The sequence below is a fragment of the Ursus arctos genome, unplaced genomic scaffold, assembly GCF_023065955.2.
Source record: "Ursus arctos isolate Adak ecotype North America unplaced genomic scaffold, UrsArc2.0 scaffold_24, whole genome shotgun sequence".
Classification (NCBI taxonomy): Eukaryota; Metazoa; Chordata; class Mammalia; order Carnivora; family Ursidae; genus Ursus; species Ursus arctos.
This window is the reverse complement of record NW_026622919.1, coordinates 10,126,607-10,270,785: the sequence shown is the minus strand read 5'-3', so window position 1 is coordinate 10,270,785 and position 144,179 is coordinate 10,126,607. Positions and strand designations below refer to the sequence as shown.

General features: G+C 40.9%; 2 protein-coding genes across 8 annotated transcripts; both read left to right on the top strand.

Moving 5' to 3' along the window:
• Positions 1-47,912: 47,912 nt before the first annotated feature.
• Positions 47,913-101,370, top strand: KCNJ16 (potassium inwardly rectifying channel subfamily J member 16). Of its 6 annotated transcripts, XM_057318048.1 has the most exons (4): positions 47,913-48,098; positions 48,640-48,735; positions 56,660-56,766; positions 97,757-100,475. In XM_057318048.1, the coding sequence occupies exon 4, from the start codon at positions 97,845-97,847 to the stop codon at positions 99,099-99,101; it is 1,257 nt and encodes a 418-aa protein (XP_057174031.1). In that variant the 5' UTR covers positions 47,913-48,098; positions 48,640-48,735; positions 56,660-56,766; positions 97,757-97,844; the 3' UTR covers positions 99,102-100,475. The 6 variants fall into 6 exon arrangements, with proteins under 6 accessions (XP_057174031.1, XP_057174033.1, XP_057174032.1 ...); XM_057318050.1 differs by lacking the exon at positions 48,640-48,735; XM_057318049.1 differs by lacking the exon at positions 56,660-56,766.
• Positions 101,371-128,034: 26,664 nt separating this feature from the next.
• KCNJ2 (potassium inwardly rectifying channel subfamily J member 2) lies at positions 128,035-138,352 on the top strand. Of its 2 annotated transcripts, XM_057318047.1 has the most exons (3): positions 128,035-128,178; positions 128,314-128,412; positions 134,285-138,352. In XM_057318047.1, the coding sequence occupies exon 3, from the start codon at positions 134,502-134,504 to the stop codon at positions 135,783-135,785; it is 1,284 nt and encodes a 427-aa protein (XP_057174030.1). In that variant the 5' UTR covers positions 128,035-128,178; positions 128,314-128,412; positions 134,285-134,501; the 3' UTR covers positions 135,786-138,352. The 2 variants fall into 2 exon arrangements, with proteins under 2 accessions (XP_057174030.1, XP_026368128.1); XM_026512343.4 differs by lacking the exons at positions 128,035-128,178; positions 128,314-128,412 and adding an exon at positions 129,072-129,252.
• The last annotated feature ends 5,827 nt before the right edge of the window (positions 138,353-144,179 follow it).

Genomic DNA, 144,179 nt, shown 5'->3' with positions numbered 1-144,179 from the left:
CGAGCCCCGCATCAGACTCCCTGCCCAACAGAGAGTCTTCTCCTCCCTCTCCTCCTTCCTCGTTCTCTCTCTTGCTATCTCTGTCTCTCTCTCAAATAAATCAAGTCTTAAAAAAAAAGGCTTGTGGAATAAGATAAACATTAATTTGGGACTGGTTTCACTTAATGTGCTAGCCAATTCCGATGTTCAGTCTTGTGCAGTTGCCCTGATCAAGAGGAGGTGACATTATTCACTTCGGATGTGTTTTTGTTTCCAGTTGTATTTTCTATAATGTATGCATTGTCTTCCTGGAGCTAGGGAAAATAAGAACAATCGCACAGAAAGGAGAAATAGGGATATAGTTCCTTGTCTCAAAAAAACAAAACAAAAACTCTACAAATTCTAAAACTCAACCAAGTCAAACCAAACAACCTCTCCCTTTGCAAGACAGACACACATGATTAGAAGCAGAATGAGAATTATTCTCACACTGTGTGCCACCATTGATACAAAAATAGAGTTTTCATCATTTATATCCTGTGATTCTTTCAAATCAGGTTTTTATAACAATAGCTCTGTTTATAATTCTAGTAACATTGCATCGCTTTAAATGGTTCTTACTTTCCATGGATTGCCCTTTATCAAGTCAGGGCTTCATGATGTGCCATTTTCCATAAGAAAACAGCTGCAAGTATGGCTAAAACCTGTACGTTTATAAATGAGATTGCAGGACTTGTGTGTGGACACATGAACATAAACATTTTTTAAATCAGCAGATGACTGCCCACCCAACTGAGTAATGAAATCATGGTAGGAAGAGAATGGTTAAGGGTTCTCTGATCCATCCCCTTATTCTGAGCAAGATTATATGCATCTAAACTCTCTTAAAGAGATTAAAACCTTCTTTATATTAAAGATTCTATGGAAGAAAAAACACTGAGTGCTATGTTCTAGGAGAAAGAACATAGCACTTACCTATTGGCCTTACCTATTTTTGAATTCTAACTTCTCCACTAATAGGCTGTATAACCTTGGACAATTATATGACTTTTTTTTAATTTTTTTAAAGATTTTATTTATTTACTTAACACAGATAGAGACAGCCAGCAAGAGAGGGAACACAAGCAGGGGGAGTGGGAGAGGAAGAAGCAGGCTCCTAGCGGAGGAACCTGATGTGGGGCTCAATCCCATAACGCCGGGATCACGCCCCAAGCCGAAGGCAGACGCTTAACCGCTGTGCCACCCAGGCGCCCCCAATTATATGACTTTTTAAAGCTGAAGTATCTGCCCCCATACTCTCATCCCAGAATCCTCATTAATTGAAGACAACAAAAATTTCTACATTTTTGTGAAGATAAAAAAGGTGAGCATGTATGGTGATGTACCCGGTGAAGATTGGAACTTCGATCTCAGGTAACCATCACGTGTGGAATTTATACAGGCTCTGCCTTAATGGGTGATACCTGTTGAGCTGAGAGATTCCCTAGAAAGGTGCCTAAGATTCATACAGGTATCAGTCTGCTGTTCTTGATGAGGAGAAACAATCGAATTTTTATTAAACTGGGACCTGAGCTATCTGGGGACATGATCTTTTCATAACCACAGGGGTAATGAAATCCTGTGGGTTGGGTAGGGCTATATGGAAAATTTGTGTGAGAAAAATATAGGGGTATCCTGGTAACTAAAGGGAGGACTGAGGATTTAGCTCCTCTCTGAGATTCCCAGATAGTGAAACCAGCTGGTTGGACCAAGATGGATGGCCTTGATTAATGCATCATGTCAAGGAAGGGTGAAGTGGTTCTGGATCTGTGCCACTGAAAGCTGAGGCATGTTCAAGAGAAGGGTGTTCATGACTGAGTATTTCTCCAATGTTGTCTCCCAGGTACTGAGAACCAACTGATCCCAGTTCACGGTCTAAGAGAGCCAGTCTTTATGGATTCTCCACAAACTATGTAAAATTCCATTTCGAATTTCCCCAAACCCATTCCCTCTTCATAAAGCAGACTATTACTTATAAATATTACTGTCTGTCAGCTCCTGACCATTTGCAGTCAGCTTCTAGCTTGTTTAGAGTGGGCTGAGAAATTGAGAGGTTTCTCAATTCTGGTGTGGGAAATGGAAAGAATTCAATTCTTGGTGGTCAAAAAAAAAAAGAAAAGAAAAGAAAAGAAAAAAGAAAAAGAAAAACACCAAAAACTGGGGAACCATTCTTTTCATATCACTGAGAAAAACACTGGCCTGGTCCTTTGGCCTTTGGTTTCATAAGTAAGCTTGTTAAGGATCCAAACAGCACCAGACCCTATTCCCTTGGCATCATGTTTTATTTTACTTTATTTTACTATATTCTCACCATTTTAAAATGGAAGGAGTGGGTGTTTAGGGAACAGTATAGCTGGATACTCCCAGGTATCCTCTGGCCCAGTCCACCCTCTCGTGCTCTCCTAGTTGCACACATTCCAGTTTTCATTTGTTTCTCAAACAGGAAGACCCCACCGGGCAGAAGCCCTCCCTTGATTCTTCACTGCTGTGCTCCATCTTTCTCCAGCATGCTGACATCTTAGTGACATGTTGGCCTGCTACCAGATAAAGACGATGTGTCGGGGCGCCTGGGTGGCACAGCGGTTAAGCGTCTGCCTTCGGCTCAGGGCGTGATCCCGGCGTTATGGGATCGAGCCCCACATCAGGCTCCTCTGCTATGAGCCTGCTTCTTCCTCTCCCACTCCCCCTGCTTGTGTTCTCTCTCTTGCTGGCTGTCTCTCTCTCTGTCAAATAAATAAATAAAATCTTAAAAAAAAAATTAAGGCGATGTGTTGATGTAGAAGGATGAGAGTCTCTTACCTTGCGTGGTTAGCTTGGGGATGGTATTCGGTGGTCTCCATATAATTCTTATCTTACCAGACATGGATAGCACTTTACACTTCTCACTACACTTCCATCTACATTATCTAAGTTGCTTCTTGGAGAGCCGTTTATACACTTGGTGGTATTATGCCCTTAGTATAGATTCATTATTCGTTCTCCAAATAGAGTTGAGCTATGCTATGCTAGGTATTGAGGATACAGTTTTAAAGAAGCCAGATACTTTGCCTTAAAGGAGATGAGCTAGTGAAGAGTGAAGGTAAGTAAATGGGTAATTGTATTCTGGGGAAATAACTGCATAGAAGAGAGATAATGTTTTCAGACTGTGGTAGAGACCCTGTTGATATAAACCACTTGGCCTTTACTATATCAGTGCATGCTGGTCTATCCTCCACCTGCCAGCGAAGGGGGCTTCTGTGGTCACTCAAGCTATTCATCCCTTGACCAATGACTGGTAGGCATTAATATACAAATATTCCAGGTCCGTTGCTCTAGGGTAACTCTAGGTACATGCTTCCTACTGTTTTCTATACTTTCCCAGTTGAATCAAGCTCCATAACCCACCGTGATAACTGTCCTGATAACACTCTATTAGTTCCCCCTTATATCTCACTTTGGCACCTTCTGTATTCCTGGGATCACATTCCAAATAAACTACTTGAAGTCTAACCCCTGTCTCAGAGTCAGCTTCTGGAAGAACCCAAATAAGAGAAAATGATCAATAAAGCATCTTTTAAAGATAAAACATCCATATATTTCTCTTTAAAATATATTTTTCATCCTTTTCTTTTTTAAGATTTTATTTATTTATGTGACAGAGAGACAGCCAGTGAGAGAGGGAACACAGCAGGGGAGTGGGAGAGGAAGAAGCAGGCTCCCAGCGGAGGAGCCCGATGTGGGACTCGATCCCAGCACACCAGGATCACGCCCTGAGCCAAAGGCAGACACTTAACAACTGCGCTACCCAGGAGCCCCTATTTTTTCATTCTTTAATCCATTCACTTATTTAACAAAATTTGAGTACCTCTTGCGTACTTGGCAAGAGTTCCTGAATATCTGGGAGGAGGAAAATAGACATAATTCCTGACTTCAAGGGGGTCAGAGTATAGTGGCAATATACCAATAAAAATAAACATATAGGAAGAATCTTTGATAACTTCAATAAGTAAAACAAAGGAAAACACAGCTTTAGGAGTCATTTTGAGAAGAATAAACTCTTCATTTTACAAATGTGGATACTAATGTAAAGAGAACAGAAGAGGCCAGTATGGGGTAGAGCAAGGACAGGAATGCAGATCTCTCTAGTCTAACCCAGTACTCTTCTTACTCTACCACATTGTCTCTTACTGGAAAGACAGGAAGTTCTTAAACTACTTAAATTTTGTGACTATTAATTATGTCCAGGAAGGTATGTGATCACGTAGTAACCACCAACTTGTTGTTTCAAATGGAGTTTAAATTTACTACAGGAATAAATAGGTGAGGAAATTATTCTTCCAATTTTTCTTAACCCCCTTCATGGGCCAAACTCAGCATTCTTAACACCAGTCTCTTAAAATTAAAAAAAAAAAAGTGCTGTTTATGTAGTTGTAATGGATTGGGAAGGAACAAGTGGTTCCAAATGCTCTTTACATCCTTGTCTTCCACCCTTGATCTCAGAACAGTCTCATCTTATAGTTCAGGCTTTCTCCCTTAGGCTGGATATGATATGCGATGGAAGGAATGTTCAGCAATTTGTCTGGGACTATGGCTTGGCAGGTCTTGGTCCCCCATCTCCAGTAGCTATTCACAAGGCAGAAGCCAAAAGGTTGATGTGGGTCCTCAGTTGTCATCTGTATAAACAGGATGTACCCTAAGGTGGTCCAAAGCCAAGTCCAGGGCTTTGTAGTGTTACTGTCCTCAAAAACAGAGCCTGCTCATATACTGTTCCAGCTTCCTTCATGCTTGTTGCCGCAGTGTTGGGTGATTTCCGATGATTTATTTACCCATACATCAAATATATGGAAGTAAGTTCTGATTCTTACTAGTCCAATTGAGGCATTCTGGTGATTGCTTCTTGGTATAATGCCGTGACTTTTGCTTTGTTACTAAGGTACCTGTAGTCTGTAGAAAGGGACCATGTGCTCTCCTTTCATGTTCACCTAAATTAGAAAAAAATTAATGAGTGCTTTGTACACCTCCATCCCAACAAATATGTATGTTCCTTGGATTTCTAGCATCCTTTACATTTATTCCCTCCCCTAGGCCTCTAGCAATTATGAACTCCATTAACTATAATTACAAAGCTCCATTATAACTTGATATATAGAGCAATTAATATTCACAATCTGTAATCTCCCAAATGAATATTTATTTCAGTACTTCAGCTGCAACATCTAAAAATGAAGGTAAATAATTTGACAAGGACCTCAAAAGGCTGGAATATTTTCTTTCATTTGGGAAGTATGTGACTTCTTAAAATATTTCAGGCTCTTTTTTCATAGAACTTATATGAATACCCCTATTGATTTTTCATGAGATTGGAAAGGGAAAAGATTTGGATTACAAAATTCTTGGCTATTTTTAGAACATATTTAACAATCAAAAGATATAGATAGAGATTTTATTTTTTGAGGGGAATGCTGTTATGTTGTCAGTGTGATCCCTAGTTACTAATGTACTCACACTAAAATGGCGGTGGTGATGATGATGGTGATGATGATGGCCATCTAAGGAAAATAATGTTGTACGAGTTCTAGTCAGAGTTCTTGGTTACAACAGAAATGAACAAACCAATTCTGGCTAACTGAAGGAGAAAAACGATAGTTCATTGGATATGTAATATCTTTTGGATTTAAGCTAGAGAACCAGGCTCAGACAGAAGTCAAGGTCCCTCCAAGATGTCCCCAGTGGGCTTCAGGACATCATTGTTCACCAGCGGCCCCGGGTGCTTCATCCCCGGACACTGGCTGCTGCTCTGCTGCATGGCTCTGCACCTGGGCATGGGCTGCTATGCCTTTGGAACCCCCACATTACATGGCAAAGTTTCCAACTTTCTACTTGGGCTTCCTTTTGTTTCCTACTTAAGGGCCAAATGCAGGTCGTGGCATCAGATTGGCTGAGCTAAGTAATATTCCCAGAGTTTAGCTTCCAAGAGACAAAGACAGGGTATATGTGATGCTCCTTTTGCTTCACTGTAGAAAGTGGAATTCCCCCCCTACCTATCATTTCGAGGTGACCATCGTCCTGGTTGCTGGAATAGCCATGATTTAAGCCTGTTGTTCAGATGTAATGATGATAGTGCTCCCCCCATTCTAAAGTGTATCCAGATTTGGATGATGTTATGGATCGAATGTGCTCCCCCGCCCCATGTGTTGAAGTCCTAACCAGCAATGTGATGGAATTGGTAGGAAGGGCCTTTGGGAGGTGATTAGGTCATAAGGGTGGAACTCTCATGAATGACATTAGTGCTGTTATTATTATTATGATTTTTTAAAGACCTCAGAGGGTTCTTTTGTTCTCTTCCCCTAGTGAGAAGACAGCCCTTTATAAACCAGGAAGTGGGGTTCTCACCAGACACTAAATGTGCCGGCGCCTCGATCTTGGACTTCCCAGCCTCCAGAACTGTGAGAAATCAGTTGTTTAAGCCACCCAGTCTATGGTATGTAGGGGACAGAAGCCCAAGTGGACTAAGTCAGATGATAAATGACACGCTTACTCTACTTGTTCTAGGATATCCCCCCGGATTAGAAGGGTGATTAGACACTAGGAATTCAGATTTTTATATTCTTTGTCTTTCACTAAGACACAAAGTGCAACCAATGCTCCCATCCCCTTTTCTCATGAAGAAGTGAGGATGGAGACGTACTTTTCAGTATCCCTACCTTTTGAGATACTTTCAAGTTCAATCCGTTTGTGGAGAACAAAACATCAGTGTAATAAGTGGAAAGATTGGCTATCTCCACAGTCCAGCGATGTGCCTCATTCATAGGCACTTTTGTCACCGATGGGCCACAAAGTAGAGAACATATGGACCCCTAGCCTTCCATGCAAAACTTTACAAAATGAACTTCTCACACATGTGTCTACTGGTAAGTAGCATTATTGATTTATGTGCTCAAAGCAAGATGTAGTCAGGTATAAAAAACTTCTAGAAATAGTAGCTAGAGTGATTTATGGTTTATACTGATGTGAGCCTAGTAGGATCAAAGGATAAAAGAAGTTTCTTTCCCTCCAGTCAATACTTGGGATGATGACCAAGGTAAACCACTCATGAGTATAGCTTTAAGTGCCATCTCCTTCCCTTTCCCCTAGTTTTTAGCCTTTTTCTCTGGGGCATTCACTGACTTTTATTCCTCACTTGTCCCCCCCCATCTAGAAGACAAATTCTTTAATGGTCCAGGCAACTGACGTTGGGTATTTTTTGTGGTAGGAGACCATGACTCGATCATGTTTGTTTCTCTAGTTGCACTTGACACAGTAGTTTGTTTGCAGTAGGCTCTGAAAAATCACTAATCGCACTAGAAATTAAAATTTCACAACATGCAGTGCCATGCACATAAAAAGACTCCAAATGTGTGTTGAATAATTGAACTTAATTCTGAGAAAATAGAGCCATTTGGAATTTATAGACATTTCTGGATGTAGGGTCCTCAGCAGCTTATTAAGCTAAGTCCCACCAAGAAATAGATTGAGGAACCTTGAAGGATTTATTTGTATTTCATGCTGCTCATATAATGCAGTAAGTAGGGGGGAGAATGATCTTCTTCCCAAAGAACCTTATTAGCTCCCTGGAAGTTCCTATTCTGAGTTTATCTTGATGACATTATATCTTATGCATTTTGATTGTCCAAGACTAGAAACTATGGTCATTATGACTTATCCTGGTGTTTTAGCTCCCTGAGATGAATTTGTTCCTCATCATGGAGAAGTAATAGACTGAAAATAGATGCCTCCACAGAGATCATAATAGATGAGCTCTTTCAAAGGGGAAATTGCTTTTGCTTGAAGAAATGTTCTCACCATTTTACTGTTTTTGATTGTTCTTTCTCACCTTACTTCACATAGGAAGACATTTTCTTTAATTACCGTAATCAAGTATGCAGCTTATAGGAAGTGACTCAAAGGAAAAAGGTGTCGACTCCTTCGGGCTGATAACATAGAAGGTGGTGACCACACAGGAAGGCCTTCAACATGGAAACACAATGTTAGTTTTGTGACAGGATCCCATGGCCATGTTCCCTTATATTTATATGACTTCATGAAGTTGCTTTCAAGGTAAGGTTTCAATATGCATTACATGTATGGAATTCACTTATAGGTCATTATAGCGTGTTGTTTAATCTTGATGAAATGTATACTTTTCCTCACTTCGAGTCTGAAATGAAGAGGTGGGTATATGTTCATTCACTGAACAAATACATCCCAAGTGTCTACTATATGCAAACAAAACTGCTGTATTGAACAAAACTGTGTTCTTTTTCAGTGCTGGGATATTAGGGTAATTGGGAGAGGATGGGGCACTGACAGAAAAAAAAAAAAACAGATAAACAAAGGTAAAATATAAAAATGTTATAATGTGAAAATACAGTATCACACCATTATAAATGCATTGGAAAACCTGAAAAAGGGAGAGGAATAAGACATTGTCAGGAAGGTCAGAGATTTTAATTTTAAATGGGCGGTCAGGAAAGTCGTTCTGAAGAGGTCCTCTGTGATCAGAGAGCAGGTGTGGATTTAGTCAGAGAGAGGCCACGTGGATAAGCGAGGGTAGAATTTTCCAGGTAGAGAAGTCCTTGAACTTGCTGTCCTGAGGAATATCCTCTCCCGAAGGAAGACAAGGGGCTCAGACAGTGAGGGTGAGTGGTGGAAGATAAAGTAAGAAAGGTAGCAAAGACCGGACCACGTGGTTCTGTTGGCTTTGATAAGACCTCTGGATTTTATTCCAAGTGTTTATAGTGTGTAGATAAGCATGAGATCTCGGAGACACCGGCTTCCATGTTGTAGCAACTGTCTCTTCTATCTCCTTTCCTCGGCTCCTTTCCCTTTCCTTTTCAAATGTATCATCCTTAAAGTTTTATTTTACATCTGGTTTTTACCTACAAAGGAAAAGGACCCTTTTCCTGTTTTGATAATATGTTTATTGATGACATGACAGCGACTGCACAAAAGAATATTTCTGTTTGATTTTGATAATTAACCTTCTGGGATTCTGCTCAGGTTAATTAATCAGTCACAAAATGGGAGAACTGGGACCCCAGGTTAGGGCTGTTTGACCAAAGAAGTTCGTGCCTATCCTGCTCTGTCACACTGCCAACTAGATGGTCCGTAGCTCAAGGATCAAGTGGGTCCTTTTACCTGGAAATCGGGGGATGGACTTCACCCTAAATTCCAAGCTCTATCAAAGACTCCTGTCAGAAAGCCAAAGTCAGTATCTTCAAGCTGTTTCTAGCCCTTGCTGTGGGAGCCTTGCTTTCTGTGTTGACTGCCAGCAGGGAAAATCTAAAGTACGTGGCTAGAGTTGGACCTTCAAGGTGACGGTGAAGATAACATCCATCCAAGAAAGTTAGCTTCATCTATGGCCTCTCAGTTCGCATGGTTCTCACTCACAAGTAAGGGTGGTATGGCCAAGAACTGTGCCTCAAGTAAGGCAAAAATAAATAAACCAAACTATGGAATGTCAAGTTCTTTAGACCACGTCTGAGGTTCGAGATTAAATGATTCATCCCTGTGTCCTCTAGGTCTGCTAGTCCCCTTTTCATTTACGTATTACGAGAGGAAAACAATATGCTGATATTAATGAAGGAATTGGCACATTCAGGCTGGGATGTAAAAATATTAAGTCTCACTGTCTTTGTGTCTTGGATTTTGGTCTCAAAATATTCTGTTAACAGCTAAGGACTTTTAATGAAGAGACACATCTGCAAGAAATGTTTCTTTAGTTGCACCTCTTAGAGATGTAATTGTTTGTTTTATGTAAATGTTTTCCTGAATGTGACTAATTAGTATTGATTTGTTCATCTGAAGCGGTTTCTTAAGCACGCTCCTACTTGTGAAACCAAAGATGGACTGCAAAAGTGTGTGGCGTTCAGAATCATATAAAGCAAGATTTAAACCTTCACTCCCTTGCTCACTAGCGGTGTGTTGAGCCACGCCTCACTTTTGCAATCTGTAGGTGGGTGCAATAACTCTCGTAATTATACGGTGAGGTATATATCACTCTGTGAGATAATGTATATGAAAGTATATTGTACATTGGACAGCCCACAGATAATAATAGTAACCGTCACTGAGATGCCCTCCGCACGTGACATGTACTGCTATTCTACAGAGCCTGTGATTATCCAAGTTGGTGACTAAAAGAGAAACTAAATTATTGCTATACCCTTTTTATTATATTTTTAAAAATATTTTCCATTCTGATATCATTTATGATTATGTGCTCATTCTTAACATCAGCCAAATTAAATAATTCGGGAGCCTTGCCAGGTACAAAAGTCTTGATATGACAAGGCCAAACCTACATGTAGAAAAGTTATTTTCTTCTGGATTTAACATTAATCACCACTTCTTCCCACTCTTAATGCAACTAAATATTGATCATCTCTGAATGGACAGCACATGCGTATGAATAGCTGACTAGATAATCAGAGCTTTAGAAAATCTAATTTAGCAGAATACTGGGCATATTGTTAGCACTGAATTACTTAAAGATTAGTCTGTATCATTGTTAGCCACTATTTGACAGTGGGCCAAAGTAATCTATAAAGTTTTATAATTATATTTAATTATATATGATTATATATATTATTTATAATTTCATTGTATGTAATATACTGCATATACCAGTAATTGCTTTGTAGACAGGGATGGGTTTAGGGAGAGGGGATATGATTCTTGAAAGACACAGAAAAGTTGAAAGTTGTCTGTTGCTTGTCCTCTGTGTGTTCTCTACCCCTCATTGTATATCGGCTGCTGTGAAGCACCATATTCTAGACTGTGTGTGTAGAGGAAAGGCTGGGGATTGGAGGGGAGATGTGCAAGATGTTTGCTGTTTCATGGACAGTTGTCGGGACATCTGGGTGGCTCAGTTGGTTAAGCGTCTGCCTTCAGCTCAGGTCATGATCCCGGAGTCCTGGGATTGAGCCCTGCTCAGCGGGGAGCCTGCTTCTCCCTCTTCCTCTGCCACTCCCCTTGCTTGTGCTCTCTCACTTGCTCGTGCTCTCTCCCAAATAAATAAATAAAATCTTAGAAAAAAAAATGGACAGTTTTCAGTTAACATGAAGGGCCCTGAGTCATAGCACAGAGACAGGTAACATTGAAGGGATCTTCTATGTCTTCTAGTTAAATGTTTCAAATTTGGGATGTACTGTTCTCTTTTTTTTTTCCCTAATGATTTATTTTTAAGTACTAAAGTGTCTATCTAGTCGAACAAGAACTAACTCAAGTTTTTCAAGAATTTATCTTCAGCTAGCTCTCATTTAGTCATATAATCAGCCAACAAGTATTTACGGGTTGCTGACTGTATCGGTGGTGAACGAGACAGTAGCCTACATTGCAGACATAGTTGTGAGCAAATTTGACATGTATGCTTCCTCTGGCCTTTTCTTCTACATCATATTCATTGTGAGTCACCCACACAGGGGGAGACGTTTTGAAGTGTTGTGTACAGAAACAACACATGACCCTAAAGATGAAAAAAATAGTTGCCTTCCATCATCAAGAGAAGAGTTCACGTTTTCCTCCCTATCCTATTTGTGAAGAGGAAATGGGAGCTTGAGTAAATCTGAAGTCTTTTTATTTCCTTCCAAATATGGATATTAACTGAGAAAAACAAAGAACAAAAGCCACAATAATAGCAACAAACAAGGTAGGAGTCTTCTGCTCAATCCAACACAATAGCCTGTAGGATGGGCAAAATGGTGATTGATGGTTCCATCTGTTTTCTCTCTAGTAATAGAAGAAACACAAAGAAAAAGAAGTGGTCATCGTCGGGCTTCCTTTTAACAATTGTGAGCATACTTTGAAAGGGAATTGGAGAAGAGAATAATTATCTCCTTGTTTGACTCATGTAAACTTTTTTAATTTTCATAAAGACACAACAGAAGGCATTCCCCCATTAAATGTGAGATTGTTACTGAAGTATCTAGATAATCTCTTCTACTCTGTTTTGCTGTTGGTGAATGTTTGACTTATTGTCCCAAATAATTGTGGATGGCCATGTTCCAAAGATAAATAAAAATAACATCGGGTTTATGCATGCTTTTTAATAGCCATATTCTAAAAAGATCACTGCTTTCCAAAACAAGTTTCGCAGTTATGCTTTCTATTTTTAATTTGTACTTAACACCCGATTTCAGTTCTCACCATTCATGTGCTCTGTGTTTACTTACCTCACTCTGACAAGTCTGTTTCCCTTTCTGTTTTATGGAAACTTTCACCATCTGTTCCTGATGCTATAATAGCCTTCCATGAGGTTCAGGTTTACAGCAATACTGACAAATTGGGAGGGCTGGGGCAAAGAAAGGGAAGGAAAAGAAACAAAAGTGAACTGTGCCGGTTGAAATTTAAGTTAATTAATGGAAAACTTTTAGGGCAGCAAAGCATTTTTATTATATACTGTAAAATGAAGCTCGCATTTCCTAAAAGTGTATTTACTGCTTTATCTACTACTAATATTCTTTAGTCCTTCTCTATTTGCGGAGTGCTTGGTCTTTGAGAGTTCTACATTGTCAGGACACGCATAAGTGAGGTCAGCTTGGAGAAGGACACATTAAGACCCTTTTTACATTGAAAAGAAACAAATTCATGTGAAACATTGCACCAAGAAAATATATGAATGGGTAGTAAGCATGTGAAAAGATTCTCAATGTCATTAGTCACTGGGGAAATGCAAGTTTAAGCCACAGTGAGATACTATTTCACACCTACAGGATGGTGATAAAAAACAAAAACAAAAACAGACAATAATATATGTAGAGAATCAGGAACTCTCATACAGTGCTGTTGGAAATGTAAACTGGCTCAACGTTTTGGGAAAACAGTGTGACCATTTCTTAAGAAGTTCAACATAAATTTCTCATATAATCCAGAAATTCCACTCCTAGGTTTCGATCCAATAGAAATGAAAACTTATGGCCACACACAAAACATGTACATGTGTGTTCATAGCAACATGATTCCTGACAGGCAAAAGCTGGAAACAATTCAAATGTTCATGAACTAGTGGAAGACTGAACAGAATATGATGTTTCTGTACAGCGGAATACTGTTTGGCAATAATAAGATAAAGGATTGACACAGGCTACAATGTGGATGAACCTTGGAAGCATAATGCTGAGTGAAATAAGCCAGGCACCAAAGACCACATGAAGAATGATTCCACGTATATAAAATACCCAGAAAATACAAATTTAGAGAGACCCCCCCCAAAAAAAAAAATAGTGATTACTTGGGGCTGGGGCAGAAACAGGGATTAACTATAAAGGGGCAGGGGGATCTTACTGGGGTGATAGAAATGTTCGAAATCAGGATTACAGTGACAGATCCTCAATTGGGTACATTCACTAAAAATCATCAAATGACACACTTAAAATGGGGCTGAGGACTGCAGTGGGTTTTCTGTGCAGGTGTTCTAATATGGTTTCCATATGGAAGGGAGGTTGCCCTCACATGTAGGCAAGAGACTGGCTGGGAGTTAGTCCGTTCTGGGTCTCTGTGCCACCTGCTCCCACTATGAAACCTTTATGACCCATAAAAACAGGAAGTAGGCCATTCCTGGAGCTCAGGTTTTATACTTTCCTGCCCCAGAGGACAGCATAAAATCCACGTTAACCTTAGATTTTATATACTTCAGGTGTTCAACACAGGGTACGGTGTGATGCAGGGCACTTGAAAGGGGGGCATTTGACCTTAGCATCCTGAAATCAGGTGTAGGCAGAAGGAAACAAGACACCTGGTAATTAAGGCAAACCCAAGTCCAGATGAATAATAAATACAGCAGAGAAGTGGGGGTAGTGTCACCAGTGAAGGCCAGCAGCGGGCTTCAATGTGTAACCCGTGATACTTAATGGAAACTGCGTATGTTAACGAACATTCAGATGCAATCTGAAAAACTAAAATCGTTCTTCCTTTTCACTCTGCATTTCTTACAGCAGCAACTTTGGAATCTATGATACATCAGTCTTAAAGCAGCAACACTTCATTTTCTTTAATATATACATGCAGGTGTGAGTCCTGCAGGGCACTCTGCTATAGATGGAGGGATGCAAAAGAGTCTTAAATGTCATTGCTCTGAACGATTGGCAGTTTTGTGGAAGATCACGAGCCAAACCGATACAAAGACAAGTATCTGTAGTAAAACGGGAGAGCAGATAACTAACAGCCAGGGGAGTGGTGAGTGGATGTTCCTAATTGTCTGTCCCTTAGCGGTTCCTAGATTGGTTGCATTGAATTTGTTTGGAAAATAAAATAACAGCTTTCCTAGCACTAACTCTAGCCCCTTGCTTCTCGGTGTGGTCTCAGCCTTGGCATTATCCGGACACTTGTTAGAAATGAATGCTTCCAGCCCCATCCTAGACCCACTGCATCAGAATCTGCATTCTTTTTTTTTTTTTTTTTAAGATTTTATTTATTTATTCGACAGAGATAGAGACAGCCAGGGAGAGAGGGAACACAAGCAGGGGGAGTGAGAGAGGAAGAAGCAGGCTCATAGCAGAGGAGCCTGATGTGGGGCTCGATCCCATAACGCCGGGATCACGCCCTGAGCCAAAGGCAGACGCCTAACCGCCGTGCCACCCAGGCGCCCCCAGAATCTGCATTCTTAATAAGCTCTCGGGCTGTTCTTGTGCACATCGAAGTGGAGGAAGTGCTAGTCTGAGCTGCAGAATTAGCCACTCCAGGCGTGGGATCCCCGGAACATGTGTTTTTGAAAAGCTCCCCAGAAGGTTCTGGGATCTAATCATCCAGGGGAAGGCAGTGCTCACTGGAGACTTGGGACATCGCAGAGACCCTATACATAAGTGGGCTGGAGACGGGTCTGAGGGGTCGCTGGGGAGTGGGGGTGAAAACAGTTCTGCATAAGCAAAGGGATGGGAGCAGTACTTATTGTTCCTTAGAAATTGAACTCTCCTGTGGCCTCTCCATCCTCTCTGTGCACCTGTTTCTGCCTTCCTATAAATGTTTAGACACACACATGCATCTGTTTTCTTTTTTTGTTTTTTAAGATTTTATTTATCTATTAGAGAGCATGAGTGGGCGGGGGGCAGAGGGAGAAGAAAACTCCCCGCTGATCAGGGAGCCCAATGTGAGGCTCCATCCCAGGACCCTGGGATCATGACCTGAGCCAAAGGCAGATGCTTAGCTGACTGAGCCACTCGGTGCCCCATGCATCTTCTTTCTTAAAGGAAGAAGAATGGTTCCTGTTCTGGGTTGTAGCGATCCTTCCAATTGCCCCTTTGTTGCTAGATTCCATTCCCTCTACTTTCCTCTAAGACCTTGCCCCAGCAATGACCCCCTTCTTCCCATATCTTCAGCCTTTCCTACTCTACGGGCTCCTTCCTCTCAGTTATAAACATGAGCAAATTTCTGCCATTCCAAACGAAACCCACCTTTAACCTCACATCTCCCTCCAGCTACCTCCTGTCACTCTCCTACCCTCCACAGCTTCGAGAAAATGAAAACTAAGGTTCTTCTGTTTGTTTGTTTTACAAAAAAACAGATACATGCTCATTATGTAAAATTAGAAAATAAAATAGTCATAGAGGGAGGAAAAGAGAAGGCATAACCATACTATCAATAGCTAAAGATGGTAATAATCAACGTGGGATGTACTTCTAACATTTCTACTCATAAAAGTGCTTCAAAAGCAAAAAATGTATCCTGAGTTCACACTATTTTATAATATGAAAGTTACATTTTTAATATTGTGCACCTTGAAGATCATTCGGTGACACTGCATTTTAATTAAGTGTCATCCTTAGTGGCTGTGTTCAATGGTATAGCTGGATATTATCTTGATGTGTTTCTCCCCATGCACACACACCCTCCTTGACACCCTGTCCTACTCTTGCACCCGCTTATTACAGTCTCCTTCTCCCAGTGCCATCTGCCAAAGGTGCTATGCATACCAGGGTTAGTATTCTTCACCTGGGTTTTTTACTGCAGAAACGAAGACAGAATTTTAAAACAGACTTTCACAACTCATGGTAAAGGCACTAAAGATACGAGAAAGAAAAGGTTTGTGCTCATGAGTCTTTTGGGGATCTGGGAAGATTTGTGCCATAATTGTGGGCAGTGTGTCCAAGGTCACCATGACTAGGATTCCCAGGGGCAAGGTTAAAAGGGGAGTTGGAAAGGATCAGCCTTGTGTTCTGCACCTTTTGGGTTAAGTCCAGGGATAGGAGAGATGGAGAGATCCTCAATTCTATGATCTGGGAATAGAGGGGAACTGGGCTCTGTGTTCCCAAAGTCCCAGCACTACCATGACATGGAAGGTTGGGCAGAAATGGAAGTGGGATAGCCCACAAAGCTTTCTATGGCCCCAGACTGGTTTGGAAAGAGGGTCAGGTTTACCAGTGCTTTTATAAATGACGTGGGGATTAGGTGAGCAAAAAAGGGCTGGAGAAGAGAAAGGGCCTTGAGCTGAGAGCACATCCCATGGGGAGTTTACATGGGGACAGCACCCAGACCAGCAGGCCTGTGGACATGTCGGGAGAGGCAGGGTGGAGGGGCAAACACAGCCACAAGTCAGGCTGATGGATACATGTGGGAATTATAGCTCCGACAGATGCCAGGCGATGACTTGCTTTCACCTTTGCCCTTTCCGGCCTCTCTCAGCCCATTTGACTGAAGCCCTCTGCAACTGAGAAATTTCCAGAATGAATTATTTTCTTTTTGAAAGAAGAAAAAAACTGGGAAAATGCAGGGAATTCTTTCCAACCCTAGTAGCGTCTTGTAAGAGTTGTGCCTGCTTGCGGATGAGATTCTACCATAATTTATTTAACTTATTATACTTGTCTTGGAAAGTGCTTTTTGTTGTTGTTGTTGTTTTGTTTTGCTTTGTTTTGCTTCCAGGAAGTCATTATTATAAGCAATGCCTAGCCAAGCATCTTCATTCACTCTCTCCATTGCGGGCCTTCCTTAATTTTTCAACCTGATGCAACCTGTTTTTTGTTCTCTCTGTGCTAACAAAACTACTCTTATGAAGGTGATCAATGAAGTCCACCTTGTCAAACACAATGAATGCACCATAATCTCTCCATATTTGGCATCAATTCCCTATTTGACACTGGTTCCCCTTCTTCTGGAATTCTTACCTCTCTTGAATTTCTCAATATAATTCTTTCTTTTATTTCCTCTACTTCTCTGACTTTTCTTTCTTAGTTTGCTTCTCTAACTCCTCTTTCTCTGAAACTCATTTAAATGTTGACGCTTCTTAGGTTACCTTCCTCCTTGTTTCTTTCTTCTTATTTTCCATTTTGTTCATGTGGGTTCTTAGTCAATGTCACATATTTGACCATCTCCTAAATATGGTCACTCCTAAATCTTCATCTCCTATCTGAAATTTTCACTAGATTGCTTAACTAATGGTATCTTCTTAAAGATGTTCAACCATCCAGCCAACCATCCATCCATCTGTCTGTCCATCCATCCATCCATCCATCCATCCATCCATCCATCCATCCATCCAACCATCTATCCATTCACCCATTCATTCATTTATCCATTTAATATTTATTGAGTGCCAACTGAATGCCTGCCAGATTCTGGTCTAGAACAAAACAGACAAAAATATCTGTGCTTAGAAATTTTCACTTGAGTTTGGCATGATAGAGAGCAAACAAATAACAGGCAAAAATTGCACTTGTCAGTCAACAGGTCTGAAATCATGCCCACTGTCTTCCTTTCCGTACCTATGATTCCTTCATCAACTGCCATAGCAACGAGTGGGACGATTACCCATGAGCTTTTGCATGTTGCAATCAACGTCAATTCCTCTTGCACTTTGTTTTGGGAGGCAATATAGTTTAGTGGTTGAGTCTGGGCTATACTGTCCTACAGACCTTGGTTCAAATTTTGACACTTACCAAATCTATGTGACTTTGGCCAAGTGACTTGATCTCTCTAAGCTTATTGTTAAAAAAAAAAAAAAATCCTACTTCACAGGATTGTTTAAGTGTGGATGTTATTATCCCTACCTCTATATAATAACTCATTAAATGGTAGCTATTGTTCTTTTATTATTATTTACCCAATTGGCAAATGAGCCTTGGAGATTCTATTTTCTACACCTGCAGTCTTCAAAATGGCAGCCACAAATGCGTATGGCAGTGAAGCACTTGAAATACAGTTTACCAAAATTAAGATGTGCCATAAATTTAAAATACACACCGGGTTTCAAAAAAGTACCAAAAGAAGAAGAAGGAGAAGGAGAAGAAGAAAGAAAAGAATATAAACTGCCTCAGGAAAAATTTTATATTGATTGTATGTCAAAATGGTAATGTTTTTGGTATATTGGGTTAAATGTTACTAAAATTAATTTCATTTGTTTGTCTTATTTTTTAAATGTGGGCACTAAACCTTTAAACTTCCATATGCGGCTATCACTATGTTTCTATTGTACAGTGTTCTCAACATTTCTCACTCCTGTTCCTCTGCTCCATACACCCGTGGGCCTTACATTTCTCTTCTCTGCTATTGCAGCCAAGTCCTTACTGGCCCTGGTCTATGCTCCTTCTCCCCCTGAGGTTTCGAATGCATCCATCTACACTGTTGCCTGGCTGATACTTCTAGAATGTCAGAAAACCTTTCTTCTGCTACCTGGAGGATAAATCCAGTGTCCTCATCTTGGCATACAGAGCCCCTGGGGAGCATAGTTTCTACCTCTCTGACTTTCCTTGAACTGTTTCTCACTATCCAGCTGTTCAAAGCTATTCATGCTTCTATGCTTTGGACATAATTTCCTTTTACCTGAAAGCAACTCTCTCACCCTGTTTACCCACAGAATTCTTTCTTTGTCCTCAAGAAGCACCTTGTTACCTGTGTCAAGTTTCCCCCACCTCTTCTTTTCAGCTTGTTTACACAGCCCCTCTCGTCCTCCTTCTTGCTTACTTACTACTCTTTTTGGACTCTGGGTTTCTTAAGAACTGGGATTGCAATTTATTAACTATCTGTATCGGCCCTAGGTATCAGAATATCTGTAACACACTAAATCTACAAAATATTTAAAGACAGGAAGGACAGCTTGGGGGCTAATTAAAAAAAATGAGCAAGCAAACCATAAAAACAACAACTAAACATTCAGTACTGTCCATTTGTATGTATCCATATGTATCTGAAAAAAAAAAACCATGTCTGAGACATACTGGTTGCCTAAGTAAATAATATAACATCTTTCCCAAAGATGATGAGTGCGTTTTGTATCAGAAGTAGTATTCGAACTCACAGCCAAGTTTGATTTTCCATTCCTTAGTTCAGCTAATGGAAACAATTGTAAATACTATACACACGTCCTGAAACAGGCAATTCTTTAATAGACACTCTAGAACTTGATCAATTTATTCTTTGGCATGATCTTATCTTCTCTAAATTAAAAAAAAAAAAGTGATCGCTTATCCTTGTTGGAAGTTCTGTTATTGTACGATTTCTACTATGAAACTCACATGAGTGACTCTGTCTATAAGGCCCTGAGGTATATGCTTTTTGAAAGTTTGCAAGCCTCTTTCTTTCCGAGGTATTGTCTCCATAGATTGTCTCTTGTCTGACAGAAACCTGGCCTGGGAATTGGCCTTGCCCGTTGGGAGAGCATTGAAACCGCTATCAGGTGCTAATGATTTCTGAACCAGACAAAAACAACGGAGAGACGTGAACACGGATTTCTGTGCTGTCATCCCCTTCCTGGTGATTTATTGACTGGAAGGCACTGCTTGCTTTCAAAGGAGGAGCAGTGAGGGAAGGTCTGCACTCATCTCTGCAATTTCTTAAGGTCCTAAAAACAGATATAATAGTATACTGACCTAATTTTCCAGGCGAGGGTTACCCAATAGGTCAGTCAGCTAATTCCAGATTTTGATGTACTGTGAAAAAGTATGATCATTGGATCAAGAAGTCAGCTGCGGGGAGGAGGGGAGTTGGCCTTTAAGGGGAAGATAGATGACAGATGACATCATCGTTGGCAGTGGCCTTGCTTGCCTTTGGGGACCAAAGTTTCATAAATTATCGCAGATTAATGTTTGTGCAGCACGAGTTGTATAGAGACAAAGAGATATGATGCACTTTGTAGGAATTACTAGTACTAGGAAAGAATTCACCACAAAAAAAGATATTTCTGTTTAAGTGAGTCTAAAATCATAATACAGATGCATTCCGTTTTAAAACTGACTCTGGTGACATACCAAGGTACAGATTTTGTGCCAGAACTTTATTATGATTTAGCATTGTTATTGGTAATTAAATATTGTGCTAATAGATCAGAGTAAATATAATTTCTTTTTCATTTAAGACTGCCAATTTCACACTTAACCTTGTCATTAAAAATTCTGTATAAACATAACTTAATAGGCCGGCTACAACAGGCTTCAGCAAACTTTTCCAGTAAACAGCCACATAATAAATATTTTAGGCATTGCAGGCCATATAGTTTCTGTAACAGCTGTTCACCTCTGTCCTTGAATCGTAAAAGCAACTGTGATAATACGTAAATGAAAACATGGCTATGTTCCAATAAAACTTTATTGACAAAGGTAGGAAAAAATAAACAGGCAGTGAGCCGGACTCAGCTCTCAACAAGAGTGTGCTGATCCCTCTGCTATGGTATAATACAATATACTATCTCCTAGATATACCTGAATTTACTCAACTACTTTCTTACTGCGGGGCATTGAGATTATTCCCCAAATCTCCTTACTCCAATAAAAAAATTTTAAACAAACGTCTCTGAGATTAAAACTTTCTCTGCATTTCCAAAATTGCCCTTAGAATAGATTCCTAGAAGTGGAATTTCTAGGTCAAAGGCTATAAATACTTTTAAGACTTCCTATTCTTTTGCCACTTGTGGGAAGTGTGAATTGGTGTGTCATCTCTGGGAAACAGTTTGGCAATGCTTAATTGATGCCTCCCTGAGATCTTACTAGTTCTAAATATGATCATTTGTAAAGAAAGGCAAAGAAAGCTGTGTAGATTTTATGTTTAAAAGAAAAAGGGCAAAAAAGGGTATTTTGGTGTATTAGTTCTATGTGTGTGACTGATGACAGAAGTTCAACTTTTTTTCAAGTTTACTATCCATTCGCTTTTATTCTATTACAAAGTTTCATTTATATCTTGACCCATTTGTTTGTTTTTTCTCTTTCTCTCCATTTTATCTTTTCCTCTCCAATTTTATTTCCGTTAGATATATTTTAGGTGGTAAAAATCTAAGAGCCCAAGTTCTAGAATCAGACAGCCCAGATTCATTCTCTGACTCTACCACTTCCTGGCCGCGGGACCTTACTAAGCCTTCCTATGCCTCAGTTTCCATGGCTCTAAAATGGAGTCAAAAAGAGTATCTACCTTATGTTGTTGCTCTCAGAAAAGAAAGTAAAACACTTTATGCATTGCCTAACACACAGTAAATGTTCAGTGACGAGGACCTAGGACAATGATAATTGAAGGCACAATTCTTTCCTTAGTTAAATGTTCATTACGTATCTGGTAATCAAATGCATTTTCTTTTCACTTCATTGTGGTTTAATTTTTAAAAGTTCCCTCATGTTACTTGGCTGTAAGTTATGAAGACAGTCTCTAAATTGATTGGTTTTCCAAATAGCTGGCCAATTATTAAATAGTACATTCCTTCTTCATCAGTTTGTGCTGTGACCTTTATCAAATATTTTGCTTTCTCCCATTTTAGTATCTGCCTTTGGGAAACCTAGTGTCTTAAGTTTATCTATTGGTTTATTCTGGCTTCTTCACCATTGACTTAATTATTGTGACCTTATAACATTTTAACACCCCATAATGCAACTTACTTGCATTACTCTCATCAACCAGGTTTTTTTTTCTTAGTCCCGTAACTTTATTCTCCCAGTTGCATTTTTTAGCCATGTTGTCAATTTCTAACAAGAATTGTTATGACGTGAATTCGGATCAGAAGTACATGCTACTTGTGGAATAATTTGAGAACTGACATTGTTATCGTAACAATGATTCTTCCCATCCTGGAATATAATGTATATTCTCATTTATTCAATTTTTCTTTTATATTTTTCTCTTTTTTAAAAGATTTTATTTATTTATTTATTTATTTATTTATTTATTTATTTATTTTTGAGAGCACGCATTCGAGGGGGAGGAGTAGAGGGGGAGGGGCAGAGGGAGAAGGAGAGGGACAAGTAGACTCCTCACTGAGCAGGGAGCAGAAGTGGGGCTCAATCTCATGTCCCTGAGATCATGACCTGAGCTGACATCAAGAGTCAGATGCTTAGCCAACCGAGCCACCCAGGCGCCCCTCTACTTTTATATTTTTCAATGGAATTGTGCCACTCCCCATAACCGTGTAAAAATACATAACGTTTATTGGAAATTAATTGTGTGCAAGGCATTGCTCTAAGAACTATCCATGTATTAATATTTTTAACTCCTAAGAGTATAAGGGAGAGGTTTGTCATTATCCTCATTTAACAGTGGTGACCCTAAGGAACATGGAGGGTAAATGATTTGTCCCTGATTACCCTAGGTCCAAAGTCAGAACCAGAGTCTGTCTGCAAAAGCCCATATTCTTAGATTCTGTGGTATACTCATCATGTACATTAGATGTTAAGAAAATTGTTGGATATATCATTGTGGCTGTATGAATGAGATTATTTTTCCTCCAAAATATTCCTTTTAATTGGTTACTGCTAACATAGAGAGGAAAAATAATTGCCTATTATTGATAAACCCTTATCATTCGTAAGCAAAAAATCTACTTTGAGAGATTTTACAAAAACCCAGAAAATTGGATGCAGATTATGTTGCAAGGAAAAAAGAAAGAAAGCTAAAATTGAGATGTTTCTACTAACAAACTTAATTCTGTTGTATTTTTTTTTCCTGAAAATTGGGAAAAGAACAATTTGAGTGTTGCAGCGGAATACCCTGGTTAGCTTGAGGGGGGGAAAAAGTCTCTGTCTTTAGAACAGAGTTTGAGAAGCATGACCAGTGATAATTCTCTATGCCATGAAAAGGTCCATGGACACCCAAGAGAAGAAATCTGAGTTTTCCTGCAAGTTGTTGTGAAATACTTAAAAGCCAGAAGTACATTATTAATTTCTTCTTATGGGGAACAAAGTGAAAAACCTCAAGGAAGCTACAGAAGAGCTGTTCTCCTCCTCATCTTTGCCCTACATAAAGTAGCTACCTTTCCCTATACATCCAGCATTTTCTCCCTGTTTTTTTCATTGGATTGCTCATCTTCTACTATACTCAACTTTTCTTGTACCACTTGTCTCTCCCCACTACCATGTAATATTCACAGAGCAGGGAGTGCATCTAATTTTTGGTATATTCGCAGAGCCTGAAAGAGCGTGGGACATATAGTAGGAGCTCAATAAATATACGTTGGATGGATAATACAACATGGCTTGAAGACTAAGAACAAATTACCTCTTTGTCTTTCAAGGTTTTTCTGAGTAGAGGGATCTGTGCTTAATTAGTATTTTGATGCACTAATTAACTCCAAATATATTTTATTTGGGCCTCCTATGTCCTAGGCACTCTGAGAGTTTCTCTGAAATATTTGGAGAAAGACAAAGCCCTGGGTCTTGTCATGAAGATTCTTGCAGTCTATGAGCAAAGACAAACCTATAAAAATATGTTTACATTACAACATAGTAGGTGTTAAAAAAAATATACCTTAGGAACAGATAGTTGGCCTATTATTAGCAACCATGATATAGGGACAATCTTTCCAGAAGAGGTGGATGATTAAACCAAGCACAGAAATATGGATGGAAATTTTCTAGGACTCTGAAATGGTAGAGGACATTATGAGATTTGTTAGAGGTATGAAGATGTGAAAACACATAGTCAGCCTTCGTGAATCTGGGATTGTAGACAATCCGTATACATCAACCTGTAAGTCAACCTGAGGCTCAGAGCGAACCACAGGCTCCTGCCAGTTCCACAGCTGTCCCCAGGCTGTGTTGGCAAAAGGGGTGTGAATCTCCAGAGCGAGCCAATGATAAAGTGATCAGATGCTCTCAGGTTTTTCTCTAATGCTTCTATCCAATAGGAGTTTTTCCTCAAATCTTTGGTGACCGTGTGGTTTGGCCGAAGGGAAGAAAGTTTATGAACACAGCAGAATATTGGCATCAGAATGTCCTAGATATCTGGGTCCTAAGGGACTGCCTGGGCTGGACATCAAACCAAGATTCTGATAAAAGGAGATAACAGAGACTGGCCAAAGCAGGAAAGGTGTTTTGCTTAGCTTGAGTCAGAGGTACCAAGAGACGCTTCGGAAGCAGCTAACTCAAGAAGTCTTGAGCCCCTGAATAGGTGAGTCAAAATTTTAAACTTCAATAATTTGTAACAATAGTCAAGATTTTATTTTTTCTATTCCATTAAGTTATAGCTGTTGGCTTTGGCCTAGATGCTTCTGTCATAAGTATATAGCCTTTAATATTGTCTCTAAAATGAACGTTAATAAGACCTGTTTAATGATTATTTTTTATAATCGTTTATTTAATGTTGGGCTATATTGTAATTTAAGATTTTTTGGATCTTTTCATTCTACATGTGAGAAAACTGAGCCTCAGAGAGAGGATTTGGTTTATCCGAGTAACACAATGGGTCAAGGTTTGTGATGGGAACAAGTGTCCTGACTTCTAATTCAGTTTCCTTGCTAGAATAGCTATGATTTGGATTCATATTTTGATCTGTTCTGGTGGGGAGGATACGGATTTCAAATCATATGCAGTTAAGTTTGAATTCTAAGCCAGTACTCCTCATCGGTGGGAATTTAGATAAATTACTTTAAATTCTGAGCCTCAGTTTTCTTATCTGTGAAATGGGGGTTAGAGGCTAGGGAGATAAAAGAAATCGTATCTGTAAGGTCTCTAGCCCAGGGCCTTTGTCGGTCCAGAGAGTACGTACATGTTAACTGGTGTTATAAGTGCCTCGAATCACAGGTTGGGTTTTGCTCTGAAGAAGTAGTCTGATTGCAAAACTGCATTTTAGATTCTACAACCATAAACAGGAGCTCTCTAAGTGAATTTCAGCTGAATTTCTGTCTCGAGGTTCTGACATAAAATAAATGTTCACATTGCCTTGTCATTTGAATGGCAAAGAAGACAGTAGAGTTAATTGTTTTTCAGAATCTAGTGATGCTTCTTCCCACTGTTGTAGATCACCAATCAGAGAGTGACACAGGTATTGAACTTCGTCATCAGAAGAATAAGACACACCTTTGAAACCATTACAATGAGATATTACTTCATACCTGTTAGCACGTCAATTACCAAACACACAAGAGATAACAAGTGTGGGCAAGGATGTGGTGATGATGTGGCGGACGCAGGAACTCTTGTATCTTGTTAATGGGAATGTAAATCAGGACATGCAATATGGAAAACAGTATGGTGGTCTAGGGACGCCTGGGTGGCTCAGTCAGCTAAGTGTCTGCCTTCGGCTCAGGTCATGATCCCAGGGTCCTGGGATCGAGCCCCGCATCAGGCTCCCAGCTCAGCTTCTCCCTCTGCCTGCCACTCCCTCTGCTTGTGCTCTCTCTCTCTCTCTCTCTGACAAATAAATAAATAAAATCTTGAAAAAGAAAGAAATAAAGAAAAACAGTATGGTGGTCTCTCAAAAAATTAAAACTAGACCTACCATATGATCTACCCATCCCACATCGAGGTATATATCCAAAGAAACTGAAATTGGAATCTTAAAGAGATACTACACACGCCCCCTGGAGTTTTTATATCTCAGACTTGTCCAGTCTCCAGCAATGATCAGCAGCAGTTGAGATTTTTCTACCCTGACACTGGTTCCCATGGAGATTTCTGCTCTGGTAACTTGTGACTCTCTGTATTTCCCTGTACGTGTCTCCAATTTTGCTGGTAGCAATTTGCTGTGGCAGATCTGAGAAGAGTTGTTGATTTTTCAGCTTGATCAGTATTTTATTTGTTATTAGGATGGTGTGACAACTTCCAAGCTTCTTACATGCCAGACAAGACCCGTTCGTTTTTTTATTTAAAAAAAATTTTTTTTAAGATTTTATTTATTTATTTATCAGGGGAGGGGGCACACAAGCAGGAGGAGCAGCAGGCAAAGGGAGAAGCAGGCTCGCTGTTGAGCAAGGAACGCAATGGGAGACTCGATCCCAGGACCCTGGGATCATGATCTGAGCCGAAGGCAGACGCTTAACTGACTGAACCACCCAGGTGTCCCCCATCAGTTTTTTTAAACTACAATTTTATAATGCTTTAAAATGAGGGATACATCCTTCTAGAAATACAGGGCTATGATACAGAGTATATGTCTAATCATATTTTTAAATTACTGGACTTGAGAGCCCATTCTTTGATTCTAATCATTTTCAAAGTTACGATCTGATAATGGACTTAATTCATAATGTTACTAGAGGCAGGTTCCCATATACACCTATGTGAAGTAGATCATTTTAAATGGTTAATTCCTAAAGACAACGATGAAAGGAGGAATGATATATTTGGAAAATAAAGGATTGTTAGATAATTTAAGTCAACAGAAACAGAGGCTGAATATTCTACCAAAAACTCCAAATCATCCCTAGTATTCAACCTAAATTTATTTGAATTAAAGTTTGAATTTTGTCTCCTCCAGAGACCCTTCCTATAAGTTTTGGTACATTTCCAATTATGTATCAACGCGCAGTGCTTACCACGAAAGGGGAGTGCGTGCCCACAGTGCTACATTGCAATCCGGTCTATTGCAAATAAGCCCTGCAAAAGGATCTAAAGGGACATGCGTAGAATAGCATTTAAGGAATTGGAGCATAATACACCAACCCAAGTAGGTGAGGTCTGCGGAGCTATTGTTTGTTTTTGGTAGACTTACCAAAAACATTAGGTGATGGAATCTATGGTTTCTCCAAAGTCGCTCAGACAGTAATATCTTTTGTCTGGATATATTTGCATCCTAATATTGCAGAAGTGCTGGTAACGAGCTGGTGAGAAACAGAGCTCAAGTTGTCCCCATCTCTTTAACTTCGATAATTGGGATTCGTGGCGTGATCTCAGTCAGCGAGACTCACCTTGAGGCAAATACTTGACACTTCTTTCTTAAATGCAACACTTAAGTGGGAAGCCAGTGTATCAGTCAGGTGTGGCCTTTACCTTGCGAAAGGCAGATTTCTTCAGATTTGAGATGTGTTCTCTAAGTTTTCACTGCTGAACTTGCCAGGCCACGCATGTGCAGAAGCTAAAACCAAACCAAACCAAACTGAACCAAACAATAACAACCACAACAAAAAACAACAACCTTTTTTATATTATTCTCACAGCCTTTTGGCAGTACTGTAGCCTTGATTTATAATTTGGCAATTAAATTTTCTTTTGTACTTGGAGAAAATTTTAAAGGTGGCTTCATAGTGTCTCTCCACACCCAGTGGTGTCGAAAGACTTAAAAACCGTTATTATGTAAGCTTCAAAGACGGGAAAGCCATTTCATTTGGCGTGTTTTGTTTTTTTTTTTTCTTTTTTCCAGCTGACTCTCTGGAAGGCCTTTTTCTTCTACAGAGGCAAGTCTCTTGTTGCTGGATATCACATGCATAGGGGGAACTTTGAAACTGGATCTGCGGACTTCTCCTTCCTACCCCAAGCCCTCTGACCTCTGCTGCATTTTTCTTTTCCAGAAATTCCTGTGAAAATGGGAATGATGGACTTTGAAAATCTAGACCATCCAATTCAATTATTTTAATCCTACCACAAGTCATGGCTGCAGTGGGGAATGTTATTTAAGATATATTAGCCTATATTCTAAAGGAAATTTAGTCATTGATTTAAAGAAAATATTCTTCAAAGGTATCTAATCACTGTGAACAGCCATTGATTTATGTGTCATTCTGTTTTTCTGTCTGAGTCCCAAGATCAAGTTCACATGTCTTCAAAACACATTAGTTTTGAACAGGGTTGATAAAGAACAAAGGTCACCTTTAACAGATTAGAAAATGTGGATTCTCGTAACAGTGCCACCAGGCCAAAGTATGAAGCTGTATTTCTAGGTGAAAGAATCATTGAGGAACTGAGAGTAAGCTACAAAAATGCAATCAAAGGCAAGCAGATTTGCTCTTGGCAAACAGGAAGCCTGCTGCCTTTCCTTCGTAGTACAGGAGAAAGAGTAAATAAGATCAGACTGAGGAAGTAATCTGTATCTCACGGTGCCTACCTACTCTGATAAACAGCAGTTGCAAAATAACATAAGCTATATTTTTCTTTAGGCCAAGGCGTTCACTGACATGAAGGACAACCAAAGGTCATTTATTCTTTCACTTTTATATTTATTTAAAAAGTCAATATGAGATTCCTACTAGGAAGTTACCATGGAGAGTTGGAGGGACAGAGGAGGGTGGGTGGCAGCAGCCAAAATGTTGAGAAGGCCTCGAGAAGTTCCCAGGATGATGCGGAAGGACGCTGTGCATATAAGAAACCATAATTTGTAGTTTCAAGTGTGATCACAGAGCCTTGCACAATGGGTTATAGAAGGACACGGTTAGCCTGGGAAGAAGGGAGGACTTATTGAGACGCATGGGCCTCTAGGATGTCACTGGTAAAATATATCTAGCTGTTCTAGACTTTAAACTTTCTCAATTAGACAAATAAGCCAATCCATCTTCATACTACAGGTACAAATGGCCCTGTAAGCAAGTCAGGAGGATTGAGCAGTTGAGACTTGAAATGCAAAGCAGGAAGCAGGAGGTGGTGTGGGGTTAATAATCTTTCACGTTCAAGGGTCCCCTGAGTTTCAGTATCTGGTGGCCGAAGTTAATTAGGTGGTGTGAAGAGGAGTTAGAGGCACCAAAACCTTGCCCTTCAGACATGGGCCCAGGAAACACACACACCGTCACGTGCATCCATAACTTCGTCTTCTCGCTATGCTTCTTACAAGGTTTACGGTGTGGACGCTCCCGCACCACTGGCTGCTGCTGTGCGCATGTGCGCGCAACAATTCTATCTAGACTGTAGCCAGGAGTTTGGGAAGATGAGAAGGGAGTGTTGGGCAGGGGGCAGTGAAAAAGAAGATGGAGGAGTGGGTTTGAAAAGGAAAGGGAGAAAATGGCCAGCTCTCTCGGGTACAGCGGATTCTGTTTCCTTGGTCCTCCACGCGCACTCCTTCTTCCCCAGGTTTGTACTGCTCGCTCCTGATGACTTGTGGAACCCCCCCCCCACACTTCCTGGAATGTCATTGGTCCAAGTACTATACATCCACAAAAAACAAAATTGAAAGGCAGTTGGAGTGTAAGAAGGTTATGCCTACGATATGGTAGCTTGGGACAGCATTCTACGTTTGGTTTTCTGATATTTTGCTCTGATGATCCTGAATGATCGATAATAGATTGTATAGACAGAAATTGCCACCCCCCCCCCCCAAAAAGGAATTTCTAAGTGGCTCTTGTGTGCTTTAATGGGTGAATATAAGAGAGTCCATTGTATTTTTAAAACAACCTTGGTGTGTGGATTTCAAAATATTATAACTAATGGCTAATTATAAAAATACCATCACTTCTTGGGGCGTGTGGGTGGCTCAATTGGCTAAGGGTTCCACTCTTGATTTCAGCTCAAAGTCATGATCTCAGGGTCTTGAGATCAAGGGCCAAATTGGCTCCATGCTGGGTGTGGGGCCTGCTTAAGATTCTCTCTCCCTCTGCCCCTACCCCCATCTCTGTCTCTCTCCCCATCTCTAAAAATAAAATAAAATAAAATAATTGAAAAAATACTATCACTTCCTATTGATCTCAAGTCATTATTTTGACTTGTAAATGTTAAGCGTGTGCCTTACTTTCAAGAAGAAAAAAGTTAACTTTGCTTACTTATTTATTTAAAAGTGTTTATTTTTTATAGTTAGGATATTGACGTTGCTAAGTCTTTAAGGTTTTCCACAATGGTGGCTGTTATTTTTGTTTAATGATTAGGAAAGGTGCCCCATGACCAGGCAGATCGGGTTTTCTATGGCAGTCTGCCTTTGTGCCTTTATATGCTTTTCAAAAAAGGCCATTCATTAAAAGGATAATCAAATTTTGTTTATTTGGAAATAAACTCATAAATCAGAAACATATTCCCCTGGACCATATATCCTGATTTTTTTTCCCACAAAATTTGGTCATTTTACCCATGATTATAATAACATGAAAGGGCATAGTTTGGAAAATAGAAAGTTAAAGGAAACTTTCTAGTGAGATTTAAAACACGGACTGGATATCATTTGAATGGAAGTAAGCCTCTGAGGGAATTCACTAAAAAGGACTGTTAAACATTAAGCATAGTTAAGGACTGAATGAAGCTGGGTAACTCCTGTCGATTTTAAAGTGAGGATGATCGTACCCTGTTCAGCTTTGTAATTCTTTGTCTTTGCTGAGATCTTGTCAAATTCTTGGATTTCACCTTGCTCGTTATATTATCGAATGAAAATCCCATTAGGTTGATCCCACAGAACCGGTTCCTGACCTTCTCTTTCCACCATAGCGCGTTGTGGTCTGGGTGTTGAGAACATCCAGGAACTTGCAGATCTGTATCGGTTTCAAGGGCTTAAGTCGTTTCAGGAAATGAATCAGGTGCCCCCTCTGACCTCTAGTACGTGTGCCTGGTTCAAGAGAGCCTGGTGTTTTCTCGTGATGACCTTGAAAAGCACTTGTGTGACAATGTAAGCTCTGTTCTACCAGTCAGAGGAAGACAGATACTCGTGAATGAAGTAGTGAGAGGCCGAGGAAGAAAAATGACTAACAACATATCAGCTCACTCTTGGTGAAGATGAGGCCTGAAGAAAAGCTTGGCGTATCTTCCTTCCCTTTACTTTCAAGAGAGTTGCAACATCCAGGACAGCTAACATTCACTTCTGCCCCGAGAGTCATATGCAAAAGCCTGGGTACAGGAGGAAGGCCAGTGATGAGGAGAACCCGGGACCCTTACTCTCGATGTGACTTTGAGGTCCACTTTGTCAAGGCTCATATTTTTATTTGCAAAATAGGAGTGATAATTTTGTATTGACTCATGAGGTTATAAGGATTAAATAAGATAACACACTTGAAGTGCTTAACATAGCACCTGACCTTTAGAGCAAATGCTACACGGGGAGAACGCTGCTATAAATAGCTCAAGATGGTTGTTTCCCTGTGAGTTTTTCTCCCTGCACTGATTCTCTTTTAACTAGATGGCAGTAATGGATTTGTAGCTCTTCTGGGGAAAAATGAGGACATACGGAACCAACCTACTTTCTATTCCTTTGTTGTGAATACAAGTGTTTCCTCAGAAAATGCCTGGAACGAGTGCAATTCAAATGTATAATGAGAGGGTTCATTATTTACGCATAGTTACCTAACTAAGGTAAAGACCAGAAGAACCATGGCAAGATGTCTTACTGTTGTCCTGGGTTTACTAGGCTTAGTGCTGAGTTCTCATGTTTAGAACTCATGTCATTAGCATAGAAGGAGTGTAATTGTGAGAACTAGCTCTGACGGAGAGAACTCTGCTCCCTCGAGAGTGGGTACCCTGCCTTCCCAATAAAAGAGCAAGGGGACACTTAACTGTGGCTCTACAGTTTAGCGAGTCAATTCTGTCCATCTCTGATGTTGACTGAGGCTGGCTCGGAGTAAAGAGATACCAGTTCTTTCCACACACACAGCAGGTGCTGCTTTTTGAAACTTGGATGGACGACAATTAACATTTTAACCTCCCCCCCCCCCAACATGTAGTGGACACTTCTGTGCTCTGGGGAATTTTGACCCGTGTGGGCACTGTTACCTTGTTGCATGCCACACTTGTTCGAACAATTCGCGGCTTTCACTGAGCTTATGGTTTTCTATCTGGTTGTTTTGGAACCATTTCCTTTTGTCCACTGGCCAAAGCAGCAAAGAGTAAAGGATCTGGAACAAAAATGACTAGGATCCAGGTACCATACTGGATGGGTTTCTACGACAGGATTCTGCTTCATTTTTAGTAAGAGTAAACACTTTTTTCCAAAGCTCCGAATACCACCATCCCCGTCCCTTGGGACAAACTGAAGGAACAGCCTCCAATGTATCAATTCCGGACTCTACCTGAAGCCATTTGTACTCAAACACAAAACACTTCTAACTCATTTCATCAAGAAACCACATTCTTTGCGGTGGAGGAAAATTCTATGCCTAAATGGCAATGTATATATTTGCAGCTCCATTTCTCAAGATGAGCCTGATTATTACATTATGATAGGCCAGCAATATTACTGAATATCACGATTACATATTATACAGTAACCTTTAAGGTGAAATGCTTTGGTGTATTTCATTCTAATCCATTAAGTGAAAAACCATATGATAGTTGGGTTGTGTGTTAAAAAGAATGAGCAAAGGAGGATGTCTGTAAAGTTTTAGCTTATTCTTGTAGAATCGTAAATTTCAATTAAAATATAGGACAGAAACTTATCCGAGAGCATGGAATTTCTAGGCTGGAAAGAATCTCAGGTTTGACTCTTAGTCATCTTAACTTTGCGGATAAAAAACTGAGACTAAAGGAAGTGAAATGGCATCTCAAGGTCACAGGTGAGTAAGTGGCGAAGTTGAGACCCAAGCTAGATCTCTCAATTTTAAGACCTGTGTTCCTCACGCTATGTAGTCAAGCTGTGTCTCGTCTTCAACATTATACAATTTGATTTTATGTGATTTAATAAATACTTACGATTTCCTACACCTAGTTAGCTCCTACCATCTCACGTGGATACCCTCTGAAACAAGTATCAACGAGTTGTTGAGATTTAATGAAATAATCGAGAATTAACCTTTTATTTTATTCAGAAATCATCCCCCCAAGAGTTCTGGGTTTTTTTTTTAAAGATTTTCATTTATGAGAAAGAGAGAAAAGCATGAGCAGGGGGAGGAGCAGAGGGAGAAGCAGACCCCTGCTGAGCAGGGACCCTAATGTGGGGGCTCAATTGCAGGATCCTGGGATCATGACCTGAGCCGAAGGCGGACGCTTAACCAACTGAGCCATCCACGTGCCCCACCGAGAATTTTATTTTTATATCTTACAAATATATATGTGCATTTATATATCGTTATATATATTTATAATATACGTAGTTTATAGATATAGTTTTTGAGTTTTTTTCTAGGATAACTGTTTAAGTGATGGGAAAGGTCATGATTCATAACCACCTACCATAATCATGTATCCCAGAGATGAAATACCTGGTTTCCTTTATACACTTTTTTCTTCACAGAGGCATGCTGGGAAATGGTTATTAGTAGAAGCTATTTTGTCCATTCCCGACTAATTTGAGGGAACTGGTAGCAATCTGCTTCCCATTATTTCATGATGCACGGAGAGTGGTGCTGTCATAGCACAAGCTATGTCTGCATGTTCAGATGACTCAACAGTTTGACTTTGCCAAGTCGATTCATTAACCCGTTGTTTTATTGACACATGCAGGGTGCTGGCTAAGCATCAGGCACCCAAACTGTGTTCCCCAATCCTGCTGGCATTTTTCTTTCATTGGCCCAAATGGAAGTACAGAAAACCGGCAATAGACTTGCGTTGAGGAGTTAACCTGGCTATGGGACGAACCTATTTGAAAGAGAGGCACTGCCCCCAAATATGGTAACCAAATAAGAATAGAAAATCCACCCTCTATCTGGACAAGTGGTAAAGTACCAGGAGATCAGCCAATAGGTCAGCAGATTTCAGGGAGTGGATTCAAGCAAATCATTCAAGATCACGGCAACCAAGACAGAGCTCAGAAGTGCTTGCATATTGCTTGTATCAGTACCCAAAGCTGAGTGTGAGTGAGGAAATTAGCAATTAACAACAGCGTCTATGTCTAGCTAAACAAGCCAATAAAATAAATAATAATCTAAGATAAACAGTGAAAATCTGCCACAGTAGAAATGATGAGAAATCCTGGGTGTATTTTTTACAAAACAGTTATATGCTATTTCTTTATCGTTTTCCTTTATACTCAAATAATGTCATCTTACATTTGGGCGATTCAGTTGGCTATTCCCACCACTGGACTCTTCTATTTCTTGCCCCCCTCTCCCAGAGGAACTAACTACACAGTATGTTACCCGTCACAAGCTTAGAAGTGATCAGACAGTATTTTTGACTAGCGGTTCCCTGCTCTCCTCCAGTTACTGATGCCTGAGCTGGGCCCCATAAGCTGGATTTGAGTCGATGCTGCCGAACTCAGTCACTTGCTCAATTCAGTTTCCTGTGTTCATTCATCTGCAGCTCTTTCTCTTCTTTTTAAAACAAATCACCTTAGGCACTATTATAGGCAGGCCCTGATGCCATACTCTAATAGCTTGGTTATGTTGGTAATTACAATCATATGAGAGACGTCTCCCATGTGGACTATGACAGCAGCAGCCCGATAAGGGCAGGACATTGGTAATTTGAGTTTCCATTTTAAAAAGAATCTGATCTTTTTTTTTACGTGTTTTCCTTCTCTGCTTAAAACTTCAGAAATTTCATGAGCAATGTTGCCGAGTTGGGACAGTTACACAACATTCAAATTTCAAGCTCTGATAGTCTCTGATCTCTAGGAAAAAAAAAAAAAAGGTGACTCACCAGCCATCTACGATTTATGGAATTGTGTCGCGTTACTCTGAGAAAGCGAAACATATTGGCTCCATAAAAGAAATGGAAATATTTGTCTTCAAAGCGATGTAGGTAAGAGGGTTTAATATTGTCAGTGAAATCATGTTCCCTGTATGACACATCTGCTGATTTTCTTTTCACTCGAGAAAGCCAGTATTGTTCTCACATGGTACCCCCCTTTGGTGATTCAAGCAAAGTTGCCCTAAGAGGGCCTGGGATTGGTTGAAGGTTATTTGCTTATTTGTATTCAAGAAAATTAAGAAACACACATCCCTCAATGTGAAGAAGTTTAAAAAGTTCTGTAAGATTTCTTCGTTCTTTACAATGGCCAAGAAGTCCTGTTTAGCAAGCTTACGAGCATAGAGAGTCCAACTCTTCTGTTTTGCTTTGCTTTTTAAAAAATTGTGATCCTGAGTCTGGCTCTTTGCTCTGTTTCTCATCTATCATCCTGTCTGATCAATGCACAGCCTCTGTCACGGGATGGCACAATTTCCTGTTGCTTTCTGCTTGTGTGTAGGCTTTGGGATGAAGTAGCAAGAGATTAAGATTTTCAGTGAATCTTTCAAAACTCAGCTTTCTTTTGTTTCCAGAAGGCTGCAGTCATTTGATTCAATAGAAGTGGTAGGATTTTCCCCCAGTGTTAATCCTGGCTCTCTGTTTCTGGTTTGACATAAATGAGGTCTTCTTAAGTGGCTATAAAACTGATGCATATTATTAACACAAAGCATTCTCAGGGGCACAGGAAGTTTTGAAAGTGACCTTTGGTACTGCTTGCCTTAACCAATTCCTCAGGAATCAATGTAATCACAGAAGGGATGTTTACAAGAAGATCTGCAATGCACATACGTGGGTGCATCTTTTACAGGCTGTTTTCTTGGATTATTAACACTAAAAACATGATGGAAAGGAGGCCAAACATGGTGTGGGTGTTCCTGTTATTTTATATTTACATTGGATCCTTGTAAAATCTTTTCCGAAGAGTGAATAAGATTCCTAGACAGAGAAAGATTCTGAACTCTTGCACGTTATTGAAAAACCAGATGAGATATAGTGAAAAGCATTTGCTTTGGATATTTTAAGTAAGTGGATTAGTGTCACAGAATTGGAACAACACCAAAAAAACAAAACAGTAACAACAAAATCCAACTTTAAATGAAACAAGAAAAGAACATTTCAAGGATAAGAGGTTGCTGGATAAACTTTCGGAATGTAGCAATAATAAGTTGCTATGCTATAGAATACTGTGATTGGGATCTGGAACAAATGGAAGAATTAAAAAAAAAAAAACCCACCCAGCTAGGATAGGAGATGGAAGAGGAGTTGGAAGAGTAACATAATCAAATCAATAAGGCACTCCATCATGCAAGAAGAAAGGGAGCTCTTGATCAATGTCTTCAATTCCACCATAATTATGGTCCTCTAGTATGGGTAGCGGAACTGTATTATTGGGGCCAGCTAACGAATTTAGAGGTAGAATGATATAAAATGTCAACACAACACTGAACCGCTATCTGGAAATCTCCACAAGAATAAGAAAAATTTCAACTCTTCATTTGACCGTTTGGGTTTTAAATAAGTACAATCTGAGAATATACAGTCAGTTTTGGGTAATACTTGTTCAGAAAATGTGAGTTCCACGCTCTTGATATACAAGAGAATGATGTGAGCATAACGTGTAATTTGAGCAAAGCTTTGTGTTTGCCTACATGTGATTTTGTGCTCAGGAAACTCTAGGGTGAATGAAAACGACTGTACCTATTTCACGTGCACGAGTGACACAGGAATACGCAAAACCCATCTGCACGATCCTTGGACATCTCGCAGTCACTTCATGGCCCCACATGTGTTATGGGCTCATCCACCCATCCCTGGTATTACAACTTTCCATCAGATTTCAGATAAATCTTCTTTCCACCGCTCTGCAATAAACTCCTAAGCTATACACCCTTCTTCTGATGCATGCCCATGTCCACAAGTAAACCTCAGATCTTTCTGAAGGCAAAGTGCCATGTTTATTGTAGTATTTAATTTACGCATTTCTTAATACTGACCAAGTGTAAAACACTGCCACCCTTTCTGTTAGCAGAAAGGTTTTTTTTTTAATTTCTTTTTTTAACATATTACTGACCAAACATTTGACTATTATGCCTCCACCCTACTTTCCTTGTACGTCCTTTTTTTCCCCCCTAGATCACGCATAGCATGGTGGATTTTTAAGAACACTTATGTCCTGTTATAGCAGAACTACTACACCAAAGAGGAGAACTCAGAGGTGATGGGGATGTGCCAGGACTCTGTGCCCCAAAGATGCTGTCTTCTGTGAAAAGGGATCTGTTCACTACCCTCACTGCATTAGCAAGAAAATCTTAATATGTTACTTTGTCTTCATTGGCAGATTTGCCCTCTGGTCATTTTATACCTAATGTCCCTGTGGCTTCATTTACCTAGAATGAACCTAACCAGTTGGCAATGCCTCACACTCTGAGATGGGTTTTCCAAAGACCAAATGGACCATTTTCTTGTCTTTTCAAAGAGAGCCACACAGGAAGGAAAACAAGAAATTCAACTTTTAAGCTGGGCTATTCATGGCCTTTGCTAAATCCTGGCAAAGAGTCATGGTTTTTCATTACGATTCATCTCACTGATTTCCTAATGGAATGAACCGGCCTTTTCATTAAGGCCATAGGAGAGTGAAGTTGGGTTACCCAAGTCATTAAGTGTTGTGATCTGATGAGTGAAAAATGGATTACTTTTCAGTATGCATTTAGGGATCCCTCTGTTTTCTTTCACTGGGCTCTATTTTGTGAAAATTGGTTCAAGGGGAGCGAGGAGGTCAGTCTTGTATATTCTGTCCTGTTAGAACAATGTATGCCTTTTTGCTCTGTGGGCAGGCAAAATAAAATAGATGGGTTCGGTAATCAGAAATGTAGTGCTAACATTCTTAGTTCCCATTTTTAAGAGAGCCTAGCCATCTCACCCGCTCAAGAACATCAGCTTTTCCGTCAAAGCAGACACACATACATACACGCACATGGATGCACAGTGACATCTTTCTTCTTCCAAACCCCCCTTCGTAGAGGTATCAGTTTGCATAAGAGAGGAGAATAGATTCATATAAACCCCATCCTAAATTCACTATTAGGAATATAATGCTCTCTAACACTGAGCTCATTAAAACACTCTGTGGATAAACAATGTAATTACATCTTTGCTGTAATGTGAGTGCAATTCACTGTAAAACACCTTCTGTGATTTATAAATTATTGAAATGAATAACTTACTTATTTACTTTATACTTATTTATTTTAACCTTATTTACTACATTTACTTATTTGGGATAATATTAAATGTAATTTCACAAAGTATTATTTATCTTATGATTTATCTTATGACTTATCAAAGTATTTATCTTATGAGAGTCCAATTTTCTCTTATTATAGTCTTAGTCTATAACCTAGACTGAACTATTTGCACATCCAATTCATTACATTACTAAATTTTAAATAAGAAGAAAAAATAGTTAGGATGTGTATATGGGTATATAAGAAGTATATAAGCCATTAGATACAATGTTCAAACATCTTTATTACAGGCAAACAATCTATCATCTAGGTATTTTGTATACATAGTATTCAATATTCAGATATTTTGTAATGTGTGTTTTTGTTGTGGGGGAGAGAATGTATTAATACTTAGCCACCTGCTTTTGAAACACATAGATCAGGAAAGGAGAAATTTTGACTACACTTTCTAGAATAATTGTGTGCAGAGGTTTGTCTACACAGTTCTGCTAAGTTGTGGCTCCTTCATTCTTTGTCCCTGTGAATCAAAGCAATAGTTGCAATGCGAAATATGTTGCTTTCTAAGCTGGATTGTAATTTACAAGGTACCAAAATAACTGGACATTATAAATATGGTCAGCCAATTTATTGTAGGGAAAAAAACCATTCAAGATGTATTTTATCTTCAGACAGCACTATAGAAATCCACAACCAAATGCGAGATTTCCAAACCAGTGAAATTTCAAAGGAACTCCTTCCAATTCAGCCTCAACTAGGTCTCTATTTTATATAGCATTAGCAACCTGGAGAGAGAGCAACGGAAAAAGACATCTACAGAAATTTTCCATTTTGAAGAGTATTAATTGCTGGGAACATTTACATGTGAGTAATAACAAATCACTTGGAAGACTATGGAAATGTGACTGTAATTTTTTGGTGTCAAATCCAGCTCTAATAATGAAGCTAAAACTTCAAATGGCCCCTTTGACTTAAAAACAAAAAATAGGGGTGCTTGGGTGGTTCAGTAGGTTAAGCGTCTGCCTTCAGCTCAGGTCATGATCTTGAGATCCTGGGATTGAGCCCCACATTGGACTCCCTGCTCAGCAGTGAGTCTGCCTCTCCCTCTCCGCCTCCCTCTGTGATCTCTCTCACTCTCTCTCTCAAATAAATAAATAAAATCTTTAAAAAAAATTGAATCGGTCCTTTTGCCTTGATATAAACACACATTCTTTTGTTGATTTATTCATTCGCTCATTCATTAAGCATGTATTTATTGAGCACAGGTTACAGTTTAGGTACTAGTGTTAGGCATTGACTTTGTAGTGTAGAATAAAATAAAAGACATAATCCCTGTTCTTATTTATGAAGCTTCCTTATAATATGGAACAATAAAATTATATACTTAGAAGAAATAATGGTGGTCATCCAGCTCTTACTTGCCTACTAGAAATCTAAGATGTGAAGAAATAAAGTGTCTTGACAAGGGTCATACTTGTGGTTAGTTGTCAGTACAGAGGTAGAACCCAATTTCCCGACTTTTTCTCTAGTAATGTTGCCCCTGCATTGGCTGCTTGTGCTTAGTTGATGCCATTGAAAAATATTATTCTCATTAAGATGTAATGAATCTTCAGCGGAATTCCTCCCACGTACTCAGATAATGAAAACTGAGAATTATCTTTGGCTCTTTTCTCCCTTATTGCTTGGTTTTATCAACTGCTAAGTAACAGAAAACCATTTTTATTCTGTTTATGTTTGCCTAATTCTCCCTCGACTCACTAACTTCAGCTCTCATTAGTAAATGACTGCTGATTCGTTCCACCCCCTTTTTTTATGCCCCCTGCCCCCGCCCAATTGTCTCTTTCCACTCAAATTTGTGGGCACATCCCCATTCTGACCCTTCAGTGGCTCCACATTGCCTCCCACACTGAACACAGCATCCTCCATGCCCGATGAAGTTCTTCAGGCTCTGCACCACTTTTTCAGCCTTTGCTTCGTTACAGGTACCCCAAACCACATCAGCTTGCAACACTGTTGTTTCCCCAATAGTTTCTCTGTTGTGTCTTCGTTGATGGTTTTTTGTTTGTTTGTTTTAGGTTTAGAATACATGCGTAACCTTCTCTACCTCTTGAAAGTTCATGAAATTACCACTTGCATGAGGCTTTTGCAGATCTCCACCAGTGGATTAAATTGTCCCTACTTTGATGCCATGCCAGATGGGTTTGTACTTCTTTTAAGCATTCCTATTACCTGAAATCCAGCAGTTTTGTTGTTATTTCCATACTTATTATATTTTTCTACTAGACTAATAACTCCTTGAGGTCAGGCAGGGGACCATGTCTTATTCAAGTTCATAACTGTAGTACGATGAACACTATACACACGTTGCCTGGTGCTCAGTAAATATGTGTTAAATCAAATATATAATATATTTATATATCTATATATTTTAGACCTAAATCCTATTCTAAAGGATAAGGATGCTTTCCCATCTCCTTCCCTTCTACCCTATTCTTTTTTCTCCTCCCTCTTTCCTTGCCTTTCTATCTCTTCTAGAAAAATTTAGAAATTTTAATTCTGTATCTGTTGTATTATGTAACAGGTGCAAGATTCAGTGAAAAGATTCAAGGAGTTGTAATTGAGTGGTGTTTGTTTTTTCAATGTGAGCGATCCAAAAGTCCTAGGAATTTGAATTTATTTTAATGAGTAAATAGGTGAAATAGGCAGAGAGTGGACTTTATCAGAGGAATATGAGCTACAATATGAAACTCAAATGAAATGTAGTCAGGGTTTGAAAGCAGCTGGAAGGAGGCGGCAGTGACCGTCACATCAGATCTCTTAGGGAGTCTAGAGCTCAGGCAGCAGCACTCTGCAGCTGGGTACTGGAGACAGGGTGGAAAGTTCCTTACAGATAGGAGTCATTCTGAGTTGGGTGAATTATTTAGCACGCACTAAATAACCATACAAAATCTTATGCTAAGTAATAAATTTACCTGATACATTTGCCTTACACTGAGCTTTAAATCTGTCAAAAAAGAGACAATCTGAACTTCAGGTTTTGAGATTTTCATTATAATTTGATTGTATTTGCCTATTTTATTAGCTGACTGAATTTGGAACTAGAGATGCAAACACTGATCTCTACTTGCTATAATCTGAAATGGTTTTACTTTCATCTGAGGGCTGATGAAATTCGGTCCGGGGCTCCTTGTCGATATCAAATTAAGACAATATAATTGTTAAACCAAGGGAAGATTTGCTCGGCTGATACCTAGGTAGAAACAAGTGGTTAAGATCTCTGGTTCTATAGCCAGACTGCCTGGGTTCATACCCTGGGGCCATTATTGACTAGCTGTAGGGCCTTGAGCAGATAATGTAAGATGCCTGTGCCTTCTTCAGCTTACCCACTGGTTAAGTGAGAAAAATAAATGAGTTAATACATCAGAAGTGTCTATAACAGTCCCTGCTACTAGTATGCACTCAATAGATGTTTCTTACTGCCTTTATTTAGGTCTAATTATTACTGCTTCAGTAAAAATATGCACTTGGAAATTTCAAAATTTCAGAAAAAAAAATTTCAGAAAAACATAGAGCAGTGTTAGATGCTACTTATACAGAAGTTAACATGTTGCTGTAGACATCATCTTAATTAAAGTGTTTCATTTGAAATGATACCAATTAAATGAATATATTTCTTTCAGATTTTGTACCAAATCATCCACTTTAGGAAACTATAATTTCATCATTAAAAAAAAAATTATTCATTGAGGGGAGCCTGGGTGGCTCAGTCGGTTGTGCAACCAACTCTTGATTTTGGCTCTGGTATGATCTTGGGAGTCCTGGGATCAAGCCCCACTTTGGGCTCTGTGCTCAGCGGGGAGTCTGCTTCAGATTCTCTCTCTTCCTCACCCTCTGTCCCTCCCCCAGCTCGTGCACACATGCATCTTCTCTCTCTCTCTCTCAAATAAATAAATAAATAAATAAATAAATAAATAAATTAAATCTTTTAAAAAATCATTCATCGGAATATCGTGCATTGTCTTATGAAAATGTTGAACAGGATTATTCCTTGAAGAAACAAATTCAAGTCAACTTTCCTTGGCTCTTTCCTTTTTCTTCTGCTTCTTATCATATACATTCTGGAAGGCTCAGAACATATTAAAATGCACAGAACCCTTTAGTATTGAAACAGAAAAGAAAGGAAAGAAATGAATGGGGGAGGGAGGCAGACAGAGAGGAAGGGAAGAAGGAAGAGATGGGGGAAGGAAGGGAGGGAGAGAAGAAGGAAGGGAAGGCAGGAAAGGAGGGAGGAAGGCAGTCTGGCAGGGGAGATAGTTGAGCAGAGACTTATTTCAGGAGTCGAAGTTGTAGTTCTCATTACAAATATGAAACATTTTGATGTGTGGTTTGAGGGACTCGCTGGGTGAACTTTATCTTTACAAAAGCAAAAATCCCGTTTGCATAAGCCAAGGAATCCCATTTCAGTTCTATTCCCTTTGGAATTTCAAAAGCTCTCAAGTTCTCCCTCCTTCAATTACAAACATCAGTTTGGTGAGGTTTTTCATCGGCACAGAAGAAGTTAAAGGACATGTGACTCCGGTAGACAAAACAAGAAGATATACAGACTCACTGGAAACGTCTAGATTTTGAAAAGTACCTGATGTGGAAAAAAATTGAAAGGGACATTGGAATGGAAAATTCCTTTGCTGGCTTCCTGTTCTCCTTCCTGCTAAGGTGGGATTAGTTACCAGCTGTCAAGTGAAATATCACTTTTAATTCTTATTTTGGGGGGAAGGAAAGCATTAGAAAAAAAAATGTCTCGGAAGGGAATGAGGCAACAAGAACCTTCCTTTCTGTAATTCATTCCTGAAGTTTGACAAGAGGACAAAAGGGCACAAGGAGAGAAGGACGGGATTCTGCCTCCAGGAGGAAAAGTGAGGAAAAAGTGAAGGAACTGTGCAGGTAAATGGGTCTCCAGCAAGTATCTCCTAGTGAAGTCGTCCATGTGGGAAGGAAATTAGTTAGGGGTTTGGAGCTTGAAGTATCCAGGTATCACCTCACATCTTCCCTCAGATAGACAAAGAGAGAATCAATAAAAGCAAAATAAGAGAATCAATGAAAGCAAAATTGTCTCTAAAATGAGGGTGTCTTTGGAAATCCAGTCAGCTGCCTTTGATGCAATTCTCATTCCCTTCCCTCAGAAGGCGTGCTTCCTTGAGGAGAGGACATACAAGCGCTTCTTGCAAAGGAGTAGGATTTACGTAATGTTTGGGCACACCTTCCAATGTTGGTCTCATCTGTGGCCTGTTTGACAGTTCATAAAGCTCTCTCCAGGCGTGATTTCAGTTAATGCCCACAGCATGGTATCAGCCATACCCGTAAATGTGGGTGGGACTGGGGTACTGGGAAGCCAGCCCACAGGCTCCCCAAGGTTGGCTTGACTTGTATCTCCGGATGTTGGGAATTCCAAGGTTAGGAATGCATTCTGTTATGTTCAGAGAAAAGGTCCTTGACCAAGGTTAAAAAACAAGAATCAAAATTGCTAATACAATTGGAAACTCAATTTTATCTTAAAACAAGAGGGGAAAAGCATGCAAATCATTTTACCAAAGGACACTGAGGCTTGTGATCAATCTTTATTGCTTTCTTTGCACTCTTACTCGTATTATCTCCAATAAGCATATAGAACTTTAATATCCGGGAGAGATTTTTAAAGGTTTTTCTTCCCATTTTTTTCTGCTTCTAGGAAGGACCATGCAGTTTTTAACCTGTTTGCATGATTCAATATATCAGCCTTTTTTGATACAGTCACCTTCATCATTTTTATTTAAATCATTTGTTGAAATATGGTATCTCATCTTATAACAATGTTGGACTGGATTGCTCCTAAAGAAAGCAAATTCAGATTAACTTTTTACCCTGTTTTCCTCTGCCTCTTATCATGTATATTCTAGAGGGCTTAGAACGCAGCACATCAGACTCCTTCAAGTGAAATGAGACACAACAAACAAAAATTTGAGAGCTGGGATGATGAAGAGAAAACAAAAAACAAAACCAAAAATGTAGGCACCTTCTAGTAATTATGATGTTGGGTAGAGTATCTGGACAGCAAGAGGGTCTTCGGTGTCAGGACAAGTGGGAAATGGACAAGGAATGATAGGGGAGCTCATTAAGACCTTGGACTAAAGAAAGGAGTCCAGGGGAGTTCAAAAAAAAAAAAAAGGGTTTGACCCCTCCAAATATAGCATCTTTTTTAAGAAAAGCATTCATCACTTATCATCTTCTGTGTCACATCTATCTGCTAGATGCTTTGTTGGATTCAAAGATTGGTAAGACTTAATCAATCCTTATCCACTAGTATTTAAAATTCAGTAAATGAGGGGCTCCTGGGAGGCTCAGTTGGTTAAGCATCTGCCTTAGGCTCAGGTCATGATCCTGGGGTCCTGGGATGGAGCACCCTGTCGGGCTCCCTGCTCAGTGAGGAGCCTGCTTCTCCCTCTCCTTCTGCCCCTCCGCCCTGCTCATGCTCACATGCTCTGTCTCAAATAAATAGATAAAAATCTTAAAATTAAATAAATAAAATAGAATTCAGTAAATGAGATGAGATGTTCAATAAAGGAGTGTAATATATAAACTGAAAGGGAAGTGCCTTTAAAAAGTATGTTCTTTCTTCAAATTATTTTTTTTTAAGTTCAGATATTTATATATAACTACCTAATGGGTTTGGTTTGATGTATTTTTTTAATAACGTAAATAGTATTTTTCTTCAAATTATTTTTTAAATATAAGTTGATGTTTACAGTAGACAGAGACGGAGTTAGGAAAAGGCACCTTGAAGGAAAGACAGGATTTTTAAAAAGATGTCTAGCTCTTTATAGCAGTTGTAAGTCGAAGTAAAATTGAGGGAAGGTACAGATTTCCCATGTAGTCCCCGCCCCCACTCATGCATAGCTTCCTTCGTTACCAACATCACCTACCAGAGCAGTGCATTGTTTTTTAAGAAGGAACCTATGTTGACGCATCATAATCACCCCACAGCCGTAGCTTAACTTAGGACTCATTCTTGGTGTTGTATATCCTGTGCGTTTGGACAAATGCATAATGACATGTATCCGTTGTTATGAAACCATACAGAGTATTTTCACGGCTCTAAAAGTTCGCTGTGCTCGGCCTGTTCATCTCTCCATGCTACCCTCCCGCAAATCTTTTCACTGTCTCTACAGTTTCGTCTTTTCCAGAATGTTATATAGTTGGAATCATCCAGTCTGTAGCCTTTTCAGATTGGCTTCTTTCACTTAGTCATATGCATTTAAGATTCCTCCATGCTTTAACCACAGGTTACTTATCCATTCACCAGCTGAAGAACATCTTGGTTGGTTCCAAGTTTGGGCTGCTCTAAATGCCAATGTGTAGGTTTTTGTGTGGGCAAAGTTTTAACTCTTTTGGGTAAAGACCAAGGAGCATGATTGCTGGGTTGTATGATAGAAAGATAAGATTTTAGATTATAGAGTTGACTTGTGAGTTAACCATGTATTAATCATTAATCAGAAAAGAGGAACATTGTCATTGGAGAATAGTGACTTGTATGGGTTAGCTAGCGTGGAGATTGGCAAACATTTTTCTGTGAAGGGCCAGATACTAAATATTTTAGTCTTTGAGGGCTACATGGTCTCTCTTGAAGCTCGAAGGGCCCCTGGACTCTACTGTTAAAGAGTGAAAGCAGCCATTGACAATATGGGAATGAATGAGTGTGGCTGTATTCCAATAAAACTTTATTTATGGACCCTGAAATTTGAATATCATATGATTTCCAAATGTCACAGAATCGTTTTCTTCTTTTAATTGTGCCCCCACCATTTAAACATGGCAAAATGATTTTTAGCTCACGGACTGACAAAAACAGGAATCAGGCTGAACAAACAAAAACAGTTTTCCAGTGACAGAGCTAGAGTGATAACACCACACTTCTACATAAGAAGTAGCCTCTTTGTATAATCTAACTCCTTTTTAGGCCATAACTAAAATCATTGAAGAGCAATCAAGTACAAATTATTGAAAAAGATAATTATTTATCACTTAAAGTTTTTACACTTTATTAATGAATCCTTTCATCATCTCGTTGCCTGACAAATCTTAACACAAATTTGCCCCTTTGATTTGCCTTGGTGTCTCTCTCTGTTTCAGGGAGGATTACAGTTCACCAAAGGTGACCTTCAGTGAAGTTAATTTTCAGTTAAGGTGGATTTAGGAGGCATAGACATGCAACAGAAAAGCCAACCCAGATATCATTTTCATCTGGCTTTAGAAAGTGTTTTTCTACTTACATGTGAGTATGGGTGTGTCTGGTGTTCTGGGAATTTACTTCAAACAAAGGAATGAAGCCACGCTGTGATTCTCTGACTCAGTTGGAGTTGGGAAACCATCCAATTTCTCTATCTTGCCTTCTGTCCTGCTCTTCCCTGCAGTCTTTTTTAGGCTGTGTTTAGATGTCTCATTTTCTCAGATCAATCCACTCACCCAAACAAAGCTACCTTTCCTGAAATGGTCCTCGCAGAGCGGAGGGTGTTACGTGTATCATGGTGTTCTTGTAAAAGTTCTTTCAGATGGAATGCTAACAAAGGGAGCTCAGCTTTCAAACAAGGAAGGAATCAAGCAGAGTAAGTGATAAAATACTCACTAAACGACCAAGTCAGACTCATTGTGGATAAACCATAGTGGAAATTGCCTTGACTCGTATGCACATGTCCTGTTTCCCTGGTATTCAGATTTTTTTGCAGAAGAGGCAACTCTGTGTCCATCACTTCCCTGACATTTACTGGTAATTGAAAAGATAGCTCCTTTAGAGGGTTCAGACTGTTCTGCCTGGTCCTGTGTAGCAGGTTGAAAATCAGTGCTCCCATCAGAATGTCAAATCCTTAATGATAGCTAGCAGGTTGGGGACACTAATTATCTTCTTAAGGTAGGTCTTGTATTTATTATTATCATCCTCATTTTACAGCTGAGGCAGCTGGGATGCAGACAGCGTACATAGCTCCCCATATCACAAACCTAGTGACAGCACTAACATTAAATATCCATCCATATCTTGCTTCCTCAAGGGTTCATGCTTTTAAAAATGGAAACAAAAACTAAAAACCCCAAAATGGCAACTATGGTCTGAACCCAGAAATGACCCCCTAAATTTGGAGGGCTGACCAAACTGGATGGGGCATCCTAGATCCCCTAGCTACCAATGCTCTTCGAAGTAAAGAAATATATGAATTCCTTGCCTACACAGTCTTCGTTTTGAGCTCTTCTGGGTACAGCTCCCCAGGTTCTGAAGAGCTTGGGATTGTTATTTCTTCAGTTTCTTGTGGCTGCCTTTCACATTCTTCTGGACCTTCTCTTGACTCAACCATTTTAAAGCCACCTCTTCGCTTATTCAATTTCCTGACTTCTGGTCAACTAGCTTGATCACATGACCACTCACCATTTCATTTCATCTCTTAGGACCTATTGCTGGGGCAGAGTAACTATCAGACTGCATATCTTGGAATTGAACCACAGCCTGTGTTTTTTATTAATCATTTCTGTCCTAAGCTCTGATCCTTGGGGTTCAGGGAGGGAGGGTCCTCCAGCCTCAATCTCTGCCTTCCATTTATCAGGGCTGGTTCAAAGATGCTAGGCTAGTTCTTTGGAACTGGGCTGCACAGGGTAACATTGAATAAAGGAATGAATGGATGCTTAGCTATTTCTAGCTGTCCTGTCTCAGTTTTCATTGGCATTGGATCTCAGCCCTCGCTTGCTAAGAGGTAGACAATGAGTTCTGGTAAAAAGGATTTCTTTGCATTGGGTAGGAGTGTTCCATAGGTCACCTCTCAACAACCCTGTTTATCAATATTTGTTGAATATATTTCTGGCCCAGGAAATCTTCCTTCTTTATATCCCTGACCTGGTGAAAACTTAGTCAGGGTATGCTTGAACGCCCTTCACGCTGTACCTCCTCCAGAGGCGGTGAGGTAACCTCTGTCTCAGCTGACCGGCTGTCGCCTGCTTTATAAGATGCCGAGGGCTCCCTATGTAGATTTTCAGGTGGAACTGTAGGAACAAACCTGTGTCAATGGTTAACTCAGGTTCTTGGTGTCTGGAGTCTTTCTTCCCTTTATTATTAACTAAAGAACATTTTTACCATTGCTCAGCTGGGAGCACCCAGCTCATAGATCCTCTGCAGGGAGAGTGAATAAAGGTAAGCATTGCTCTTTTTTTTTGTTATTATACAAAGTCATTCAGCCTGTGCTTTCTTTGTTCACGCTGGCCTCTGTTTAAGGGGCAGCAGTGTTCTGTGCTCAGCAATGTCAATGTCAATGTTGAGTTAAAGGCAACTAAGATAATTTAATTTCCTATGCAAGTGCTTTCATATTCCTTGAGTTCTTTTGAAACTTTGGTCAAAAGTATTCTCCAATTGGTCTTTACAGAGTTTATTAAACAGCTTTTACATGACACTATATATGTAGATATCTAAAAGTGACTTTATTGGATTCCATATTCAATACCAGATGGGGTATTCTATACTTTCTTTGGAAAGCAAATTATTGCATCCTGCGTAAGTGTATAGGCATTTATGGATATATCGCTTCAAGCATTGAAGTATGCTTTTCCACACCCCTTCAAAAAACTTCAGGAAAAATAGGTTAATTTTTTTTCCGAGAATTGTAAATAATGATATGAGAGGAAATAAAAACATCCACGGTTATAGACTTATTTTAAAATCCTCCTCTTTTTTCCAGTTGCCTGTGTGAGGCCATTTGTTTTCAAGTAAGCTGCCTCTTGAACTCACAGCTCTAAGATCAAGAGTGGCATGCTCTACCGACTGAACCAGCCAGGTGTCCAGTTCTAGACTTATTTTAACATAAATTGCAAGTAGAGAATTTCATTCTGTTGTGTTGACTTTAATTTCTCTAAAGCTTTTTTTCCCCTCGTGCATTGAAATCTTAGAAATTTTGTTCTTGGGTGTTTACTGAGACAAATGTGGACATGTTGATCTTTGCCCTCTGGAAACTATGAATTCTCTATTGTATATAATTGGATTGTCTCTTGGCAGTAGGTACAGGTGGAAACAAGAACTTTTCTACCAACCAGGTGGATTTTGATCAGGTGCATTAAGCTCTTAGATGAGCATATGAACTGAAAGGTCCGTAGGAAACTAGACCTGGATGGAATATTTCTGCTGAGCATTAATGTTACAGCTAGGCGAGTCAGAGCCTTGGGAAGAAAGACTAGATCAAAGTATCTTTGCCACTTTACTTTGGAAACCGTAGGCCAGCTGTCCTCTGTGTCAGATCTTAACCAGTAAAGTGACATGAAGGGCCTAAACTACAGCTGTTTTGTAGAATGCCATTTAAGGAGTTCTTGAAATGAAGCTAAAAAGAAGTTTAAGTGAACAGGGTCCAGAGTTCACGTCCATTCAAATTAGCAGAGGGAGAGAGAGAGAGAGAGAGACAGAGACAGAGACAAAGACAGAGAAGGAGGAAGACACAGTGAGGAACTGGAGGTAACTGGTAGATGTAACTCCTGCTTACGATTATTTTTAGAACATGAGAGTTGTGGTAAATTCAAGACATTAGTCTCACTCAAAACAGGATCGTGACCACATTTGACATTGGAAGAAAAGACTTGAGTAGGATGCTATTTGAAATCATTTTCCTAAATAAGTATATTTTGACTTGCAAGAGAGCAAGAGTTTTCAAGGATATTGAAAACTATGTTTCTTCCATTTTATATATATTAGTGGTGAGTTCAAGTGAAGGCTTGGATATCAGTTGAAAATTAGGAATTGGTAAAAAACATAGTTTTAGGGAAGATGATAGACACATAAAGGATATTTAGAGCAAATATTTGGTACCAAAACAACTCATATATTTAGATAAACCCTTTTTTCAAATTTATAAAACCCATTATCTGAACAAACTGTCCAGCTTTTCTCCCATTTGAATTTATCCTCAAGTATCCTATGTTACCTCCTTGTTCTAGGAACAGTAGCCTCGAACCTAACTTTAGGAATAAAATGTGCGTGCTTCCCATTACTACACAATACCATCCCTTTTCTGATCTGATGAATATTGAGAGTTAACAGTCTTGATATAAAGGGCAAAGAGGAAATGCCCCCAAAAGATCTCTCATGTGTAGTCCTTGTGCATGGATATGGCAGAGAACATGTAGGTCACCAATACCCTCTTCCTATGAACCTGTGAGTGATGTCTTGTCCATGGATATTGTTTTTAACATACCTGGGAGCCTATCATCATAGCTCTGTAGCTCAACATGACTGAAGCCTTAGCCCTCAAGAATCTGCCTTGATTCTGTTTACAGAGTAATGGCTAGCACTGCTCTTCTTTTCCAGGTATACGCAATTACTTACGTCGCATTGGTAAAAGCAGTTCTTCCAGCATGGAGAAAATTCTATTTGTTTTTTCCACTAATAGATTTTTTTGGATAATGGGAAAGAAATAAGTTAATTTTCTTAGGAAGACAATGACCTACATTTTGTTTGTGGAAAAGCTAACTCCAGAATTCTTTCTCTCTCTCTCTTTTTTCTTTTCTTTTTTAAATTTGTTTTGTTTTTACCATCATAGGCTCAGCTCCTTAACCCCTATAAAACACTGACATAGAGATAATGGGTCATCCTGTCGTTTCCCTAATTTAACTGGTACTGCACTTAACAAGAGACATTTTTCTCTGATTTATTCATTGATTGATTCTCTCAGCAAATATTTATTAAGTGACAAAATGTTCTAAAGCCCATGGTTCGCTTGGGAAATTGTTTAATGGGTGAAACCACTTTCTTTGGGAATTTAAGACTAGTGAAGGAGGAAAAATAATTTGTCAATGCATAATATATCATGTACTCAACAAATATTTATTGACTGACTGCTCTGTGCCAGGCATTGGTTAGACATATATTGATGAAAAGGACATATTGATGAAAAGAAAAAGACAAAAATTCCTGCCTCTATGAATCTTACATTTTATAGTTGATGTTGGGGGAATATATCAAGAAGTAAAATTAAAAGCATGTTAGTGGTGATAAGCAGTACAGAGGAAAACATGATGGAGGAAGGAATTACTGGGGATGGGGGCTGGAAGAGTGAGAGTATTGTATTCGTTATCCATTGCTGTGTAACAAATTTCCCCAAAACTGTGTCTCAGAGCAACCATCATTTGTCATCTCCAGTTTCCTGGGTCAGGAATCCAGGCTGATCTGGGTCCACTGGATCACATGCTACAGTCAAAGTGTCCACTGGGACTAACCATCTCAAGCCTTGCATGGGGGAGGATTCTCTTCCAAGCTCAATCACATGGTACTTGGCAGGATTGGTTCCTTTGGGGCAGTTGGATGGGGGGGCCTCAGTACTCCACTAGTTGTTGGCAAGAGTCCTTCCTCAGTTCCTTGCCATGTGGGCCTCTCCATAAAATATCTCAAAACATGGCAGCTGGTTTCCATTAGAGCAAGCAGCAAGTAAACAAGACAGAGACAGAGTCTTTTTCAAACCTAATCCTGAAAGTGATGTCCCCTCAGTTTGGCCAAATTCTATTCATTAGAAGTGAGTCACTTATTCCAGCCGACACTCAAGGGGAGGGGATTTCACAAGAACATGAACACCAAGAAACAGGGATCTTAGAGAGCCATCTTCAAAGCTGCCTATCACAGCTCTACATTTTGAAATAGGATTGTCAAAGGGAGCTTCCCATAGTAGGTGATATTTGATTGAAGACCTGGAGGTGGTAATGAAGTGAGCAATATGGATACATTGGAGAAGCAGTGTTCAGGTAGATGGAACAGCTAGTGCAAGGCTCTGAGAGTGCCTGGCATGTTGAGAGATGGCAAGGGGGTCCATGTGGCTGAAACAAAGTTGCAATGGGAAGAGTAGTTGTAGATGAGGTCATGTGGATGTGCCAGATTTTTTTTCCAGAATGGAGAGAATTCTGCAAGAGAAATGTGTCAGAGATGGTTTTTTGAGAAGTTATAAAGGACCACAGGGAGGTATCAATTTGAATAGGTAGAAAGACAGTGAGAAAGAGCATTGTAGAGGGTGGGTAGGTGATGTGGATGAAGAAAATACAGAAGTGGGGATGAGGGTAAATAAAGACATGGCTCCTCTAGTTTGACCAATGGAATAATAGAAAGGCATCTTAGTATCAGTTATGCTGAGGTCAATCACCTGCTCACCAAACGAGACTTGTAAGGAGCACATGAATCTCATTACCATAGAAACCAGGCCTTCCTTGGTCCATGCCAGCTGTTGCCACCAGACAAGGGACTACAAAGCAAAACTAGTTTTCTTGGGCAATAAACAGTATTAGAAGGCTTTCTAGAAGGCTTTCTCCAAATGCCTCTCCCCTGGCGAAGATGTGCTCTTCTCTAAGCTTTTAGCAAATAATGACCAGCAGGTCATCCATCAGTCTTAGCATCTTCAAATGGTCCTTTGGTTGGAAACCATGGGAATAAGGACTCTAAACAAACAGTCCTTCTGGGATGCATTTTGTCTTAGTCCACTAAGGCTTCTGTATCTAAAATACTACAGATTGGGTGGCTTAAACAACAAACACTTATTTCTTACAGTCCTGGAGGCTGGAAGTTCAACATCAAGTATATTTAGTGTTTGGTGAGACCCATTTTCTGGTTCACAGAGGACCATCTTCTCACTGGACCCTAACATGGCAGAAAAAGCAAGAGAGCTCTCTGGGGTCTCTTGTATAAGGGCACTAATCCCATTCATGAGGGATTCTTCACCCTTATGACCTGATCACCTCCCCCAAAGTTCCGCCTCCTAATACCATCCTATTAGGGATTAGGATTCGATATATGAATTTTGGGAGGACACAAACATTTAGTCCATAGCATCTATTAGCATTGAAATAAACCCAGATAGGTTGCTTTTGGTTAAGGCTGCTAGGCCGGAGAGCTCAGCTTCAGGGGGAAAAAATGTCTTGTCTACACTCTGAAATGCATCGCATTGAAGGATTCCGATGTAGAGACAGTTGCATCCTGCTTTCTCAGCTGGCTAGCCTCAGAGGTCTTGGAGGAGAAATCTCATCATCATCCTTTAGGCCGTATGTACCCTGGACTTTGTGGTTATTAAAATGTAAGGAGTGAATGACTATTTTTTTATAGCTGCTCTTGCATGAAAAAGATGGGGTCAACTATTTTCCTCCAGGGTTTTCCACTCTGAAACCCAGAATTCAGAAGCAAAATGTACATAGCATTCTAAAGGGCTTTTCACTATTATACACAACTTATTCCAGCTACCTTGGCTCCACAGTCACTTTCTCTCAAAAGTAGACCTGAAACTGTCCACAGAAAGGAAATTTGGGAAAAGACAATCTGAATAAGAAACAGCCCCAAAGTAGATTTACTTGACAATTCCAAATAAATGTGATTTTCACGTTAAATACTAATTTTATTTTATTTACATGAATATAGTTGTAAAGACTTCAAATGGTTACATGGCTTCAGATTATATTCCATAAGATTTGTCTACAACCATACCACCCTGAACATGCCCGATCTCGTCTGTTCTTTTAACTTAAAAGCAAACATTCAGCTATCTTTTCTTTTCTTTTCTTTTCAGAAAAGAGTATGTTCGAGGAAACATGACCAAAATCATTTTTTATTATGGTGAATTTTAATTTTTCATTATATTCCATTTTAACGTAGAACCATGTTCCCATGCAATCAATAATCTTTTATTCAAACTGGATACAAAGATAGCAAAAACTTGGTCCCTGCCCTCAGTCTGGAAGAAAAAAAAGGTCTGTACATAATTAAGGGCAATTCAGTGGCCAAGGACCATGATAAAGTAAGATAGGATTAGCACACCAACCCACTGAACTTTCTTCAGGAAAGCACTAGGGGGGATAACCTTCTTTGGGGCATGTGGGTGTTGTTCAGGGTGCCCTTTTAGAAATCAGAATGTTTAAATATTGAGATACTCTGTGTGTGTGTGTGTGTGTGTGTGTGTGTGTGTGTGTATGTTTAAGATTAAATTATTTGAAAGAGAGAGAGAGCACACTCCTGTGTTCGGGGGAGGGGGGATGGAGGGTCAGAGGGAGAGAATTCTCAAGCAGAGCCCAACCTGGGGCTCAATCCCACTGAGATCACAACCTGAGCCAAAACCAAGAGTCAGACTCTCAACTGATTGAGCCACCCAGGCTCCCCTGAGATACTGTTTTTACTATGAACTCTTTTGCAAGATTTTTCGTTGCCTTACATTTCTCATCTTCTTTCCCTTCATTTGGTGACTGTATTAGTCAGGGTTCTCCAGAGAACCAGAACCAATAGGTTATATAGAGAAGGAGAGACAGAAAAAGATTTACTCTAAAGAATCAGTCATGTGATGGTCCGGGAAGGCAAGTCTGAAATCTATAGGTCAGGTGGCAGTTTAGAAATTAAGGTAAGAGTTGATATTGCAGTCCTTTTTTTTTTTTTTAATTTATTTATTTTTAGAAAGAGACAGAAAACACAAATGGGGGAGGGGCAGAAGGAGAGGGAGAGCCAGAATCCTCAAGCAGACTCCCTGTTGAGTGCAGAGCCCTACACGGGGCTGGATCCCAGGACCCTGAGATCATGACCTGAGCTGAAATCAAAAGTCAGACACTTAACCGACCACCCAGGCACCCCGAAATCATAGTCTTAAGTCCAAAATTTGCTAGTTAGACTGGCAGGCAGGAAACTTAGGCAGAGTTTTTTATGTTGCAATCTTGAGGTAGAATTGCTTCTCCTTTGGGAAACTTCAAATTTGCTCTTAATACTTTCAACTGCTTGGACACTGGCCACACACATTTTGGATGATCATCTGCTTTGCTGAAAGTGGACACATTGTAAGTGTTAATCACATCTAACAAATATCTTCCCGAAAACATCCAGAATGGTGATTGGCCAAACACCTGGACATCAGAGCCTAGCCACGCTGAAACAGAAAATTAACCATCACAGTGACATAGGGCATTTTCCCTCTGATTGTATTTGTCATACAGATATTATAAGTTTGAAGCTTCAGTTTCCATAAAAGAACCTAAGAACCATACTTTAGTAGCTATTACATTTTTAATTCCACAACATAGATACGCCTGAAAATGTGATCATTTGGGTAGAGACATAGCCATTAATTTAATACAGCATTTTCAGTGCTACAGCTTTTTACCATGCAATTTGGCCAAAGAGAAAGTAATTTCTCTTAATTAAGACAAAGAACGGGTTACTTTAAAAGACATCTGTGGTCCATCCTTCTAACGGCATCGTCTCCTCTTCCATTAAGCTCACATTCTACACCATATTTTTCAGCTATTATATATTCTCTCCTATATTTGCATGCAGTTTATTTTTCATGCGTAGGAGTCCTGCTTCCAAATGACTATGTTCATGGCAGTAACGATGTGCCAGGAACTATGAGAAGCCACAAGATAAACATGGTGTGCGTTTCAGAAGCATTAATTTAACTCCAGAATTTGGATTGAGACTAAGAGGAATTAAATAATTTAACTGATAAGCAGCTCAAAGAATTACTTTTGTAGTTTAGGTGTTTTGAGATATATATCCAGAATTCAAAATGAGCATAGATTTTAAAGAAAAATCCTAAGACCAGAATATATTGAGCTTCAGCCCAATCCTTTGTGTTATATTCTCAGACCCCTAAGATTTGGGGTAGGGATAAGGATAACATAATCATTTCTCTTGCTGGTTTTTTTTTTTTCCAGGTTTTTCTTTTAATGGAAAATTTTGAGAAGTACTATTAAAGGATAATTTTTGTGAGACCAAATTCTTGGGTTAGGTTACTACTTGATTAGTTAGTTGGCTCTGCCCCAGAAAAATATCTACTCACCCACAAACTTGGCGAGTCTTTTCAAGACTATGTACTCTTCACATCTCATGTGAGACTTTTCCAAACAATGGGTAATTCAGGACATTCTGTCTCTACTTTGGGAAAATAATCCAAAGTAACCTCACAAAACAAGGCACCTCGCATAATGGCTGGACCACAAAAATTGTTCAGTAGATCTCTGATTCAGGCCTCCCCTAGACGGAAGCCAGCACGTTGGGTCTGTTGCTCAAGAGCAAAATAGCTCTCGCCAACTAGCACGTACCTGAAAGACACACTCAGCCATCTTTGATGAGCTCTTAGGTTATTAACTGACCTTCTAGCTTTCTGGTAATGTACTACTGAGTTCTATTTATAGATGGCACAGTAAAATCCTTCCCCGGACTTGCAACTAAAATTGAGAAGGTGCCAGGACATTAAAGAGTATGAGCCATACACCAGGATCGTCACAGCAAAAAGCCTGTTCCAGTTGTGTGCTTAGCTTGCCTTTTGTTTGGGTCAAAATTGAGCCAACTTGTGGGTGGTTAGGTAACACTCAAGGAGAAAGTGGTGTGACTAATTTGAGCAAAGTTACACATATTTAAATTTAGGCTTTGTGGGAATAGAAAGTGGTTCCATTTCCTTATGACTAAAGTTTTATTTAGTTGTGTTCACTAACAATATTGTGCTGATGATAAGATTGCACCGTTTGCATCAGGAGTTGAAAAGCTAAAGAAACATTTGGAGAAATAAAACTAAGGAGAGCAAAATCGCAAACAAGCAGACCCGAACAAAACCCAACAGAAGCAAAATGTATCGTACTTTCCACTCATGGGAGTTAAGCGTGATGGAAACCAGGACAATGTTTCCATGCATTATATCGCTATAGGCAGATTATTTTGTGTGTGTTTCTTCTGCATGATTCCATCAAATCGTTCCTGTTCTTTGCTAGTGTAAACAGGGACACCATTTCTCCCTTCGGCATGGAATCTGGTTATAATCTGCTGTAGCAGCTTGTGAAACAGAAGCATCGGAGTACAGACTGAGCAGAACTAGGAGGTGAGTGGAAGTCCAGTGTTGTGTCCTGTAGACAGAGCTGTTCAGAGTCACCATGCTTCTTTTCGTGTGAAAAGTCAGGGACTATACTAATTATACACACACAAATACCATGGTAATCGCTATACCATTAGTACAGTATTGTGGACATGGTTGTTGTAGGCATCAAAATCATAGCATTTGGAAAACCCATTGCCATTCAATGGACAGAATGCTGTCATCTTTTACTCTTTGGTTTCTTGAACTGAACAAATGGCACCTCCATTCTTCTAAGTCAGTGAGTAATGGTCATCCTATTGGGCACTAGGTATATAAAGATAAATCTACCAGTTGCTTGCCATCGAGAAAATCAAAACCTAGCAAAGGAAGACACAGGCAGAAAAACCAGCTGTGCCTGGGGAATTCAGGGGAGCTGAAAGGAAGAAGAAATGTCTTCCTGATTTATAAAGAACCTGCCATGTTTGGAAGAACATGAGAAGTTCTGAGTGGTTGGCACATAGAGTTTTCAGTGTGATGGTGAAGGCAGAGTGGAAATAAATGGAATAGAAAAAGTGGGTATGACCTACATAGTAAATGGCATGGGAAGGATATTTATGGCATCCACTCTTCTCCCCCAAATCACTCAGGACTATAGTCATAAGACTGAACTAGTTCCCCATTACTTGGGAAAGGAGGTTCTGGGAAAGGAGGTTCTGGGAAAGGAGGAGGATTTAATAGGAGTTGGGAAGAATGGAGAAGAGAGAGGACAAACCAATTGGTGATGCTTTCCTACTTTAGAGAGGATGCTGGTTTTGTTGCAAGGTAGGTTTTTTCAATAAGGAGCACTATCTCTGACCCGAAGAATTTGATAATTGCTTATCAGGGCTCTACCTTCTTCTGAAGTTGTCCATTTCTTGTGCTTTATTGTCCTACACTGCAGGGATGTTAACTTGGTACCACTCTGTTCATGGAGTAGGTGGTCTTCATGGTGGATTTAGGATGGAATTAGGAATTCACCCTACATACCAACGGATGAGTAGATAGAGGCATCATGGTGCAGTGGTGCCCTGAGGCTCAATATCAGAAGGCTTCAGTCTCACCATGATTACACATTTATTATTATTTGACAGTAACTAATTCTCTATCATCACTTTCCTCATCTTTAAAGTAAATATGAATTTTCCTAGTGGTTCTGCTTCTGTAATCAAACATTTATAATTGAGCCTATTAAGTGTGTGTGTGTGTGTGTGTGTGTGTGTGTGTGTGTGTGTGTTTATCTGGTGCTGGAGCCTGAAGCCACGAGGCAGGCAGTTGGAAAGATGGATGCATGTGGAGTGAAGGAAGACAACAGATAAGAACCAGGGAAAGTGAGCTGGAAGCCACCAGGATGACATGGAGCTCATACCCATCTCTCACAATGCTTGAGCCTCCAATTAGATAATAAAGGTGGCCAGCAGGAGAAGCTGGTACCTGCCATCATGTAACCAGGATCCATAGAAGCTGAAGGAAGGGAGCTACAGAAACTGTGGGGTGATCTCCCGTCCCGTGCCAATCACAGGAGATAGCAAATCAGTGACAACTTCTGTGAATGATCACAGTGCCTCATGCCCTTGCCAACCTTCTGACATAAAAAGAATATGGCCGTTGGTTCCCGTGCATCTTACAAATCTCATGCAAAATGTCTCCCAGGGGGTCCAGGCTAACCTGGAACTATGAAGGGAATGGAATTCTGGAACATGTAGTCCCAGTTTAGCTAAACTAGTACAATCCCAATCTACCACCCCTGACACTTGCCATTCAGAATATAAAACAAGTGATTGAGACATAGTTCCTACCTCTAAATAGCTATCCCTGGGGTAGAAGAGAGTCTTAATGCACTCTGGTATATGTTGTAATAGAACTGCTTTGTCTCTTTTACAAGCAAAAAGTGAGATTAATGCCCATGAATGAGCTTTGGAAGTGTAAAGGTTTAATGGCTTTTCAGAGTCTCACTTTGGCTGCGTGAACACTGGGAATGAATTCATTCTAGATATCTTAGTAAGTTTAGATCCCCTTGTCTTTGTCGTATTTCACTTAAGTAGTGTGGTGGTGCTGAATGGATAGCAACCAAATTTCTACACTAACCCAAATCCTTTCATTCGTGAGATTATACCTGTTCATTTAAGTCACCGACCATTTCCTCACAGAGACAATGTTTGTTCTGATTCAGCATAACTTATCCCTCTTTTAAGCTGAGAATATGGGACACATTAAACCGATAGCCAAGTTCCTTGACTATTAATTTTTAAAAAGCATTGAAAATGAGAAATAACCTCAAAATGTTATGCTCAATCTGTCCTGTGAAAACTCCTTTTTAGTCTGCACCATCTTGCATAGATTCTCTCTGCTATCTCTTTAGTACATTGTGTTTGACTCACCCTTTCAACTTAGCCCTCTTTCTCATTTTCTCTTCCTTCAATACTGTCTCGTTAGGCAGACTTTGAGTCTTTCAGAGACTTCACGTTTTCTCTGTATCTCAAGGATAGTGCCATAATGATGACATGGCCTCATTGTTTCCACAACCCAAACGTTCTGTTACTGAAGTCATGAATAGAAGATATTTTTGCTCAGTCTTCTATGAATGATAGGAGACCACACGGAGAAACTCCTGAGATGTTTCCCCTACCAATAACAAAGGAACGTCTGTCACTTGACTGCAGAAATAATATTTTCAATTTACCGATTGATTTTTGTTTAAAAATGACATGCTGTGCCCCATGGTAAGTGCTTCACAGATATTAATCCTTCCATTTCCATGATGAACTTCATTTTTACAGATGAGGAAGCAGGCACAAGGAGGCCATGCAATGTTTCGAAGATCACACAGCTCATAAATGGCATAGCTGGTTTTGGACCAGGCAGTCTTCATCCCTAGTATCTGTGCCCTCTAAAGAACCTAAGTTTTCCATAAATTCATAGCTGTGTGTTGATTCAGAATGCTAAATGATATTGACACGTAATTTGGATTTTACACCCAGCATTCAAGAAACCTTTGTACACAACACCAAAGGAAAGCATGAGAAATGCTCAGGCACTGAAATGATAAAATAGAATCAAACCCTACCAATGGGACCCTGCTCTCTATTCTGTAATTATTGATTTCTTTGAAGTATTCTAGTTTGCATGCTAGGCATTAAATCGTTCTTTCTCTGTCAAGGCATTTAAAAAAATAAAAACAAGCCAACGAGAAACAGAAAAGAGGATATCTGTGCTCCAGTGAAGGTGCAGAACCCCAGCCACACCAATACAGGGCTTTGTCATCTTCATCAAAAGTGAATAAACACAAACAGAACTTTAACACCATGAATCAATAAGAATTTCACTCCATTGAGCAAGGATAACACACAGTCTAAGGAAAGCAGTATTTCATTGATGGGGGAAAATGCAATTATTCTTTATGGTCTTAATGACATATGAAAGTCTGTTGGCTTTAATACCAAATATTGAACTAAGATCAAATAAGCCATTTGTTTGAGGGAAAAGACAGAGATAAAAGTAGAGCCCAGTGGGTCTTGAGAGATTTCTCAGTTTAGAGTAAAAAGTCGCTCCTTCATTAATCTAATAGAAAATAGCCCTTTTTCTTACTGCTAGTCAATATTAATTTTGCTAGAAATTACTGCTCTTGATATGCAGATATTTACAATGAGAATTTTCATGGAGAAGGAAGAAGCAGTCTCAGTTTTTACTCTTGTATTAAAATTACTCAGTGAAGAATAACAATGATGAAGTCATTTATCGAAGAGCAAATCCTGGGTTTCATTTGTTTCGGCCATGTATTACAAATGAAGTCAAATGTATATTGTCAAGAAAGAGCAGCAGACAAAAACCAACCATCAACATAATAAAATTGTATTTTTTAAAATAGAATACTTTCAGTATTCTATAAAAGAAAGAAAACTACACTTCCTAAGAAAGCTGCTAACATAAACTTTTACTTTTCAAAAATAATTACATTAGATAATAAGACTCAAAGAACATTATATAAATATAATAATCAAATAATTAATAATTACATGATGTATTAATCATTTTTCAGTATTCATCATAAGGCCATCTCTTAAAGAAATACAATATTTACTTTTTAAGTTGAAAAAAAAGTATGAGAAAAAATTTGGCAGTTGCCCTACCCTTAAAACTGTTAGCGCATTCATCCTAAAGATCACTGAACTCCTGAAGGTTCCAATAAACTTCTTTGTTGTGTCTGGCATTTCCTATTACGTAGTCCCAGCTTTTAAACTAAAGACCAGATCATTCACTGGCATGTTTTTGTTTTTCTTGTTTGGTTCACCTTTATTCTTCTTCTTTTTTTTTTCTTTTTGATTCCTGATGAATATAACAAAACAACACTTGTGGTCGCACTTCAAAGCTTAGAAAATGCTTTGGCAGCAACGACCACATTTTGTCTTCACAGTGCCTTTGCAAGAGTAGTGGGAATACTAGAGAATTCTTCGTAGAGTGATGGAAATAGTAAGGATCAGGCAAATGAAGGGATGGACTGGTCCACGGCCAGCCGGCAGGGGAACTCACCCTCTGGGGTTTGCCTCCAGATCCATTTCTCTTTCGTGTACTCAAACTTTCTTGTCTCTTCCATGTCTGCACTGGAGAAATCTTAAGAGGATAACAGGTATCTTCTCAGGGTGGTGTCAGTTTGCATTTCAATATCAGACAGACCTGGGTTTTAATCTAAACTCTGCCACATGTGACTTGTGTTGCTTCTCAAATTGTGGTCCAGGACTAGCAGCATCAGAATCGCCTGGGGACTTGTGCAAAATGCAAATTCTCAGACTCCACCTGAGACCGACGGAATAAGCAGCTATGGGACTGGAGTCCAGCATCTCTCTTCTGCATGATCCCTCCAAGTGATTCTGATAGATACAAAGTTTTGAAAACCAGTGGTCTAGACCAAGGCCTGTCACCACTACAGAACTTCTGTTTTCTCTTCTAGTTGGGTCAATGGTAGCTCTTATAAATGTCACACAGCACCTTTTAGACAGACACTTTAGAAATGTTAACATTCCCACGGAACTGAATTTTACTGCAAGAGTTAATTCCAACTCATTCAATAAATGTGAGAGCAGAAGTGAACTGATCGCCCTTCTTGAACGCAGCATTTTCTCTAAACCCGGGAGAGACCACTCTTTCTAACTTGGTGGGTAAACTGGCTGGTATATTTTGGCTCTGTCTGAAGTAGTCAGTAGCTGACATTGAAAAGAAATTGAAGGAAGCCGTGTGATTTTTAGTTAAAAATCAGGGAGGGGCAGCACCAGTCTTTGTCGCTACCATTTTATTTGTTGTTTGTCCATGTGATTCTGATAGTAGTGTCACGATAGCTTTGTCCAATGGCCGAATTTTGTCACATGGCTTGAATTACTTAAAATTTATATATCTGGAAGCACCTGGGTGGCTCAGTGGAGTAAGTGTCCGACTCTTGATTTCGGCTCAGGTCATGATTTCAGGGTTGTGAGATCGAGCCCCGTGCTCCCCACTTGGTGGGGAGTCTACTTTGGATTCTCTCTCTCCCTCTGCCCCTCCCATAATTCTGCTCACACTCCCTTGCTATGTAAAAAAAAAAAAATTACACACACACACATATATATAGCTCAATAATTTAAAAACCCTCAGTTTAAAAAAAATCTATAAATTCAATTTTGAAACTCAAAAAAATTTTTCAGCCTGTGTTCACCCAAATACATGGAAGTTGGTCTTAGGTAGCCATATGGAGTATGTAGATATGGACAGGCAAATTAAGTCAATTTGTCTTTGATTCCCCTGTTAGTCCTCTTCCTGGACCTACGAAAGCAGAGAACACCTGTTCAATACCTCCCGTGTGCCAGGTACTATGGTGTATGCTTGGGGCTTATGGGGGAGCTAGGTAGGAGGTGTTCTTGACATTGTGGTATTCAAGCCACATCAACTGGACACCCAAGTTCTTGCTTTTAGATGGAATTGAGAGCCTCGCATAATTTGTACATGGGTCTTAACTACCAGGAAGGGGGCAGTAGTTACCTGCTTTCAGTTTAAGTTCCTGAAGCTTGAAGAGAAACAACCACCCAAAGCCATGTTTTTTGTGGCTTATTTTTCTCCATAGTTCCCAAAGGTGGGATTCCAAACTTGGGGGGCGGGGGGGGGGGTGGTTAGGCAGTGAGAAAAACAATAAAACCTAAAAAGCCCTTCTGTTCCTAAAGTGTGAAACTACAAGGTTTCTGTCACTGTGGTTAGTCTATAATCAGAAGGCACGCTAGTAAAGCAGCTTACCTCCCTGGGAAGACGGGGAAATATTTAGCTATAAACTAGACTTCCAAGTTCATGTAACATTATTTCAGAAGGTTTCCATATCTCTGTTTACCAACGCTGCGTGTCGATAAAAAGATTAAAAGCTAGTTACTCCAGTATTTACAGAGAACACAGGGCTCTGACTAACTCTGCTCAGAATCTCTAGTTACATCACACAGAGTTGCTCTGGCAGCATTTCGTATTCTCGCGATAACTGCCCCCATCGCTGGGTCCAGCCCTGATGCCTGGTGCTTGTGCCAAGGACGTCTCGAAGGGGAACCGGTGGTGGCCTCAGCTATCGCCTTGCCCTGCAAAAAAAAAAAAAAAAAAAAGGAAAAAAAAAAGGCTATTCAGTCATTTGCTCAGCATTTATATTTTTAGGCTCCGCCTTGGATTTAATCACCTACTTATCTCCCTGCCAAAGTATTTGTGCTGTTAAAACAGGGCCACGCCATCCAGGCAGAACCTGCTGTTTCTGCTCCTGTCCGAAGGGTCAGCCGTGGAAAGGCTGATCACGGTGGTTTTATAGTTGAATGGGGTCATTGTTCTGGGTTTTTTGTGTTTCCCTTGAAAGAAAATTCTGAGGCTTGAGAGCTCAAAGATAAGGGGGAAAGTCTACCTAAAAACACTGTGTGCCTTCTCACCAGCCTTTTGCTGGTTGAAAACAGATCATCTTTGTTACACTTTGGCTGGATGAAAGTGCACACATTATATGGGCAATTGAGGTTAATGAAAACACGTGGACGTCATTTTCCCAAGTCCTTTCCTTTTCTGGGCTGAATTATGGACCTAATTTAGGTACATAGTCCTACTTACAGATTGAGTTCAATTCATCGGGAAAATTTACCATATTCATAATGCTAAAGAGACTTAAAAGTCTGTGGCTGTCATTTTGAATTATCAAATTCTATAATCTCTCTCCAATACGCTGGAATTCATCTAGTCAGGAGACCAAAAATGTATATTATATAATTTTGCAAAGTTGGTCAAACGTAACACCTGAAAAATCGAAGAGTCATCCATTACTAATTGCCTTGATTGCCAGCAACGTAACCAAAACCTTGTTCAGAAATATTGTTTTTTAGAGAGAGAGAGAGAGTGCGTGCACACAAGCGGGTAGGGGGAGGGGCAGAGGGAGAGAGAACCTCAAGCAGACTCCCTGCTGAGTGCAGAGCCTGACACAGGGCTTCACCCCATGACCCTGAGATCATGACCTGAGCCGAGATCCAGAGTCAGATGCTTAACTTACTGAGCCACCCAGGTGCCCCCAGAAATATTCCTTAAGAGATATAGGGCTACTAAAAAAAGAAAACAAACAAAAAGAGGATTCAAAGTCCTTAGCCAAGCAGATAAAAGCTTTCCCATTTGGGGCCCAGTGTAATGGTTTGGTGTTCTTGGCCACCACTTCTCTTTTATGAATCCAGCTTTCTCGCTTTACAAAAATGCTGTGTTCTTTGCTCTCATCTGGAGAACGTAATTCTTCTCCCTTTTGACTCTCATATAGCCCAGCATGTCTCTCAGAGTTCTAGCCACATCCACCTTTTGCATGACACCATACAGGATGAATTTGAATTAAACCCACAAGGAGCCTGCCCTCCTTTGTTTCCTCTTCTACTCACTTGACCTTCATCCATTACCCTTTCCCACTCATCTGTTAACCAAAACAAAACTGAAATAAGAACACAATTCAAGTGGTAATGTTTTGTCTCCTGTATGTTGTCTTCTAAATAGCTTACTAACTTCTTGTGGACTGGTATTATGTCTTAGAAATCATAAATTTGCAAACAACCTGTTACCTGCCTTGAATAGAGGAGGCAGGGGAAGGCCTAACAAATAGCATTCATTTATTTGAGGCAAAGAATAAAAAAAAGAAGCTTAGGAATGATATGGAATAGAATTTGCTCCTTGATAGGATACACTGTAAATAAACAAGTCATATTAAGTTATTTTATTTGGGGCTCTCCTTCCCCATAGTACCTCACACTATCCCCCAACACACATGCACCCCTCTTTCTGATGTTTTAATGTTATCTCTTCTATTGGTCACTGGCCTAGTTCTTTGTTATTACTCTAGGTAGGTTTTCACTTTCCTGCTGTTGCCCACATAGGGCTGTCTTCATAAGACACACGGGGACCTCTTTGCTTGATTTTAGCCTATGCTCCCAAATCATCCTGATCTATTCCATGAAGAGACACTTCTCTCTTATTTTACTCTCTCATGTAATATTTACATTTAATCTGAGACTTCTGGGTACACAGACCTGTACAGGGAATAATGTTAACATGTCAAATACTACGGTGGTCTGGGTGAGAGGTTAGTCTGAGGCAGGTGGGAGGGATGACCACTTGTACTGTTTAAGCAGAGCCTCCTTCAGAGGCCAGGAAAAAAAATCTAAAATTTGGTCTGTGTCATAAATAACAGAATCTTAAAGTGTCTATTTAAATGCACACTTAGGTGAAGCCGAGCAGTCTACTCATATTTTGGATTTAGTTTTTATTGTTTTAGGAGTCTCAGTTTTCATGTAGAATCAAAATTACTTAACGTCTTCCAAAAATGTGCTTGCTCCCTTTAGCTTGTAAATTCAAAATTATGGAATGAACTGTATAAGCAGACTCACCGCCCCCGCGCCCCAGGAACTAGACGGCCAGCGATCTATAGATGTCAGATAAAGTCGAAGGGCAACTTTTTAAGATTTCCATCTCCTGTGTCACAACCAGAGAGTAAGCTCAATATCTAAACAAGCTCAGAACTGGACTTCCATGGGGCAGCTGGTTTTGTAGTTGGAAATAACTGAACTACTTACTAGTCCATCGATGCAAAGGTAGTAGAAGATCCCTCAGAGACAAAGGAACAGATGGGAGAAAATTCTAGAAGGTGTAAAAGAACCTTCCAGATTCAAGTATGGGTGTTGTATTAGTCTCCTCAGGCTGCTGTAACTGGGTGGTTTAAAACAAAAATGTATTCTCTCACAGCCGGGGAAGCCTGAAGTCTGCAATCAAGGTCACCCTCCCGCCACAGCCTCTAGGGGAGGATCCTTCTTTGCCTCTTCATCTTCTGGTAGCCTGAGGCTCCTTGCTTATGGCAACGCCACCCCAACTTTCACCTCTGTCTTCACATGTTATTCTTCTCTCTGGGTGGACATTCCTTCTCCTTCGAAGGACACCAGTCATTTGGACAAGGGCCTACACTAATGACCTCCTTATAACTTGATTAGGTCTGAGAAGACCCTATTTCCAAATAAGATCACAGTCACAGGTGCCAGAGGTGAGGACTTCAAAATGTCTTTTTGAGAGAACACAATCCAACCCATAACAGACAATGAGGGCAGAAAACTGAGAGACTCCACACTTTCCTCAGAAAAGAGCAGAGCAATACACCGAAATGACGGATGACCTTCCTTTCCTTTTCTTACCATTCTTTCTATTATTGTGCCTTTTGTTTATGTTGCCATCATAATATGGTTAGATAACATGAGATGGAAGCATTTATTTTTCTACTTATTATTTTGAATCTTTCACCCTTTAGAAGAGGCACTGCCTGACTCTTCTTTTGTAATTTGTTACAAGTATCAGAATTTAAATTTTTGTCAGTAAGCAGGCAACCTTAACACTGATAATGAACAAAATGGAAGAAGGTATTTCGTAGAGAGGAAAGGAAAGGCCAAATAAAAAGGGAAAATAAAAGGAACAGTCAACTGTGGATTGAGGAAAGGCGAAAGACATGAAGTATTCTCAGAAATAGTTGTTATCCTATAAACATGGAGAAAATAGGGATTTGGGTATTGACGCAAGAACTCATGACTCAGATTTTCTTCCATCACTTCTTTGTGCCCCAGACGGCTGCGTGTTCTGAAGCTTCCTCTATATTTTCCAGATTTCCTAGCCTAAGGAGAAATAACAATAGTGAACATTTGCATTTACTTAAGGCTTTGGGAAAATCAAAGTGAAAATAAAAGTAACCTTCAGGGGCGCCTGGGTGGCACAGCGGTTAAGCGTCTGCCTTCGGCTCAGGGCGTGATCCCAGCATCCTGGGATCGAGCCCCACATCAGGCTCCTCCGCTGGGAGCCTGCTTCTTCCTCTCCCACTCCCCCTGCTTGTGTTCCCTCTCTCGCTGGCTGTCTTTCTCTGTCAAATAAATAAATAAAGTCTTTAAAAAAAAAAAATAGTAACCTTCAACTAGTGTCTGCCTGGAATAACTGACTCAGCTCTTTTGGACAAGCCTGTCTTTTGGTCCTTATTTTCAGGGCAGCAATTGCAATATTTTCAAACAGTGGAGAGTGGAAGGGTGAGAATATCAAGTAAGTCATTCTGTGAGAGAAAACATCAACAAGCTGAAAAGACTGTTGGCTGGTGAGTGTTGGTATTTGTGACTTTGAGAGAGTTGCAGAAAGCAAAAGAACTTGCATTGCTAACAATTAGCAAAAGTGTGTATTGTATACACAGACACCATCTAGATTGAAAGAATGGGCTGGCAAAGTATTCAAACCACCTCACCCATCCAGTGCACTTTCTTAGCCAACCATGTAAGAAGCCACAGAAGTCAGAGCCAGAAGAAAAGGTGGGGAAAATGGTAAAATAAGTCTACCTCAACTTTTTGCGGCTCAAACAAATTTGATTTGGTAGATTTAACCAGGCTGAAATGTATTATACACTGTCCCCACACCACCACCAAGGTTTAAAATAATTTTGAACTGTTAAAATAGAGTCACGCTTTAAGGTAAACACAAAATGGGTAAAATGCCTCGTGTTTAAGAACATGATGCATCCCACATGCTAGAGCTTACCAGTCCTGAGATGGCAGGAGCTGTTGTTCTCAAGATCCTGTATGGCAAAGTCATGCAATTTCTCCACAGAAAACCCATCATCACTGAGTATTTGTTACAATAGTTTCCATTAATATTGGGGAGACTCGATTATAATTAAGTCAATCCAGCTTTAATCTTTAGCTAATAGATAATTAGATTTCTACGAAAGCCAAGCTGTCCTAAAAAAAGGAGTGATTAAATGCATTTTTTGAGTCCTATAATGGAGAAGTATGAATACATTATTTGGGGAGTTTTAATCACATTTAATCACAGATGATCCAATTTACAAGTATTGATATGGAGGCTATAGTTTCAAGAAGCATACTTTTGTTAGTAGCGGTCCCACATTTCCCTTACCACCATATTGTAGTCTTTGTTTGGGGAGGCTGGATGTACAAATGGACAATGGCCAAGGCCATGCATGACGATATAACTCCGACCCATAGCCTTTATAACAAATAGCCAGGTGACAAACGACAAACTTTGGAGCAGTGAGCCCCAAGTGGTCTAGACTTGGTCCTTGACTTCCAACATCCCAATCTTTCCCCCTGGTTCTAACTTAGAACTAACCAGAGAAAACAAAACATGCTTCCCAAACTAATCACAGAGAACGTCCTGCTTCTAGTTAACCTGATCCTAGCTTCCGGTATCGGTAGCCTCTGGTCGTATCTTTAGCTTTACCGTTTTCACTGTAAAGCTTCCCTGATCTTTTGCGTCTCTTTGAGTCTCTGCCAAACACAAGTAATGATGGCTGACTCCCTTGCTATAGCAGACTCTGAATGGTACCCCCTGCTTGATTCTCATTTGGGCAGTCTTGTTTATTTCTACAATATTTATTATAATTTCTATATAGAAACTTTTAAATGGCAAGATGAGCTATGTCCAAGTTTAGAAAATCATTTAGGGCCACTGGATATTAAGTGTAGTATCAGTAATCCAAAAGCCAGAAAAATTATTAGAATTGGTTCACACTTGGGTCAAGATTTCTTTGACCTAGCTTAGGTCTGTGATGATTTGGCATTTGTATTACTCAATCTTACTTCTAAGTCATTACAGCAAATGTCTCACTGCTTATGAGTCTCTTGCATACAGTCTGGTTCGTGTGGTTGTTTTCTCTGTGGAACTAGTCAGGTGTAATGGACACTTCCATGGGTTCAAATGGGCTCTCTGTCTTTGAGAAGGTTGCTTTTGCCTTGATTAGCTGAAAAGCATGTGGTCTTTGATATTACAGGATTTCAGTTCTAATCCTGCCAATAAATTTCATTCATCATGTGACTTTGAGGAGAGTCTTTTAACATACTTAAGTCTCAGTTGGCTTATTTAAACATTGCTAATGATTTTAGCACCTACCGTATGGGTTGCTTAAGAATTAAAACAGTTTCTGTGAAACAGTTACCAAAATCCCAGTATGTAATAATGTATTTAATAAGTGATAGCCATTGTTATTCTATCAAAATAGATGTTCATATTTCCAATGAACAATCTTCTTTATATCTTATGTGACAACATAGAACGTTTTTTTTTTAAGATTTATTGATTTATTGTACTCACCAAGTGAGTACAAGGTGGGGGAGGGGCAGAGGGACAGAGAGACAAACAGACTTCCCCCAGAGCAGGAAGCCTGATGAGGGGCTCGATCCCAGGATCCTGAGATCATGACCTGAGCTGAAATCAAGAGTTGGACGCTTAATTGACTGAGCCACCCAGGGGGCCTCAACACAGACTGTTTTAAGCAAAGATGTGGAAATTGCTGGCACTGCTCAGTTTTCCAATTGTATTAGGTATCAGATAAGCACTGTTACAAGACAGTGTATGCAGTACCTCATATGCAGAATGAAGGTGTTGTCTTCATAATTCAGCTGATGCGCACCTTCTGCTGTACTAACTACCAAGCCTCTCGGAGCTGGGCTGACTTGGCATGAGGCAATCAGGGATGTTTTGACCTTTGCCTTCTCGATGGCCTTTACTGGTGGAGCAGGTTACAGCTAGTGAGTTGGTTAAGATTTTTGGTTATGAACTTTGCTTCTTAGAGCATAGACAAAGCTACATTTAAAATCTGGAAGGCCAGAGGTGCCGGAAGGCACACGGCACAGCTAGGCAAAGAAGGTAGTGCGTCGTCTCTTCTCTTTTACATCCTATTAGAATCAAAGAAAGCATCTGACATGGGGAAATGTTCATTTTGTAGACATGACGTGTGCACGTTTAATTTCTGAATCAAACAAAGGAAAAATTCCTGGGCATTTTATGTGCATTTTTCTTAATATGATCACGGAATCAGAGTTAGCCATTTAATCCCAAACGAGACATGACCTCACTGGGGTTTGGTCCTTGACTAAATTTCGAAGTTCCTCACAAGGACAGTGTGGATTGCATTGCCTCTGTGCTCCTGTCTCCTCGCGGATGTCCGGGATTTGTTTGGAATGAATGTGGGGGATCTCCAGCAAATGTTTTCAGAGCAAATTTCAGTGGGAATTTCACTGTTTTTGTCACAAAAGCCATTTAGTAGTCAATCTGGAAACAAAGAATGGAATGAGTTACCTTGTTAAAATTCTTCAATCACAAGGAGTTTGTTATGTATGGCGGGTTTCCTTAGAAATTAGAGGAACAGGTCATTAGAGGGAAGTGGGATGACCTATTGGGAGGATCTGGAACACTTTTTCACAATCCACGTATGCTAGTAGATCCTTGACGAAGTGTCACTAAGGAAGGGGCCCTCGATGCAGCCCCACATCACATATTTCTCAACTTCGCTACAGAGACTATTTCAAACGTTTTCCATTCTCTTTAAATCTCTAATTCTGTCTTCTTGCCCCGTTATCCCTTTATTTAACCAGGGAATAAAATCACAACCCTGTTGCCACCCAACCTGTAGGCTTGATCCCAGCTGCATGTATTCTTTGCTTGGACTCATCCCTGACTGTTCCCCATCCCTCCACCATGCAGCTCCTCCCTTCCCTCCCTTCCCCCTTCCCTCCCTCCCCAGTGGATTTCTGATTATTGTAGATTCAGACTCCCAAGGATCTCTCCAATCTGTTCCCTTTGCTTTACTCCCCCGGGGTTATGCAATATCTTTCTTAACTGCCTTCCCTATCAGATGTCTGGCCAATCCATTTCCCACCGCCACCGCCAGAATATCTTCTCTGAAATGCTAATCAGATTGGCTTACTCCCTTGATCAAAACCCTTTCATTCTTCCTTAGAATAAGCAACGTTCTTTCACCTGACTTTCCAGGTACTGCTCACCACCCCAGCTCCATCCTTCTCCTACTTCTCCCCATCCTAGATCCCATGATTAAGCCAAATAAGCATTTTTATTTTTCCTGCTAATACTTATTCAGTGCTAACATAGTTTGTCTCAATCAGTTGCATTCAGTATGAATAGAGTAAGGGTGTAAATTACACCCTTGGGGAAATGTGACTCAGAGTAACTACTGCAGAGCAGATTCACTAAAGAACAAAAACATATCCATGGCTTTTAAGAAAGTAGGAGCCTATCCAAGAGTGAGAAAGGCTAAACAAGAAAACAAATTTATTCATCGTGGAGGTTTTTTTGTGTTGTTTTGTTTTGTTTTAGAGGTGGGGGGAGTGGCAAAGGGAAAGAGAGAATATTAAGCAGGCTCCAGGCCCAGCACAGAGCCCAACGCGGGGCTCGATCTCACAGCCCTGAGAGCATGACCTGAGCTGAAATCAAGAGTCAGACGCTTAACCGACTGAGCCAACCGGGCGCCCCTCATTGTGGAGTTTTAAGTTGAACATTTATAGTTTCCTTAATGCGCAATAAGGACTTGATACATGCTTACTGAATTATATGGAAGCATTTAAAACTTTAAATCATGTTTTGCAGTATCCCTCTTAACAAGCCAGCCGTTTCTAATCCAGTTTCTTTTCCATTCCATTAAAACACACACACACACACACACACACACACACACACAACTTAGTGGTACATAGAATTAAGCTTTGTGGTATATAATAATTGCTTAGTGGTGTATATAATTTAATGAGAATGTACCCTAATATCTCAATTTGCAGTTAATTTTATTTCCAGGACTTTATTTTAATAATTTCCAGTGGCGATACCAATTTTTCTTTTCTGAGCCAATTATTAGAAGCTAGAGGGTTTCTCTGTGACATGGTATACCCCCGCACTCATAGGTACTTTGATGTTGCATTTTGATGGAATTGGACCTTTGAAGTAGAATTTCGAGTGGAATGTGGACTGATTCCTGGCTGGTCAAACAACACCTCAGTAATTATAAATTAAAAATATATCACATGTTAAAAGAGACCTTCAGAGGAGAGCAACCAGGACATCGAGCAGATACGAAAGCCTGGCTTATCATACAATGCTCTATGTGAGCAGCTCCTACTAGTCTAGGAGAACCAGCGGTGCCCACCTCTTACCAACCTCACCTTCTGAGACATCACATTGGTAACTTGAAATCAGCCATGGTCAGAGAATTTACACTACAGAAATTGGTAAACTCTACCAGGCAGTCTTTTTTGTTCCCTCAGAGAGCCCTATTAAAATTGGCCAGCACATCATTGCTTATAAATAAGTTGACTAAATATCTCGGCAGTCCTGGTTGACACCCGTTGTCCTAGTGACTCATCACTTTAGCACTTGTCCCTACTTTTTACACTTTCAAAAGTGACAAATTAAATACACACTGTGTGGATCAGGAATCGTTGGAGGCTTTGGAGAGTTTTCACTGGAAGAAGAGAAGACAGAGTTAGAAAGAAGCAACTAGAAGATTCTTATCTGACATTGTCTGAAGAACTTGTTGTTGGAAGTAGTACAAGATTTGTTTTTCAGAGGCACAGCATGAGGACAGGAAAGCCTTGTGAAAGCTAAGGGGAGACATTTTTATCTGAGTTGAAGGAAGGACTTCCTCATTGGTAGCGTTGACTCATCATAAAACAGGAACAGAACACACAAGGGCTCGGTGAGATCCTGTCAGTGACAGTGCTCAGAGACAGAAGGCCAACTCTAGGGGATCTGCTAGAAAGACTCAAGAAATGACCTCTTGCTGTGTTCGTGCCCTCTTGAGGATTCATGTGTTGAGTTGAACCCTCCTCTGACAATACTTGACTCAGACATTTTGGCAATTCTCAGTGTGTGTGGCGGGGAGGGAGGGGTCTTTGCTTGGTAACGTGTGTTTTGTAATTGGTACAACAACCAGCTGGGAAAATAATTCCTTTGAATTCAGAAAAAATAATGATCCCAAACAGAAACCTTATTAAATCTCATGTTCAGTTTGAAAATTAAATAATTATCACTAATTTGAGAGGAAATACATGCTCACCAGCTTTACACGGATTTATTTCTGATTCCAAAACTCTACTTCAACACAGTTTGGTCAAAGAGAAGAAAATGTCAATGAGTTTCAAATAATTTTAGTATCAGAAGTAGTGGGGGGGCGCCTGGGTGGCACAGCGGTTAAGCGTCTGCCTTCGGCTCAGGGCGTGATCCCGGTGTTATGGGATCAAGCCCCACATCAGGCTCCTCCGCTATGAGCCTGTTTCTTCCTCTCCCACTCCCCCTGCTTGTGTTCCCTCTCTCGCTGGCTGTCTCTCTCTCTGTCAAATAAATAAATAAAATATTTAAAAAAAAAAGAAGTAGTGGGAAAAACTGTCATAAGTTGTGGGAGAGGAACACTTTTTCTGTACCCTACGGTAGCCAGGGTTAGAATAACAGGAAGCCCTCAGGCCAGCAAAAAGGACACCTGTGAAGGCTGTTTGGGTCTACCTGAACACGTGGTTTCAGCAGGGGCTGAGGCTGCAGGAAACAACATAAAATTGTCCACTGGGTATGGAAAACCAGGTTAAAATAAACAATTCTGTCCCTTACCTACTATATTATACCACATAAAAGTCAGACTATTTTTTCCCTATCTCAGACGATGACTTTCCTGAATTAGTCAGATTATCACAAGGATTACCACAAGAAGAGCTTGTAGGGATTTTCTCATAGACCAATGCCTTTCATTTGCACACCTTTAAGCTTACCTCAAAAGATTCTGCCCATCCCTTCAGCCATGCAGTTTCCTCCAATGCTTTCCATATCTTGTTTGACTTCTCGCCAACCAGAAACCTATACTCTCATCCATCAACCCACATGGATCCCTCTTCAGAGTCTCCCAGTCAGACTGTTATGTAACAGCACAGACATGGCAAATATCATTGCCCGATGTTTTTTTAAGTGCCTCACAAATATTAATTCATTTACACCTGCTGAGAACTACATGAAAGATTCTTTTATTATCTTTTATAGATGAGAGCACTGAGGCACAGAGTAGCTAGAGACAGCTTCTAATCAACGGTCTTACAAACCTCAGCTCTTAATCAGTATGTTGCCTCTTATTGTAAAGATGAGAAATTGAGCCAATCTTAATATGATTCTCTGAAAACCAATGTTAGCACTCATCCTTCCATGGAAATGTGTTTTATCCCTACCCATTCTCCTGAAGTCCACCTTTCTTCTTACAAACATACATATTCACAAGGTTTGAGATGTTAAAAGTTGGTGTTAAAAATGCTGCAGTCTTGGGGCGCCTGGGTAGCGCAGTTGTTAAGCATCTGCCTTCGGCTCAGGGCGTGATCCTGGTGTTCCAGGATCGAGTCCCACATCGGGCTCCTCCACTGGGAGCCTGCTTCTTCCTCTCCCACTCCCCCTGCTTGTGTTCCGTCTCTCGCTGGCTGTCTCTCTGTCACATAAATAAAATCTTAAAAAAAACAACAACACTGCAGTCTTTTATACACATTTTACATATGTACCTTCTCCTTAAGGAATTCACATTTATTATATTTTGTGAAAGAAATTGCACTCCCATGTTTTTTGAGTCCATTATTCTGCTACAGATTCCATTAACTAAGAGCAAAACTCATCTACTCAGTTCTTTGAGTCTAGGACAGTGGTTCTCAACCCAGAAGGGAATCCCCCCCCCCCCCGCCAGGGGACATCTGGCAATGTCTGGACACATTTTGGACTGTCACACTGGGGTTTGGAGTCATATTGGCATCTAGTGGACAAAGTTTAGGGTTGTTCCTAAACACCCTATCGGCATGGAACTTCCTCCCATAACAAAGAATTACTTGGCTTAAATGTCAATTGATTAGTGTTTACTGAAAGGTTATTAATGTGGGTTTTATGTTTCCTATAGTTTATTTATGTCATTTTACACAATAATAAAAGCAGTTTTATTTAAGATGAAATTAAGTGAAGTATTTTACATAATGTAGGAAAAAATAGGAGAGAAATATATCAAAAGAAATCAGTTGATTATTCACTTCTCACCTAGTTAGTTGAAACTGGTGGTTAGTAATATATCATGCACAAAGCAGACCTAGTTTTTGAGCCAATAATAGTATTCCATTCTCTCCCTACGATCTCGGTTTTTTTTTTTTTTTTAAGATTTTATTTATTTATTTGATGGAGAACTCAAGAGAGCACAAGCAGGGGGAACAGTAGAGGGAGAGGGAGAAGCAGGCTCCCCACCAAGCAGGGAACCCGATATGGGGCTCGATCCCAGGACCGTGGGATCGTAACCTGAGCCGAAGGCAGATGCTTAACCATTTGAGCCACCCAGGCACCCCTCTCCCTATGATTTTATAATGAAATCATGAGATCAAACAGGACACTTTCTTCAAGTCTCCCCAAAATGCTTATTTTAATAGAAACAATGTGCAGGACTAATTGTAGGACATCTACCTTATTAAAAAAATCAGTAAGTTGGCAACACCTTAGGCGACAAATTTTAATGTCTCCCCTATTAAACTAAAAGAAAGCAAAAACTCTCTCCCTGAAAAACAAATCCTTGCTGCTCCCTATATCCCTTCCCATCCATTAAGCATTTTTCTACTCCATTTGACAGCAAAGCTCCCTACAAATGGGATATGCATGGTCTCCCCTCCCTCTCACCCTGTTCCCACTTGTTCTGGTCTCATCAAGCATCTGCCTCTAGAACACTACCGAGACAGCTTTCATCAGTCACCAGTGACAACACATTGCCCCAACCAATTGTCAACTCTTAGTTCTCATCCTGACCCATCATTAATCTGTGACACCGATAACTCCCTTTTTCTTATCACACTTCCTTCACTTCATACCACATCTTGAGGTTTTCTTTCTACTTCAGACAGTTCACCTTCTCAGTCCCCTTTGCAGGATCTTGCTCATCTTCCCAACCTCAGATTGGGTTGTTCCAGAGCTTGATAATTGGAATCCCTTTTGTTTCCTAACTATTTTCACTGCCTGTCTGGTCCCACCTGTGTTCATGGTATTAAATACTATATATGGACTGATAACTTCTACTTTGGGACCTCTCCCCTCAATTCCAGAGTAATAGATTGTCTACCTAACATCTTCATTTTGTTGTCAGAGAGGATAGCCGGTTACCACAAGAATACCTCAACTTCAAAATCCCTTCTCTCCCAGTTCCATCATCTCCATAAATGTCACCAGGAGTCACTCAATTTCTTATAAATGTCCTCATTTTCATGACCAGTTGAGTCCTAATTAGAAGACTTCTCAATAGGTGAAAATGGGCATCGAGTAAGAAATGCATTCCCTCGCTGATCCCGGACTTAGAAGAAGCAAGCAAACAAGCCAGAAAACAAAACCGGTTTCTCAGAAAAAGATTTAAGCTTTGTCTTTGGAACCATTACTGCGGTTGTCAGTGGTCAGCTAGGGGTACACAATTTCTCGGAACCCAAATGAAATGATGTTGGGCAAGATGCTGTTTGCCTTAGGATAGGATTACACAGACAGGGTGTGTGTTGGCACAGAAAAATCTTTATGGCGACAATAGAGCACCTACCTAAGAAGGACACACTGGGAAGAAGTTTTCCGAGTCCTGGAGGTGTGAGTAAGAGAAAATCCAGCCTTCCGGACCAGTAAGAAGTTTAGGGGCCATTTGTGGCCATTTTGTGCTTTGGGGAGATCCTTGTTATTGAATAAGCTCACAAAGGTCTGTTCACAAGACAAAGAGGTAGATGGGCAGGGAGGAAGGATATTTCTTCTCGATGCTTGTTTTCTGTAAGCCACCATTGGCAAGACTGTCTACTACGTGTAGGCATGGGAACCAGTTAAAGAAAGTCTTGATTCACTAGAGTGAAGCTGAGAACTCACTGGCCTTTGTGTGGGGTGAATGTGTCCGGAAAGGCAAAGAAGGGCGAGATTCTCCTGTGAGGTTTCTCATCTCCATGGCGGTAGGTGCTGACAGCTTCAGAGGGAGCAGGAAGGAGCAAAGAGAAAGGAGCCTGAGATGTGTGGTTGCAGCGCTCCGAGGAGACGAAAAGGACACAGGGGTTTGGTCTGAACTTCATTATCTGTAACTAAGGTAAGACCTTTTAGTGGGTAACAGAGTGAGCCAAGCCTCACTAGCTGCTTGCCTGATCTTGAGCTCCTTCTTGCTTGCGTGTATGCCTGCTAATAGGCACCTTGACGGTACTTCCTTTCGCTCTTTAATGCTGTGCCGTCTATGGCTGGGAATAGTCTTTCTTTCTCTCGTGTAATCTCTGGGGAGCGCTGAAGCAAACAGATTAAGAATGTGAGTGCCATTTATAGATCAGTTAAGGGAAGTAACATTTGGAGAGAGAGACTAAAAGCATGATGACTTAGCCAGCTGAACGTTACTTATTGACGTGGGGCAACGTGGAGAAGGATGAGTGTTTAATCTCCCATGGAAACAATCATCCGTAAAACCCTCTTTTTTGTAGGTCTCTGTCACTCTTCCACTGTTCCAAAGTGACAATAAAGTGGCATCGAGAGTTTGAAAGGGTGTGTTAAAACACGCTGTCTTTGATTTGTAATTCATTGCGTCTGTACAACTAAAAATAGACACGGAAATACTGGAAAGTCTCGCTAGGAAAAAAAAAAAGCTGCTCAAAGTTAGCTCCGGTAAATAATAAGCTTCTCGAGCAGTGAAGTCTGATGAAGTATAAAAGCACGGCGCTTTCTAACTTTTAAAGGTTTTCTTCGACTTGTTGTCTTTCGATTTGCAATCTGCACCGTTGCTATGGAGTAAATAGCATTTGTTCCATTCGGTGCCTTCAGCTTCTCACTTGGCCGGTGGAAGGAGCGGAGGCTGAGATAACGCAGCTCATCTACCTGGAAATTCCGAGACTGCAGAGAGGCACAGCCATGGCTTTCATCCTGAATATGTCTTATTGATGAAACTCCTCAAGCTTTTCTTTGAAAAGCCCCTTCCCCTGCTCTTTCTTTTATTTTTATGAGCCTTGACATAATGCTGAGAATTTAGAAGGAGCAAGGCATACATCCCCAGGGGTTCCGAAAGCCCATAATCCTGCAGGTAGAGCCCAAATTGGCTGCTGCTCAGAAGTGCGACCTTCCCAGGTTACTTAGCTTCTCTCTGCCTCCTTTTCAGACGCCTTTAATAATATCTGTCTCTTATATATCACTGAATCTCGTTCGATAGGGTATCTGGCACCGAGAGAGCACAAGCTGTATGAAGACAATGGTTACTGGCTCCGTGTTAGAGAGGAGGGAAACTGATGTAGACATGATAGTGGGTTAATAGCTAAGCTCAGAGTAATATCTCAAATGACTTAACTCCAAGGAACGTACCTACCTCTGGTTCTCAGGCTTGAGAAGAAGCCAGCCAACTGCAATTTGGTCATAAGGAAGGGAAGCCACTGTTGCATTGTCATGGGAGTTCTGGCAATACACACCAGCCTCCAGCTGCTTCTGACTTGGCTTTCTGACCAGCCGTCTTGGACGTTCAGACAACCGCATTCCAGCCCTGGGCCTCACGTCCCGGATGAGCCCAGTCTCTGCAGGCCAGCGATGTGGGGGAGGTCAGGGAAGGTATGTCGAGCTGGCATGGCAGGTAATAAAAGTCAACAAGAGAGTGAGGGTCAGGGATGTTCTTTTGTGTAGACCTAGTTTCATGAAGGCACATCGGTCCTAGCACATTTTGATTTCTTAAAATCAAAACAGCTCTTTCTCTCATGGTCACCGTGGCTGCCTCAAATCAGCCGAGACAAAGTTCCTAGTTTGTTCAAGTGCTAAGCTTCAGGTGAAAACTACTGACATTTATGGGACAGTGCTATCTGATTTAATTCTCTGAATTACCCTTTTTAAAGGGATGGGGATCAAAGAGGTAAAATAACTACTCTGAATTCAGCTAGGTACAAGGTAGAAATGAGATGCAAAGAGAAATCAGGCTGACTCCAGAAATCAAATCTAAAGGATTAAGGCAAAGGTACTCTTTTGTTTCCATTATATAAATAATGTACCTGGAATGATAGGTTGTGATAGGAACCTGGTAAGGCCCTTCTGAGACCGGACCATCAGAACCTGAATTTGGTTCACCTGGAAGATGTGGTCTGCCCAACCTCACAGTGGGACTTGGGGGCGTCCTGGAACACAAGATTGAACTGATCCAGAAGCATCTCCTGCCCTTGGAAACTTCCCTGTCAACCATTACCCTGGGTTTTCTCTATTTTTTTTTTTTTTTTTTTGCTAAGAAAAATCCATAATCCAGGCTGAGGGGTTTTTTGGTGTGTGTGTGTTTGTTTTTAGTTTAGGGCATGCATAGAAATACAAAATGAGAATAAAAACAGATCAGCTAGGGGCGCCTGGGTGGCACAGCGGTTAAGCGTCTGCCTTCGGCTCAGGGCGTGATCCCGGCGTTATGGGATCGAGCCCCACGTCAGGCTCTTCTGCTGGGAGCCTGCTTCTTCCTCTCCCACTCACCCTGCTTATGTTCCCTCTCTCGCTGGCTGTCTCTCTCTCTGTCGAATAAATAAATAAAATCTTTAAAAAAAAAAAAACAGATCAGCTAAAAATTTAAAAAGTCAGTGCAATGAACAAAAAACATGGGTCAGTATGATCTTTCCTATAGCTATCACGATATGGCTTATAAGAATTAAAAAAATCAGAAGATTCAAGTGTTTTGACTTTAGTGAGACAATGAGGTCTTTCTGACAGTTTATTTTTAATCCTCTTGGGCAGTCTTTCACCACCATTCATCTCCTAGATTTGGAGTAGATACTATTTACTAGTTAATGAAACATAACACAAAATCCTTAAATCTTTGTGAACAAAAGAGACCTTCAGAGTTGAAACCTCCTATCAAACCAGGAAATGTCTATATATTCTTCATCCAAATTCCGAGAGTGCTAATCTTCACTCAATTGTTACAGATACTAACAACAAAAGTATTCTTCTTGATGCAGATATTAAATCTGCTTCCCTGGGGCGCCTGGGTGGCACAGTCGTTAAGGGTCTGCCTTCGGCTCAGGGCGTGATCCCGGCGTTCTGGGATCGAGCCCCACGTCAGGCTCCTCTGCTAAGAGCCTACTTCTTCCTCTCCCGCTCCCCCTGCTTGTGTTCCCTCTCTCGCTGGCTGTCTCTCTCTCACTGTCAAATAAATAAATAAAATCTTTTAAAAAAAAAAGGCTCAATTCAAAAATAAACAAATAAATAAATAAATCTGCTTCCCTGTACATCCCACACCCAAACCCCCACCCCACCTCTGTGGTATCACACAACAAACACCTTTCTCTCCTGATGGATAGAGATGGCCCATCTCTGCATTCAAGCCTATGAACTCCTTGGAGCAGAGTCATGTGATGCTCAGTACAACCAGTTCACGGTACAAGAGATATAGTTGGTACTCAGCAAAGGTTTTGAACACATGAGTTTATATTTTCTTCAATGTTTCCTTTTTCTTCACTTCTTCCTAATGCTCCACTTCTTACCGTGAGTGTGACTCCTTTTAAAAAGCAAGATACCCAGAGTTGAACATTACACTTCTGCTATGAATTGTCTCCAATGGAACAAAGTTTTATGACTTCCATTAGAAATTCTATGTGGATGAAAAACTATTTTTGTTGAATCTTTGCCTTGATTTTCTGGGAAAGATATGTTTTTAAGCTCATGTAAGCTTTCCTCCTGCTCATCTCTGCTGGCCTTCTGGGCTTGAGACTGATCAGCTTTGAGGGAAATCATTTTCCTACATTTCCCTGCTGTGAATTACTCCGATCCCTAGAGCTAAGGGCCTTGACCCTACAGGCGGGCCCCTCTGCTCCCGGTTTTGAGATGAGTCAATCCGTAGAGCACCTAAGGGGTTCTAAAATACACCTTACAGGACTTAGCCAGTATCTCTTGCAGTTCGCTCTGTTCTGAACCTGTGCCCAGTCATAGTGACTGAATTTTATCCCCCCCGCCCCCCACCGAGATCAGGTCCAGAGATCCACTTTCATCCTGATTCTGTTTCTAATAGCTCCTCTTCTCATTAAGGTTTCAAACTTGAGTTGTGGAACGAGAGGAATCTCTTATAGTCTTTTTTTTCCCCCCAATTTACTCTCTGTGTGATCCTGGATCGATCCACCAAACTAATTCGACTTCAATTTTGCATCTTTAATATGGGGATGATGCTGATAACTGGTTGTCAGAATTTGGGGGAAAATTAAATAGACACATGGACATACAGTGCCTAGAACTTAAGACGTGTTTCTTTTCAGGCTGAGATTTTATCCAGCCCTTACCCTTCCTCAGTCTGGAGCCCAGATCCTGAACCCCAGCTCCACACCTAGAGCCCAGTGACTCTGGGCTATCCCTCTTTAATGTGGACTACTTGCCTGCCCAAGTCCTTACGTGCTGCCTCTTCTCACTTCTCTTAAATTCCCCACCTCTGTGTTTTCCCTTCCTTCTTGTCCCTTGGCCTCTCCCTGGGTGGCTGTTAAGCTGATTAACTGTAATTCTTTTTCCCTCTGTACTCTCCTCTAGCAGCTCAGCTGAAGTTGCGTTCTGTAAAGTTGCATAGCCAGCCGGGCCTGCCCCCAAGCACAGCCAATGCCCCACTCCAGTGGCAATCCTAAACCCTTAGCTTTGACCTTAAGCATCTGGCCATTGTAGTACTTATATCCACATGTATCCGATTTGATACTTGGAAAGGTACTGCTATCTTCTCCCTAAGTAAGTGCTCACAGCCATTTGGGGTGACCCTTTCAGCTTCCATGGCCCACATACTGAAAGCAAGAGGCCATGGTGGCTGGACTCTACCACCAGCTGCTTGGTAAGCCTTGGCTAACACTCTCAAGGTGGGAAGACTTCGAACATGCTGTCATTCACCTACAGTGTTACGAGATACCTCTCTCTAGTGGAAAGTGCTACTTCTACCTAGAAACTCTGGCCTGGCATGGGCAATACATTCCTTATCCTTGTGGAGTTTCTTTTGCCATGAAGATGGAATTGTGTTTTTTCTCATCCCAACCTCAGGTGTTTTGCATTCTTTTATGAGATGGTCAATCAGGTGGGGTCCCAAGAGCAGGTGGCATTGAGGCTTAGGAAAACACAGTTGATTATACTCACAGACCCTCAAGACATAAGGCTCAGCACATAACACAGGACCACAAGGGAAAGACCCCAGGGAGGTCAGAAGACAGAAGACAGGAGTGAGGGGACGGTCAAAGCCATGACCTCTTTAGGGATTTGTGGGGAGAAGGCAAGAGAGGACATCATTTAGGATTAGCTAGTTTAAATAATTTCGGCGGGCTTTGGGCTATGGGAGTGGTCCTTAGCTGCTTGATGCTTGGCCCTGGGATGACTAAGGCAGAAGAATATTGCCTCCTTGAGTGTACAGGCCAGATGGAGGGGATAGGGCTCTGCATCAGTTAATTTTTATAATCAGAAGCGTGTTCCAGGCCAGGTCCTTTGTTATCTCTAAGAAGCTTGGGAGGGGCAGTCTCTCCCCAGCCAGAATGTTGTGTTGTTTTGGTTTAGTTTGATTTTCTTTTTAGGATGTCGAGATATCAAAATACACAGACAAGTTAAAAATATTTACGATACATAGATATTCTGATTTGACCTGACAAATAGACTCTCCTCAGTCATCGGTTATGGCATGAATGTCTCTTTATTTTATAGTTGCTGGGCTGCCACTGACAAAAAGTCCCTTTTGTTTTGGGTCCCTCTTCCCTACACCCACCTTCCCATATCTAATAATCGCCATAATGATGTGAGAAGGCAGATTTCTGAGTGTCCTTGAGGAGAGCAAGCCCGTGTTCTGTCTTCCCCAGTGGAAATGGCCTTTGCCTACTTAGAGGGATTCATAAACAATCTAGAACATGTGTGGAGGGGAGGTGGGGGTGTTGATTTTCTAACTCACAGATCAGGAACCAGACTGACACACACACACCCTCCTCTCCAGCGCCGAGTCTTTATGATTAGGACTGATCCCTCCGTAAGAGTCAAGCTACTGGCTGCACAAGGAATTCATACCAAAATAAGTCTGTGTTCTTTGGATCCAAGCAGTAGGAAGCGTTATCCTTGCTGCTTTCCTCAGGATGCTCTGTGACATCATCCACACTGGATTGTTTTTCCCTTTGTGTTCAAACACTGGCTTCATTCCAAAGGGTGTCCAAAGCCAACAAGCCCACCCACTGACGGTGTAATCTCACAATTGGAAACATTCCTCTCTATGAAAAGGCAGCGCCCAATAAGCTCTCATTGACAGCATTCTCCAGCCCCCCCTCCCCAGCTCTGAATTTCCTTTGGCCTCTTTCCTTGCTGACACTTCTTACTGGTTCGATGAGGTGGGATTATCCTGGTTGACAGCCACTGACACTCATGTATCCTGGTGTGCACATCAAGGACTGATCTTATCTGTAAAGTGGGTAGCTATATCTCAGGAAAGCTTGAAAACAACCACAGATGCTAAAATATTTCCCTGCAACCCTGGTGTTTGGACTTCCAGGAATAGCACACAATCTCCCTGATTCTAGAAGATCTGGCTTGAGCCTTATATACAAAAAAACATGCACATCCAAGAGCCTGACATTAACCTTTATGCACCACCTATAATCTAGTTATGGAGACCTGGGCTGAAGACTCCTTCTTTAGTAGAAAACTTCATTTCTCTAAGCCTTAGTTTGTTAATTTGCAAAACATAAAGGATATAATGAAACTTGCTTTTCAGGATTGCTGTTAGGATGAAGGGAGTGTGACACCGCACTGACACTCTGAAAGAAAAGATCCAGGAGGACTGGGGGAAGATGTCACTAAAAGTAGAAGTGGAAAGCACATAGAGAAACCTTGATTAGCATCATACATTGCCTATTGGCTGGACCTTCAAGGTTGCACCGCACTGAGCTCCTTCATGGTAATTTTGACTTCCTGGCCATCACAGTTTAGATAGTTGAGATTTTGTATTAGTGCTGTTCTATTGAACTGACAGTAAAATCTCCTTGGGGAAAGGGACTAGGGAAATATGCCTACAGATAGGCAAGGTCACAAATCCCTACGTGTTGTTTTCATACAAAGAGTGTTCTTTGATTCAAATGGCTAGGATAGAGGACATGAACGGCACTGCTGGGGAGAGGAAGTGGAGATCAGTTTTGTTTGAAGGCACAGGCAAAGATATTGTGTTGCCAAGGCAAGCCTGGTACCAAGAACCCAAGAACGAAGTGGAAGTTCTGCGTTGGTGGTGCTGGAGAGGAAGGGGTGGGGTCTTTGGTTTTCACGAGATTTTAGTGCCATTTAGCCAACTATGAATGACTAACAGGACAAATATTCCCTCAGCCTATTATATTTCCTTTCTTAAATGTTTGTGGATATGGAAGCTGTCGCAGGCCCGTTCACAAGTTGTTGAAAAACTGCCTTTGAGGATTGGTTCGTAATTTTTTTTTCAATGAGGGCATCCAATCTGTCTCTCTACTGGAAAGTTACATGAAATTTGGAAGTTCAGATGCCAATGATGTTTACATTTCTCGGTTAAAAAGCCAATATTTCTTCCTTTGCTCCTAAACTCTATGAATGGAAAAAGCTATTTTAGTTCATGGCATATTCTTTCCATTAAGATTTTAAACTTCTGCAGTACTGCCAAGGCTCCTCTGTTGAATGAGTTTTTCATAAATGTTATCTACCAGACATGGGTGCAAAGGGGCATTTTTATGCAGTTGAAGCAAAAGGTAATTATATTACCAGAGAAAGCATTCGTTTCCATCCCCTCCTCCAATCAGTCTTAAATAAAAGGAGGCCACGTTGGCTACAGCTAAAATTATATGAATAATTTTTAATAAAATCAGTAGCTAAAAATTGTTGAATTTTCAAAACACATTGGAAACCTTCTTACATATAGCTCTGCTGTGTACATTCTTGGCTAAGAATGAATTTTGATTTGGATGTGGGAAATCTATTTGTTCAAGCCAAGCACCACTTAAATTTCCATACGCAGATTATCTGCTGGATGAATTAGCCCAAGAAATTAAAAATAAAATTTCCTAAACTGCCTTTTGCTCAACTGCCCAGAATGTCCCCCTTGATTACATCCTGCCTGTCTGATAGCTTGAATTCAGGGAACAGAAAAATCATTTTAATAGCCTGCAAAGTACAGAAATGGGGCATTCTTTCCAAAGCATATGATTTATTCCAAGCCAAATGCAAATCGATTTCTCATAGCTTTCCTCCTGTGTCTCATCTATAGCACCATCTTCCTTCATTAGCCTAGAAAATCAAGAATTGACCACAAAAGCGAAATGCTGAGGGAGCACCTTTGCACCTTAGGTGCTGGAAAGGTCTCAGACCCAACCACCTTTCTTTTGGATCTACAGCGTAATGCCACTTTGTTATCCTACCGTAGATACTGCCATTCTTCAGTGGGTTGACAAGATGTCTGTGACATACTTGGCAAGATGGAGACTCCTCAGGGCAGTAATAGTCCTCATAATGCTCAGTTATAGCCTTCACAATGCTTCAGATATAGTTGAATGTTAATTGCTCATTACAGGCATTGGTATAGTTTAGGTAAATGAAACAGTCTCTTAAAATGAAGGTTTAAATGTCTTATCACGAGGTGTCCCCATCCGCCCCACACTGAGCTCCCTAGTGTCCGTCAAGATATATATACTGGGAATAGTAGCACTTCTCTTTTTTAAGAGAACTATCACTAATTTGGGTCACCTCTGTTTGCATAGGCATTCATAAATAACAGAATCAAACCTTCCAACTCAGGGTAGGATGGTTGATTCTGCTTCTATAACACTGTAGTGGAGACAGAACTATAACTGGTAGAGAAAATATAAAAAATGAAATTCATGGAAATTCGAGAGTCTATCAAATACTCTAACTTCCATCAGCTACTTAAATCTTCTATTATCTGTGGTAAGTGGCAACGCTTTTTTGCCAAGTGCCCTTGAAAAGGCACAGGCTAATAGAAAGCTAATCTCGTGTGATAGGAAACACGGAGCTTAAGGTACTGCCTCAATAGATTACCTATCTGGATCTTCCCAGGAAGATCTTTTGTCTTGCACTTTAAAGGCCTCTTCTCAATTTATCCGTATCCACAAGGGACAATGGAAATTGAGATAACAGCCAATAACAGTTGCTTTCTTTGCCTTCTCAATGAAGATGTCCTGAGTTTTCATTTTGACAGCTTAACGTAGAAACTCCATCATTTAAAGGGTAAAGAAGTTGTAGACACTATGCAGGGAGTTCCTGGTCTACTAGCAAATCATATGTGTAAGTTCAGTGATTCCCAGACTGAATAGGTCAATCAATAGATTCTCTGTAAATTGTCAAAAAGGACAATTCGCAGGCAGTTTTCACAAAATGGGAAAATGTCAACAGAGAGATAGGACTGGGTTTTCTGTTGGAATACCATAAATTCCAAACTTGAAGAAGGTCAAAAGTCATGGCACATATGTTTTTCCATAGATGACATTTGTTTTGGAATGCACAGAGAGGTTCAACCAAAGCAGCTCCCAAACCAAACTATATGGGAGCTACTAAAGGTCAGTCATAGGTAACCTGGCATTTAGAAAGCAAGGTGGGTGAGTAGTACATAAGGACTCCTATTCTTAATGATACTTGTGGCTTTTCTGGGCAGCTCTGCCATGTTCCCTGAAGGTCATGTCCAGACAATTAGATGCTGGAAGGGAACTTTCAAACGAGTCTGGGAAATTGCCAATCTAATAATTTATGGTTAGAGAAAATGGCAGCCTCTCTCTCTCTTGTCATTTAGATCTATACTTGAATGGACAGTAGTCATAGCTGGAAGTATTGAAATTAAATACCAGCACCGTGAAAGGAGATTTGGGAACGCAGCTTCATTTAATCTTCATGGCAACTGTATGATGTACGTTTTTCCGATGGGCAAATCATGGCTCAAAGAGGTTGAGAAACTTATGCACGAGTGCCTAGTCTCACTAATTATTAAGCAGATATCTGAACTCAATCTCAGCATCTCAATTCTTGTAACTCTCAGATAGTAGGTCTTTATCTTGAGGATATATAAGAATCAACTGGAGTTGGGGTGGGGAGGAAGGGCATCAAAATGATTGAGGTGAAGCCCAGGGATCTGCAGGTGTAACATGTTCCCCTAGGATTTTGCAAGCGGGTTGGTGGTAGACTACACTTTAAAAAACACTGCTGTGCTGTACTGCTTGCCGAGGTGTCTTAATGAGGTTTTGGGGTTCATGAAAATGAATTATTAAGAACTGGCTAGGGCTATCTATTTAGGCAAATCTACATCATAAACATCTGACCGCCCTTCTCAACTCCACCCATTTCAAAGGACCATTTCCTAGGGTCTTAAAAATCTAACAACATAGGCCTTAAAGTAGTAAAGTTGCAAAATAGCACAACTTTTAACATTTTCTTTCCAAAGTTATTGAAAATATTAAGATAAAAGAAAGATGCCTAAAACAGACTTTGGTATAGCCAGCCAAGAAATGAAGGTATTAACAGTTTAATATGTTTTGGAATGGGGAAGGGAGAAAAGGGGGCACTGAGAGGGAGGATTGCATTTGATGCCTGTTTAATTTTAACTCTGCTTTATGTATCCCTGATTTGTTACCAACTGCTTTCATGATTTCTGCAATTGGTCTCCAGTGGCCAAATCTGACCCGATTCCCTCTCCATCCCAGCCCCCCCTCGTTTTAAATGAGATCTGGTTTTACTTAGATGAATTAAATGTCACTGTATTTGTTTCTGTGAATTGTTCCAGCAAAAAATTACAGCATCAATGTCTGACTTTAAACGTCTGTAGGACTGTCTGCCTCTCTGGGCTATTTATAGTTGCCTTTTAAAAGCCCTAATGAATGCTTTTAGATTGCTATTGGTTTGCTTTCCCTTTGTGGAGCCTCAGAATTGGTACCAACAGAAAATACCTGTTTTTCTGTCTTTGCTAAAGCAATGCATGTTCACCGTAAAATATAAATAAGCAAAAAGAAGAAAAAGGAAGAGCAAAAAATAATCATACCAGAGAGGGCCACAATTAACATTTTGCTGTGTAGCATTCTTTTATTAAAAAAAAAAATCATATCATACAAGCTGTTTTACAGCACTGTTTTTTTTTAAGCCCTGTTTTATTTTTTCCACCAAACAATATGTTTCATGTTGTTTCTCCTTCTACTCCATCACTTTAAATGGCTACATTAAAAGTCACAAGCAATGTTATGATCGTACCATCACCTGTGAAACAATCCCACATTTATTAGATGGCGAGGCCAGGGCCAAAATTTGCTACTACAAATAGTTGTACATATTAGCCACGTCGCTGTGCTCACCCATGATCATTTCTTTAGGATAAACGAGCACACGTACAGTTGCTAGATCAGAGAACGTAACAAACTCCTAGACTATTGTCGCTTCACACCATCTTACCTCTAGAAATGGTTCAAATTAAATAGTATAATACATATTATAGTTGAACATAACTTTACGATGACAATATAATTACACGCATCAGTGTTGGGAGAACCACATTTCTAATCATTCAGTTGTTGCTTTAATAAACTTTAAGAAATACTTCTTTGTGCCAAACTCATTTTTTTCCCCCAGATTTCCAGAATTCTGTGGCACAGTTACGGGCATTATCTTAGTGAAATCTGCAGTCCTAGGGAAGCAGCTAACCTAAAGTAAACAGTATGATTTTTTTTTTTTTTTGAACTACATGTGAACTGGTGGCTAGGACAGGGGAGAGGAAAGGTAAATGGAAGGAACTGAGAGCTGGTGTTTGCAGAACCGTCCGCACTGATGTTTTAACACTTCTAGGAATGCTGGTCCTTTTACTAGGACCTTTTACTGAAATCTCCTTAAGGATGTATTAGTTCATTCCTTCAAGGTCTACTTAGTGGGCACCTGCACGCTAGGCGTTACTCTGGGTGCCAAGGATACAGTGGCAAATAAGGCAAGGGGGTCTTTTTTCATGGAGCTTACAGTCCATTCCATGGGGTCATCCAGCCGACAAATAAGTCATCGACCAGTCGTGGCAAGCGTTTTGAAATGAAAATCATGTTTACGATCCAGAAAATAAGGATGTGGGAAGGATTTTTGTTTACCTCTTCAACAGACAGGGCCTCTCTGAAAAGGGGACTTTGAAGAGGAGACTTCAGTGATGAGAGGAAGTCACACAGGCAGAAAAGGAAGTACAAAGGCCCTGAGGCAGGAATAGCCTTGTTAGCAGACTTTTTCTGAAAAGAGTCAGATCATAAATATTTTGGTTTTGTGAATCACATTGTTCCTGCTGCAACCGCGCCACTCGAGTCTGCAGTGATAGCCTGACAGGAAGTCGCAGCAGACAATTTTATAAATAATGGTCTGAATGTTGTGTTCCAATAAAGCTTTACAAAAGTGACCAGTGAGCTGGATTTGGCCCTTCGACTATAATTTTTGGACCTTCGTGTTGGTGAAAGAGGGAGAGAGTGACGCTGGAGAATGAACAGTGGGAAGGAGAATGGTAATTTCTAGAGGTGGGCGGAGGTCACAGTTATCTGCTCTGTATGTAATACAGATTATGCAAATTCCTCTAATTGCAATAGGAAGACTGGGAAGATGCTGGAGGGTTTTAAGCAGGAAAGTGACATCTTTGATTTTATTTTTAAAAAGGATAGATTGCAGTACCACAGGGGCAGCAAGAGAAGCCCTCTTGGGGGTCCACCGAAGACATAGGGGCTTCGATTACTAGGAGACATGATTAGATTTAAGATCTACTTTGAAGGTGAGCCCACAGGACTTGCTGCTGGTTTATGTGATGAGAGTAAGGGAGAGTGACTAGACCACACTCTTGCATCTGGGAGATATTTTTTAAATGCAAATGAAACTAAATTTTAACTGAATTTTCTCTGTTTCAAGCAATGAAAACTCTGAGTAACACAAGCAGAAGAAAATATTATTGGAAAGATAACAGGTAGCTTATAGCATCAAAAGAAGGATGAAAAGAGAAAACCTGATATGAGCAGAAGCAAGGGGCAGGACAAAATGAAAATTATCTCAGGGACTGTTTTCCCAGGAGCTGCGACTTGTACCCTTCTTTGGTGGCACTTAGATGCCCCTCCACACCAGTGGCCTCTTGACTCCATGTAGTTGCCTGGACCATGGGCTTCGGCATCCTTGCCTCACTGCCTCAAGAGTCAATGTCTTGTTTGTGAAGCTCTGATTGGTCACTCTAAGGTCATGTGACTCTGCTCCAGGTGCCAGTGAAGAAACGCGCTGGTGGTAAGTGGCTTCTTTCACTTCCACCGGCATCATCCTAATCCCAGCCACCATCCTCTCTTACCCGATCACTGAAATGCCTTCCTGGGTTACTCCCTGCGACGGCTTTTAAACTTCAACCAGTTTTCCACTGGATCGCCAGAGTGGTCTTTTTAAAAATGGAAATGTTATTATGCCGTGCTCTTAGTGAAGGTACTTCAGTTGCTTTTATTGCTCTTTTGGGAGAAAGACCCAAATCTTAAATTCTCCCTACTAGGTCACTTATGCTCTGTCTCTATCTCTCTGTCCAGCTTCGACTCCCTCCCCCCATCCTCGAATTCAGTTCTTTGGAAAGCAAGCTCTATGTGCAGCCTTGCAAATGCTGTTCCTCCGCCTGGGAAACTCTTTTTCTCCTTCTTCCTATTTGGTTAACTTGTATTCATTTTTCAGATTGTAGCTCAGACAGTCATCTGTCTCTCCCAGACTAGATAAAGACCCAGTATTATAAGCTATTGCAAGAAACAGAGGAGAAATATGTATTCAAGTTAAGGGTTAAACAGAGGCTCTGATGAGGACAGCTTCCAAGATGCTGGTCATGGTACTCTTTTATATTATGCCATTCATTCCTTACCGAAAGGTTTTGAGAGAGTCAACCATTGTCCGTATGTTTTAAATAAATAAAAGGAAGCTGAAAGATATTTGTAAGATGCAGCTGAGATGTGGTAGAACCATGCCTAGAATCCAAGTCTTTGATCCTCATACTTTTGTCCTTTAACAACACTAATGTAGGACCATAATATGGAGCTTGGACAGGACCCATGGTAGCAAGAGAAGGGTTATTTACATTTCAGGGCAGAGCTATCCCTCCGGATGAAAGTGGCAAGAGATGAGTTAGAAGGTAGACCAGGTAAAACTAGGTTTTTAACTGATCAGGAAAGCCTGATTTCAGTGCTAAAATGCAGCTGAGTTCCTGTAATGATAGGTTCTTGTGAGAACCAGGCCTTAAAATTAGCTTAGAACAAAGCACACAGCAGCCAGACTACACCTGTAAATAGCGAGGGCCTTAACGACTAGATAGTGACCGTGTCTCAAACAAACAAAGTAAGATAGAAAACAAGGCCCGAGTTGAGAACATGTTTACTGAAGGGCACAGGCAGGAATAGTGAAGACCGTGCTCTCACTTGGAGGTCAAGTCCTTCACCAAACGCTTTCTGATCACCCTGGCCAAAAGGCTACCTCCCTCCCCTCTCCAGCCATTCTCCGAGTTAATGCTTCACTTTGACAGCCCTCCAAGGCACATTCCGAGGCAGTAGGATTCTTACTAATTCCTAACAGTGGGTGGGTCTGGCACACAGTAGGGGCTCAATTATTTTTAAAAAATGAATAACAATGAAAATGAAAATAGTCAGCAACAAGTTCTCATTGGAGAATTTTAGAGATCCCTGGGGAACCCTCCACACCAAGAGGGAATTGAGCTGTGGTCTTTAAAAGGACGTAAGATCTCATGCTATCCAGCTTCTGCAACCAACCCAGGTACAGTTCAAAGTAAGTTCTGAGCAACTCAGGCTGGCATCCAGCCAAGGCAGGGACGGGCTGATGATCACGATAAGAACAGGAGAAACCTTCAGAACCGTCTTCGTAAAACGTGCCCATACCACTTAAGACAAAGAATAATCATGATAACCGCCCTGTGAATTTCTTTAACCTGTTAACTTTGCCAAGCTTGTCAGGCTTGTTTCCTTTAGCTTGGTTGCTCAGAGGAAATGGCCATACAATTTCTTTTTAAGCAACATTTTAAAAACTGAATTGAAAGCAGGTATATGCATGTATATGCAAGTGTGTGTGTGTGTGTCTGTGTGTGTGTGTCTGTGTGTGTCTGTGTTTGGGGGAGAGAGGGGTGTGCGTGCGTGTGTGTGTGCATGCGTGTTGAGGACAAGAAATAGGGGATTTCCCATTTGGTGACCGTTGTGAAAAGGAAAGCAAAATGAGCTTTGGGGAGCTTTGGGGAGCTAGTGGAAAGACGGAGAATTGAGCCACATGGCTTAGTGTTAGAAACAGTGGTGCCATCCCTCAACTTCAATAGAAATATCTACTGGGAGCCACGTTGTTGGCCCATCCGTCACGTAAGTGGAAAGCTCTCTGACAGGGTTCAAGCAGACGCTCTGATACTTTACAGAGGGGGAAACTGAGCCCTCGTAGGATTCAGATTCACACAACAATTACTGAATAATTACTATAAGCTTGGCACAGCGAAAGATGGCTTCCTGTTCCTTATCTCACTCAGAGTCACAGTCACTCAGTAACATAAGTATTCTTATCCCTGCATCATGCATGAGGACACTGAGGTTCAGAGAAAAGTTACTTTCCTAAGCCACTCAGGATGTTGGGGACAGTCCTGGAACTGGAATCTGCCTCCCAATTCATGATCTCTCTGCAAGACCAAAACACATTTTATTTCAGACTGTTGCTTATTAAGGTAATTTGTTTTTAAGGCAGGATAACATGGAATCATAATTCTTATTATTTTGGTATGATCTTGACATCCAGAAAATGGGGAAACATCATCCCAGCCTCTAAATTTTTCCTACTTCTTTATAAAACACAGCATCATTTGGGATGGAGCAGGATTTATGATTAAGATGTAGACATTACTTACTTAAGAAAAGAATGGGCTAGAAAGAGGCTCTCTAGGTAAAGTTACTAGCAATGTTGTAATGCCAGATTTCTGCTTCTCCCTCCCAACTCTAGATTCAGTTCAGTTGTTTGCTCATAGCATAGTAGCGAGCCCCTTTCCTATCATAAACTGGCACAAAACTTTTCTTTAATTAGAGAGAGGGGAGGGGGCAGGGGGAGAGGGAGAAAGAAAATCTTAAGCAGTCTCCACGCCCAGCTCGGAGCCTGACCTGGCGCTCGATCTCACAACCCAGAGATCAGGACCTGAGCTGAAATCAAGAGTCAGACACTTCACCCACTGAGCCACCCAGGCGCCCCGGCATAAAACTTTCTTAAACTGATTCAGGAGAAACTGTATAGTTTTATCAGGAAAGAGGTAAAGTTCTTTGTCACTGAGAACTTGGACCGGGATTGGAGGCTAGGGTGGGAGGGAGAAGGGAATGGAGTGGTCAAAGGCTGTATCTCCAGCAGAGACCTGCTCTGAGCAGCTGAGAAGAAACTCGAGAACGCCATAGAATGTCAACAAAGGAGACACTGTTTGACATTCCGGAGACAGGGACTATTTGGAGAAGTCCGGGCAGCATCTCATGGCTTCTGCTCCACCTAACTGTGTCTGAATGTCTTAGGAGGATTCCAGGCAACACAAGGCTCAGGCAGAATTCCAAGGTAATAAGTTGTGGGACAGGTTTTGAGCAAAATAACCCTAACTTGTTTGGGTTCTGTCCTATCCCATTAACACCCCCTTTTTCTTTCCTCCTTAGCAATCAGGGCCCACCCACAAGTGCCATCTGACCGCACCTTCTCTCACTACCTGCCTGCTACCCCCCCACCCCCCGCTCTGGCCCCTCCACGCACCACAAAGCTGCACCCAAGCCAGTCTCCAAACACAATGACCTGCACACAGAATCTAGGCCACCCTTTCTACTCTCTGCCTCCTTGGCTTTCATGTGTCCACTAAAATTTATCTCATCTAATGGTCACCAGGAGTCACTGGATTGCCGATGACTTCACATAAATCTAGAGCATGCTGAAGAGGGTACTTGTTAATATCATAGGCCACAGGCCTTAATCACTGAATTTCACCAAAGGCATTTAGAGCCTTGTCTGTGGTGTGTCTCAAATCACACAAAGACAATTCGTATCACTATTACTATATTTATAGTAAGCAGATGCTAGAGACAAGATCAAATTTTATTTTGAAGTTGACATGGGATCATAAAGTTTCAATCATTATGTTGTACCTTCAACATGCTAATGAAAAGTTGAAGTTTGAAGAACTCCCTGCCAGAGTCGTCTCCTTGTTAAAGAGCTGCATTCGAGAGGATACAGCAAAATGACAAAAATTGCTTTGGAATGGGTGAGTCTGACCAAGGCACTTCTATGCATTGAGAAACGGGGACAGATACCCAGGATGGTTCCTTGTTTTGCTGAAAATATTCCCTGTCTTGTGTGTAGCCCATTTGAAATATGCTAAATCATTAAAGTTTCTCCTTGAACCCATACAACGATCTAGAACGCTGAGGACTAAAAGCAGGTCCCACCAGCGCAAGTCAATTAAGTTTGTTTTTTTTTTTTTTTTATGCCTGAACTTAATACAACGAATAGTGTCTGAGAACAGTCACTGTCAGAATTGGCTCTGCTGACCCCTCGAACTTTCTCTCTCTGTGTGGTCTACACGGGGTGGAGTAAATTGTAATGACTTCAATGGCATTCTTGGGAAACGAACCGCCATCCTGACCCTGCCTTGCCTCTCACTCTAGCCACCTCTGTATTAGAACTCCATGTCGTGACAAAGAAATGGCGGGTTTTTTCTGCCTTTGTCACTAACCACCTGGCAAAATACTTTGAAGCTGGTACAAAGGGGGACTGGAGATTCTGCGTTTCCTCAGCACTTTATACCCCATAATTCTGTCATTGCAGTGCTCAGATTCCCATTTTTAATAAAAAAAAAAGGAATTTTACCACCAATGAAATAGCCACCATCAGTTTCTAGAGAGCAAGGAGAACAACATGCACAAAGAAATAAAGAAGTAGGAAGGTTGCAAATGCATATTCGTGATGGAATGGAAGGTGACAAGATGATTATGAAAGCATGGAGGTGCTTTGAAAGCCAGGATTTAGTCCTAAGTAACACTGTGACATGCAGACTGTCCACTCAATCGGCAAGTCTTATCCTCTACTATTTAATGGCAAACTAGGGGAAAAGTGCTCAAAGTAACGCAACGTATGCAACAAGAGATTAATAAATATTTTGTCTAGTCATTTTGACAAAAGAGGGTCCATAAAATTCTTTGCTTATTGGGTAATCTGAGAAATGGTTAAGACTCAATACAATTAGTTTCTTTATAATCTGGCATTTAGCTTAAAGACAATCATCTTTCAGAAAATGTATCCTTTACATGGTTGGAGAATCAAAGAATAGATGAAGCAAGGGTATGTACCTGAACAGAACTTGAAAGCTTTTCTCTGGATATGTTGAATGAATGATCAGTTCCACGTGGTGTGCCATGGTGGGGACACAGGGCATGGTGGGTTTAGGGCAGAATTCTCACAGCTGTGACTTGTATCCCTGAAACAATTACACTATTCAGAAATAAACTTCCCACAGTCTCAAATTTGTTCAGTTACAGCTTGTATTAGTTGAAAAATTCATCCCCCAATTAGCATACCGTTGAAGGTGTTTTTAAAACGGCTTGTTTATAACAGTTGTTGGCACCGCTGGAATTCACACCGCATGCCATTTCAAATAAAAACCTTTCTTCTTTCTTTTGGCAGCAGAAAAGGGCAGAGTCACACAGTAGCTCTTGATTTATGAACTGAGCTTTCTTAGTCTCAGACTCCCACAGTGTGTGACGTTCCCTTTAAGGAAAGAGGTTGGAAGCATTTAACAAGGAAACAATTCTATCTCCAAATCTACCTTTAATTTGAAATCATATGGGCCTTTGATTATAATAGGTCCCATTCGCATGCCTCCAACGATCAGGTGAGAGAGTGAGGACCCAGAAACCTTAAGCAGCATCTTGTGTTTGTCAAGTGTCACTTGATGACAAATGGGACAGGAACCTACAAGAATGATATATGGTGTGGGCAAAATTTGTGGAAACATTTTACATTCAACATTCCAGTAAGCATTTTGTCAACCCTGGGTCACATCCTGAAATTATACAACTGTCTCCCCCAAAACCCAGTTGAGGACGAAGGAGGGGATGTAACTACTCAAAGCAGATCTGGAGGACGAGTGAGCAGAGTGGCTGGGGGCGTGTGGATGGATGGAGAGCAACCCCTACATGCCTTACAGGATTTTTTGGCTGAAAGCAGAGTTCATCCTTGCAGTGGTCCACCAAACAAAGTGTTTATTGTGAAGTGGGCCTGATCCCTGGAGAAGAAAAGTGATTCCTATTGACTGGAAGGGAATTAACTCTTTCCTCCCTTTTTCAGGGAAGGTGTTGGATAAGTACTTTGTGATTAATTTCCTCGGTCAGTTTCAAGGGGGGTGGGTCTCAATGTCAGTAACAGTATTGACTCTAGTTTCTCTGCAGCGCTGGCTGGGATGTCTTTTCTCCCCCTTATCTTCCCTTCCCTCATCTAGCACAGCAGGTTATGTGGAAAACATATTCTAATAACTACGAAATCAATATATTGGGCTGCAGTGGCTTTTTTTTTTTTTTTAGAAGTAAGTAAAGACCATTTAACATTGAAATTTTAAAACTTACTTTCAGGCTTGAGCTGGGAAAACCAGTGGCCTATTCCAGGGATGATAAAAGCAATAGGAACTGTAGGTTCTGCCTTGATCTTTTAAAGATCGAATTTGGAGGGGAAAAAAATGATTTGCCTGCGGATGGCTGTGAAAGCATCAGGACTACACTGTAGAGCTGGAGAGAAAGGTCTAATTGTAGTATGCTCCCTTTAAGAGGGAAACAGATTAGAACTTTGGCAAATTTTCGGCTTCTATTCAGAGGGAAAGAGAAGAGATGGCAGTGTCCAAAAAAAAAAAAAAAAAAAAAAGAGGAAGAAAGAAAGAAAGAAAAAGGATGGTTGTCATGAGACAAAAGCAACAGCAATTTTATACCTTATTGAAAGCTTACCTGGGCGTGGTTTTAACTCCTCTGGGGTTAAGAACATTTTTTTTGCCCTCTTAAAACTAAAGGAGCTAGGGGAAAGGACTTGAATCTGAGAGAGTGGCGCTGTCGGTTCTGTTCTGTCCTGGGAAGTGCACGAGGAAGAGAAAACGTCCGGGGAAGAGAGAGAGGAGGCAGCAGGCGCTGAAGGGGAGGGTCTGCGGCAACCCCTATGTAAGTTACATGTCAGCATGAAGGAAGCGACGCTTCATAGCATCCTTAGAAAAACCATCTGACTTCAACAATTAGAAGGCTTATAACCCTGCTAGACAGATATCCGAATTCTATTTTGCCTTTCTACATTATAGATTGCTTTGTGTTCCAAGCGCCCTCATGCCAGAAGAGTCTATAAAATTAAGACTTTTGTTTATGTCAGGTCAGGAAAGGTAGTGAGGCTTCATTTGGGATAATCATAGTGTTTACCCAAGCCTTTTGCATATATAAAAATGTTATTTTCTCTAATTGCATATTTTGTTCCTATAATGACGGAGTTGAATTCTAAACCGAAATGAGTAATCAATACTGAATGTCTCTGTCGTTCAAATGAAGTCTTCGCCATTTCAGATGGCATAAAATTGCTTCAAATTTGGCAAATTGCTATAAAGATGGAAATTAAAAGCTAAAGCTAAGGCGTATTTAATTTTCTTTTCTTTTTTTTTTTTCAGGTTTTAACTGAAAACTGAAATCAACAAAGAGCAACAGAACTATTACTAGTAGAAAATCCACCTGGATGCCTGAAGGACAGAGGACAGAATGAGCTACTTCGGCAGCAGCTATCCGATCGTAAACGTGGACCCCAAATACCCGGGCTACCCCCCGGAGCACATCCTAGCTGAGAAGAGAAGAGCCAGAAGACGTCTTCTCCACAAAGATGGTAGCTGCAACGTGTACTTCAAGCACATTTTTGGAGAATGGGGGAGCTATGTGGTTGACATTTTCACTACTCTTGTAGATACCAAGTGGCGTCATATGTTTGTGATATTTTCTTTATCTTATATTCTCTCCTGGCTGATATTTGGCTCCATCTTTTGGCTAATTGCCTTTCATCACGGCGATCTGTTAAATGATCCGGACATCACACCTTGTGTTGACAACGTCCATTCCTTTACAGGAGCGTTTTTATTCTCCCTTGAGACCCAGACCACCATAGGTTATGGTTACCGCTGTGTCACCGAAGAATGTTCCATGGCAGTGCTCGTGGTGATCCTTCAGTCCATCCTGAGCTGCATCATAAACACCTTCATCATTGGCGCTGCCTTGGCCAAAATGGCAACTGCTCGAAAGAGAGCCCAAACCATTCGGTTTAGCTATTTTGCCCTCATCGGCATGAGAGATGGGAAGCTTTGCCTCATGTGGCGCATCGGTGATTTCCGGCCAAACCATGTGGTAGAAGGCACAGTGAGAGCCCAGCTTCTCCGCTACACAGAAGACAGCGAAGGGCGGATGACGATGGCATTCAAAGACCTAAAGTTGGTCAATGACCAGATCATCCTTGTCACACCAGTAACCATTGTTCATGAAATTGACCACGAGAGCCCTCTGTATGCCCTTGATCGAAAAGCAGTGGCTAAAGATAACTTTGAGATTTTGGTGACATTTATCTATACTGGGGATTCCACGGGCACGTCCCACCAATCCAGAAGTTCCTACGTTCCCCGAGAAATTCTCTGGGGCCATAGGTTTAATGATGTCCTGGAAGTTAAGAGAAAGTACTACAAAGTGAACTGCTTACAGTTTGAGGGGAGCGTTGAGGTCTACGCACCGTTTTGCAGTGCCAAACAACTGGACTGGAAAGACCAGCAGCTCCACATGGACAAAGCGCCTCCAGCCCAAGGATCTGGCCCGTCAGACACTCCAGTCAGAAGAAGGTCGTTTAGTGCAGTGGCCATTGTGAGCAGATGTGAAAACCCCGAGGAGACCACCACCTCCGCCATGGACGAGTGTAAGGAAGCACCTTATCAGAAAGCTGTCTTGACTTTAAACAGAATCTCTGTAGAATCCCAAATGTAGTTCAAATTGTGATGACCAGGCCATCCCTCAATCGTTTGACTCTGTAGCCAGTCCCCTTAAGGCAAGTAGTTACAAGCAGGGCTTTTAAGGAATGGTACAGTTATGTTCGATGGTGATGGGGGAGAAGAAGAGCTGGTTCAGTCTGGTGAAAGATCATCTAAAATTTTCACAGTATCCCATGGTTTAAACTTTTGTGTGTGTGTTAGCAAATTTGGTATTAAGGAGGCTATTAAGAGCCTAATGGATTAATTTAAATTTCATCTCCTCTTATATCACACACTTGCATCTTCAATTGGAGGTGTCGTATTGGGTGATCAGGAACGAAGGGAGGATATTGGCATAAATCAAAGTAGGAAGGTAGGCAGCCAGCATGAATAACAAATTTTTACATGTATCAACATTGACAGTAGTCACCTAGAAAAACGTCATGTCTTTCTAACCAAGATACGCTAGCTAGACGTCCAGTAGATTGTCACATTGAGACGTTTAACTGAACTCACCTGGCAGGTTCGATGCTTGCCCCCCTGGTGTCTTGGTATTGGCGGAAAGAGGTAGAGACTAAGAAATAGACACGCCGCTGCTTGCTCAGGTTAATGACCAATGAGTGCTAGAAGCTGGTTTTGTTGGTTTTTGGTTTTGTTTCTAACTCCTAAGGCAGAAGAGAAGTTGACCTTATTCAGAGCAGTATTTCTCTCTCAAATGCCCTGAGGGACTGCAGCAAACGGCTTTAGATGGAAGCACAACAATAAGCCAACAGTGACTTTCTAGTTTCTCGGGCAAGGGGGCTTCCTCTGCCCACCCCCCATCTTCTCCAAAGGCAACTTGAAGAAATAGGATCGCAGAGATGGGACGAGGGAATAGAGGGCGGTGGGAACCATTCTCAGACTGCTGGGGAGAAGACCCCGTGCTGTGTCCTGAAAGACTGCAGCGGTTTGCTGGCTCCGTAAGGGGTGAAACTACTTTTTTTGAGGAGCGGGGAGACCTGGAGGGCTCAGCAAGGGGAAAGGCATTGCTTTGTGCCCAGAAGCAGTTATGTATGTTTCCGGTCTTGGTCACTTTGCAAGACATGAATGACTTGAATTCTAGATTTTCAGCAACTCTCCCATTAACTTGGAACGATCATTTAAATGGAAAATTTTGTGCAATATAATGCAGGTGATTTTTAGGCACATTATTAAACAGATAAGCTAAGTGTTCTAGAATTGCTTAAATTTTAAGAAGTAAATTTGTATGCTCTATTTCTGTGTTAAAAGATGTTAATCATGATTACTTTAAGCCCAATTCCCTATGAGTAAAGTCACTTTCAGCTTTATAAATTGAACAATTATTAGCTTCACTCAGAATTATGTGTTTCTTTACTCGCTTTCTTTTTTTCTTTTTCTTTTTTCTTTTCTTTCTTTTTTTTTTTTTTACATCATTGCTGAGCTGGCAATAAGTATATGCCACAGTTTTTCCTTTGTTTATTTTATTTAAATACATGTACACACAAATCGTTTTTCCTGTTTCTGGAAAAGCTCCCCCCCCATTTAAATTAAAGCTTACAAGTAAATTGAACTGAATCATAGAGTCAGCGATTACCAATCAAAGTAAAATATGTAGGGATGCAAAGTGTTATTCTTTCGTTTTTCTTCTTTTTTCTTTTTCCATCCTCCCTTCCTTCTTTTCCCTCTTTCCTTCTTTTGACTATGAGCAATGAGGTTACTTTTTTAAATGCACGTGGGCAAATCTTTTATTCCTGTTGTTTTATGAATAAGAGATTTGTTCAAGATCCCAGGTTGTAAAACTGTCCTGAAGCTTAATATCGGAGATCTAAAGAATGCAATGTTTTTTTCTGTCTTGCTTCAGAAATGCAAAACCCACTTTTAAAATTACACATGCGTTGTAGATTGGGACTTTGTAGTGGCCATTCCTCAGCTCAATTAGAGTACCACAGTCTACTGAGTAGAAATCAACCACACTACAACAAACCCAAATGCCCTTCCCCCGACTTTCTAAGTTTGTTTCACACACATCGAGTTTCATTTCACTTTGCTTTGCTTCCTGGACTCTGCCAATCCGTGATTCTGGTTTTGTTGGTATCAGAATAGAAGCGTCAATGTCCAATAATTACATTTCCCTGAGCTATGTGCTTCCACCAGCAAATCCTCTTACCCCAAGTAGAATGTAAAATCCGCGTTCCCATGTCACATTTATCTCTAATTTTCTATTCATAGTTATAACACACTTTCACACCCCCGATGAGTTACTTAATAATAAAGATCTTAAAATAATGCAGAAATTGTGTGTATTTGCCTATATTTCAGGTTAGTGTGAACGCTTGTCGACGTGGCCAGCATGGGGTACAGGGCACCCAAAAATGAGATTGCTGCCTCACAGAATTAGAACGTAGGCAGAATTATAAAGCATTTTTATGGGTTTTTAACAGCTTGGAGAACAGCTATATCTGAATTAACAGTTGTGTTTCTGTAAGCTCTGCAAGAAGGCTCCCCGCAAAATATTTCTAGTTTCAAACGCTCAGTCCGTGATGAGAAGGAGGCCGAATATTTTTTTTTCCCCTGGTGGCAGCTATTTTTCTCCCTAAAGATGAAATTATTCAGTGGACCTAATTAGATGGGAAACACATTGTGGCATCAAGGCATTCTCCACTGTGTGCTCGCTCTGCCTGTGAACTGGGCCCTCGAAGAGGGAGGGAGCGCCAGGAGAGAGGAGGAAATGCTATTTCAGGTACCCCTGGTTCATCAAGCACCCTTGGGTGCTTTGCACACATACACTTTGTTCCCACAACAAAACAGTGGGGTGGATATTTTTAATTTCCGTATCATCAAATATCTTATTCTTTGCTTCATCCTAACTAGCCAATTCCCAAGGGGGACAACACTGTGCCAGAAAATATATATATATATGTATACATACACACACACACACACACACACACACACACAACTAAGCCTCTCAGTCTCCCTTGCAGCTAGGGGGTGGCAGGTGGGGGGGGGGGGGTCACTTAAGTGGCATGGATCTGGCCCAAGAGATGACAGCAGAGCTCTCTGGATGTGACCTTTAAGAAAGCCCCTTCCCTGGGTCTGAGTTAGCCAGCATATGCCCCTTGACTCACTACATGCATCCTTCTGCTTTATAACTCAGACTCTGTAGCTGAAGGTCCAGAGAGAGGGGCAATGGAGGACGCCCCTTACAAGGGAGGTCAGAAAAGTAGGAAAGAGGGCAGCCCCACATGGCATATCTCCGGACTTCTTCTGCATGAGTGAAAAGAAATGATTTCCCACCAAACAGCGAGTGGTAAGGAGAGAAAGGGAGGTGCCCAGTTGGGTCCAGCTTGTACTTGTACTTGACGTTGGACGGGGTTGGTCTCTGTGGAAAGCACATATTTTCTGGGGACTTGAGGAAATGCCACTATATTGTAAAACAAACACGAAAGAATTACTTTGGGCCTGGAAATCCCTCTGAGACACGGATGGCTGAGTGACCTCGATAAGAAGACTGACCAGGCCTGCTGTGGGGCTGCCCTTTATCTCCTTCCTTCCCCTCCCCCGGAATGACATCAACAGGACTTTCACTAGGGCAAGTAACCGAAACCCACGGAGACTCAGGCAAACTCAGGCAAGCAAGTACTGTGCAGCTTGGGGGGGAAAAAAAGCAAAACTCTGCTAATACTCTGCTCAGCCCCCCGGGGAGACCCAACTGCATCCACGTATTCAAGGGGACTTGAGCGACTTTGACTCGGCCAGGAGGTGTGCGAAATCGATTCTCTAGGCCTAAATAATGAGGCACCAAATTCTACTTGGTTTAGAATATTCTATGAGTTGCATTCATTACAAGCATTGATTCTTCTGTATTGAGTGTTCTGCAAGGCATGTGTGTAAGCCCTTCTTCTTCTTTTTTTTTTTTTCTTAAAGGAAGATTCCACTGTGGACTCCCAGAAAGCACACCTATCCACCCTCGGGTTCCCTATAAATCACAAACCCCTCCCTCAATTCCAAAGTTGGCGTGGCCTCTCTGGCTCTCTCACTTTCATTTTTAAATAAGCAGCCTGACCTACATTCCGGAGAGAAAGAGCTTTGGGTGCCACATACAGCAGGCGAGGAGGGCTGATGACACAGACACAGAAACAGATCGATGAGGCACGAGGGAGGCGCGTGGCAAATGTCTGCAGAAGTTTCTCCGGGATAGGAGGTCTTTGAAAATGAAAGCTCGTAGCTGAGACTCCGGTCCAATGAATCTGTGGGCAGAGAGCAGCCCAGGCCTCCGTTTTCCTGAAAAGGCAAAATCAGAGTGTTGCCGGGAAACCATCACCCATCTGCCCTGCTTTGGAACTTTTCTTCAGTAAGAAAACCCTTAGGACCAAGGGGATTCGCAAGTTCCTCTTGCACGGAGCCTACTTTTCCAAAGCGACTTAGCACAGTCCTCTTAGGACTGTGTGGCTGGGTGATGACATTTGGCCGAGGGCCAGCCCCATCAGCCCCATCAGGTCACCCTGGGCTCCTTTCCTCGGGAGTGGCCACGCCTGTGGTTTGGGATCTTCTGTACAGCGTCTGGAGATTTGAGCTGACATGGCTGGGGTTTTGAAGTTCAATAGATTCTTAGTTGCTGAATGCGGAGCAGGGAAAATTTTTAAATAAACTAAGTTAAATAAACGACTGCCTTTTGCTGTTTGGTCTCATTGATTTATGCTATTTTGTAAATACTGCAAAGTGAAAGAATATTGTATCTAGTGTCGATCCAAGAAAAAAGCAGCTGGACTGAGATGAAGGATCCTCTAAAGAAAAAAGGCAACCTGAGCTGGGTAATCACTGAGCTCAGGCCCTTGATGCGAACTTTGGAACCTCTACGGGCTGCAGAGAAACAGGTTAATCATTTCAAGTTTTCAACAAGCCCAGTGGATGAAAACCCAAACAGATTAAGTCCTGCTAAATTACATGGCCAAGGAATGCTTTTTCTCTATGCTATCATTTACCACAAGGGCCTATAAAACATCCTTAATCACTATCTAAGTAACTTGAACTTGAGACAGAGGAAGAGCCCCAAGAGGTTTAGACCCTGTGAAAACTTCTTCACAGTAAGTTATCAGAAACGGACAAATTTCCACATAACACTCATCGGTCACAGGCGCTGTGCACCGTGGGTAAAGAAGGCTCTATATTTGAATTAGAAGCACATACTGGAGATCAATTATTTATCCTGCTACTTGTTGATTGTTTCTTTTTTTTTTTTTTTTTTTAAAGATTTTATTTATTCATTCGACAGAGATAGAGACAGCCAGCGAGAGAGGGAACACAAGCAGGGGGAGTGGGAGAGGAAGAAGCAGGCTCATAGCAGAGGAGCCTGATGTGGGGCTCGATTCCATAACGCTGGGATCATGCCCTGAGCCGAAGGCAGACGCTTAACCGCTGTGCCACCCAGGCGCCCCTTGTTGATTGTTTCTGATACCCGTTTGCATGGGAAAGGGAGGCTAGATTTCGGGGAGAGGTTAAAGACTGCGCTAGCCTCTGCCAGCTGCCAATTCCAGAACCAAAGACTTTTTGGACGTCAAAGAGGTATTAGTTCATTTAATCAGATTCTATTTTACGAATGAGGAAACCTCCAACATTAGAGAGGTTATCTGCCCACAGAGACACAGCCGGAGAGGCAGCAGAGGAAGAAAACAAAACCATCAATGCCCAGGGCTATTTTGAATAGAGGATGAGCAGCTCTGATGCGGCCTGGAGTGAGCTATTTTCTTTTCTTTTTTTTTTAATAATAATTTTTTTTATGTTATGTTAGTCACCATACAGTACATCCCTAGTTTTTGATGTAGTGTTCCATGATTCATTACTTGCATATAACACCCAGTGCACCATGCAATACGTGCCCTCCTTAATACCCATCGCTGGCCTATCCCAATCCCCCACCCCCAGGGGGAGTGAGCTATTTTCATTCGGTAATCATGAAAGGGAAAAGCCATCATTTCAAGACCCTTTGTCAAATAAAAGCTCATTATTTTCAAAAGTGTTTCTTCTGAACTGAACTGTTAATTGGTCATTGATTATTTAGGGAGACTGGAGAGTGAGCAAGGAAAAAAAAATGTGGGACACAGCCCGTAAGAGCCAGGATGAGTGAGGATAATCTTCTCCAAGATGTAAACAAAAATGATTGCCTTAAAAAAGGCTCCCCGCCACCCCCTTTCCAGGGCAGTGGGAATGCACAGTGGGGCCTGCGGCCCCCGTGCACTAAGCCACTGTCACCAGGCTTTTCCCTGGGAAGCAGGAACCTTTAGTCCTCTGGCAGGGCTGGCCTTAGGAAATAAACAAACACAACGTGGAGTGGGATTTTTCATCCATTAAAGGGACACTGTGGTTTTTGAGGCGGGACCTACAAGGAAAGGGGGCCAACCTGAGAGCGTTCTATAGACCTGAGCTGCCAGCATTCGGTCATCTTATTAACTGCGTGACTTGGAACAACCTGGGTAGCATTTCTGATTCTTAGTCCCCTTACCCTAGAGTGTTTCTGGCTGTAGTAAGCTGTCATTCATGTGCAAGCTTAACAACCAGAATGCCTAGGTTTAGATTTTCATTTCTACTCTGTTCTTGCTGTGTGACTTTGGGGAATTCACTTCATCTCTCTGTGCCCCAGTTTTCTCAGCTGTGACGCGAGGGAAGTAACAGACCCCAGCTCATAGTGGTTGCAAGGATGAAATGCAGTAAGTTTTGTGAAATGCTCACAACAGTAGCTGGCCCGTAATGAGTGCTAATAAGTACAAGCTATCGTGGCCAGAGGCAAACTCTTCTTTTTTAGTGTTTTGTCGATTAATTTACATTCCTTGACTCTTGACATTGACTTAAGCCCCCGCCTCCACCCGAAAAAAAGAAGAAAAAAGGAACAAAAGATATTAAAAGCAGCATTTCGTAGAAGCAATATAAATTATTCCCATCCAAACGTAAATGGCATGCGTCCTGTCTTACCAAAACCACTTTGCATTATGTAAACCACACTTCCTCTCCATTGTGTGAGGCATCAGATGGAGTAAAATGGTGCTTTGAGAATAAAAATACTACTCTGCTCATCTACACAGAAAGCTTTGTGAATAGCACCAACCCAAGGAGCAATCAGACTGCAGACCCTACAGGATACTCTCCTGTGTTAATTGCCAACTAGGTTTTGCATGTAAGCGGCTTCAAAAACTATTTAACCACTTTATGCCAGAATATCACGCATAATATTCAAACTTATCCACATGTTCCAGCAAATTAAAGGGGTTCTGGGAGAAGCAGGCTCCTTGTCCAAAAATGACCCATCGCAGCCCAGTCAAGCTATGGCTTAACTGAACTTGCAAAACCTTGCTGACTCACGATGTGCGGGGGTGGGTCTGCGAAGCATCCAGAAGATTGAGAGCCACGCTTTCTGTGCCAGAATAGAAGCGTGTCAACCTCATCTGGGATGAAGGGAAAACAATTCTTGTTCTCTAAGGTATGACTTATGGTAGTACGATGATCGTGGACTTGAAATCAAACAGGAGTGGGTTCAAATTCCAGGTGTGCCCCTTGCCAGCTATGTGAACTTGGGCAATGTCTTAGTTGTCACTAAGCCTCTGTTTCTGCATAAGTATAAATGCAGATAATAGTATTTACCTTATGGACCAATCGTCAAGTATGTACCAGTATACTCACACACACACACACACACACACACACGCACACACACACGCACGCATACATACATATGTACGTATATGTAAGCATATATATAACTACCTGGTACATGGGATTTGCACCTTTCTTTCTTCCTTTCTTTCTTAGTTTCTTTCTTTCTTCCTTCCTTCCTTCCTTCCATCCTTCTTTTTTTGAGGGGCAGGGGCAGAGGCAGAGGGAGAGAGAGAATCTTAAGCAGGCTCCACATCCAGCATGGAGCCTGATATGGGCCTCGATCTTACAACCTCAAGATTGTGACCTGAGCTGAAATCAAGAGTTGGACGCTTAACCAACTGAGCCACCCAGGCACTCCAACAGTAGCATCTTTCGAGGGGATTTGAAAGCAAACACATTATCAGCTATAGGATAATAATGCTGTATTATCACAAACTTATTGTTTTTAATTAGCCATGCTTTCATCTTGATGTCTAAAGTCAGCTTTCTAGATGTATTCTCTTCCTGCTCCCAGGAATACTTGATTTTATTCCCTGCACTGCCACTAATTAGCTGTGGGATTTCAGGAAATTACTCAACCTCTCTGGCCCACTGTTTCTGAACACTTATGGCAAGGACATTGCTTTGTTATTCCAGAATTCCTTGCAGACTCAAAATGTGATGCTTTTTCCTCCCTCTCCTTCTCACCCTGATTCTTTTTGTATTTCTTGTTGGCTTTTTATGCTTTTCTTCATTAGTGTATGTAATTTGCTGCAATCTTCCCTATTCTCATGATTATTGTACTAACTGGATTTTATAGGAAAGTTCTATTTCATGTTATGTTCTGCTTCTTACAAAATTCTTCTTTTTGGTGGGGGATGGGGCAGAGGGAGAGGAAGAGAGGGAATCTCAAGCAGGCTCCACTCCCAGCATGGCGCCCAATGCAGAGCCCGACACAGGGCTCAATCTCACAAGCCCAAGACCATGACCTGAGCCGAAATCAAGAGTCAGACCCTTAACTGACTGAGCCACCCAGGCGCCCGTATAAAATCCTTTAATGTGTAACTGTGATGTGCCTTTTTACTTCCCATGATACTACATCGATAATGCAGCTACGATAACATTTGTTGAACTTAGTTGCAGGTCTGATATTACTGTCTTTTTCTGAAATAGGATCTATTTTAGACAGCAAAATTCAAGGAATTTAAAAATGATACAAGTCTGATTTTTTTTTAAAGATAAAATATTGCTTCTTAATTACAAGGGCAAGAAGCAAGTAGTGGCATGAAAAATGTGGTAAATGAAATAGAGCACTAGAATCCTCATGAGGGCCACCTAAATTTATGGCAAACTCACAAAGGGCATCAAATATATGCTATCAAATTTTGTGAAATGCCAGAACACTTGATCTATGGAGGTTGAGGAAAAAATTTCCGGTGAAGGATGTTACTAACCCTTTGTATTACTACTAAAAGGTGCTTCTTCAGATTGGTGATTTAAGCAGTGAACAACTGAGCAACTGTATCTGGCCAGCCCGTGTTACATTTCCAGTTGGGAAAAGGTGGCTGCTCTTTTATACCCTCCCAATAACTATAACCATTTATGATTGCAGGACCTTGCTTCCCAGACACTAGTGGTCTCTGAGTCCCTGGGCATGAGGAGAGATGGTTTAATCTCAATACCAAGCAATCATAAAAGAAGTGGACAGCACATGAGAATCTCCTAGGTGCTCTTCCCAAGATCATGTCTGGTGTTGGACCAGAGAAAGAGCAATTTGCAAATGACGAACCTGAACTTTTATTGTAACTGAAGTTTCTAGAATGGCTTTTGTATTCTTATGTTACAAATAAACATTAGACTGGTCAAAGGATGACTAAAACGAAACTGAGAACAACTTCATCTACATCAAAAAATATAAAGTTCTGTTTATCCTTCTCCAGATATGTAACTTATTATTTAAGCCATTACTCTTTGTTTTAATACTTCGGACAATTATTAAATGAAGGTGCTACACACCTACTTGTCCTTCCTGGGGTTGGGGATTGGGAAAAAGCAAAATATAAATGATTTTGCAGGCAGAAGGAGGATGATAAAAATAAATAAAAGCACTTTATCTCTTCCCTAAAGGCTAAGGTGATATGTGGGTCTTCTGAAATATCATAATGATAATAAGACACAGTATTAATAACAACAATTATGTGAAAGGCTCTGGTAATTGCAATTCTATTAGGATGTTGAATATTCTTGGTCACCATTGTGCCACCTTGTGGTCACAAGAGAACACATGTTTTTTTTCCATGAAGTAAATCGATTAAGTTTTTATTTTCTCCCCACTATTATGGGAGGATATTTGGAAGAATAAGTTGGGAAGCACATTGCCAATAAAGGCTATAAATAAAATATAATGGGCACCACTTAAATCGGAAAAAAGCATACACTGAAAAGCAACCAAATGGCATTGGTCTAGGTATGGATTCCATGTACTAGGTTTTCCCTCTGCTACCTCGATGTGAATTACGTATTTAGAAGACGAAATGCAAGTTCATTTAGGTTGCCGTTCTTGATCTACAAATATAGACATGGAAATCTGAATCATGCGCATTGAGAATCTAATTATTAATCCAGCAGTCTATTTATAGTAAGAGAAAGGAACCAGAATTTAAGTATCAATCACCAATACTAGATTAGAATAACCACATTAATGCATAAATAGAAACAGCTTAATAAACACAATTTTTATCATGAGTGAAGATTTGCTTTGTAAATATGTTATAATCTCATAAGTTTTATGCTTTTCAAAGAGTTGTGATATTTGTTTAAATGATTTTTTTTTTTTTAAATTTCTAAATTCCACTATGTCAGCATCCAGATGTGAAGAACAGAGAAAGACAGGACTGGCCACCATCCCACAGAGTACGTGTGCATCGGGACTAAAGAATATATTCGTACCAAATTCAGAAATGCAATGGCCACTGGTTTATATTATCAGTGCTGGTTTGATCAAGGCTATAGTTTTATCAAGGATGAAACTATTAGAAAAAAATGAAGTTCCCCAAATCTCTCATTTATAAGTAGTATGTGTGTGTAGAGAATGAGAGAGAGAGAGAGAGAGAGAGAGACAGAACCAGAGAGTTTAACAAATTCTCACGGAGGCATTGCCATGCTAGCATGCTAGCTTACTAGTTAGCCCTGGTTTTCTCTTCATCTGTCTCTTGGTCTCTTATTTCTCTGTCTTCTTTACACCCATCAATTTCCCTGTTTCTGTCTCTGATTCTCATTGTCTATATGGTAGTCGCTCTGCATCTCTCTTTCTCTGCTACACTCTCTCGTTTAATTTAGACTGACATCCGGGAGGCGTCCTGCTCTAGACTGGAGTCCCAGCTCTGTGATGTCTAGTGGCGTGCCCTCGCACGACGTTCTCAAACTCCGTTTCCTCATGTGTTACCTAGGGGTACAAGTACGTTCCTCCCACGACTGTTGTGACAACTGCATGACTCACGGCAGGCAAAAGCACGCAAGACAATACTTAGCACAGAGTACATGGCCAGTGCGTGGTGCCCATCTCTATTTTTATTGTCTGGGGGAAAAACGTCTCCAATCTTAATATTCGAATCCGTGTCATCATGTCCCAACACTGCCTCCTTTAGAGGTATGATGTCACCGTAAATTAGAGATGCGGCCCACAGAATTTTATAACAGAAATATCCCCCATGTACCTCTTCTCACAACCTTATCAATGAAAACGCTAAGAATCAGAAAACACCTTGCCTACAGTCGTGTAATTATAAAGTAGCAGAAACCAAACATGACCCCTATCTTCTGTTTGTACATCCTTACCCAGAGTTCGTCGCAATGACCAATAATCCTCATTCTAAACCATGGCTTCATTTTTTGACTAGTTTTACTTTTTCTCTCTCCTTGCCTCCCCTTCCCTGTTCCTTATCTATCTATCATCATTATATAACATTTATCTATCATTATTTATTATCTATCTATCATCTATCATTATTTATCTATCATTTATCTATCATTAACTATCATTATCTAGCATTATCTAGCATTATTTATCTATCATTATCTATCATCCATCTATCATCTATCTATCTATCTATCTATCTATCTATCTATCTATCTATCATCTACCTATCTATATCTATCATCCTTCTGTTTATTTGCCAGGACTAGAAATAATGCAGTCAGTGAGATAAAAATTTTCCATTGCAGTACCCCATTTTTTTGGACATTCACTAATTCAGGTATTCACTAGTGAACATCTACCTCATGTCTGTCATTCATAGACATCGTGAAGGTAATAATGAACTAAACTGAAGAAAATGATCTTTCTAGGAACTTGCAATCCAGTAGGAGAGACAGAAGGTAAAACAAACAAATGAACAAACAAACCGAACATAATTTAACGCCAAGCACAGTTCAGTTGCTATGAAAAAAGAAAATAAGGGAATATACGTGTGCAGAGAGTGATGGGTGCCATTTTAGGTAGAGTAGTCAAAGAAGGCTTCTCAGTGGAGGTGACATTTGCTCAGAAAACTAGAAGAGAGAAAGTGAACCATGTGGCTAGCTGGGGAAACAGAGTTCCAAGCCAGTGCAGAGGCCTTGGAGCAGAAACAAGTTTGAGAGCCTGGGGAAGAAGCCAAACTTAAGAGTTCTGTTGGGTCCACGATGTGTTTCAAATCCCTTGTTGTATGTACCCAAGTCAAAAAAAAAAAAACAGTAGGCGGCCGTATACGTGGATTTGGAGAAGCTGTGGGAGGTCAGACCTGTGAATGAGAACTTGGAAGCCCTCTGCATAGATAGGTCTATACTGGCACAGGCTTGCATGAGATCCCCCAGGAATTGAGTGGAGACTCGGGGAGGGGGTTGTTGGATGGTCCCAGCACCAGGGTCACTGCAACATGGGGAGGTTGAAACTAATAAAGTCATTAAAGGGAGACAAGAAGGTGCTGTCCTGTGAGGCAGGAGAAGAGACAGATGAGAGATTACTTAGCCGAGTAAAAAAAAGTGAGCAAGCGATTGTCAAATACTGCTTGGAGGCCAAGTGTAAGGAAACAGAGTTGATGGGGGGGGGGTTAAGAATGCCTGGGGGTGTGCCTGACTGGAGGAGATTCGATGGAGAATTTGGGCGGAGGAGACAGGGGCACCTTTTGAAAAGTTTTGATAAAAGGAAGAGATAAATGAAGTAGGAGCTGGAGAAAGGTACAGGGTCAAGGGACGCTTTCTTTCTTTTTTTTTTTTAATTTCCTTCTTTGTATTTTTCTTTCTTTTGTTAGTGGGAGGTAGTTTAAGCATGTTTATGAGCAGATGGGAACGATCCCATAGAGAGGAAAAAATAGACAATGTAGGAGAGAGGGGATAAATAAAGAAGAGGCCTTGAATAGATGAGAAGGGACGGCACCCGGTCTACAAGAGGAGGGAGGGGGACCTTCCAGCTACAGACACAGGAGGGAGAAGCTTGTGCCCAGGCAGGGATGAAGACACGGGTGCGTGCAGGGGCCTGGAGAGGGAAGAGCACCTTCTCTCTGCTTCCACTTCTTGACGAGAAGAAAGGGAATCAGCTAAGAGTGGAGTGTATGTTCCAGGTTTGAGGGGAGGTGGAAATGGCTCCAGGACTCCTCTCAGAGCCCAGGAGCATGAATGGACCAGGAAAATATAATGGGGTCGTCAGGCGCCCCCAGAGCCCCTCAGAGTCCTGTGACTATGTTGAAGGTCACATCAGTCAACATGGCTGTGTGTTTTCCATCATCTATAACATTTGGCATAAAACTGAATTCGCAAGAATTTACCAATTTTAAAAAAACCCAGATTTCAAAAACAAAACAAAACAAAACCCAAAAAACCCCAACTTTTGAAATGAACACAGCTCATCTCTGTGTGTGGCACAGGTGCTCACACAAGTCAATAAAAGAAAGAGCTAATTTTCTCTGCCATGGAAACACTAATTGTGAAGATCCAGAAAGAAGTGGCTAGATCACCATTTTGGCTCAGGAAAAACATCTGACCACGTACATACACCAAGGAGAAAAAAGCCTCTGACTCAACGTGCTCACTCTCCCTCCCTGTTTGGTCCTAGATTACAACCAACTGCCGAAGGCAAATGCGTAAGGTGTGCTGAGACGCCATCCTGGCCCATGAGTCTGTATACTATTTCACAAGCTTTTTAGGATCTGGTATTAAAGCGTAGTAAAAGAGGCTGTGTTGAGTACTCGAGTACAGAGTCTGTTTGGAGCTGAGGTCTTTCTAGAGCTGTGTCTACCTGGCTGCCGAAGGTTGGTGATGGAGCCAAAGAGCTAAAATCCAACATTTGTTTGTCTTCATGATAGTTTCACTTTTATTTTTTCTTTTCATCTATGGGTTTGATTTTTTTCCCCACATATTTGCGTTTAATGTCAAAACTGGTCTTTTCCGTTAAAGTCAGCCCCATCCCCCTGTACTTACCCTGGGTTGCTATTGATTACCTCTCCAATGGACCCTTTCCATGTCCATTCTTTTTTGAGGGGACAGATCTGAATGGATTTGGTCCTGCCTTGGTTTGGGATATTCCTTGATATCCTTCTATAACAAAGTTCTTTAAACTTGATTTTTTTTTTTTTTTTTTTTTTTTTTTTGAGAGAGAGAGGGAGAGAGAGAGAATCTTAAGCAGGCTGCACGCTCAACACAGAGCCCCAATGCGGGGCTTGATCTCATGACTCTGAGATCATAACCTGAGCTGAAATCAAGAGTCAAAGGCTTAACCAACTGAGCCACCCAGGTGCCCCTAAATTTGATTTTTGAATTTACTGTTCATGCTTTTAAAATTTGCTACTACAGAGCATGGAGTTAAGTAATGCTAAGATCGAATAGGGAGATTTTCAATCAATCAATAGAATATACAAACTAGAGAAGTCCACTTTTCATTGAGAGTATTGTAAAGAGAGAGGGGGATGGATTCAAGTCCGATAGTGGGTTTTTTAATGAATGCATTAACTATTTGCAAAGCTATGTTTGGGTGTAAATTAGGGCATGCATTGTCATATTGATGAATGAAAAATATTCAATGTATACTCTTAGAAAGAGGCCTTTTTGATGTAAACAAAACTCTGATGAATAATTTGTGGTTGTCATTGTAAGTTCAATTGTAATGTTTGGACGAGGGTTGTACTTATATTTAATTTATATTAAAGTTGCTGTTTATTGTGTAGCCAAGATGCATTTGTGGACTATTATAACATACAAACAAGAGAGAGGCTCACAGAGACTTGTTAGTAGGCTTATTTACAAATAATTACAAAGCATCAAATGCACTATATTCTTATTTTTTGTACGTTGGCAATGATAGCTGCCATCTAATTAGTTTTTCCAGGAGACCATATGAAGGAAAAACAGGATACTATAGTTTTTAAACTTACATACAATTACTTACAGAAAGAAAGAGGTGGTCTTTCGCTCAACAGTCTCTGAACCGGAAACTACAATGATAATGATGATAATAATAGTAATAATAGTAACGGCACCTTTATATCAACTTTCAGAGATCAACAGATTAAAGTAACTATGCAAAAACAAACAAAAAATCTATACTGATGTCATATTGAATGTCATAGGACTGAAACCACCCAGGTCACGGAGAGCTACTTCACCGTGTTTACATCGTAATCATTTAAATTCCACGACTCTCACAGGACTTACATTCATGCGGAGGTTTTGAACAGAGATCATAACAATTTTATTTCTAGTAGACAAAGTTAAGAGGGCCAATAACATAAGGTAAAATTTCTGCCAATTTAGTTTGGCCAAAGAGATCACAGAAAAATAACTTTGGACAGAACTGCAAGGAAAATCTTGTTCAACCTCCTCTTCAAATTTGTACAATGTTAAAACAGTATAAAATAAGATCATCGATTTTTTATCCATGGATTTTTGATGAATAATATTTAACCCCAAAGATCACTAGCATCCCTTTTTTAAAAATAAAAAATAACTAAGCTAAATGTAAAGGATGTGGGGGGGGGATCCTATATTGTTTGAGGGAATTAGTAGCACCATTACCATTTCATTGGAGTAGATTCCAAAACTCAAAATTCCATTGAAATCAATGAGCTGTTTTATTTCTTTTTAATGTTTGATGAATTTTCTCCCTACAGTTTCTCAGGAAATGCAATACTTTACTAGTTTTTAAATCCCATCAGTATCATATTTGGTTTTTCTCTCTGTTGTGTTTTTAATTGATTCCTAGAGGCAATTCTGAACTTTTTCTCCAGGTCACGTGTTTTGAATGGCTAAATTTTTCTCTACGGAAGCACAACTGTTATGCTACTGTCTAAATGGGTTAAGAAAAATTAATGTCCGGTGACTAACCTATCAGAAACAAGCTCACTGGAAATCAATATTTTTGGGAAGATTTTCACATATGAGAATCTGGTTTTCAGGGTCAGTCTGTGGGCGTAGCATTTCATATTATTAATAGCGCGATGACAAACCAGGGGCAGGAGAGTTAATGCTAGGATGTGTTCCCACCTCTCTCCCTTTTAAAGGAAGTATTCAAATGAGAGGAAATCCAAAGCCCTATTTAATACTGAGCTTCTGATATTAAAATAAACAGACAATGTAACTCTTGCAGAATAGGATTAAATTAGGCTATAGGCATGTCTAGTGGAGTTTGGGGAGAAAAAACCAAACTCCTATTAATTCTATATTTTGGTGACTTTGTACTTCTGTTCCTCGAAGGAATTTACCAGGATTTGCCTTCTGTGAGGCTGGGCAGTAAAAGGTGCCCATTGAATTATATTAAATATGTGCATTCTGCTTTTTATTTTTTCTTGTTAAACCCAGGGAGGAAATTTCCCCTAGCCTCACCAGTGAACTTATCTTGGTTTAGAACTACGTTTTTTTTTTTTTTTTAAGATTTTATTTATTTATTCGACAGAGATAGAGACAGCCAGCGAGAGAGGGAACACAAGCAGGGGGAGTGGGAGAGGAAAAAGCAGGCTCATAGCGGAGGAGCCTGATGTGGGGCTCGATCCCAGAACGCCGGGATCACGCCCTGAGCCGAAGGCAGACGCTTAACCGCTGTGCCACCCAGGCGCCCCTAGAACTACTTCTGCGTTCACTCATTTAACAGCTAAAGAACAAAATATTACATGAATGATTAAGTTGTGTTTCTAGACAGACATAAGATTTTTCCCCTAATGAGTATGGAAATGTGATTGCAAAGTCTGTGTGCCCTGGAACAGCATTTACCCAATATTCTTTGTAATCACCTCCACAAATGAAGGATCAAAATGCCATCTTGGTCTTAAGAAAGAAGACAAACTTTTAATAAAAAAGGAATGGCATCTTCGTTTTAGTCTTAAAATCATACAGTGGATTAGGTTTTGTTCTTTATTATGAAATAATAAATATTTAGAGAAAAATGAGAAAATGCCAATGCACAAACATAAGTAAATAAAAATAAATTATAATCACATCTCCTAGGTCATTGTTAAATTTTGCATCGGGCCCCTCAGCATACTCCCCATGGGGTGCCCATCTCCAGGTGTTTTTACATGAAAGAGAAATAGGTTTGTATTTTTTAATATATTGCTATTTTGAGTTTTTCTACTGCAGGCGACTCCAATAAATCTGAATACATATAAAAATTTTGACCTCTCTTGTTTATCATAGGTTATTTTGCTTTAGTTATTTCTAAAAAAGTATTCATTTAACTATTACTTATCTTGATTACTGGGTTGTTGGTTTTTTTTTTTTTTTTTTTTTTTTGGTGCCTCTTTAAGTTCACACTTGAGGTGTGTACTGCCTTCTTTATCACATCCTAATCCTCGCACTGAAGACAAATACAGAAAGGTTCAGATTTGGAAACTGATTTAAACATAAAGATTTTCTTTTCTCAAAGGAATGGCATCATATGTTATAATCTGCATTCAAAGTTCAGAGTCCTTAAACATTTTTCAGGACCTAATTTCTTTTGCAAAATAATCCATTTTCTCTATTTATTTTATTTTTTTAAATATTTTTCAATCACTAAATACTCTTACATGCAACACAACGATTGTTAATGAGATCAAATTCAAGGTTCCTTGAGTTGAAGCAGCTCAAAGGGAAAAACTTGTCTAATAGTTTCATAGACTCGCAGGTCCCCTGTGGATCTGCAAGCCTAAAACAGGCTAGGCTATAGATTTGCAAAAATCACTCTCCGCAGAATCAGTTTTGACGTTCACTGATTTCTTTAACGATTGATACTAACAGTAACCTATATTTTATTTTAGGAGCCTACTTGGAAGACACTTAATTTTGACATGTAAGTGAACTTGATCAGAATATGTCAACTATAATTAGTCTGAACAGAAAATATTTATTGTTCGAATACGTATTTTATACTCCGTATATGGCTAATCCTAAAAATAAATCTATGAGCATTTTCTCTCCATTTTAACAAGGAGGCACCAACAGTTAAACAAATCCTACAATTGACAGTATTCAGCCTGCTAGTACTAGAGATGAAGAATGGCTTTCGGGGCGCCTGGGTGGCACAGCGGTTAAGCGTCTGCCTTTGGCTCAGGGCGTGATCCCGGCGTTCTGGGATCGAGCCCCACATCAGGCTCCTCCGCTATGAGCCTGCTTCTTCCTCTCCCACTCCCCCTGCTTGTGTTCCCTCTCTCGCTGGCTGTCTCTCTCTCTGTCGAATAAATAAATAAAATCTTAAAAAAAAAAAAAAAAGAATGGCTTTCATACCCTTTATACTCAATTTGGCCTAATGCCCGTAGCAGTATTCTGGACCAGTGGTCAGCCAACTTTTTCCATAAGGGGCCAGAGAGTCAATATTCTAGGGTTTGTGAGCCAAATATGGGCTCTGTCTCTTGACTCAACAGAAGCAGCAGTCATAGACAATCTGTAAGCAAACAAGCGTGGCTACATTCCAATTACAACTTTACTAATGAAGATAGAAATTTGCATTTTATAAAACAGGCAAGTGTCACAAAATATTATTCTTTCAATTTTTTCTGCCTCCAGTTGAGAACTGTAAATCATTCTTAGCTCAGGAGCTGTATAGATGGTGAGCCAGATTTGGCCTGTGGGCTGCAGCTTTGCAGATCTCCTGTTCTAGAACAGGGTGACATCCTTGATTTAAAATATCAGAAAGGCCCCGATTTCAGGAAAAAGCTTTCGTTTTCTATGGGTCTTGTAATAGAGTGACATTTGCATATAAATCATATATCTTTGGTTCGTTTTTTTGATGTAGATACTCTCCCACCAAAATGTTCAATCCTGTGTTGTTTTCATGAACAAAATAAAGGGGATTGTGAAGTAAAATTCTACAGAAGCAATCAGATGTTTTGAAAAATTAATATTTAAAGGAAAAAAAATTTCCTAATGACACTATCTCATAATGTCTCATTTTTTCTTTTCCTGGGTTGTTACCTTTTTCGTTTTAGTTGAGTCCTTCATTAGTACTTCTAATACAATTAACTGTATTGAGAAGTCCCCGAGACTACCTTTTCCAGATACCTGCTGATCTAGATATTTGAGTTTCATTGCCAGGAAGCATCATAAAGGTTTTCCTTGAGACATTTGCAGAGGAACCGCAAGGAAGGAGGAGGAGAAAGGAGGAGGAGAACGGAGTGACATTGGTAGGACATGGCCCCGGAGCAGCTGCCACACGCCACTCTAGAATCAGTGGGCTCCATAGGCAAATACAAGGCCACCCAGATGCCACCGTGGCCAAGCGCAAACATGCAACTTTTCCCATCAGTGTGACAACTGATGTCCTTGTTCTCTAGCTGATGGAAAATTCCTAGAGGAGAAAGGGAGAAAAGGAAAGGGGACTATTGGGTGGGGAGGGAGGGAGTTAAGGGATTAGAGCAGTGGGGGGAAGGGGGGCGGACAGAGGGCTGCAGTCTAGCTCTGCCCACTTTCTATCACAGCCTCCCCCCAATCCCCCTCCCCAGACCGGGACACTCTATAGAGATCTCCATTTGCAACCAGTTTGTTTCCATAGGGAAGCCTCCACTGCAGGATTAGGACCTAGAGGACTGCCGCATCTGGTTCATTCACTCTTTGGAGCATTTGATCTCATCTATAAGGGAAAACAAATGCATGTCCCCTATTTTTCTCCAGGACCAGTTTTTTGTTTTGTTTTGTTTTGTTTTTGTTCGTTTGTTGGCTTTTCTCTGCTCATGATTCTTTCTGAAGTCAAGTCCTTTGGCTACTGAAGCCACCCATCCCTTCCTCGAAGTTAGGTTAAGATCAGGACAGAACAGTTGTAATTCTAGAACTTGTCAGCCAGAATCAGACCATCACAAACCAATCACAAGGCTGCTCCCTGCTCCCAATAGTTGAGATTATTTTTCTATGATGTAATGAACCTTTTAGATCCTTTTGAAAGAAAAACCACCGGCATGTACATCTCTCTGTCTAGAGCTCCTTTCGAACCACAAGGTTGTTGAGAACGTGTTTTGGACCAGAAGCATTAGTTATGGAGGTTGCCATTGTTGTTCCCTGCAAGGAAGAGAATAAAAGTGTAATCGTACTAGGTCATGTGTAAATTTATGCTGTTTTTACTGGCTCTTAACCCTTTTCCTTCCAGGAATTGTTAAGTTCCTTTGCAGTCATATATCAGTCCTTGGGTACGTTCTCACCAAGGGTGACCGTTTGACGGTAAGGTCCCTCAGTAGACCAACAGAATAGAAGTCGGGTCACATAGCGGACTCCCTGGAAATTACGTAAGAGAAATAAATACCCTGGTATTTGCCCAGAGAGGAAATTAGGAAATTCATTTCTAGCATGAACTCATAGACTCTCTCAAACTCTTCCGTGAGAAAAATTTTTCTTGGTCTGAGGGGTCTTCGGTGGCGTTAGGGGGTGAAACCTTGCAGGAGAGATCTCCGGTCCCTATGTTGCTGGAAACGGGGCTGCAGGTCGGGCTGCCTTCCTTGCTGGTGGAGACTCCGAAGAGGGTTCGGGAGACAGGAGAAAGAACAGGACACCTGTCCGTGCCTAGGGGTCTTCCTCTTTTTCCTGTTTTTTCACTCATTTTGGGGGGTTTTATGTCATGGCCCGTAAGTCCATTCACTGAGAATTGCTCTCCCTTGTGGAAAAGTAATTTCAAAAATGGTTTTTATCTTATTTTTTATTTTTATTTTGTGCCGCCTGGACTATTTTACCTGCAGGGTATGGGTTGGTTTTTATACTCAGTGTGCTTGAGGCTTGGCCGGCAAGTTGCTGTGATGGGCTGTGCTTTTGTCCGGGAGCCTGTGACGCTGGAATCAGTCAGATCATGAACCACATTTGCACAGATGCAGCAAATGCTGAATAATGCTAATAATACAATTCCAAGTGCTCCGCCTGGATCTCTGGCTATGTCTGGGTCCTCTTTTCTTGTAGGAATTGAAATACTGTGTGGAGCACAGAGAGGGAAAATGAACCAAGGCGAGCAATGCATGAGGAAAGAAGAGAGAACATAGAGAGGAGTGAATTAATATCTGTGCTTAATTCACTTAGGACGGAGCGCCGATCCATTGTGAGCCCAGGATTAAGGAGACATGCATAGATTTCCATTATACTGCCTGGATTTTGACACTATGACTATGGCACTGGTGACAGTCTTTTGTGCTAAATGATGCTTTGACCAAGTAGACGTTCAGATGAACTTCTGCCAGGACATCCAAGTAACATTTTGATCGTCAGCTGTTCCAAGGGAAGCACGGCTTCAGTTATGTGTACTTAGCTAGCGTTTTGCAGAAAGATTGGAGCTGTTTAGCCTCAGAGCTTTATAGATTATTCTATTTTTGGAAAATACTGACAGAGTCGCCACTATCTGCCTTGAAAGTTTCACATTTTCATGCATAAGAAATATGTGTGCGATGGGTGAGTAGATAATGTTTTAAATTGCAAATTGTAAAATATAACTGAACTCTTAAACACCATAAAATCAGAATCATGAAAGCAAGTTGCCGAGAAATTGGGAGTCTGCAAGCTGACTACAGCTCTTTTGTCAGAACTCAGTAACTATAGATCAAAATTGAGCCGTCTTCAACGTCTTGTGACGTTTTTAGATGTGACACCGTGAGGTCAAGAGGTAGAACTCTGTGTGTGTGTGTGCATTTTCACGTTTATGCACTTTGATTTTGCTTTGTGCCCACTAATTATTAAGTACATTCCTTCTTTCACTTAACCCGGTACTAAGGAGGCACTAGATTTTTATTTTAAAATAATAGGCATTAAGAACAATAGCTTTGGGTTTTAACCTTTGCCCAAGCAGGAAATACATTATTATCTTTCAAGGATTTTTCTTTTTGGAAAGCATTACTGCAGGTTAACACCTATAAGAGGTTTAATCTCAGTCAATGGGAAAGCTCGCTCTCTTAATGAATTTTTTTTCCCCCAAGTTGACTTCGAAGGTACAGTAGGAGTCTTAATATTTCAGTTTACACGCAGGAAGATGACCCTGAGGTGACAAGAAGTCATTATTTATGGTGTCAGTTCCTGCCTTGCTAAAATTCGGTGATTCAGTTATCCCAACCACATAAACAGACAGATTTAGCATAAATACAAGTTCTAAAATGAGATCTTCTTTGCTGATAAGAAGATTAGAAGCTGAAACACCGTGACAGAATTTAAGTCTGTGTAATAAATTCAGAGTTTCTCTGTTGCTAACCACAGAAGCAATTTTCTGAAATGCTCCTTTCCAGTGATCGTGCCTTTGGATTTCTTTAACGTTTAGAATGGACTGGATGAAGCTCAAATCCAAATGGAGGAGAAGAAATAGCTGGATGTGATCCTAATTAGTACATTGAAATATCCACGTTAAGCACTTATAAAATGGGCAGTAACATAACTTGGGTTTTCTTTAAATAATCATATGATGCTATTAATGCTGTTTTTTCTATTATCATGAGTCATTAATGTTATCATTACTATGCGGTGTAGCATTTGATTTCTGCTTAGTTGTGATACACGTAACTTGTCTGTAACTTATACACAGGGCTTTGGATATTAAAAGATAAACTGACCAAGGGCCAATGAAGGCTATCTGCCTGCAGAACACAAGTCAATGAGGGAGGAAACGATTCCTCATCTCCTTAGATACTGATCGAATTTATTTTTTATATAGAAGAAAGTCTCTCACAGGGAAGCAGAAGAATTAGCCAGATATTTGGAAATAGGTCTTGCATGAGGACTGCAAGGCCAAATTTTATATATTAGAGTCAGAGTAGGAACCATTTGGGGGGAATTAGTCATTGGCTGCGAAAATTATCAGCCCTATTCTATAATTTCTAGATTTGTCTGAGCAGAGATGCCATGAAAAGTTATTCTCTGCCGAAAGCAGAAGGAAACTTGGGCTTGAAATCCACAGGCTTAGTGGCTGTATTAACAGCTTCCACTCACACGAGGAGCTTCTTTGCAACAAGAATTTCTCTGTCTCGATCTCCTTATCAATTACAATTGGGATTTAGAAAATTGCATGAAGAGAAATCCAGAAGAAAAGATCACACGGTAGGACCACGGCCAGAGGCAACAGAGAAATGACAGTTGATCAGTGTTCTAACAGTCCTGCTCACATCTCTTGGCCTTGCGTTCACTCATCTGCAGATCCCTCCCTGTCTAAAGAATCAAGTGTCACTCCACTCCTCATGCTTGTCTTACGGGTCTAAAATCTGGCTCAAATTTAATGTTCAATCTTAATATCCCTTTATTCATGAATGTTTTCAAATGCTGACCATAACCTGGAAAATCCACTTTGCTTTTCTCCCTCTAACACCCAGCCATACTTCGATACAGCCATGAAAATGTTCCTTAACTCCTCAGATACTCACCTCTTCATTTATGACTTTCGCACTGAGGCAGGCACTGCAGCAGCTTGCTATGTTATTTTAAGGTTTATCATATATAAATATCTCTTGAAGACATCTTACTCCCCCAATTAAGTTATTCTATTTATTAACGTCATCATCATTAGTGGCAGCAGCAGCAAGAGCTAGGGTAAATAATTCTACCACCTAAGTGTTCATTTGATGTCAAGCATTTTATGTACACTATCTCTAATCCCTCGATGTAATGCATTATCATTTTATGCATTATTTCTAATCCCTCTAACAGTCTTTTACAGCTGGATGGATCAATGTCACAAACACATAGCAGGCTGACCCAAAGCCCAAACTCTCCCCACCGTGCAATGCCAATGCCGTCACCACTGTCAAGGTCACACAACTTAGAACATCCTTGGAATTCAATGCATGCATTGGGATTTGACTTGAAAGAATGCAATTTAAAAAAAAGTGTCGAGAGAGCATACCCTTTGACCTAGTAATTCCACATTTGCAAACCTAACAAATAGTAGGAGATGGAGTTAAACAATCTATAAGAGCAGTTAATGCATCTTTATACGAGTATAAAACAAAAATGAATATAAAGGTATAAGAATAGGTGATGGGGGCGCCTGGGTGGCCCAGCGGTTAGGCGTCTGCCTTTGGCTCAGGGCGTGATCCCAGCATTGTGAGATCGATCCCCACGTCAGGCTCCTCCGCTATGAGCCTGCTTCTTCCTCTCCCACTCCCCCTGCTTGTGTTCCCTCTCTCCCTGGCTGTCTCTATGTCTGTCAAATAAATAAATAAAATCTTTAACAAAAAAAAAAAAAAGAAAAGGTTATGATTCATCAAAATATGGTTCATACATATGGGCATAAAATACATATAAACATTAAAATATATGCTTTCAAATGAATTTTAACTGCATGACAAATACATATAAAAAGTATGATACTCTTGTAGACAAAAGTATGACACAATCGATCCTAAAATTATAAAAAATATATAAAAATATAAAATAGAAATAGAAAGATAGGAAAAGAGGGAAGAGACATACCAAAGTATTTATAATGGTGGGAATATGGATTTAGTGTCTATGTTTTCCTACACTTTTAATGTTTACCTTGTACATTTTCCATAATTGCTTTGACAATTAAAAAAAAAAAAAAGACCTACACATACTTAACACTTGAAAAACCACACACACGCACACACTGTTAAAGCCAATATTCCCAAACCTAGACATCGGGTATGTATTCTTTCTTTCAAAAGTAACATGACCAAAATAAATAAATAAAAAAGAACATCTCAGTATCATTGACAGTGCTCAAAATATGTCTTGTTTGTTCTTTGTATCTTGTGGCATATTCCTGAAATGTCTACAAGGGTGACTAACTTTGGTTGTCTGAAGTTGTTTTTTGTTGTTGTTAGTTCTGGAAAACGCCAAGTTGCAGGCATTTTATGGCAAGGCTCCCTGACCTAAGGGAGGTGCCATTGACTTTAACAGAGAATGAACCGAGACTTTGGGCTCATTACCTCTAAGGGAGCTGATGTGCCGCAGACCACACGGATGAAACGGTCATCATAATCATTGTGTTCAGAGCCACAGTAATGGGAGGTCTGGATGAATACAGCACTTCCAGAGTGTAGTTGTCTCACCCACATGAAATACGTAAAGTCTTCCAGAGCATGACAGAAGAGTAATTGGCTAAATAATAATTCAGCTGCTCTGCAAGTGTGAATTAAAAAAAAAAAAATGATTCCACTTATGATTGTTGGTTTTAACATATTTGATGGAAAATAAAGGTCATATTAATGGACCCAGGAAGCACTCAGATGATTTCTCAATAAATGACTATATGATTTTGTTGTACATATATGTAGAGACATATGCACATTTGCAGACACAAAGGCACCTGCCTTACCCAGAGGTCTTCCTCAACTATTCATTACACAGTAAATGCAAGGACTAAAGCATTTAAATGCTCTGAGAAGCTAAAATAGATGTCATAAATCCATATCCTGAAGCTTTTTTACCCAAAAAAAGAAACTGACCAAAACAAGGTAACTCCAAATTTGGCATCTGCTCATACTATTTCAAAAATATATATCCACTTTAAGCCCTTTAGATTATATTTGCTTTCACTTTGCATATATTTTTAAGCAACCTTGGTTATATAATTTCTCAGGCCAGTGCAGATGAGAATCAACAAATTAGATAGAGCATGGTGGCAGCCTGATAAATTTGGCAGAAGCAAAAATGAGAAGTGAAGGCTGTCATTGATGGAGAAGAGAGAAAAAACCAAACAGAAGACTTAAATAAGCTTCGTCTATGGGCATTTAACGTAGAAGGCGTTGCTCTCACTGTACCCGGATAGTTCCCCTCTGTGGCAGGTGAACATAGCTTATGCTTATAATGATACTGAGTCATTGTTCAAAAGTCGTCGTATACTCAAAAATACTGTTACTTTCATTCCATCATTCAGCTGACAGTTTTTGAGACTGATGTATTTCCTTGGCCGTGTGCAAGGCAATGAGGAGATAAAGAGAAAAAAGACACGGCAGTGGATTTTGAAAAGTGGAAGATATAGAGGGAAACATATTTGTAATAGCACAAGAGAACAAAACCTGCTGTAGTAGAGATATACAGAGCTCTCCAGGGGCAATCAGATAGAGTTCGAGGATGCACAGAGTGTATTAGAGAGGATGATTCTCACCACGAAGAAATGTCAATTAGTTAGAAAAGCTATTATATGATATGCTGCATTCCCAGGTATGCCAGAAAAATAAGGCATCATCACTGTGTGTTACAGTGGTCACAAATGGCCAATAAGGCTTATGGAATAAAGCCCACTGCTTTAGAAGAAACAGTGTCTGTGTAGGCAGAGACATTCAGCCTTCAGAGAAGCAGCTTATAATTCATAGACATGATTACATGTATATAGACAGATCTAGGAGCATAACTGGCATTTTAAGACATAAACTGAATGAAGAGGCAATCCTGTCTTCTGGTTTGCTCTTAGCATCCTTAACCCAGCTCTACATGGTACTATGTCACACAGATTAAGTCCTCCATTCTAAACTTGCCCATGAATTCTAGCTGATTTCACTCCTCAGAAACTCTCCAGATTCTTTTCTCTTTCCTTGCATGGTCGATTTTAGCACTTCAATCATAGGCTGCCTTATTTATACTCATTTGATTTCACTTGTGCTTTGCTTACCCTCTCAATGAGGGATTGTGAATTCTCAGACTGAAGGAATTGTTCCTCCCAGGGCTCGTCAGTCTCCCATATCACTCGGCATATCGTTAAAGTACAAAGTATTTACTCAACAAATACACTTACGGAATTTAAAATGAAGATGAAATCTTACCAGTACGGTAAGTGAAATTGCCAAAGCTCTTTTCCCATGGATAAGATGACATTCGGTGCTTCACACTACCGTCGTCAATGGCTTGTCCTCATTGCAGCAGATTGCAAACTCATCCTGCCTACACTTTAAGTTCATCTGACATTTATGTTTTACTTATTGATATCAATTATTACTCTGCAGATTAGTAAGGGGTTCTCAATACCCAGCAGATGCAAATGACAGGAGATTTTCATTTCTCCTCCTTGTAAAATTGGACTGCATAGACGGTTAATAGAAGTCTGGAAATATGTCTAATTGCTAGAGATATTTATATAAGTGCAAAGGAAAGATTTGTGCTGCTAGTGGAACAATCACATTCTGCGTCACGCAACCATTCATAATCTGACTGCAGATCTAGATTATGACTAATATTTGGCTCTAATATTATAGGTGGTTACTGTGGAGGGAATCAGTAAGAGCATAACTGTCATTTCCTTGGAAAAAATTAATCCACAGATGGATCCCAACACCCAGCTGCATTGGTGTCCAAAACTAATGGGGATTTTTGCTAAATAAGGACTGATTCAGCCAAAAAAGGTATACTCTGACTAGAGAAATCTGTATCATGCACCACTCCAGAAAGCACTGAATGCTTTGGAACACTAGGATTTTCCTAATAGGGACAGAGTGAAAAGTCACCCATTAATTAAAATGCACATTTAATTTTTTCCCTCTATAATATGAAGCAGCAGAGTTAATCAATGCTAACATGCATTTACAACGTTTTATTTACTTACAAAGCGTAACCCTTCATTTTCCTTATTTAGGTAAATAATTAAGGTAAAACTTCGATTCAGGCTGGCAAGCAGCTTATTGCAATAACCAATTTTTCTCTAACTTTCTACTTCAAGAAAGAAGCATTGCTGCCTATCAGCCCATGTGGGTAAGAGTGAAGTTGAAAAGAAAGATTAGGATATGTGCATTTATTTTCCCCCTCCCATAACTAAATTTACACAACCAACCATCACCTTCTAACTTTGTGTTCATTTCTTTAAAGACTCTTCTATTACATGAAAGTATCTTGGCCTAGGGTGTACTCAGTTAATTTAGAGTAGAATAATAAAACAATTTCAACCCCTGTTCCAGAGAAATGGCATCCCTTTCTGGGTGACTGATTTTCAAAAAGAGCTCATTACCTGGAAACAAAAATGCTGCGTCTCTGCATTCACATGGGTTGGAAAATTCTTAGCCATCTACAGTGGCACGGATTGAATCATCATAAAGAAGAGAACATACATAATGATTAATTTCCTCTTCCCATTTAGGCTTAATGTGTTTTAAGGGATTAATTGGACCTCTCCCACCTGTTTCTTAGAAGAAATCCATGCAGAAACACGTTTCAGAAGAAGCCCATTGTGGTGGCGTGAGATGTGACTCGTTCTCCTTCCTTTGACTACATAGAGTTTAGCTTGTCTGTCTGCACGTTTTTAGCTTGCGGCTACAGCCTGGGTTTCTATACATCCACCTATTCTGCAGAGTTAATTTAAGCTGTTTAAAAGTAATACATTACTTAATAAATATTAAAGTAGACAGTCGCCCCCCCCACCCCCCACCCCCGCCCCCGTGGTGCGAGGCATTATTCCCCGCATCCAGGGTTTTTAAAGGCAAGACGGTTTCAGGGCTTGGAGGACTGTATAATCTCAGCGAGTGGAACGGCACAGCAATACGTTTGGCTGTCAAAGCAGAGACACCGCACGCATAACTTATTCCACACTTTTCATTTCAGTTCTCTCTCTCACACTTGCTGAAGCAGGGTTAAGTACGCATCTGCAAAACCTAGCATATCTCACCAGCACCTCCTAGGGGCCATGTGAGGGTATGAGGCTAGGAAGTGGGTACCCGCGCAGACCCTTTCCTTGAATTGTCAGTTTCACCTCCCCTACACACAAAAGTCCACCCTGTCTGTACCGCCCTGAATACGAGCTAGATTGGCGAAGCAGTTTGGCGACTCTAGGGAGGCCTTTTAGAGGTTTAAATAAACTGCACGAAAGACGCATTTGCTCGCTTGAGGAAATAAACATTACACACACACACAGGAATTTCAAACTCTGTGTGAGGAAGACTCCTAAATATATTGTGTCCTTTAAGAGCAAATCTTCGTTATGACACCACAGTACTCAGAGGTTTATCTACTTACTCCACTTACACACACACACACAGACACACATACAAGACACACACACAGACACACGGACACACAGATTAATCTGTAAAGTTCCAGGATCCAGACGCGGTTAACACGGGAGTTGACAATAGGTTTTTAAAGGGTCTACATGCTCTTGCCTGGTTGCTGGGAATGAGGGCTGGGAGGCGCTGATGCGAGGGCACAGCTGAGTGTCTGTAGGAGTTGCTGTTCCAGAGAATTCATTACTCTAATTGCTCTGATTTTAGATCAGTAGAGCGTGCCGGGCGGTGGTGGAGAAAGAGATTGAAGGCGGACAATGCGAGAGGGAACGAGTCGTTCACCCTTCAGAGAAGTCTAGGCGCTTTGTAAGTAATTCACCAACAGCCCGGAGCAGAAAGAGCCCAGCGGCTCTGCAGTTGCAACAGTTGTGCGCGTCTAAATCCAGCCGGGTTCTGCGCGCCGGTCCCGGTCCCTTTCCCCATTGGATTCGCGGCTCCTCCGCGCCCCGCAGGTTCTGCGGGGAATTCGGGGGGCGTGGGGCTCTGGGTGGGAGCAAGGGGAGAGGGAGACGCGCCGGGGCTGAAATGCAATCCTCCCCGCCTGCAAACGTTTCGCCCGGCCCTGGCACCTCGCGGGCCCCTCGAGGAGCACGCACAGCACAGCCGCTACCGAGGAGAGGAAAAGGGAAGTGTGGGGCTCGGAGAGGGCTAGGAAGCTTTGCCCAAGGCCAGGCTGCAATTAGGCAGCCGCAAAAGCCCGGCCGCGGAGCTTCCCACCTGCTGCTGTCCCAGCTGGGGCGCAACCTCCTCCTCCCCTGCCAGGGCAGGACTCCCAAACCCGGCTCGGAGGGCGGAGGGGGAGGAAGCGGCGGCAGGTTCTCCTCGCTGGCAGCGTCGCGGGCCGCGGGTGTAGCATCGTCCCCTCCCCGCCGCGATTCCCGGGGCCGGCCGTGTGGCCAGGCGCGCTGCGATTGGCCGGCAGAGGCCGGGGGCGGAGCCAGGCGGGCCGGTATCTCAAAAGAGCCCAGGATATTGCAGAGCGCACTGGAGTCCTGGCCAGCGCGCAGCTTTCCCCGGCGCCGGCAAGCTGGGTCTTGGGGATTCTGGTTTGCTTTGGCTCACTCGCTTTTACAAACTACTGGATCTTACATGCCTCTGTACCCCCCACTTCCACTTCATGTCCCCATGCTCCTGCGCCAGCAACAGGTAAGGGCTGCTGTGTGTTTTCTTCCCTCCTTGTCTCCCGCTGCCTGTGTGTGCTGGGGAGTGGACTCGGGCCGCCGTCCCCAACCCTACCCTGCCCCGCTGCTCCAGAGGTGCCCAGCTGTCACGCTGCTCTAGCGCTTACCCACAATGCGGAGTCCCAGATCATGCCTATAGAGTTTGTGTGCGCACCAGAACATCCCCAGAGCTAAAAATACTGAGACATGCTTGGAACAGTTGAGCAATAGAAACAGATTTCGCTGAGCATCTGTTTGTGCTCATAACTTCCAGTGCACCAGCTGTAGCGAGATACTGAGTTTGGAGACAAGGGCGAGGGAGCCTGTGTTCGATTCTCTCTGTAAGGAAGAAAAGAAAAAAAAAAAAAAAGGCGAGGGGGTGGGGAGTGCTTCTAGAGCGCTGGTCTCAAACCTTGGCAGACTTGGGACTCAGCACTAGTCTTGATCCTCGGCGTCTTTTTTTTTTTTTTCCTTTGTCATTGCTTCAAGTGTAGCGTCGAGTTCCAAACAGAGCGAGCGTCTCAAAGTTGCTTTGCTGGGGAAAGAGAGCGCGAGCCCGAGTTGGATTTGAGCCCGAAGACCGCAAAACTTTCACATCATATGTCACTCTCTCCTAAGCAACGTATTATTCTTAGTAAATAGCATTAGTACCTAAATTGAAGACAGCGTGGTTTCAGGAAAGCACAGTGGTCAAAAAGACTGGATTCTGCAAAAAGATTGCATCATAACATAGACTCGTCATGACAATTGAAAAAAAAATCGAGATAGGAAATGGGCAGTTTAATGTCTGTGTCTGGATAAGCCTTACCAGTGGGATGGTAACTAGGATGCAGCTGTGAATCCTGGGGATTTTCATAAACTCAGAATTTACCTGTTAGGAAACAAGGCATTGAAAACGTGTTCTGGGTATGCAAAGAATGCATATTGCTTTTTACCACTTGCTTTCTTTTCACATTAATAATCAATATGCTGTTAGATTTCCTCTCACTAACCACTGCCCTAGGTCTGCTATATATTATATTACTTGTACACTTGTTAGCTTTTTCCAGCTCACTTCCACCCCCACCTCAAGTGCTTTATATATATTTGCGAATAGCTGGAAAAATCTCAAGGCTCAGGAGTAAGAGGTGTTACTACAGGGATGGTGAGAGGGGTCAAAGTTAGGGTCAAGGTCATTTAATTTTGCTTTTAACCCCTCTCTTTCCTGTTTTGGTAGCACTTTCTTTAACGTTATTGGTATCCATAGGAATATTTGTTCTAAACGCTTGTGAATTTGGCCTTTTTTTTTTTTTTTTTTTTTAAGGACACACATTATTTCTTCAGATGCCCTAGGTGTAGAATCTCTGGGTGGCTGTAGAGTCCTTGTATGACTTCTCAGTAGCATGCAAGACTGGCCACATCTTCACCTGAACAGATAGACCGTTGCAGGGTTTTTTAAATCACCAGCTGTGTATATTTCTCAGCATTTGCAAATGTTGGGTGATGCTACCTGCACCGTTGAGTATTAGATGTTAGAGGGCTCACATAGGGAAATGCCTATCCCTCTGCCCTTCCCCTATTTCCCCTCCCCCCCTTCTGTTTACTGAGCTTCTAAGAGGTTGCTTTGCTAGCAGTTGTGCTCACATAGCAACATGTGCCCAGAGCACACTCAGGCTGGTCTATATGGCGTCAGCTGGGGAGTAACTGCTCTAAGCACTCATTAGCAGACCTCTCTCTCAGCCCAGCACGTTTTCTTTTACTCTCCTTACTTGCTATCCATAGACAGAAACTTTCGTATCCACTGCACACCATGACCATATTATGAGACACGTTTATTCTCATGTATTTGTCATAATTATGGTTTTCTAGTTTTTTTATCACCCAAGTTGGAAATATTTCCTATATGGGAAAAATGAGTTAGATTTCACTCATTTATACAGTGTTATCTCCTTGACCTTGAGTTTATGTATAGCGCTCTCTCTCTTTAACATCTACCTAAGATTGAAATGGCTGAACTATTTTTTTCCATTGCTTATGCTTAATTTTGGCTCAGCCTATAAATAGTCTTAACATGAACAGCACCACATGTAGCCTTTCAATTTTCCAGAAATACTTTCTACCTCATTGGTTAGAGCCTGGGTAAAATGATTATTTGTATCTATTAAATTTACATCAGGCCCTTCAATATTTTGGCTCAGAGGGGAATTTACACATTGTTCATCAAATCAAACATGGTCTCTCCTGAATTGCACCCATCAAGGAGTCAGATCACTTAGTGTTCTCATCTCCTCTTAATCGAACGCTTCTCAAAGAATGATTTTGAAGATATGCCTAAAATAAAGTTGCACAAAAGCCCTACTCCTAATGAAAGTTCTTTTCCAGATGCTCATGAATCGGTGATTTTTAGTGAGAGAAAAGCAGGCAAGGAAGTTTTCTGCTCACCTAAAGCCACTGGGGCATGTGGGCAGGTCAGTGAGGAGGGCATTCTCATAATGAAATGTTAAGACAATCACGCCAGCAACTGTGGCAGGCTCCAGATTTTTGCTATGTAGTCAGCTCCCCAAAACACTGAATACACATAATGTGTGTGCACACATATACACACATAAATCTGTTTAGAAGCATATCTATTTGAAGTGACAAAAATGTCCATTGTGCCAAAAAAAAAAAAAAAATTTCCCCCTTTCCAGGCAGAATGGTAAAATTTCTAAATGGTGCTCCACACGTGGGACAAATTCTGTCATTAACAGTGGAAATAAGACAATAGTCGTTCGATACAGGCTCTGTTCAAACTGGGAAAGGCAGAGAGCTCTTGGTAGGAAGCTGGAATTTTGTGTGTTTTGTGGAATTCAAACTAGTGTCCTGGGGTCAAGATTTTTGGAAGGTCGTAATTCAGTCTTTAGATTTCATATGGTTGTTATGCTTTAATCTGGAAAGAGTGCAGAAATAAGTCAGAAGAAATTTGAAACTGTCTACTCATGGTCCCTAATGGTAACTCAGATGGAAGGATTGTTTTGAATCATGAAAAGGGAATTTCTTGGTGTCAACTTAGAAGATTCTGAAGTCATTCAGACCTCAAGGATATAAGCACTATTTAAATGAGGCCTCCCCCCCCCCCCCCCGCCGCCCCCGTCCCCTTTTTTGGAGAGTTCACCTGCATCTGATGTTCTATTATTATCTCTCTCTGGTTTTGCGTAGAAATGCTTGGCAGTTTCTTATGAGCCCAATAATCTGAAATCACCGGTTAAAAAAATTCTTTCCATGTCCAGGATCTAGAACCCTGAGGAATAGGAGTCTTATTTCTTTTGTCCAAGTACAAACTTCATAGGGAAGCAGACAAAACACTGAAGCAGGTGGAAGACTGGGAAGGCACAGTAACTTCTTTTTATAAAGTAATTCAAAGGCACTTTCAAATCGGGCATCATTTACGTGTCAAAAGCTGCCAAAATGTAACACACATTGCAATTTTCACAGATGACTAATCTCAGGAAAAATGTGTTGGGGCACATTCTTGCATAATAACTTGGATAAGGAGGGAGAAGTGAAAAGACTGTAACAAGGCATTTTCAAAGACAATGCACCTTGCCTGTCTTTAAGGGGGTGCGCAAAAACAAGATAAATGACTTGTTTGATTTGTTTGCAGGTGGCTAGGCTGAAATTGGTTCTGTTAACTACTTAATCTCAGTGTGGTTTTGGGGGAGAAAGAAAAAGTGGAATCCTCATTATCAGGGCTTCAGTGAATTTCTGCTCTTTTCCATCTGTTTTCCATCGTCCCCCTTTACTACAGGAGATTGATTGGGTTGTTGGACGAGTGGAGAATCACTTCTGGGTTTTCATTCTATGCTGTATTCATTTTGTTAATTTCTGTTTGATACAGGGAAACACTTTGGACTTTATCTTAGACTTTTGTGAGTCAAGGAAAAGATAGTTTCTTTGGAGTGAAGATGGGAAGTTAAATAGATAGTTTTTATCGAGGTTAGGATGAGGCTGGAGGAGAAAACTGAAAACTATTTGTTCACATTAGGTAAAGGTGAGTGCCTTCTCCATGGGAACCTATAACAAACAGCAGCACTCGAAGTGAAAGTAAGCTGACTGACAATTATGATCTACTCCTACAAAGTTGTCTGTTTGGGAAAACACAGAATTGGACCCACATGAAATGAGTTCCTGCCTTATCTCAATCCGCTAAAGACCTGGTCCTTTGGCACATAGGTGCTTACTTCCTAGCCTGTCATTACACATGGCAGTCCCATCTCTGGAGAATTTCAGGACTCATTGCTAGGCAACAGACTCGCTCTTTATCCCCCAGAGCAAACCTACGCCTTCAAGTCAGAATCACTTGCACTAACAGAGATGTTATCGGGCATTTCTGCAAAGTGGCTGCTTGCAGTGTGAGAAGTGACGAAGCAAGCCCAAACAGTCTCCAGAAATTGGGACCGATGTCAGATCATCATAAGGGCTGTCTGCTCAGTTTTGTTGTTGTTGTTGTTGTTGTTCTTTAATCATTTAAACAAATAGTCTGTGCCTTCTGATTTCCACCATGTCATTGAGGGCTCCAGTATTCTCCCATAATGCACCTGCAACTCCATTAATATTAATATTCTGCCTTGATACGAACTGTTCTCTAGACGTGTCTGAGTTCTCAAAGCCTCGTGACAAACCTTGGACTTAGCAAGTCTCTCTTCTGCTTAATCACTTGGGACCCTAGCAAGTAGAGAAGGCCAGAGAGAATAAGAGAGGTTTATCTGCAAAAATGGAATCGCCTAGATTGCTGGAATAAATACGGGAAAAAGAACCTGAAATTTTGATTAAAAGACTGTCCCAAACAATGAACTCTACTATGTTTAATGACTTTATGTTTTCAGATACAATAAAAATATTTTCAGGCTATAAAGAAATTAAATACCTTATAATTTACTGTCGAGTGTATTTATGTGTATCTGGCTGTGTCTTGCTAGGAAATGTTACCTTAGAGAGTAGAACCCCTTAGTAATGACTTCTTTTCTAATGAATAATGGCATTTTTGTTGTTGTTTTCAGGACATGTACTCTGGATGTCAGCTGAGTCACTGAGGCAGCTCTGCATGTCAGTAGACAGACCTTGGTAGACCCTCAAGGCTCCTGGAAACCCCCATCTCTCCGTATTCTTTTTTGTGTGCGTGTCCTCACTGAACATTCAAAACTGTTTCTCCAAAGGGTTTTGCAAAAACTCAGACTGTTTTCCAAAGCAGAAGCACTGGCGTCCACGGCAGAAGCGATGGGCAGTGTGCGAACCAACCGCTATAGCATTGTCTCTTCGGAAGAAGACGGAATGAAGTTGGCCACCATGGCGGTTGCAAATGGCTTTGGGAATGGGAAGAGTAAAGTCCACACTCGACAACAGTGCAGGAGCCGCTTTGTGAAGAAAGATGGCCACTGTAACGTTCAGTTCATCAACGTGGGGGAGAAGGGACAACGGTACCTCGCCGACATCTTCACCACGTGCGTGGACATTCGCTGGCGGTGGATGCTGGTTATCTTCTGCCTGGCTTTCGTTCTCTCGTGGCTGTTCTTCGGCTGTGTGTTTTGGTTGATAGCTCTGCTCCATGGGGATCTGGATGCATCCAAAGAGAGCAAAGCTTGCGTGTCTGAGGTCAACAGCTTCACAGCTGCCTTCCTGTTCTCCATCGAGACCCAGACAACCATAGGCTACGGCTTCAGGTGTGTCACGGACGAGTGCCCCATCGCCGTCTTCATGGTGGTGTTCCAGTCAATCGTGGGCTGCATCATCGACGCCTTCATCATTGGCGCCGTCATGGCGAAGATGGCGAAGCCCAAGAAGAGAAACGAGACTCTGGTCTTCAGTCACAATGCTGTGATCGCCATGCGAGACGGCAAGCTGTGTTTGATGTGGCGGGTGGGCAATCTCCGGAAGAGCCATTTGGTGGAAGCTCACGTGAGAGCCCAGCTGCTCAAATCCAGAATTACTTCTGAAGGGGAGTACATCCCCCTGGATCAAATAGATATCAATGTCGGGTTTGACAGTGGAATTGACCGCATATTTCTGGTGTCCCCCATCACGATAGTCCACGAGATAGATGAAGACAGTCCTTTATATGATTTGAGTAAACAGGACATTGACAATGCAGACTTTGAAATTGTGGTGATTCTGGAAGGCATGGTGGAAGCCACCGCCATGACCACCCAATGCCGTAGCTCCTATCTGGCCAATGAAATCCTCTGGGGCCATCGCTACGAGCCTGTACTCTTTGAGGAGAAGCACTATTACAAAGTGGACTATTCCAGGTTCCACAAGACTTATGAAGTGCCCAACACTCCCCTTTGTAGTGCCAGAGACTTAGCAGAAAAGAAATATATCCTCTCAAATGCTAATTCATTTTGCTACGAAAACGAAGTTGCCCTCACAAGCAAAGAGGAAGATGACAGTGACAATGGGGTTCCAGAAAGCACCAGTACAGACACACCCCCTGACATAGACCTTCACAACCAGGCAAGTGTCCCTCTAGAGCCCAGGCCCTTACGGCGGGAGTCGGAGATATGACTGCTTCCTTCTCTGGAATATTTTACTTTAAAATAACAGTCTGTTGGTCAAAGGCCCAAAACAGTTATTCAGACGACGGTACTGGTGAAGAGGTGGGTCAAGGCGAGTGGCCACGAGGGACCGAGGCTAGCACAATGGTTTCAAAGAAAGACTGTAAGCTCGGAGATGAACGTAAAGCATTCAACATGCCTCCTCCCCTCCCCCCGTGACCCAATGGCACATACATGTTGTAGAATAAGTTATGGGGTTTTTATGTTTTGTTTTGTGTTTTTACAAAACTTGAACTTGCAGGCAAGCCTTGGTTGGGTATTTGACTAATCCAGAATGCTTCTCTTTAGGGAACAAGAATGTTTTTAATGGCATAACAAAGGCAAGACTCTGCCTTAATTTTTGAAAAGCTGCTAACTACATGAACACAAATTGTATTTTTGTTGCCGTGTAGTTTTTCTCTCGTGTAATTTAAAAGTCAGTGTTGAACTTTGTTGAAAGCTCATGATATGTGCTTCAAAGTGGCAAGTATTTGGCTATTAAGCTGCCAAAATGAGAGCCTGATTTTTTTGAGGCCAGTAATTTGTTTGCTAGAATTGATTTTTTTTTCTCTCTCTCTTTCTCTCTCTCTCTCTCTTTGGTTACATAAGGGCATTATGTAACACTAGCCAAATGGTAGCCTCTGGGTTTTGTTGTTTTTTTTTCTTCTTCCATGATGTTAATGGGTTATCTCAAATTTTAAGTTACACTACCTAAAATAAATACCAAAGATAATGCACATTTTTGCACAGTGAAGCTTATACTAAAAAGTGATAGAAAGCCCCGCGGCTGCCTTGAAATCAAGAAACAATAACTTTGAACCTCAGCAAGACCTTGAACTGCCCTCTCCTTTTTTCACCTCACTCAGAAAATAGAACATCATACACTCAGAGTCTAGTAAATGTCGTGCTGTTTCAATTTGGCTCTTTCATGCCACTTGTGTATGATAGGGGAAGAAGAAGGGTGAAGTAAGACTCACACCTACACAATCAAAATATCTTTTCTCTCCTGCTTGGTAGGGCTGGCCAAGCCAACGCATAAGGTGAGAGATGGTGATGTGCTCTTCGATTTTTCTGGATTTCCCCTTTTTGCACATTCCAGACTTTATTCCGTAAGATAAGACCTAAGTTGGAGTTAGTCGGCATCCTCAAAAGCTGAGCCACCTAACATGAAAGATGGATAGGTTTAAACCCTTGCGGCTGAATGCATTGCCCCAACTGTCAGGACATTTCCAGCTTGACTCTCGCCTTCGAGAAGATGCCACGCCTGGCCTCTAGGCTGGTTCTCCCGATCAGTCTGTCTGGAGCGAGTCCTACAGTGTCAGGGAGGCTGCAGATGCCAAGGGGGGGAGCCGGCGAGGTGTGGACCGGCCACTTTGATGTAGCACCTCAGCTCAAGTATTCGGGAGGGAGAGGAAAGTGATTTTTTTTTTTTTTTAATGGTAGAGGGTAGGGATGAAAATGTTGCAGTATTTTGGGGTTAACAAGAGCCATACAAAATATAACACAGCCACAAGTAGAGGGGATAATGATCTGAAAGGGTTATTTCTCCTTTATGTATGCACATTTGAGATTGGATCTGAGCTGATTCTTCTGCCTCTGGAGCCCTAGAGCAGGTGACTAAGGATACATTGTTTTCCCGAAGTCTCTCCTGCCTGGCTGCCTGCCTTGATCGAAACGTTTTTTTTTTTTTTTTTTTTCCCCTGCTCTAACTCAATCATGGAACTCTTTTTTTGGTTTAAAGTTCTTTATGTGTGAATTCTGGGGGTTGCTGACTTTTCTTTTTAATTGGAGTCTCAAAATCAACTCTCTTATGGTATTATATCCCTGTATGCCATTAAAAAACACCTTGTTCTGGAATCCTGTATTTTATAAACTGATGTGTGTGATGGTCTCTGGTTCTTGAACACCCATCTCTGAATGCCGTGCCTGCAATAATATGACAGTTTCTGCTGTTCTCAGCCTTCAAAGCCGATGGGTTTGAAAACTGTGGCGTTCTTTTCGTGGAAACCAAGACAGAGATGTCAAGCAAGCTATTTTAAATCCAAATTTAAAGGCAGGTCTGGGAAGTTGTTTAGAGAGTCGGAAGAATTGGGACTGATAGGACGAAAGAATGGACAGAAGAGGGAACAATTCGGCTGTTGAGGGCGAGAGGTTACTGAGGGCTTCAGCTGCTGCTATTTCGATATTTTGCAAAGGAAAATAATCAAACCAAAGAGTATTCAGTGATAATGTAAATTAAATGAAGATGCAGTGGAGCACAGGGTGACCACTAAGAGGGCTCCTCCCAAAACACAACAGTGCTGCCACTTAAAAAGACTTGAGATAGTTGAAAGGGGGTGGGTCTGGGGGCAGGAACGAGGGAGGGAAATCTTTCAACTTCTTTCTGAAAAACAGAAAAAAAAAATCTAAAATTTCTGGTGCACAGGTTTTTGTTTTTGTTTTGTTTTGTTTTTTTTTCCAAGAAAATTTTGCAGAAGCTATGTTTTTAAAGTGTACATTTTATAAAGTTTATCAGATATTTTCATATTTAAAGCCAAATGTAAATAGAAGTCTGTAAAAGAAAAAAAAATTGCCATAGAAAGTATAATTTCAGTGCAGCAATTTCGGAGAGCTAGTACCTCTATGCTACCGGTTAGCATGGTTTTAGCAAATATTTACCAGCCTTATAAGGTTCGTATTGCTATGTTCTGTTATTTATTTCAGCATGGACTGTTCATTTGAAAGCTTTTTCTAGTTATTAGTATTTTAACAATTACAAGCTTTAAATGGCAATTTTTTTTTTTTTTTTTTTTGTCAAGAGCCAAGACACAGGTAATGCACAACATTTTTTTGTTCCATTTTACCTTCAAAACATTTGTCCTTATTGACTGGGTCTCCTTAATTAGTGCATATGCATCATTAGAATGAAGTCAGAGGAGACTCGCCGTGAATATCTGGGGTCTATTCCCAGCTACGTGTTGCTTCTCTATTGCAAGCAAACCCCCGTTGAATTTACTTAGGAATTACTCCCTTTTAAAGAATTTTTGCTCGTATCTGGATGGGCATTATATTTTTGGGAGGAGGCATAGATTCCTGGTTATCCTATTTTTAAATAAAAGATAGACAAAGTGAATTCTATTTTGACTATTGAGAATGGAATAGTTTTCTATCCCTCTAAGAGTATACTTGAATCAGACATTGTAAGGATGTCAATATAGCACTGTAGCCATTTCCAAATTCCTGGAGAAAGTCTGTTTTACCTTTTTTTAAAAAAACAAGCAAACAAACAAAAAAAACTATTCATGCATTATTTCTTCTCTTCACTTCCTTTCTTCCCTGTGAGCCCCCACCCCAAACCTTGACTGTCTATTCGATGACCTCGATCCCCCGAATCATGTCCCCATGCAAGTGACAAATGTCAGCTCATGTTTTATAATAAGCCACTCAGCAAAGGCAAAAAGCTTGTTCTGAGAAGCAGGGTGAGTTCTTTTTCACTCTGTGTCTAATAATGTTAGGGCGAAAACGAAAAGTGTTGCATAGTCCCCCCCCGGCCCCCCAACTAGAATCCCCTTTCTAGTTCTGTTGGGTTTCAGCTCTGGGCTCTGGCGAGTTGAAAACAGCCCCGGCCTTTGACAATCGTGGATAGTTATTATTTTCCCGTTTGCCGTCTTTTTGTATCTAAAAGTCTTCCTGTTGTACTGCACAAACCATGGATTGTACATATTTTTATATATTATGTCTTATTTTATTATTTCTAAATAAAAAATTAAAAAATTGAAGACAAATGGGCGCAAGAATTTGCGGGCTTGCTGTCTGGTTACTGTAACATTGCTGAGATGCGGAGCCAATGTTCCCCAAGCCCAGGACGGAGACGCCGATAGTGGGGATGAATAGAGCCATAGACGTGGCTGGACGGGGAGGTGTGGTGCGGTGGCCGATTAGCTTAATCCAAGTTAGAGGAAGTCAAGCTCATATTTTGTTTTTGGACGGAGTGGCAGAGGTAGAGAGAGGGTAGAAAACAAGCCAGCAAACACCACCGACAGGTATTCTAAGCTTTAGATTTAGAGTCACTGTTTAACGATAATAGTTATCCTTTATGGAGCCCTAAACTCTGTATAGGGTTCTGCCTTACATGTTATCTCAATCCCGACCCTCCCCCCGCCCTGCCAAGTTAGGATAGTGTTCTTCTTGTATTGTAAGTCAGAAGTTGATAGAGGTGTTCTGTAAAGGGCCAGACGGTAAATATTTTTGGCTCTGCCCAACAGAGGGTCTGTCTCCATTCTGCTCTCCGAGTGCAAAAGCAATCACTGATAATAGGAAAACAAATGACGCGGCTGTGTTTCAATAAAACTTTACTTATAACTACAGGTGATGGGCCAGATTGGGCCCACGGCCTGTAATTCATCCACCCCTGGTATAGAGGAAACCGAGGCTGGGTTTAAAGCTAATAAGCCATGGAGGTGGTACCCAAATTCAGGTTTTACGGGCCTCCATACTTAGTTTCATCCACTAACCTGAATATTGTTTCAGGACACAAAGTTGCCAGGGCTATGTGGTCTCAGAGCAAATGCCACTTCTTCCAGCAGATTTGGACTAACTTCACTGTTGTTTCATGATTGGAAATCTTGAGAAAATCTACGATCTTGAAATATGGGTTGCTCCTTAATATTTTTCCTTTAACAAATACTCATGTGGCATTAACTGTGTTTCAAGCACGGTTCTAGATTCTTTCTAAGTATTAAGTAATTTAACCTTGACAGCAACTCTATGGAGTAGGCAGTGTTACCTATCCTCATTTAAGAAATGAGGAACCAGGACCAGAGACGTTGAGCGCCTTGTGCAAGTACGCACAGCAAGTAGGTATGAGAGCTGAGTTTTCAGCTGAGGCCATTTAGCTGTGCTTTTGCCAGTATTCTATGCTTTCCATTTGGAGGCATTCTTGGTAAAACTTTCACCATTTACCCCAAGGCCTTTCTGCTTCTTAGTTTTATAAAATTTTCCTAGGTGATGAAATTGCATTGTTTCTCCACACAAGACACATGAGCCCAGGACTCCCCCCTCCTTCAAAACCTGCTCCCCCATTTCTCATCCCTTTCTTGGAGAGAAGGAACAACTCACAAAGGGTAGACTAATGACAAATTTAAGCACTGGTTCCGGGACTTGGGTAAATTTCAAACTTCAGATTAATTTCAATTAACCAAGAATTGCTTAGTCCTGACTCCAGGCAAAACCACAAAGCCCTGTTACTAAGCAGGTTGCAGGCACCCTACCACATCATACACTTCTGCTTTCTTCCCACTGCAGGGAGCCAAAATTGTAACATGAGCTTCTTGGTGATTGATCCCACGGAGCAAGATATATAATGGTACCTCCTGGCAGTGAGTTGAATGCAATATGGGCCTCACCTCTACTTTTTAAAAGTTGTTATTACATATATATGCAAAAAGAAAAGGCAGGGGTGGTCTTTCAGAGTCCTTCTGCTCAGGCTTCTTTTCAGTGGCAGTCAAACAAAACCTCCAACTACCGTCCTTTGGAAGCAGCAGCAGCCCAGATCACACTTGCAAAGAAGAAAACAAATTTCCCTCTAGAAATTTCCATCTTAGAGCTGGCAGAACGGATTAAGTCAATCAGATTTCCTTCCCCAATTTAAATAAATTTATGCATAAATAAATGACGGCTAGCTCTACCCACTTTAACTGAAGAACCAAGTCCATGATCAGCATATTTTAAGAACCCAGTCTTTTTTTTTTTTTTCCCAAAATAGTTCAGGTCAAGGACTCTGGTGACCTGATGATTTGATCCACTCCGTGAGGATTGTTATCATGCCTTGAAAAATGGCATAATTACAAGGTAATACCTGCAAGGCCCCTCACAATAATACTACCACAGTGACCGCTTCCGGGACAGGGTGACCACCTGTCCTGGTTTGCCTGGGACAGAGGGGTTTCCCTGGATGCAAGGCTCACAGTGCTAAAACTGGGAACGTTCTGGGCAAACCGGGATGAGTCAGTCCCCTAGTTTGGAAGCTCAGAGGAGTGGAGTGTTGGGGAATGAAGGGAGAGAGACGGTTAAGAAGAACGTGGAAGGGGAGGAGTTTAAAATCCAACACAAGAGTGTTATTAACTCATAAGAATAATAATGATGAATAATTACCTCTAAGTGGCTTTCTCCAAATAACTGAAAGTTGTTGCCTCAAGGGCATCAATTGTTTTGGAGGAATGGTTTTCTAAAATATTACACAATTCTCTGCTTATTTAAAAAAAATGATATGTATTACTTAATGTTTCCTTGTGCAACGCAAGCTAATAGGTGCTGCTCTGCTTGGTGGGATGTGCTTGTAAATTTTGTCCATGAAATCATCAGCTGCTGTTCCGCCCGTTGCCAGTCTCCTAGCGTCATTTAGGTCTTTTCTTCCCATCAGCGGTGCCCAGAAAATAAGATAATCCATTCTAAGGACTATATGATGAACATCAGAATGCCAGGCAAATCAGGAAAGGCACAGATGAGACAAGAATGTCTGGCTTGCACGGAGGGATTTCATGGTGACGGTACTCATTTCAGAGTTTTTTTGTTTTGTTTTGTTTTGTTTAATTTCAGGCTTCAGATTATATGCTGAGAGGTTGAGGCTGTTAAGGGGTTTGGCTTCTTGACCAAATATTTATTGAGGAATTCCGATACGGTGCGGATTATTCAGGTTTCTATATGGACTTGGTCTTCCTTAGATCCGAGTTTAAAAAATGATTGGTTAAGATGGATCGTCATTTTTGTCTGGCAACCGAGAAAAGCAGTGGAGTTTTAGATGTGAGAAATTTCCGTGGGACAACAGTAGCTACCGGTCACTGAGTACTGCCGCCGCACTACACAAACATAGAATTCTTGCCCTCCATATGCAGGAATCCTCACTTCATTCAATATTTTTTTCAGGGATGTTGCCATGGAGTCAAATACTTTCGCAACACCTTATTGGGAATTGCTTAAGTTGGTTTTGTGAAAACTCTGCTCCCAACGATGCTGTTCTTTCACTTCCTACTGAATGACCGCTCTGACCCCAGTCTCCGTGGAGATTAGGTCTGTGGACTCATTTGCCTTCGCACCTCCCCAATCCTGACACATGGGCAGAAAAACATCCCTTGGGCAAGTGTCTGGGTTCACTCCTGCTTAACAAACAGATGAACCAAATCTCACATTGTAGACTTTTATTTGGCTTTTGTTTTTCGAATTTTTGCAAATATATACTTCCACCTCTAAAGCCCTAGTTGAACAATTTTTCTTTGATCCTGCAGAGTGTTCCCCTAACAGGTTACGAGAGTTTCTTTTAAAATATATAAATAGCTGCATTAGGGGTTTAGACGCAGACCCGTAACGACGGATTATTTACCAATAGCGACATGTCAAAGGCAAGTGTGCACCCATCCCTAACAAGATACTCTTGGCAAACGCGCTCTCAGGTGGCAGCCATTCATACAAAAACCAGGAAAAGTTGAATCCACCCCTCAGAGATGTTCTTCATTTCTGTCAGAAGCTCTTTTGGTGGCCATAAGATCAACAGCACTCCTCCCTGCCTCTTCCAGAAGCAGCCCAAAGTTGCAGCCTGCGTGGCTCGCTCGGGCTCATTCAGTCAATGAGGCAGCTCAATAGATGCCCCAGGGTTGCCATAGAAACTGCAAGGAGCATCAAAGCACCTTCTCCTGCATCCTCTTTAATTTCATCTGAGTGACTTTATTCAAGAACCAAAAATAAAACGTGCACAAGGATGTAATTATTTAAAAAGCCGTGTTCAATTATAAATACAGTATGTACTTTGGCCCCAGTCTACAGCTGGCTCCTCCCTTCTATTTTGAGACATTTGAACTATTCAAATAGGAGTCTTCATTTAAGGTTTAATTGAAGGGAGCCCACAGTTGCCAAGATAAGGAGGATGAGGCTGTCTTTTGAATTTCTACCTTTTCCCAGCTCATACTGGATATCGGAATGTGAAGTCTTTTGAAAGAGGGTCCGTTTCTAGGGTCTGTTCATTCGTATGAGGCCACCTGGACTCACCAGGACCTACTGAAATTGCTCTACCTTCAGCATTCCCTGGTCTAAAACATCCTATAGGTCTATGATCATTGTATAGGTTTAATAAAAGGAAGTGGACAGACAGGAGAATCCCAAAAAAGCAATTAGTGGAGAAGCTAGCTAACAAAATTCTTCTTCTTTTTCTTCTTCTTCCACCTTCCCCCCCCCAATCCTGTTGCTACTTGCAATACACAGCTCCTTTCACAATGAGGAGGTGGAGGAGGGAGACACACAGACCTCAACGGCAGTCCTATTGCAATATTCACCTAGGAGCAAGGGTCAGAACTACAGAGGCAGCCCCTGCTCTTTACCCATTCTGATGGGCTGA

Excerpts from the sequence above, each read along its gene's own strand:
- KCNJ16 (XM_057318051.1), top strand. The coding sequence starts at position 97,845 with ATGAGCTACTTCGGCAGCAGCTATCCGATCGTAAACGTGGACCCCAAA.
- KCNJ2 (XM_057318047.1), top strand. The coding sequence starts at position 134,502 with ATGGGCAGTGTGCGAACCAACCGCTATAGCATTGTCTCTTCGGAAGAA.